The sequence below is a fragment of the Ranitomeya variabilis genome, chromosome 7 (assembly GCF_051348905.1).
Source record: "Ranitomeya variabilis isolate aRanVar5 chromosome 7, aRanVar5.hap1, whole genome shotgun sequence".
Lineage (NCBI taxonomy): Eukaryota > Metazoa > Chordata > Amphibia > Anura > Dendrobatidae > Ranitomeya > Ranitomeya variabilis.
In genome coordinates, this window is record NC_135238.1 from 36,490,928 (window position 1) to 36,635,106 (window position 144,179).

General features: G+C 45.1%; 1 protein-coding gene across 1 annotated transcript; it reads right to left on the bottom strand.

Annotated features, from left to right (window-relative positions):
* Positions 1–18,971: 18,971 nt before the first annotated feature.
* On the bottom strand, positions 18,972–105,898 carry LOC143785748 (cytochrome P450 2K4-like). Its single transcript, XM_077274839.1, has 9 exons — positions 105,650–105,898; positions 94,169–94,331; positions 91,466–91,615; positions 90,868–91,028; positions 86,392–86,565; positions 59,489–59,630; positions 55,319–55,506; positions 55,026–55,167; positions 18,972–20,240 (listed from the first exon to the last, which is right to left on the bottom strand). Exons 1-9 carry the CDS (start codon positions 105,842–105,844, stop codon positions 20,053–20,055), a joined length of 1,503 nt encoding a protein of 500 aa, XP_077130954.1. The 5' UTR covers positions 105,845–105,898; the 3' UTR covers positions 18,972–20,052.
* Positions 105,899–144,179: the final 38,281 nt, after the last annotated feature.

Here is a 144,179-nt window from a genome sequence, read left to right on the forward strand (position 1 = left end):
ATATTCTGGTTTTCTCTGATGATTGGGAGTCTCATGTAAAGCAGGTCAGGATGGTGTTTCAGGTTTTGCGTGATAATGCTTTGTTTGTGAAGGGCCCAAAGTGTCTCTTCGGAGTGCAGAAGGTTTCCTTTTTGGGTTTTATTTTTGCACCTTCTACTGTGGAGATGGACCCAGTCAAGGTCCGAGCTATTCATGATTGGACTCAACCCACGTCCGTTAAGAGTCTTCAGAAGTTCTTGGGTTTTGCTAATTTCTACCGTCGTTTTATTGCTAATTTTTCTAGCATTGCTAAACCTTTGACGGATATGACCAAGAAAGGTTCTGATGTTGCTAATTGGGCTCCTGCAGCCGTGGAGGCCTTCCGGGAGTTGAAGCGCCGGTTTACTTCGGCGCCTGTTTTGTGCCAGCCTGATGTCTCACTTCCCTTTCAGGTTGAAATAGACGCTTCTGAGATCGGTGCAGGGGCTGTTTTGTCGCAGAAAGGCTCTGGTTGCTCTGTGATGAGACCATGTGCTTTTTTTTCTAGGAAGTTTTCGCCTGCTGAGCGGAACTATGATGCTGGCAATCGGGAGTTGTTGGCTATGAAGTGGGCATTTGAGGAGTGGCATCATTGGCTCGAGGGAGCTAAGCATCGTGTGGTGGTCTTGACTGATCACAAAAATCTGATGTACCTCGAGTCCGCTAAGCGCCTGAATCCTAGACAGGCTCGTTGGTCGTTGTTTTTCTCCCGTTTTGACTTTGTTGTCTCGTACCTGCCTGGTTCAAAGAATGTGAAGGCTGATGCTCTTACTAGGAGTTTTGTGCCTGACTCTCCTGGAGTCTCAGAGCCAGCCGGTATTCTTAAAGAGGGAGTGATCTTGTCGGCCTTTTCTCCTGATTTGCGACGTGTGTTGCAGAGATTTCAGGCTGGTAGACCTGACTCTTGCCCACCTGACAGACTGTTTGTTCCTGATAAATGGACCAGTAGAGTTATTTCCGAGGTTCATTCCTCAGTGTTGGCGGGGCATCCTGGGATTTTTGGTACCAGAGATTTGATGGCTAGGTCCTTTTGGTGGCCGTCCCTGTCACGGGATGTGCGATCTTTTGTGCAGTCCTGTGGGATTTGTGCTCGGGCTAAGCCTTGCTGTTCTCGTGCCAGCGGGTTACTTTTGCCCTTGCCCGTACCGAAGAAGCCTTGGACGCACATTTCCATGGATTTCATTTCAGATCTTCCGGTGTCTCAAGGAATGTCTGTCATCTGGGTGGTCTGTGATCCTGTGATCGTTTTTCCAAGATGGTCCATTTGGTGCCCTTGCCTAAGTTGCCTTCCTCTTCCGATTTGGTTCCTTTGTTCTTTCAGAATGTGGTTCGTTTGCACGGCATTCCTGAGAATATCGTGTCTGACAGAGGATCCCAGTTTGTGTCCAGATTCTGGCGATCCTTTTGTGCTAGGATGGGCATCGATTTGTCATTTTCATCTGCCTTTCATCCTCAGACTAATGGCCAAACGGAGCGAACTAATCAGACGCTGGAGGCTTATTTGAGATGTTTTGTTTCTGCGGATCAGGATGATTGGGTGACCTTCCTGCCATTGGCTGAGTTTCCCCTTAATAATCGGGCAAGTTCCGCTACTTTGGTTTCGCCATTTTTCTGCAACTCTGGTTTTCATCCGCGGTTTTCCTCGGGTCATGTTGAACCTTCTGACTGTCCTGGGGTGGATTCCGTGGTGGATAGGTTGCAGCGGATTTGGAATCTTGTGGTGGACAACTTGAAGTTGTCACAGGAGAAGGCTCAGCGCTTTGCCAACCGCCGTCGCGGTGTAGGTCCCCGACTTCGTGTTGGGGATTTGGTTTGGTTGTCTTCTCGGTATGTCCCTCTGAAGGTTTCCTCTCCTAAGTTTAAGCCTCGCTTTATTGGTCCTTATAAAATTTTGGAAGTCCTTAATCCGGTGTTGTTTCATTTGGAGCTTCCAGTGTCGTTTGCCATTCACAATGTGTTCCATAGGTCTTTGTTACGGCGGTACGTGGTGCCTATGGTTCCTGCTGCTGAGCCTCCTGCTCCGGTGTTGGTTGAGGGCGTGTTGGAGTATGTGGTGGAGAAGATCTTGGACTCTCGTCTCTCTAGACGGAGGCTTCAGTATCTGGTCAAATGGAAGGGCTATGGTCAGGAGGACAATTCCTGGGTGGTCGCCTCTGATGTTCATGCGGCCGATTTGGTTCGTGCCTTTCACGCTGCTCATCCTGATCGCCCTGGTGGCCTTGGTGAGGGTTCGGTGACCCCTCCTTAAAGGGGGGGTACTGTTGTGAACTATATTTCTTTGCTCCCTCTTGTGGTCATTAGCGGTATGGCACTTGGAGTGTCTTTCCCCAGGTTGGCACCCACCTGCTTCGTTTGGCCTTGGGTGTGCCTATATAAACTTCCTGGATACTCAGTATTGTGCCTGGATTCGTTGTTATCAGACCATGTCTGTTTTCTCCTGTCTCCTGGTCTCCTGAGTTTGCAAGATAAGCTAAGTCCTGCTTTCTTATTTTTTGCATTTGAATTTTCCTTATTTTGTTCCAGCTTTGTTTAAAATGTGATTGCTGATTTTGCTGGAAGCTCAAGGGATGCTGTTATTCTCCCCCCACACCGTTAGTCGGTGCGGGGGTTCTTGGATATTCAGCGTGGATATTTTGTAGGGTTTTTTGCTGACCGTATAAGTCATCTTTCTATTTTCTGCTATTAGTCAGTGGGCCTCTCTTTGCTAAATCTAGTTCATTCTTACCTTTGTCATTTCTTCTTACCTCACCGTTATTATTTGTGGGGGGCTTGTATTTTCTTTGCGGTCTTTTCTCTTGAGGCAAGAAAGGTCTTATTTTCTCTGAAAGGGTTAGTTAGTTCTCCGGCTGGCGCGAGACGTCTAGAACCAACGTAGGTACGTTCCCCGGCTGCTGCTAGTTGTTTGTGTTAGGATCAGGTATACGGTCAGCCTAGTTTCCACTTCCCTATGAGCTGGTTTTTTGTGTTTGCAGACTTAGCCGGTACTCCTGAGATCCTCTGCCATTAGGATCATAACAGGGGGCGCCCTATAGACACCTCTAAATTAGTAACCTCTTGGTTTGATGTCACCTTACAATACAAAGGTGACATTAACCTCCCAACTCTCACCCCACTTGCCACCACACTCCATTTGGGTGGGTGAATATCCATGGCCCCTTCCTAGCCCACAGCTATATGCCTTACCTTTGCTAGTTATTAAATATATGGGTCCCTTATGTTAATAACCAGGAAAGGCTAAGTATACAGATTTGAGCAGATATTAATAGCCTGGGAACCTTTATAAATATTGTCTCTTTCCCAGAATGTTAACATCAGCCCCCAGCCTTCAGCTTTCCCTCAGCTGTTTATGAAAATTACAGAAAAACCGAGTACAGAGCCGGGGTGGGAAGTCTATAACTGCAATGCACACTTTGTGTCTCAGTGCTGTCTTGGGCAAAGCCCCCTCTTAAGATTGTCTACAAGGGTGTTTCGATACTCCACCATGTGCTCATCCCTTTTCAAGGGGGAAGAGCATCTGGCAAAATTTAATCTTGTACTGTGGATCCAACAGAGTAGCAACCCAGTACTCGGCACCATTTGTAATCCTAGGAATAAGGGCATCATGTTGCAGATAGTGCAGCAAGAAGGTTATCATGTGTTGGGTGCTTCCATGAGGTCCAAGTCCATGTTTTATGGAGGGGCAACACTCAAGCTTGCTTCAACCGTCCCCTCTCGCCAAACACGGACAACAGAGAGGGGATCATTAAGAGCTCCATCACATTTTCCTCTTAGTCCTCTTCCTGTTTCTTGGCTTCTGCACATTCACTAAAAGTTTGTTTGGGGCCATGAGTCCCCCTCAATTGCTGCAATCCACCGTCACATGGCACACGCCTGTGAAAGGACAGATTGGAACTTAGAGATATTGTTATACCTTTCTCATCCTCCTCTGCTTCCACACCTTCGTCTGGGACCACCACCTCCTCCCGCAGACTATTCAAAGTGTGCTCTAGCATGTAAATTAACAGAATAATGATGCTGATGATGATGACATCGTCAGTGCTAACCATCTTAGTAGCCATTTTGAAACTGTGCAGAATGGTGCAGAGTTTCTGTGCCCACTCATCCAACATGGTTAGCATCACGTCCATAATGCATTGACCCAGACTTTACAAAAGGACATACTGCACCAGGGCTCTTAGCTGCTGTCATAGTCGATGCAACATGTGGAATTTCTCTGTGTTGGCACGTCGCATATCAGTTAACTGATACGCCGAAAGACTTCTGTAGCGATGAAAGTCGATGACCTGCGGGGTGCGCACGGCAGAACTGAGCACACAGCGTCTGCGCTTTCTGCAGAAGTACATTCAGAACAGGATAGTAGAGCAGAAATTGCTAAACCACCAGGTTGAGGACGCGTTCACAGACAGCCTTCCTTGGCTCCATGTTCAGTGGAGACAGCCATTGCTCAAACTCGACCTGGACAGCTGTCCACAATTGTTGAGCTATGTGACTGCGATCTTCAATGCAAATTAAATTTTAGCACATCCTGATTGCAGTGAGCCCTGGCTGTGCAGTACAGAGGTGTGGGGATTCTCTCTGCACTGTTGGAACATGTTTTTCATTATGGGAGAGGTTTAGAGTGCAGGTGGATGCCGTAGAGGAGATGGAGTAGGCAGAAGCAATTAGATACAGTTAGATTCAGAGGTTTGTCCCTTAAGTGTTGGGGATTTCAAGGCTTGTGGAGCAGCCCCTTGCCTGCCTGCCCAAACAGCCACCAGAGTCACCCAGTGCCCTGTCAGTGAGATGTAACACCCCTGTCCATGCTTGCTCGTCCAGGTGTCAGTGGTGAAATACACCCTGGCAGACATAGATTTTGTGAGGAAATAGGTGATATTGTATGTGATATGCTGGTGTAACAAAGACACAGCTTTCTTAGAGAAATAGTAGTGATTTTGCAACTGGTAGTGGGGGACTGTGATGGTCATCAGCTTTCATTCACCAGGTGGAAAGGCAGCATTTCTGTGGCCAACAGATTGGATATGGTGGAGTTCAAACTCTTAGCTTTGGCATGTGTAGGAGGAAACATTCTTTTACATGACCACAATTGCGGGACTGAGGTGTGGACGCTGTGCTGAGAGAGGGTGGAGTAGTGTGAACACGACAAACTTCCTGTGAGTGAGGTGAAGTTGAAGACATTATGGTGGATTGAGAAAGATGTGGTGTTCTTGGTGAAGCAAAAGCAGCAGGCATCTCCACTCCCATAACATCTGATTGGATCTCACTCACCCCCACTGTAGGGGGTAAACAAATAGAGGATCTGAGGCCTGAGACGTGTGTGAGAAGCACTTGAAAAGGTAGAGGAGGAGGAAGAAGCAGCAGATCGGTTGATGGGATGACTAGTGGTTGATGTGGCCCGCTATTCCACATTTTAGCGCAGTGAGATTCCCAGACTAATGCAAGTTGATGGCACATGTGCCCACTCATGCATGTAGTATTAGTAGTCAAATTATTGCAACTTTCTGTGCTGAGTCGTTTTTTGCAAAGTGGGCAAATAACATGAGTTGGGTCATCCTTTGCCGTCTCAAAAAAGGACCAGGCTGGGCAACCCTCTGCCGCCCATGCAGACTGCAGACCTGTTACCTCTGTTAGCCTCTTCCACAGTTGTGGCTGAGGAGGCAGTGCTTGTCATGGTTGCATCACTCTGTGTCTGTGCAGCAAGCTGCAACATAACCTCCTCATCTTCCTTCTCCACCTCCTCTGCTGAGCTACTCAGCTGCGTACCTCTGGGTTCACAACGAGTGGGATTTACAACCTCATCGTCACCCTTTCTGTTCTCACACTCCTCGCCCTGAGAGTCATCTTCCTCCTCTTCCTGCCCTAACAGCACAGGACAGTCCATGTGCAGCTCAGGTATTTGCATCTCATCAGGATCACCCCCACTCCCAGGGGTTAATGTCTGGCGATGAGGGTTTGGATTCTGCTCGTACCATACTTCGTCCGGCTCCGGATTTAACTGAAAAAAATGTTGGGAATTGGTGCAGATGCTTTCTTCTTCTTGATTTTGAGAATCTTTGGAGCAAACCTCTGATACCCATTTAATAGAATATGTGACTCACCCATTTGTAGTTCCCCAGAGTCAGTTGGGCGAGTTGGAGAGTTGTGATGTGGGAGGAAACAAGGGTAATTAGGGTGCCATCTCAGAGGATTGTACTGTGTGTAATGTTAAGGTGGAGGAAGAGGAGGAGAGCCCACTTGATGCAGTGCTTGGCATCCACTGGAGCACATGCTCTTTCTGGACCTCATCTATAAGGTGTACCGCTGTGTGACTGCCAAAGAATTGTAGTGGAGTAGCCCGTCTAGTAACAGATGTTGTCAGTTATCTTTGGATAGGACGAGACGGTGTTTGTTCAGTAAAGCTTTTAGTAACATTAACACCTAAATTACATATACCTTGAACACCAAATCATACACACAGCAGATTACAGAGTATGCAGGTTAAAAGAAGAACATTTTTATTGTACAATGATTTGTAAAAAAAATCACAATAAAGTGAACAGAGTGCATCAAAGACAAAAAGCAAAAGCCAGTCTACAGTATAAAACTAGGCACATAACTTATATTAGCATGTGTGAGAGTTGTGCTCCAGGTAAGATAGCCAGATACCAGCCCATATGTCTAGTACTAAATCAAGCCAAGTGGCAATAATCACAGGGTAAGGGGATGCATCGCTTACCACAAATAGGGAGAGCTGAGGCAGGTAGAAAGTACCAGATGGCAGGTCCCCGAAGTGCGTTTTATGTGATAAATGGTGCTTTTTCAAGGGAAATAAGGTTATGGTAACCAAAGGGACCTTATTATCTCTATGGTGACCGGTCACATGGTCCATTGTGGACCAATGGAGTGGCTCCTGTGGCGCCTTGCCCGATGAGTCCCGCGAATGTGCACCCGATCGTCAAATGATGCTGCACATGCGCAAGAGCAAGTGACCCAGTCGCAGCCCTCGATCATGCACAAGAGACATTGACACACTGGATCGAGCGTGGCACAGGGCAGCAGGGCAGCACACACGTGCACCACCACTTCATCTAAAGATATAAAAAACTAATGTGTTGAGATTAATAGTTAGTAATTACAACATGGCGGAACTCCTCTGTGACAACCAGCAGTAAAACCAGCACATGAACAAATATAACAAATGTGCAATATAGCAATAGATGAGAAATAAAAGTACATAGACAAAATTATTAGACATGCATGTGTATTCCATGCACAGCAAACCGTACAACATAATCCAATCACTTTTTGAGGGAAGATGAGAGATGGATTACAGCAGGAATCACAAAGGGGAAAACTTCAAAGGTCAATGATGGCGCCCACAACAATTCCACAGCTTTAAGTAAAAAAAAATAAGTGATATAGGCAATATATATCTTGCAGCAGCACTAAAGTAATTTATTATGACAAATGTAGCTGCCCCTCGGTATATGTAGTCCTGACATCTCGGGAACTCCGATCCTTAGTGTCCGATCTCTCTGATGTCAAAACAATTACCCTCCATTTTAGGGCTCACCATAATTATGACCCCAAATCTTTCATGGTTAGGGTCATTGGTGTCATTCTGCTGGGGATTAGAGGGGGTAATATTAAAAAGCTACCTGCTCAATGTGAAACTAAACAGATAATGGCACTTGACACCATGACACCAAAGGTTTGAAAGAGACACTGAGTTTCGCCCCTTTCCTATAGATATGTGGAATTCTCCTAATATAATTCTTCAGTCCTGTTCCCATCATGCCTCTCATCTTTTTCCAGATGTTGTGTTTTTAATAACTTTTTATTCCTTGCTCCTATTTCACTTTTAATTTTCTAATGTTTTTTATTATTTAGAGCTGTGACCTTGTTGTGGTGCGATCATCGACCTTTGATGTTTCCCCCTTTGTGATTCCTGCTGGTGTCCATCCCTCATCTTTCTTCAAAAAGTGATTGGATTATGTAGTATTGTTTGCTGTGCATGGAATACACATGCATATCTTGTAATTTTGTAATTTTGTCTTTGTACTTTCATTCCTCATCTGTTGCTCTTTTGCTCATTAGTTATATTTGTTCACGTTCTGTTTTTCTGTCCTGTGCGTGATCCGGCATCTCAATGCCTCCCATGCATGACCAGGGCCGTGACTGGTTCACTTGCCTTCGCATGTGCGGGTTTGCGGGACTTGGCAGGCGTGGCATGCTCGCGTCACTGGAGTCACTCCATTGGTCCACAATGGACCATGTGACCAGTCACCATGGAGATAAAAAGGTCCTTTTTGCTACGATAACCTTACTCCCCTTGAGAAAGCGGCATTTATCACTCAAAATGCGAGTTGGAGTCCTGCCATCAGGTACCTTCTGCCTGCCTCAGCTCTCCCTATTTGTGGTAAGGGATACCTTAACCCTGTGATTATTGCTTGACTTGATTTACTATTAGATCTATGGGCTGGTAACTGGCTATCCTTACCTGGAGCACAACTCTCACACATGCTAGTATAAGGTATGTACCTAATTATATGCTGTATGCTGGCTTTTGTCTGTTTGTCTATGTTGCACTCTGTTCACTTTATTGTGATTTTATTTTACAAATCTTTGTACAATAAAATTTTTCTTCTTTTAACCTGTATACTCTGTATTCATTCCCCTGTGTGTATGATTTGCTTTGTCCCCTTTCTGGGATTTGGTGGCCTACATTGTGCAAATTTATTGCATCTAGTATGCAACTGGGTATCCTGTTTTTCACCATGAACATAAGTCTGTCTCCTGCAATGAGCGCTAGCAGGAGACAATATTGAGAGTTGTATTCAACTGTTAAGCACGAGCAAGCGGCTGCAGATGGAAGTAATTATCAGCTGATGGCTACGCGATAAATGATAATAAAAAAATGATGTAGGGTTCCCCTGTATTTTTGATAAACAGCTAGGCAAAACTGACAGCTGTGGACTTCAACCCTCAGCAGTCAGCTTCAGCAATGCTGGCTTTTAAGAACAGAGGGGTCCCCACTTCATATTTTTTATTAAGTAAACAAATAAAAAAAACAGTGTGGTATCTTGCCCATTTTTGACAACCAGCCAAGTTAATGCCGACAGCTGGGGGTTGTATTTCCAGACTGGTAAGGGGCCATGGATATTGGCCGCCCCAGCCTAAAAATAGCAGCCCACAGCCGCCCCACCCATTCCATTGAAGTCCTCATCTCTTGTAATAAAACAAAAATAAAAAACAACCATATCCCTCACCTGTTCACCGTTCTGTCCCACACCATAATCCATGTCTGGGGATAAACAGTTTTCAACCTGGACGGTGCCAAGATGCTAGAACAGGGAGAAAAAGTCTAATGGTGCAGCACTGATCTCATTTTGGTGCATTTTGTGTGAGTGTTCATATCCCCGTGTGTGGTGAGTATCCCATGTCGGGGCCCCACTTTAGCAACTGTACGGTATATACTCTGGCGCCATCGCTCTCATTCTTTAAGTCCCCCTCCCTTGTTCACATCTGGCAGCTGTCAATTTGCCTCCAACACTTTTCCTTTCACTTTTCTCCTATTATGTAGATAGGGGCAAAATTGTTTGGTGAATTGGAACGCGCGGGGTTAAAATTTCGCCTCAGAACACGGCCTATGACACTCTCAGGGTCCAGAGGTGTGACTGTGCACAATTTTGTGGCTGTAGCTCTGTAGCTGCGACGGTGCAGATGCCAATCCCGGACATACAGTATACACACACACAAACACACACACACTCAAACAAACACACACACACACACACATTCAGCTTTATATATTAGATAAAAGAAAAAAATTGGTCACCTGCAGCAATCAAATCGGTTTTTGTGAGTTTACTCCACCATAATGCAACAGAAAGAGCACGAAAGTGTATGAATGACAATGAAATTAAATTCAGAAAAATGTTTCAATGTTTTTTTCTTAGGCTGCCATCACACTAGCAGTATTTGGTCAGTATTTTACATCAGTATTTGTAATATAATACCTACAGATATGATGCACAACTACAACATATGTATTAGAACAAATAATTTTATTGTATCATAAAAATATGACAAAATACATAATATAGGGGAAAGAACAAGACAGATGAAAAATAAAAATAAAGTACGGGGTGTCACGGGATTATAGAGATGTCTTACTATTAGTGTTGAGCGATACCTTCCGATACTTGAAAGTATCGGATAGTATCGGCCGATACCCGAAAAATATCGGATATATATACCGATACCCGATACCAATACAAGTCAATGGAACTCAAGTATCGGAAGCTATCCTGGATGGTTCCCAGGGTCTGAAGGAGAGGAAACTCTCCTTCAGGCCCTGGGATCCATATTCATGTAAAAAATAAAGAATTAAAATAAAAAATATGGATATACTCACCCTCGGACGAGCCCTGGACTTTACCGATTGTAACCGGCAGCCTCCGTTCCTAAGAATGAGGAGTTTAGGACCCTCGATGACGTCGCAGCTTGTGATTGGTCGCGTGCCGCTCATGTGACCGCTCACGCGACCAATCACAAGCCGCGACGTCATCGCAGGTCCTAAACTCCTCATTCTTAGGAACGGAGGCTGCCAGTTACAATCGGTAAGGTCCAGGGGCCGCCGGACGGGTGAGTATATCCATATTTTTAATTTTAATTCTTTATTTTTTACATGAATATGGATCCCAGGGCCTGAAGGAGAGTCTCCTCTCCTCCAGACCCTGGGAACCATACACTGGGAACTTCCGATTCCGATTTCCGATACCATAAAAATATCGGAACTCGGTATTGGAATTCCGATACCGCAAGTATCAGCCGATACCCGATACTTGCGGTATCGGAATGCTCAACACTACTTACTATGCATAGCAAATAGATCAATGGCTGCACTCAACTGTACTTAAGCAAGGAAATGTGCGATACATGAAATGTGAATAGCTTAATGGCTTGTGAAATCTATGAAAAAACACATGAGATGCTTAGCACAAGATTTGGCCAAAAAATGTGAGCCCATCCACCAAACGTCAAGGTAATCTCAAATCGGATGGGTACCTGACCTGACTGCCTAGTGTGAACACTTACCTATGGCTAATAACATGGTAAAGCCTGCATTTATAGGAAGGTCAGAACCAACTGTGTTTGTTGTTACATCCAAACACAGTTGGTTCTGACCTTCTTATAAATGCAGGCTTTACCATGCCATTTCCAAGGGAAAGCTTGTCAAAGCTCAGGTGAAACGCACGTCGGGCAGGTGCGGGCTGCCACGGGGCTCTGGTATTGGTCAGTATTACATTGGATCACCTTTCCTTATGGCACTATGACACTTTGTTTCTACAAAACCAGGTACTTATACTGGTAATATATGCACATACTATAGTGACTCCACAAGCACTACAGAGCAATCTTTATTTGCACTTTTTTGCACTATGACACTTTATCTTTATATTTTCATATGAGTATGTCGTACTATATTGATTATATGTGCATTCATTAGATATTATTGACCTATAATATCCACTCTATACTATATATACTTGGCAATTTTATTATATATTATTTCTTTTTTATAGTATGTGGATTTTATAGTCAATAATTATCACTTGATACATCATATTTTATACTTTGGTTCAGGAGATCATACTATATAGGTACCACATATGAGCTATACTGTATACATTTTATTGTTCACATTACTATTATTATTTATTATATTTATATGTTTGATATTTGTATAATTTAATTTATTGGAACTATTCTAGTGGTACTATACTATGTATAGAGACATCTCATCTCTATAATCCCGTGACACCCCGTATTTTATTTTTATTTTTCATCTGTCTTGTTCTTTCCCCTATATTATGTATTTTGTCATATTTTTATGATATAATAAAATTATTTGTTCTAATACATATGTTGTAGTTGTGCATCATATCTGTAGGTATTATAATCTTGAGTGGATGCATCTCATATATTCTCTTTTGGTGTATATGTATAATCAGTATTTGTAAGCCAAAACCAGGAGTGGAACAAATAGAGGAAAAGTATAACAGAAACATATGCACCACTTCTGCATTTATCACCCACTCCTGGTTTTGGCTTACAAATACTGATGTAAAATACTGACCAAATACTGCTAGTGTGACGGCAGCCTTAGTTTCAGAGATCATATCAAGGTTCACAGACCACATAACACTGTATGTCTGAGAAATAGAGGACTACAATGTTTTTAAAAGATTTTTAGCAGTTTTAGAGATCACAGAAATGTTCATAGACCGCATAACAATGTATGTCTGAGAAATGGACTCCCACAATTTTTTTAAAAGCATTTGTTCACTTTTAGAGATCACAGAAATGTTCATAGACCACGTAACACTGTATGCCTGAGAAATGGAGTCCTGCAAAAAATTATAAAAGCTTTTTAGCAGTTTTAGAGATCATAGAAATGTACTCTACACCATGTAGTAGTGTATGGCTGAGAAATGTAGCCCAGGAAAATGGTTCAATGATTTTTGGGTGTGTTATGTAACAAAAAAAAGGGCATCAAGGCACGTAATATTTGATGGATGGAAAAAAAAATCAATATTTAGAGCCCACACAAAAAACTTCAGCTCTATATTTGCCAACAAACTGCACAGACCTTATTCCCTTCTACAGAATGCATTCTGTCACTCATCCTGCTCCTGTGACTCTTTTTCCCGCCCTAGGCTAAATGCAGACTGCATGTGTTGCAAACGATTACCCTCTATAAGAGCTAATAGTATGATGGCTCAGTTTTAGAACCAGTATCAACACTACAAGTCTCTGATTCGTTATACTGTGCACAGAGGCTAAGACAAGCATTCTCTCCCTCCAAAATGAAGTGTCACAGAGCTGTGCAATGGCGTCAGTGTGCGGAGCTGAGTGGTGCCTGTCCTTTTATAATCCATGATGATGTAAGACAGCCAGACAATCACAACCAAGATGGCTACGGCATTACAGAGACTCGCAGGCAATCCGTGCATTCTTATTGGCTGCGAAAAGGTGCCAAAGATGCGGGGTGGGGATTTGAGTTTGAACTTAAGTAGAGCCCATTGCTCTCCGAGTATCGAGCACATCTGAGCACTGTGATACTCAAGTGATAACCGAGTATCACTGTTCATCTCTATTGCTCACCTATAGGGTATTACATCTTCTTGGGTACTTTTTGTTGCTGGAAAAGCCTACAGAAACTTGTTCAAAAATGTATCTCTATTGTGATACTCACCTATAGACTATTCTGTGGTCTGGAGTACATTTCGTTGGTATATAACCCTCAAAAAACTTGTTCAAAATTTATCGGTATCACATTGCTCACCCATAGGGTATTACATCTTCTTGGGAACATTACGATGCTATAAAAGCCTCAAAAAACTTGGTTAAGAAATGTATCGCTATTATAAAGCTCATCAAAAGACTATTCCATGATCTGGAGCACATTTCCTTGGTATATAACCCTCAAAAGTGCATACTCTTTATGAGTCTAGAAGTAGCAATACATAACAATTTGAACAGAATGTCTGTGAGGCCTTCCTTTATATCTAACACAGGGTGTAGCTGAGTCACTTATTTTTGGCTCCTCTTGCTTCCGTGAAAAATTCAACTGAAATCACATATTTTTAATTTAAAAAAAATTAATTTGGCTTACTTAAGTTATATTTCCAGGACGTCCCTCCTGACAGCACCATGGAGGACGTCTCCCCTCCTCCTTGCTGGGACAGGAAACACACGAGAGTTTATATATCCGGTACCACCCCTCACTCCTCAGTGTTTTTCCTGTCCCTGCACGGAGGGACACACGAAGAGAAGCAGCATGCTTACCGAGCTCAGGGGGATCGTGCGGTTATCCAGATCCTTCCCCCTGTCAGTGGCTCAGGGTCGAAACTCCCCAGTCGGGAGTCCCTCTACCCCAAAGGCCCGGAGCGGGACTAAGCTTCGGGATTGAACCGCTCCTCCCGGTGGGGGGCTCTCGGTTCTCGACGCGGCAGCGATCCCAGCAGGTTCCCAGGCTACAGGCGTGGTGCGGGAGTCGTTACAGCTGGCCGGCACTTCCTGAGCTAAAGAGCCGCGTCACTTCCGGTTTCGTCAGAGCCGGCAAAAAACGTCACTTCCGGTGGCGTTCTAGGAGCGGGGAATTCGAACGCTCCACGGTGGAGAACGCTGTACTGAAGCGGTCGCTGTGGGTAGCGTTCAGCTTCGGACGGCGGTGCACGGTATACCTCAGAACCGGAATATGGAAGACCGAGTGGAAGAGGAAGGGGTAAGTCTGCCTGTGGCAGTATACCCCTACATCATAAAATACCGCACACCGTCTAGCCTATTACTCCCTATCTTATGTTGTATAGGATAAGGGAAACCCCGCTGCTCCCCCTGCTACGGCTAAAAAATCTGGGAAGGCCACGGCTAAGAGCATAAGATGTCCCGTACGCCACGTAAAGCTCCCAGATTCCCATGGCAAGACCCTATGTACAGCCTGTACTTCTAAGGTCATGAAGGACGAGCAGTCGTCTCTGCTATCCGAGATGAGGTCCCTAATTCGGGAGGAGGTTCAGGCTTCTATATCCAGCCTTGCACAGTCTCGCCCGTCCAGTCCTATAATGGGTCGCAAGCGTGCTAGACGGGAAGAACCCCAGGGGGAGCCAGAGTGTTCTTCTGATGAAGGTTCCGAACTCAGGGATTCCCCATCAGAAGAGGAGGGAGAAATCCCTGCAGGAAGCCATGATCAGAACAGGAAGTATCTCTTCCAGTCTGAAGAAATGGATGAACTCGTACTGGCAGTACGAAACACGATGCAGATCGAAGACACCTACAAACCACAGTCCAGGCAGGACTTAATGTTCGGGGGACTAGTAGCTCGGAATCAGACTGTGTTTCCTATAAGTGAACATATTAAAGCTATGATCCTGGAAGAGTGGAAAGAGGCCGAGCGTCGTTTGGTTCTCTCACGTGACTTTAAAGGCCGCTTGCCATTCGATCTTGAGGAAGCTAAATTATGGGAGGAGGTCCCTAAAATTGACGTTCCCGTGGCTAAAGTCACCAAGAAAACGGCTATACCATTTGAAGACTCCTCCAGTCTTCGTGATCCTATGGACAGGAAGGCGGACATTCTCCTGAAAAGGGCCTGGGAGGCATCTGCGGCCCTGATTCGAACAAACATAGCAGCCACCTCGGTGGCCAGGTCTATGTATTTGTGGATGGGGCAGTTGGAAGAGCAATTAGCTAATAAGACCCCTAGATCTGATATTTTGCATTCCCTTCCTATCATGAAATCCGCTATGGCATTCCTTTCAGACATGACTGCAGAGTCAGTCAGATTTTCAGCTCGTAACAGCTCTCTGTCTAATGCAGCTAGGCGGGCAGTATGGTTGAGATCCTGGTCTGGTGACAATGTATCCAAGTCCAAACTCTGCTCTATTCCATTTTCGGGACAGAGGGTGTTTGGACCAGCTCTAGACTCTATCCTTGAGTCAGCATCTGACAAAAAGAAAGGGTTTCCGGAGGATAAACCCAAAAGACCTCAGCCCTTTCGGAGAAACTTTTTCTCCAAGAGGCAGTTCGATACAAGAGGTCAAGGTCGGTCCAGCAGAGGATCCTACAGAGGCTCCCGTGGACAGAGTAGCAGAAACAAAGGCTTTTTCTTTAGTCCATCCACTAGAAATAAGCCACAATGACGCCACCAACATTGGGGGAAGACTGCGGGGGTTTGCAAAAAACTGGGCGCAGATTACTCAGAGCCAGTGGGTTCGCAGGACTGTATCAGACGGATACAGCATAGAGCTTTACTCACCTCCCCCAGAAAGATACATTGCTCCTACTATAGTCACGGCAGAGTCGGCCATACTAAAAGACTTACAGGTCATGCTCAGGACAGAGGTAATAATCCCGGTTCCCCAGTCAGAGATAGGAAGAGGGCACTACTCCTCCCTATTTACTATCACAAGGCCGTCGGGCGACACTCGCACCATAATAAATCTAAAGCCTTTGAATGCCTGGGTGAGATACAAACGGTTTCGAATGGAATCCATTCGATCAGCAGTTCAGCTCATAAACCAGAATGCGGTCATGTGTACTATCGACCTAAAGAGGGCCTACTACCAGGTTCCAGTACATCCTTCATCTCAGAAGCTGCTGAGGTTTGCAGTAGCACTGCCATCAGGGACCTTCCATTATCAGTTCCAGGGCCTCCCGTTCGGACTGGCTTCAGCTCCTCGCATTTTTACAAAGCTTGTATCAGAAATGGTGGCCTTCCTGCGAAGTCAAGGCATTATAATAATTCCGTATCTGGACGACTTCCTTCTCGTGGCAGATTCAGTAGATCGTTTGGTGGCTCACAGAACTCGAACAATTGCAGTAATGGAACATCTGGGATGGGTACTAAATTGGCAGAAGTCCGATTTACTACCAGAACGGAGGAAAATTTTCCTGGGTGTATGTCTGGATTCCAGATTAAGAACGTCCTTTTTGCCAGATGTCAGACGAGAGACGATCCAGACGCAGGTCAAGTACCTATTGGAACATCGAGTCACCATAAGAATGGTGATGAAAGTTCTCGGGCTAATGACAGCTTGTATACCATGCGTCAGGTGGGCACAAAGCCACTCCAGACACCTGCAGAGGCAGATCTTGTCAGTATGGGATCGTCGGCAGTCTTCCTTAGAGGCTCCGCTAAAGGTGTCAATCTTAACACGGAAGTCTCTTCACTGGTGGACACATACCAAAAACCTAAAGGTGGGTGTCCTATGGATTACCTCCCCCTACGTGGTTGTTACCACGGACGCCATCGCTTGGGGATGGGGAGCACATCTACAGGGCAGAATCCTGCAAGGCAGGTGGCCAGCAAGCATCAGAAGCAGATCTTCCAATTTCAAAGAGCTATATGCCGTCTGGCAAGCACTAAGACACAATCAGCTTACACTCTCAGATCATCACGTAAGAATCTTCTCCGACAATATAACAACGGTCGCATTTCTGAACCACCAAGGAGGCCCAAGATATCAGCCACTGCAGGATCTGGCAGAGACTATTTTCAAATGGGCAGAAGAAACAGTATTATCAATAACGGCTATCCACCTAGAAGGCTCTCAAAATATAGTAGCAGATTATCTAAGCAGAAGGGATCTGCACCCAACAGAGTGGGAATTGGAACAGAGTATCTTCCAGACATTATGTCACAGATGGGGAACCCCCGATATCGATTTATTCGCAAACAGAAGAAACGCGAAGACCCCAAGATTCTTTTCTCTGAACCCCGCGGATCTCCCAGAAGGGATAGATGCACTGAGCCAGCAGTGGAACCAGCCTCTCTCATACGCGTTCCCTCCCCTGGCATTAATTCCAGCGGTCCTACGGAAGATCAAGGAGGATCAAGCAAAGGTCATCCTGATTGTCCCGTTCTGGACAAGAAGAAGCTGGTTTCCCATACTGGGGAGCTTAGCAGTCGACCATCCCGTCGAGCTGCCGATCAAGGGGAGAGTCATCCACCAGGGTCCAGTATACCATCCAGACCCCAGCAGACTTCGTCTTTCAGCCTGGATCCTAAAAGGGACATCCTGAAATCAAAGGGACTATCTGATCAGGTCATAACTACTATCCAGAGTAGTAGAAAACCTGTTACTTCAGCGATCTACCAGAAAATCTGGAAACGTTTTTGTCTAGAAGGTGGCAGATCCAACGTTGTATCAGGATCTCCGGACATTCCCCGTATTCTGGACTTCCTTCAAAAGGGATTCAACCTGGGTCTCCGTCCCAGCACATTAAAAGTCCAGATTTCTGCACTAAGCTCATTTCTGGACTACCCGTTGGCATCTCACCCATGGATAATAAGGTTCATTCGGGCCACTCAACGAATGCGTCCTACCATTAGGCAGCTATTACCATCATGGGATCTTAACTTAGTCCTTAGGGCCCTGTGTAAAGGCGCTTACGCTATGGGGGATGACATGCCCATTTCTATCCGCACCCGGAAAACGGCTTTCCTAGTAGCTGTCACTACGGCCAGGAGGGTTGGAGAAATTCAGGCCTTATGTACAAGGGATCCCTATCTCCAGATCAGGGATGATAGTCTAATCTTAAAATTAGATCCCTCATTTATCCCAAAGGTAGCCTCTATCAAAAATAGGAACCAGGCAATAATACTTCCGTCCTTTTGTAATAACCCTTCTAACGAGAAAGAGAGAGTCCTTCATTCCCTGGATGTCAGACAGGGGGTCCTGGACTATCTTAAAGCTACAAACTCTTGGCGTATAGACCCAAATCTTTTTATTCTATTTGGGGGTAAAAACAGGGGTAAGAAGGCGTCTAAAGCCTCAATTGCACGTTGGATCACGGATGTGATCTCAGAAGCCTATCAGTCAGAAGGCATGTCACCTCCGGTAGGTCTTAAAGCCCATTCTACACGGGGAGTATCTGCCTCCTGGGCAGAGCACGCAGGAGCCTCAGTAGAACAAATCTGTAAAGCGGCTACATGGGCCAGGGCTGACACGTTCTGTAGACATTATAAACTCGATGTTATGTCCAGTCAGCACACGGCTTTCGGGAGGAAAGTCCTCCAAGCAGTAATCCCACCCTAAGGAGGGTCTTTGGTACTCTCCATGGTGCTGTCAGGAGGGACGTCCTGGAAAATCGGTATTAGTCTTACCGGTAATTATGTTTCCAGGAGTCCATACTGACAGCACCGGTACTTCCCCCCCATTCTGTCTTTTGGTTTAATCAGTTTGTGTGCCTATATACTATTTGTTATATGGTTTATTCATTAAAAGTTTTATTTGCATCATTCCATGAGTTGGTCCTTGTTACAACACTGAGGAGTGAGGGGTGGTACCGGATATTTAAACTCTCGTGTGTTTCCTGTCCCAGCAAGGAGGAGGGGAGACGTCCTCCATGGTGCTGTCAGTATGGACTCCTGGAAACATAATTACCGGTAAGACTAATACCGATTTTTTTTTACATCCTTTTTACATTTTGCCTTATATATAAGTCATTATACAAGAAATAATGTTTCTTAATGTTTTTTTCCTGTAAAATGCAGTTTCTCATTGGTTTGGAACGTTTTATTGTCAGTCCTTAAAGTGGAGTAAAAGTGTGACTCCATTGTACTCATCAGCAATCTGGGAGTCAGAGATGCTTCCAGGGGTCTTCCCCATGCGGTTCTCCTTCCATTCAGCATTTTTCCCATCCATTTGAACATTTCCACTGCCCCCCAGACCTCATTGTAGGGTCTGACAGAAAAAAAAGCTTGGATTTCCCATTAACACCCATTATACTCGTTATTCGAAACGATCATGCGATTATTAAAGGTTGCTCGGTTCGAGCAAAGAGCAAACAAGCATTCTAGTGTTCGCTCATCACTAGTCAGGAGAAAACAAAGAAATATATTAGAAACTATAAAAAATACACAGTTACAGAACATAAAAGTTTTCATTTGTGCCAGAAAAAACTCATCATCGAAAGAATCTGGCTGTGTGCACACGTTGCAGATTTGGTGCCTTTTTGTTGAGTTTCTTCTGTGCGAATTTGTGACAAAACCTAAAGCAAAACCACCTGATACTAGCAAAGTGAATGAGAAACCTGAAGAGTCATGCACACGTTGAGTATTTTTAACTTGCAGATTTGATGCAAAAAATAATCAGCAGCATGCCAATTCTCTGTACGTTTTTGCCCCGCCTTTTTCACTACTGACTTCACTCAAATCAATCAAAAGTGCAGGGCAATAGCGCAGGCAAAAACGGATAAAAAAAAGAGGCAAAAATGTGTGGTTTTGCTGCTGCGTTTTTCCTTACAAGAGATGCATAAATGGTGCATACATTTTACTTGTGTGCACATACCCTAGCAGCTTTTGCTAAAAGTAAAAAATTTCTTTAAAGGTCGATTAAGACAATTGGAGATCATTGCATGATATACTCTACAGTTTCAACTAAAGATATTTGATAATGACATTAAAAAAAAAAAAGTACTAAATGAAATATATTAAAATATAATAAAAAAAAATACATCGGTCTCTGTGTTGTCTCTGTTTTTCATCCCCAACTAATAGTTTGGCTTCGCACATGTCATGTATGGTGTGGGCACTAATGTGAGTCCAATGTCAGGCTTGAGACTGAGGTCTTCTCTGGAAACTCCTGGAGGTGGAGAGAAAGTAAACGCCTGAAGAAGTCCAGTAAAAAACAGGAAAAGTTCCATCTTGGCCAAGGACTCCCCAGCACAAGCTCTTCTTCCTGTAGAAATGGGATTAGTGAGTTCAAAATGTCATGTTTAAAGTAGATTTTGACCCTAAGGGCTCATACCAATTTGTGAGAAAAAATGGACGAGTTCTATGCGAATGTCAGGCGAGTGTCATGCAATTTCTGTATGATTTTTCCTCGGAACATCCGTATGACATGCGTATGCATTAAGTATGCAATGCGATTTTAACATGAGGTTTTACATACAGCAGTTTTCTCTATGTAAAAGCTCATGTTAAAATCGCATTGTAAAATGCAACCATACAGATCATTTTAAAACCAAACAATTTTCAAAACACATACTGTATATGTATTTATATGAAATAGATTACAAGCTGGCAGATGCCGGGTACAGTATAGAATAGAATAGGTTATAATAAAATAGCTAGAATAGAAATGTACACATAGTATAGGTGTGTATATATATATATATACAGTACAGACCAAAAGTTTGGACACACCTTCTCATTTAAAGATTTTTCTGTATTTTCATGCCTATGAAAATTGTACATTCAAACTGAAGGCATCAAAACTATGAATTAACACATGTGGAATTATATACTTAACAAAAAAGTATGAAACAACTGAAAATATGTCTTATATTCTAGGTTCTTCAAAGTAGCCACCTTTTGCTTTGATGACTGCTTTTGCACACTCTTGGCATTCTCTTGATGAGCTTCAAGAGGTAGTCACCGGGAATGGTCTTCCAACAATCTTGAAGGAGTTCCCAGAGATGCTTAGCACTTGTTGACCCTTTTGCCTTCACTCTGCAGTCCAGCTCACCCCAAACCATCTCGATTGGGTTCAGGTCTGGTGACTGTGGAGGCCAAGTCATCTGGCGCAGCACCCCATCACTCTCCTTCTTGGTCAAATAGCCCTTACATAGCCTGGAGGTGTGTTTGGGGTCATTGTCCTGTTGAAAAATAAATGATGGTCCAACTAAACATAAACCGGATGGAATAGCAAGCCTCTGCAAGATGCTGTGGTAGCCATGCTGGTTCAGTATGCCTTCAATTTTGAATAAATCCCCAACAGTGTCACCAGCAAAGCACCGCCACACCATCACACCTCCTCCTCCATGCTTCACAGTGGGAACCAGGCATGTAGAATCTATCCGTTCACCTTTTCTGCATCGAACAAAGACACAGTGGTTGGAACCAAAGATCTCAAATTTGGACTCATCAGACCAAAGCACAGATTTCCACTGGTCTAATGTCCATTCCTTGTGTTCTTTAGCCCAAACAAGTCTCTTCTGCTTGTTGCCTGTCCTTAGCAGTGGTTTCCTAGCAGCTATTTTACCATGAAGGCCTGCTGCACAAAGTCTCCTCTTAACAGTTGTTGTAGAGTTGTGTCTGCTGCTAGAACTGTGTGTGGCATTGACCTGGTCTCTAATCTGAGCTGCTGTTAACCTGCGATTTCTGTGGCTGATGACTCAGATAAACTTATCCTCAGAAGCAGAGGTGACTCTTGGTCTTCCTTTCCTGGGGCGGTCCTCATGTGAGCCAGTTTCTTTGTAGCGTTTTATGGTTTTTGCCACTGCACTTGAGGACACTTTCAAAGTTTGCCCAATTTTTCAGATTGACTGACCTTCATTTCTTAAAGTAATGATGGCCACTCGTTTTTCTTTACTTAGCTGCTTTTTTCTTGCCATAATACAAATTCTAACAGTCTATTCAGTAGGACTATCAGCTGTGTATCCACCAGACTTCTGCACAACACAACTGATGGTCCCAACCCCATTTATAAGGCAAGAAATCCCACTTATTAAACCTGACAGGGCACACCTGTGAGGTGAAAACCATTCCTGGTGACTATCTCTTGAAGCTCATCAAGAGAATGCCAAGAGTGTGCAAAGCAGTCATCAAAGCAAAACGTGGCAACGTTGACGAACCTAGAATATAAGACATAATTTCAGTTGTTTCACACTTTTTTGCTAAGTATATAATTCCACATGTGTTAATTCATAGTTTTGATGCCTTCAGTGTGAATGTGCAATTTTCATAGTCATGAAAATACAGAAAAATCTTTAAATGAGAAGGTGTGCCCAAACTTTTGGTCTGTACTCTATCTTAATATTTCATAGAGAGATAGATAGCAGAATAGCCAATAATTCATTTGTTGACTTCTGCATAATCATTGCAGAAGGAGACAGGATATGAAACATGGTTTACATACAGTAAACCATTGCAGAACAGTTAGATTTTTATATGTCCCTCACTAATAATGTTAGTAGTGTGTGTGTGTAAAATTTTGGAGCTGTATGTGTTAAATTAAAGGATTAATTCACAGAAAAAACTGGAGTGGGCACCAATGCAATTTTCTCCGCCAGAGTGGGAAACCCAGTGACTAAGGGCAGATATTAATAGCCTAGAAAGAAACCATAGTTATTGGCTCCCCCTGGCTGAAAACATCTGCCCCCAGCCACCCCAGAAAAGGCGCATCTGTAAGATGCACCTATACCGACACTTAGCATCTCTCTTCCCATTGCCCTGTAGTGGTGGCATATGGGGTAATAAGGGGTTAATGTCACCTTGCTATTGTAAGGTGACATTAAGCCTGGTTAATAATGGAGAGGTGTCAATAAGACACCTCTCCATTATTAATCCAATAGTATGAATGGGTTAATAAATACACACACATTAAGAATAAAGTTTTTTAATGAAATAATTAAACACACAGGTTTTCCTTCTTTATTACACTCTCAATCCAAACAAAGCCCTCGTTCTTCTGTGAAACAAATCCAAAATTAGAAAGCAACAATATCCTATACCTGTCCGCTGTACAGTCAAGTCCCACGCTGCAATCCATCTCAAGGGGTTAAATAGTTTACAACCGGGAGCGGTGCTAATGCTACCGGCCGGGCTGTAAACCACTATATAATGAATGAAAAGCTGCATGCGCATCCTCCTTGCCTGACCGGACATGAACTCATTAACGTGGGAAAGTTTCTGATCATTTTCCCATGCTGTCAAGTGCACCTCATCCCTCATTTCTATCACCCTATCCGTGCCCTCCGTTCTGCAACTGATCTAAGACTAACATCCTCCATAGTGCAAATCTCGCACCTCAGTCTCCCAGACTTCTCTCGGGGTGCGCCATGGGTCTGGATTGCACAACTGCAGATGATCCGACTAATACCTTTCCCTCGTGTTGTAAAGTGTGCTTTAAAAACGTATCTCTTTAAAAAGGCCTATACCTCAACTCACTAATCTAACTCTCCCCTGTTCCCACCTTGTAAATGTTAATCATAATCTGCTCCCTCCAATTCATCTGTCTCCGCATCCTCAATGCACCTAATAGCACACGGTAGCTGCACTTAGACAGATCCGGGCTGATAACCAGATCATGCAGCTTTATATAAAAACCCTTATTTATTATAATGATTTGCTGGACAGTACATAAAAAGCACGCTCTACCTATTGTGTCCCCCTTATTTCCTTATAGATTTTAAGCTTGGGAGTAGGACCCTCACTCCTCCTGTAACTGGTGAACACTGTGTGTTACTTTGTATTGTTTTTATTGACTGTACATGTCCTCGCTTAATTTTAAACTGCTGCAGAATATGTTGGCATTATATAAATACAATTTTTATTATTACTTTAGGTTATATTGCAAAAAAAAATAAAGTGTTCATGCATATGCTGAGCATTTTAATAAAACCGTACAACATTTTTTTACTTTTGGGGGTAAAAATATGAGATTGACATAACATATTTTAGTTCTGGCAAAATGTAGTTGTTCTGTTAAAGGAGTTGTCCATTACTTTCAATTAACCCCCCAATGTATCCCCCCGGGGCCCCTAATGAATTTTGTAAATACCTTATGTTGCCGTTTTAGCCTGTGAGCGGCGCTATGCCGGTGGCTGAGTCTGGGTCACGAGACCCCCAGGCTGCAGCCGCCGCTAATTTCTGCAGACGTCACGTCAATTTCCAGATCTCTGGAAATTGATGTGACGTCATCAGCAGGCGTGACCCAGCCTCCACAGACAGCGGTCACTCATCAAGAGTGACTGAGCTGTGAGCGATACTGGGGGCTGCGTGCGGGGCTGTGTTGGGATTTACGGGCAGGGCGGTCTGCTGGCTATGCTGGGATGTGCGGCCGGTGCTGGGATCTGCGTGCGGTGCGGGGGGGTCTGCGGGGGGGTCTGCTGCTAGAACTGTGTGTGGCATTGACCTGGTCTCTAATCTGAGCTGCTGTTAACCTGCGATTTCTGTGGCTGATGACTCAGATAAACTTATCCTCAGAAGCAGAGGTGACTCTTGGTCTTCCTTTCCTGGGGCGGTCCTCATGTGAGCCAGTTTCTTTGTAGCGTTTTATGGTTTTTGCCACTGCACTTGGGGACACTTTCAAAGTTTGCCCAATTTTTCAGACTGACTGACCTTCATTTCTTAAAGTAATGATGGCCACTAGGGTTGAGCGAAACGGGTCGATCATTTTCAAAAGTCGCCGACTTTTGGCTAAGTCGGCGTCTCATGAAACCCGATCCGACCCCTGTGCTTGTCGGCCATGCGGTACGCGACTTTCGCGCCAAAGTCGCGTTTCAATGACGCGAAAAGCGCCATTTCTCAGCCAATGAAGGTGAACGCAGAGTGTGGGCAGCGTGATGACATAGATCCTGGTCCCCACCATCTTAGAGAAGGGCATTGCAGTGATTGGCTTGCTGTCTGCGGCGTCACAGGGGCTATAAAGGGGCGTTCCCGCCGACCGCCATCTTACTGCTGCTGATCTGAGCTTAGGGAGAGGTTGCTGCCGCTTCGTCAGAAGCAGGGAGAGCGTTAGGCAGGGTCCACTAACCACCAAACCGCTTGTGCTGTAGCGATTTCCACTGTCCAACACCACCTTCGGTGTGCAGGAACAGTGGAAGCTATTTTTTTTTTTTTTCCTCAGCGCTGTAGCTCATTGGGCTGCCCTAGAAGGCTCCGTGATAGCTGTATTGCTGTGTGTACGCCACTGTGGAAACCAACTGCTTTTTTCAAAGCACATATCCTCTTGTTCCTTCCTTTCTGCACAGCTATCTTTTTTGTTTGTCCACACTTTTTATTTAATTTGTGCATCAGTCCACTCCTATTGCTGCCTGCCATACCTGGCTTAGATTACTGCAGGGAGATAGTAATTGTAGGACAGTCCCTGTTTTTTTTTTTTTTTTTTTTTTTGTGGGAGATTAAGATTGGCATTTCTGCTACAGTGCCATCCCTGTGTGTGCCATCTCTCACTGAGTGGGCCATAGAAAGCCTATTTATTTTTTCCGTGATTTGTGTTCTAAATTCTACCTCAACACAAAAACACTACATCAATCAGTGGTAGAAAAATATTGGCCTCAGTCAGGGCTTGTGTGCCACTGCTGTGTGTGCTATCTCTTATTCAGTGGGCTATAGAAAGCCTATTTATTTATTTATTTTTTTTCTTATTATTTGGTTTCTAAAGTCTCCCTGAAAAAAAATAAATAAATAAAAAAACAGTGGGAGAGTAATATTGCCCTTTCAGCTTGTGTGCCAGTCTTGACTCCTGGGTGTGCCACCTCTCTCTCTAATTGTGGGCCATAGAAAGCCTGTTTTTTTTTTTTTTTTAAAATATTATTGGGTTTCTAAAGTCTCCCTTAAAAAACAAAAAATACATAAAAAAACAGTGGGAGAGTAATATTGCCCTTTCAGCTTGTGTGCCAGTCTTGACTCCTGGGTGTGCCACCTCTCTCTCTAATTGTGGGCCATAGAAAGCCTTTTTTTTTTTTTTTAAATATTATTGGGTTTCTAAAGTCTCCCTTAAAAAACAAAAAATACATAAAAAAACAGTGGGAGAGTAATATTGCCCTTTCAGCTTGTGTGCCAGTCTTGACTCCTGGGTGTGCCACCTCTCTCTCTCATTCAGTGGGCCATAGAAAGGCTATTTATTTTTTTGGTTTTTTTAATATTATTTGGTTTCTAAAGTCTCCCTGAAAATAAAAAAAAAAAAACTTAAAAAAACAGTGGGAGAGTAATATTGCCCTTTCAGCTTGTGCGCCAGTCTTGACTCCTGGGTGTGCCACCTCTCTCTCTCTAATTGTGGGCCATAGAAAGCCTTTTTTTTTTTGTTTTTTTTTTTAATATTATTTGGTTTCTAAAGTCTCCCTTAAAAAACAAAAAATACATAAAAAAACAGTGGGAGAGTAATATTGCCCTTTCAGCTTGTGTGCCAGTCTTGACTCCTGGGTGTGCCACCTCTCTCTCTCATTCAGTGGGCCATAGAAAGGCTATTTATTTTTTTTGTTTTTTTAATATTATTTGGTTTCTAAAGTCTCCCTGAAAATAAAAAAAAAAAACTTAAAAAAACAGTGGGAGAGTAATATTGCCCTTTCAGCTTGTGCACCAGTCTTGACTCCTGGGTGTGCCACCTCTCTCTCTCTAATTGTGGGCCATAGAAAGCCTTTTTTTTTTTGTTTTTTTTTAAATATTATTTGGTTTCTAAAGTCTCCCTTAAAAAACAAAAAATACATAAAAAAACAGTGGGAGAGTAATATTGCCCTTTCAGCTTGTGTGCCAGTCTTGACTCCTGGGTGTGCCACCTCTCTCTCTCATTCAGTGGGCCATAGAAAGGATATTTATTTTTTTGGTTTTTTTAATATTATTTGGTTTCTAAAGTCTCCCTGAAAAAAAAAAAACATAAAAAAACAGTGGGAGAGTAATATTGCCCTTTCAGCTTGTGTGCCAGTCTTGACTCCTGGGTGTGCCACCTCTCTCTCTCATTCAGTGGGCCATAGAAAGGCTATTTATTTTTTTGGTTTTTTTAATATTATTTGGTTTCTAAAGTCTCCCTGAAAATAAAAAAAAAAAAACTTAAAAAAACAGTGGGAGAGTAATATTGCCCTTTCAGCTTGTGCGCCAGTCTTGACTCCTGGGTGTGCCACCTCTCTCTCTCTAATTGTGGGCCATAGAAAGCCTTTTTTTTTTGTTTTTTTTTAAATATTATTTGGTTTCTAAAGTCTCCCTTAAAAAACAAAAAATACATAAAAAAACAGTGGGAGAGTAATATTGCCCTTTCAGCTTGTGTGCCAGTCTTGACTCCTGGGTGTGCCACCTCTCTCTCTCATTCAGTGGGCCATAGAAAGGCTATTTATTTTTTTGGTTTTTTTAATATTATTTGGTTTCTAAAGTCTCCCTGAAAAAAAAAACAAAACATAAAAAAACAGTGGGAGAGTAATATTGCCCTTTCAGCTTGTGTGCCAGTCTTGACTCCTGGGTGTGCCACCTCTCTCTCTCATTCAGTGGGCCATAGAAAGGCTATTTATTTTTTTGGTTTTTTTAATATTATTTGGTTTCTAAAGTCTCCCTGAAAATAAAAAAAAAAAAACTTAAAAAAACAGTGGGAGAGTAATATTGCCCTTTCAGCTTGTGCGCCAGTCTTGACTCCTGGGTGTGCCACCTCTCTCTCTCTAATTGTGGGCCATAGAAAGCCTTTTTTTTTTTGTTTTTTTTTAAATATTATTTGGTTTCTAAAGTCTCCCTTAAAAAACAAAAAATACATAAAAAAACAGTGGGAGAGTAATATTGCCCTTTCAGCTTGTGTGCCAGTCTTGACTCCTGGGTGTGCCACCTCTCTCTCTCATTCAGTGGGCCATAGAAAGGCTATTTATTTTTTTGGTTTTTTTAATATTATTTGGTTTCTAAAGTCTCCCTGAAAAAAAAAAAAAACATAAAAAAACAGTGGGAGAGTAATATTGCCCTTTCAGCTTGTGTGCCAGTCTTGACTCCTGGGTGTGCCACCTCTCTCTCTCATTCAGTGGGCCATAGAAAGGCTATTTATTTTTTTGGTTTTTTTAATATTATTTGGTTTCTAAAGTCTCCCTGAAAATAAAAAAAAAAAAACTTAAAAAAACAGTGGGAGAGTAATATTGCCCTTTCAGCTTGTGCGCCAGTCTTGACTCCTGGGTGTGCCACCTCTCTCTCTCTAATTGTGGGCCATAGAAAGCCTTTTTTTTTTTGTTTTTTTTTAATATTATTTGGTTTCTAAAGTCTCCCTTAAAAAACAAAAAATACATAAAAAAACAGTGGGAGAGTAATATTGCCCTTTCAGCTTGTGTGCCAGTCTTGACTCCTGGGTGTGCCACCTCTCTCTCTCATTCAGTGGGCCATAGAAAGGCTATTTATTTTTTTGGTTTTTTTAATATTATTTGGTTTCTAAAGTCTCCCTGAAAAAAAAAACAAAACATAAAAAAACAGTGGGAGAGTAATATTGCCCTTTCAGCTTGTGTGCCAGTCTTGACTCCTGGGTGTGCCACCTCTCTCTCTCATTCAGTGGGCCATAGAAAGGCTATTTATTTTTTTGTTTTTTTTAATATTATTTGGTTTCTAAAGTCTCCCTGAAAAAAAAAAAAAAAAAACTTAAAAAAACAGTGGGAGAGTAATATTGCCCTTTCAGCTTGTGCGCCAGTCTTGACTCCTGGGTGTGCCACCTCTCTCTCTCTAATTGTGGGCCATAGAAAGCCTTTTTTTTTTGTTTTTTTTTTAATATTATTTGGTTTCTAAAGTCTCCCTTAAAAAACAAAAAAATACATAAAAAAACAGTGGGAGAGTAATATTGCCCTTTCAGCTTGTGTGCCAGTCTTGACTCCTGGGTGTGCCACCTCTCTCTCATTCAGTGGGCCATAGAAAGCATTTATTTTTTTTTTTCCTTGATTTGTGTTCTAAAATCTACCTCAACACAAAAACACTACATCAATCAGTGGTAGAAAAATATTGGCCTCAGTCAGGGCTTGTGTGCCACTGCTGTGTGTGCTATCTCTTATTCAGTGGGCTATAGAAAGCCTATTTATTTATTTATTTTTTTTCTTATTATTTGGTTTCTAAAGTCTCCCTGAAAAAAAAAAAATAAATAAAAAAACAGTGGGAGAGTAATATTGCCCTTTCAGCTTGTGTGCCAGTCTTGACTCCTGGGTGTGCCACCTCTCTCTCTAATTGTGGGCCATAGAAAGCCTTTTTTTTTTTTTTTTTTTAAATATTATTGGGTTTCTAAAGTCTCCCTTAAAAAACAAAAAATACATAAAAAAACAGTGGGAGAGTAATATTGCCCTTTCAGCTTGTGTGCCAGTCTTGACTCCTGGGTGTGCCACCTCTCTCTCTAATTGTGGGCCATAGAAAGCCTTTTTTTTTTTTTTTTTAAATATTATTGGGTTTCTAAAGTCTCCCTTAAAAAACAAAAAATACATAAAAAAACAGTGGGAGAGTAATATTGCCCTTTCAGCTTGTGTGCCAGTCTTGACTCCTGGGTGTGCCACCTCTCTCTCTCATTCAGTGGGCCATAGAAAGGCTATTTATTTTTTTGGTTTTTTTAATATTATTTGGTTTCTAAAGTCTCCCTGAAAATAAAAAAAAAAAACTTAAAAAAACAGTGGGAGAGTAATATTGCCCTTTCAGCTTGTGCGCCAGTCTTGACTCCTGGGTGTGCCACCTCTCTCTCTCTAATTGTGGGCCATAGAAAGCCTTTTTTTTTTTTTTTTTTTTTAAATATTATTTGGTTTCTAAAGTCTCCCTTAAAAAACAAAAAATACATAAAAAAACAGTGGGAGAGTAATATTGCCCTTTCAGCTTGTGTGCCAGTCTTGACTCCTGGGTGTGCCACCTCTCTCTCTCATTCAGTGGGCCATAGAAAGGCTATTTATTTTTTTGGTTTTTTTAATATTATTTGGTTTCTAAAGTCTCCCTGAAAAAAAAAAAAACATAAAAAAACAGTGGGAGAGTAATATTGCCCTTTCAGCTTGTGTGCCAGTCTTGACTCCTGGGTGTGCCACCTCTCTCTCTCATTCAGTGGGCCATAGAAAGGCTATTTATTTTTTTGGTTTTTTTAATATTATTTGGTTTCTAAAGTCTCCCTGAAAATAAAAAAAAAAAAACTTAAAAAAACAGTGGGAGAGTAATATTGCCCTTTCAGCTTGTGCGCCAGTCTTGACTCCTGGGTGTGCCACCTCTCTCTCTCTCTAATTGTGGGCCATAGAAAGCCTTTTTTTTGTTGTTTTTTTTTTAATATTATTTGGTTTCTAAAGTCTCCCTTAAAAAACAAAAAATACATAAAAAAACAGTGGGAGAGTAATATTGCCCTTTCAGCTTGTGTGCCAGTCTTGACTCCTGGGTGTGCCACCTCTCTCTCTCATTCAGTGGGCCATAGAAAGGCTATTTATTTTTTTGGTTTTTTTAATATTATTTGGTTTCTAAAGTCTCCCTGAAAAAAAAAAAAAAACATAAAAAAACAGTGGGAGAGTAATATTGCCCTTTCAGCTTGTGTGCCAGTCTTGACTCCTGGGTGTGCCACCTCTCTCTCTCATTCAGTGGGCCATAGAAAGGCTATTTATTTTTTTGGTTTTTTTAATATTATTTGGTTTCTAAAGTCTCCCTGAAAATAAAAAAAAAAAAACTTAAAAAAACAGTGGGAGAGTAATATTGCCCTTTCAGCTTGTGCGCCAGTCTTGACTCCTGGGTGTGCCACCTCTCTCTCTCTAATTGTGGGCCATAGAAAGCCTTTTTTTTTTTGTTTTTTTTTTAATATTATTTGGTTTCTAAAGTCTCCCTTAAAAAACAAAAAATACATAAAAAAACAGTGGGAGAGTAATATTGCCCTTTCAGCTTGTGTGCCAGTCTTGACTCCTGGGTGTGCCACCTCTCTCTCTCATTCAGTGGGCCATAGAAAGGCTATTTATTTTTTTGGTTTTTTTAATATTATTTGGTTTCTAAAGTCTCCCTGAAAAAAAAAAAAACATAAAAAAACAGTGGGAGAGTAATATTGCCCTTTCAGCTTGTGTGCCAGTCTTGACTCCTGGGTGTGCCACCTCTCTCCCTCTCATTCAGTGGGCCATAGAAAGCCTATTTATTTTTTTTTTTAAATATTATTGGGTTTCTAAAGTCTCCCTTAAAAAACAAAAAATACATAAAAAAACAGTGGGAGAGTAATATTGCCCTTTCAGCTTGTGTGCCAGTCTTGACTCCTGGGTGTGCCACCTCTCTCTCATTCAGTGGGCCATAGAAAGCATTTATTTTTTTTTTCCTTGATTTGTGTTCTAAAATCTACCTCAACACAAAAACACTACATCAATCAGTGGGAGAAAAATATTGGCCTCAGTCAGGGCTTGTGTGCCACTCCTGTGTGTGCTATCTCTCATTCAGTGGGCTATAGAAAGCCTATTTATTTATTTATTTATTTATTTTCTTATTATTTGGTTTCTAAAGTCTCCCTGAAAAAAAAAATACCTAAAAAAACAGTGGGAGAGTAATATTGCCCTTTCAGCTTGTGTGCCAGTCTTGACTCCTGGGTGTGCCACCTCTCTCTCTCATTCAGTGGGCCATAGAAAGGCTATTTATTTTTTTGGTTTTTTTAATATTATTTGGTTTCTAAAGTCTCCCTGAAAATAAAAAAAAAAAAACTTAAAAAAACAGTGGGAGAGTAATATTGCCCTTTCAGCTTGTGCGCCAGTCTTGACTCCTGGGTGTGCCACCTCCCTCTCTAATTGTGGGCCATAGAAAGCCTTTTTTTTTTTGTTTTTTTTTTAATATTATTTGGTTTCTAAAGTCTCCCTTAAAAAACAAAAAATACATAAAAAAACAGTGGGAGAGTAATATTGCCCTTTCAGCTTGTGTGCCAGTCTTGACTCCTGGGTGTGCCACCTCTCTCTCTCATTCAGTGGGCCATAGAAAGGCTATTTATTTTTTTGGTTTTTTTAATATTATTTGGTTTCTAAAGTCTCCCTGAAAATAACAAAAAAAAAAACTTAAAAAAACAGTGGGAGAGTAATATTGCCCTTTCAGCTTGTGCGCCAGTCTTGACTCCTGGGTGTGCCACCTCTCTCTCTCTAAGGCCGGTTTCACACGTCAGTGGCTCCGGTACGTGAGGTGACAGTTTCCTCACGTACCGGAGACACTGACACACGTAGACCCATAAAAATCAATGCATCTGTGCAGATGTCATTGATTTTTTGCGGACCGTGTCTCCGTGTGCCAAACACGGAGACATGTCAGTGTTCGTGGGAGCGCACGTTTTACACGGACCCAATAGAGTCAATGGGTCCGCGTAAAACACGGACCTCACACGGACATTCTCCGTCTGGGGTCCGTGTGGCGTGCCGGAGACAGCGCTACAGTAAGCGCTGTCCCCCCCACATGGTGCTGAAGCCGGTATTCATATCTTCCCTGTAGCAGCGTTTGCTATAGAGAAAATATGAAGAATAGTGTTAAAAATAAAGATCCATGTGTCCGACGCCCCCCCACCCCCTGTGCGCCCCCCCGCTGGTCAGAAAATACTTACCCGCTCCCTCGCTCCTTCCTGGTCTGGCCGCGCCTCCTACTGTATGCGGTCACGTGGGGCCGATCATTTACAATCATGAATAGTCGGCTCCGCCCCTATGGGGGGTGGAGCCACATATTCATGACTGTAAATGATCGGCCCCACGTGACCGCATGCAGGAGAAGCCGCGGCCAGACCAGGAAGGAGCGACAGCCGACGGGGGACCCGGGTAAGTATTTTCTGACCAGCGGGGGGGCGCACAGGGGGTGGGGGGGCGACGGACACCTAAATCTTTATTTTTAACACTATTCTTCATATTTTCTCTGCAGCAAACGCTACTGCAGAGAGGATATGAATCGCAGCTTCAGCAGCTTCAGCACCATGCAGAGTGGGTACCACACGCTCCGTGTGGTACCCACTCGCCATACGGGCGGCACACGTGTGCCGCACGTATGGCCTCCGTGAGTTCCCAGGCACACGGACACGGATAACTCCGGTACCGATTTATTCCGGTACCGGAATTATCTGGACGTGTGGGACAGCCCTAATTGTGGGCCATAGAAAGCCTTTTTTTTTTTGTTTTTTTTTTAATATTATTTGGTTTCTAAAGTCTCCCTGAGAAAAAAAAAAAAATAAATTAGGTGGGAGATTAATATTGACATTAGTGCTTGAGTGACAGTCCTGCGTGTGTGTCATCTCTGTGATTTTGTGCCACAGAAAACAGAGTGTGTAACATTGTGCCTGATTTTCCTTGTGGTCTCACCAACCTGTTAAGGGATATTGAAATCATACTGAAGTTATAGCTCACCGTGTAAGTTGTTTGACAGCAACAAATAAAGTTACTTTGGTTAAGATTTTAAAACAATGAGGAAGTCTGGTGCAAGAGGTCGTCGTGGGCGTTCATTGTCAGCTGGTAATGATGGTAGTGGTAGTGGAGCATCAGGTGGTCGTGGGGATAAAAATATTCCAGTCTGGAGCTGTGGAGCCAGTTTCGTCGTCAGGCTACACAAGGCCTCGAACGCTCTCTTTTCTGGGAGTAGGAAAACCGCTTTTAAAGGCGGAGCAGCAACAGCAAGTTTTGGCTTACATTGCAGACTCAGCCTCTAGCTCTTTTGCCTCCTCTTCCGAAACTGGTAAATGTAAAAGCAGCGCGTCGCTTGTGGATGTTCACGGTCAGGGACAAGTCGCTTCCTTGTCCTCCTCAGCAAAAACTACAACAAGAGAGAAGGATGCAGCAGGCGACACAACGGGTCACTCCATGGAGCTCTTTACACATACCGTCCCTGGCTTAGAAAGTGAAACATTTAACAGGCCATGCCCATTACAAGTAGATTCTGACATGGAGTGCACTGATGCACAGCCACAGCCAGAGTACTATGCTGCTCCTTTGACTCAGACCACCACATTGCCCTCTCAGGGTACAGATCCACAATCAGACCCTGATGAGACTATGTTGCCCCGCCACGAACGCTATACCACCGACCGACACAGTGACACAGACGAAGTTGCACACGAGCTCGAAGAGGAGGTAATAGATGACCCAGTTATTGACCCCGATTGGCAGCCATTGGGGGAACAGGGTGCAGGCGGCAGTAGTTCAGAAGCGGAGGTGGAGGAGGGGCCGCAGCAGGCATCAACATCGCAACAGGTTCCATCTGCCGGGCCCGTATCTGGCCCAAAACGCGTGTCAAAGCCAAAACCTGTTGGAGGACAGCGTGGCCATCCGGTTAAAGCTCAGTCTGCAATCCCTGAAAAGGGATCCGAGTCTAGGAAGAGTGCAGTCTGGCATTTTTTTAAACAACATCCAACTGATCAGCGCAAAGTCATCTGTCAAAAATATTCAACTAGCTTAAGCAGAGGTCAGAATCTGAAAAGTCTAAATACTAGTTGCATGCATAGACACTTAACCACCATGCATTTTCAAGCCTGGACTAACTACCAAACGTCCCTTAAGGTTGTAGTACCCTCGGCCAATGAAGCTAGTCAGCAACGCAACATCCCTTCCATCACTGTAAGGCCACCATTTTCCGCACCACCGGCAGTATCTGTGCAGGTTTCTTTGCCAGCCAAAAGCAGTCAGGGTCAGGGAACCACCAGTTTTGTAGGAGGAAATATTGCATCTAGGGCACCGGCGGAAACAATACCGTCTCCAACCGTCTCTCAGTCTGCCATGTACACCGGCACACCCGAAAGTTCCACGATCTCCAGCTCTCCAGTCCAGCTCACCCTACATGAGACTCTGGTTAGAAAAAGGAAGTACTTATCCTCGCATCCGCGTACACAGGGTTTTAACGCCCACATAGCTAGACTAATCTCGTTAGAGATGATGCCCTACCGGTTAGTTGAAAGCGAAGCTTTCAAAGCCCTGATGGAGTATGCTGAACCACGATACGAGCTACCCAGTCGACACTTTTTTTCCAGAAAAGCCATCCCAGCCCTGCACCAGCATGTTAAACAGCGCATCGTCCATGCACTCAGGCAATCTGTGAGTACAAAGGTGCACCTGACTACAGATGCATGGACCAGTAGGCATGGCCAGGGACGTTATGTGTCCATCACGGCACACTGGGTGAATGTGGTGGATGCAGGGTCCACAGGCGACATCAATTTAGGGACAGTTGTGCCTAGCCCACGGTCTAGGAAACAGTTGGCTGTAGGCGTTCGCACCCCCTCCTCCTCCTCGTCCTCCTGCAGAAGCTACAGCTCTTCCACAGAACGCAGTCTGCCAACCACTCCATCGGCAGATGACACTGTTGCACACCAGTTGTCCCATTATGGGCCAGCTACTGCCAAGCGTCAGCAGGCTGTATTGGCTATGAAGTGTTTGGGCGACAACAGACACACCGCGGAAGTTCTGTCCGAGTTCTTGCAACAAGAAACGCAGTCGTGGCTGGGCACAGTAGATCTTGAGGCAGGCAAGGTAGTGAGTGATAACGGAAGGAATTTCATGGCTGCCATCTCCCTTTCCCAACTGAAACACATTCCTTGCCTGGCTCACACCTTAAACCTGGTGGTGCAGTGCTTATTGAAAACTTATCCTGGGTTCTCCGACCTGCTCCTCAAAGTGCGTGCACTTTGCTCACATATCCGACGTTCGCCTGTACACGCCAGCCGTATGCAGACCTATCAGCGGTCTTTGAACCTTCCCCAGCATCGCCTAATCATAGACGTTGCAACAAGGTGGAACTCAACACTGCACATGCTTCAGAGACTGTGCGAACAGAGGCGTGCTGTTATTTATTTGTGGGAGGATACACGGGCAGGCAGTAGGATGGCAGACATGGAGTTGTCAGGTGTGCAGTGGTCTAAGATACAAGACATGTGTCGTCCTTCAGTGTTTTGAGGAATGCACACGGCTGGTTAGTGCAGACAACGCCGTAATAAGCATGAGCATCCCCCTAATGCGTCTGCTGATGCAAAGTTTGACGCACATAAAGGAGCAGGCGTCTGCACCAGAGGAAGAGGAAAGCCTTGATGACAGTCAGCCATTGTCTGGTCAGGGCAGTGTACAGGACGAGGTAGCGGGCGAAGAGGAGGTGGAGGACGAGGAGGATGATGGGGATGAGTATATTTTTAATGCCGAACCTTTCCCGGGGGCACAGGAAATTGGTTGCGTGTCACGGCCGGGTTCTGTTTTTTTGAGGGACACAAGTGACGTAGATTTGCCTGCAACTGCCCCTCAACCAATCACAACCGGAGATTTGACAACTGGAACTTTGGCCCACATGGCGGATTATGCCTTACGTATCCTAAAAAGGGACACACGCATTACGAAAATGATGAACGATGACGATTACTGGTTGGCCTGCCTCCTTGATCCACGCTATAAAGGCAAATTGCAAAATATTATGCCACATGAGAACTTGGAACTAATATTAGCAACCAAACAATCAACTCTTGTTGACCGTTTGCTTCAGGCATTCCCAGCACACAGCGCACGTGATCGTTCTCACACGAGCTCCAGGGGGCAGCAGACTAGGAGTGTTAGGGGTGCACACATCAGAAGTGGCGTTGGACAGAGGGGTTTTCTGACCAGGTTGTGGAGTGATTTTGCTATGACCGCAGACAGGACAGGTACTGCTGCATCAATTGAAAGTGACAGGAGACAACATTTGTCCAGTATGGTTACTAACTATTTTTCATCCCTTATCGATGTTCTCCCTCAACCGTCATTCCCATTTGATTACTGGGCCTCCAAATTAGACACCTGGCCAGAATTGGCAGAATATGCATTGCAGGAGCTTGCTTGCCCGGCAGCAAGTGTCCTATCAGAAAGAGTATTCAGTGCTGCAGGTTCAATATTAACCGAAAAAAGGACTCATCTGGCTACCCAAAATGTTGACGATCTAACATTCATTAAAATGAACCACAACTGGATTTCAAAATCTTTTGCCCCACCTTGCCCGGCCGACACCTAGCTTTCCTATGAAAAGCTCTTGCCTGTGAATTACTTTTCTAATGTCTAATTTGCTGCAGCTGATTGTACAGCATACGACATGTTTACACCTCCCTAAATGGCAAAACTCCCCACACGGGGCCGTGGTATCGCGACTTGGCGCAAGCACCCGTGAGACTGCTGTTTGTCTGAAGAGGTGGGTGTGCTCGCTTTTGGTTGACGGCATTGCTACTGGGTCCCTCATAGTACAATGTAGTGTCTCTGGCGGTGGTGGTGCGCACCCAACGTCAGACACACCGTTGAAACATGAGGGGCCCTGGGGCGGTCCCGCTGGCCTCAAGAGAGTTCCCCCCTACCCCAGCTCAAAATGTGCTCTACCACGTGCAAAATTATGTCGCACAGCTCCACCAATCTTTAGTCTATTCGCTGACATCATTCAATGTCTGGCACTGACAATACAAATTTGTAGACATCTATGATGCAACTTAAAGTAGTCTGTGTCTGTGTCCTATATTGGCACCATTAAATAGTTACTGCCAAATTACTATGTCAGAAACTCAGTAGATGAGCCCACCCCTGTACCTAAGTATGCCACCTTTTTTTTTGTTTTGGTTGTTTTGCGAGACATTAACATCTATTTATATTTTGGGAGTACTGGGACAGACACTCCTTGCACTTCTCCTCCACTCACCACCAAGCTGCCTGTGTATCCATGTAACCGCTGTAAAGCTGCCATGAGCCTATTGTTTGTTATTTTAGGCCTTTGATAGCCTGTCTGCGGTCCCTACTTTAAATACTCCTCCACTCATCACCAGCTGCCTGCCCGTGTATCCATGTAACCGCTGTAAAACTGCCATGAGCCTATTGTTTGTTATTTTAGGCCTTTGATAGCCTGTCTGCGGTCCCTACTTTAAATACTCCTCCACTCATCACCAGCTGCCTGCCCGTGTATCCATGTAACCGCTGTAAAACTGCCATGAGCCTATTGTTTGTTATTTTAGGCCTTCGAAGCCTGTCTGCGGTCCCTCCTTCCACTAGGCCTCCACTGACCAGACCACTGCTGCCCGTGTACCCCTGGAACCAATTTTAAAGTGCCTACAGCCAGCCCATTTTATTGTGTTAGGCCTTCGAAGCCTGTCTGCGGTCCCTCCTTCCAATAGGCCTACACTGACAAAGGTACACCTGACAACAGACACATGGACCTGTAGGCATGGCCACGGAAGGTTACGTGTCCTTTGTGGCTCAATGGGTTAATGTATTGGATGCATGGTCCACACAGGGGACAGCCTGCTAAGTCTGTATGCAGTCCCTAATTCAAGTTGTCCTCAACTGAATAAAGCTGAGCTTCTACCTTCTGGCTCTCATTAAGTGTTTTTAAAAAAACAAAATGGTGGTTAGGGCCTACTAACGGCTTCTGCCCCTCCCTGGTGTTGCCCTCAACTGAATAAAGCTGAGCTTCTACCTTCCGGCTCTGATTAACTGCTGTTTTTAAACACATTGCTGGTTCCGGCCTACTAACGGTGTCTGCCCCTGCCTGGTGTTGCCCTCAACTGAATAAAGCTGAGCTTCAACCTTCTGGCTCTCATTAAGTGTTTTTTAAAAAACAAAATGGTGGTTAGGGCCTACTAACGGCTTCTGCCCCTCCCTGGTGTTGCCCTCAACTGAATAAAGCTGAGCTTCTACCTTCCGGCTCTGATTAACTGCTGTTTTTAAACACATTGCTGGTTCCGGCCTACTAACGGCTTCTGCCCCTCCCTGGTGTTGCCCTCAACTGAATAAAGCTTAGCTTCTACCTTCCGGCTCTGATTAACTGCTGTTTTTAAACACATTGCTGGTTCCGGCCTACTAACGGTGTCTGCCCCTGCCTGGTGTTGCCCTCAACTGAATAAAGCTGAGCTTCAACCTTCTGGCTCTCATTAAGTGTTTTTTAAAAAACAAAATGGTGGTTAGGGCCTACTAACGGCTTCTGCCCCTCCCTGGTGTTGCCCTCAACTGAATAAAGCTGAGCTTCTACCTTCCGGCTCTGATTAACTGCTGTTTTTAAACACATTGCTGGTTCCGGCCTACTAACGGTGTCTGCCCCTGCCTGGTGTTGCCCTCAACTGAATAAAGCTGAGCTTCAACCTTCTGGCTCTCATTAAGTGTTTTTTAAAAAACAAAATGGTGGTTAGGGCCTACTAACGGCTTCTGCCCCTCCCTGGTGTTGCCCTCAACTGAATAAAGCTGAGCTTCTACCTTCCGGCTCTGATTAACTGCTGTTTTTAAACACATTGCTGGTTCCGGCCTACTAACGGTGTCTGCCCCTGCCTGGTGTTGCCCTCAACTGAATAAAGCTGAGCTTCAACCTTCTGGCTCTCATTAAGTGTTTTTTAAAAAACAAAATGGTGGTTAGGGCCTACTAACGGCTTCTGCCCCTCCCTGGTGTTGCCCTCAACTGAATAAAGCTGAGCTTCTACCTTCCGGCTCTGATTAACTGCTGTTTTTAAACACATTGCTGGTTCCGGCCTACTAACGGCTTCTGCCCCTCCCTGGTGTTGCCCTCAACTGAATAAAGCTGAGCTTCTACCTTCCGGCTCTGATTAACTGCTGTTTTTAAACACATTGCTGGTTCCGGCCTACTAACGGTGTCTGCCCCTGCCTGGTGTTGCCCTCAACTGAATAAAGCTGAGCTTCAACCTTCTGGCTCTCATTAAGTGTTTTTTAAAAAACAAAATGGTGGTTAGGGCCTACTAACGGCTTCTGCCCCTCCCTGGTGTTGCCCTCAACTGAATAAAGCTGAGCTTCTACCTTCCGGCTCTGATTAACTGCTGTTTTTAAACACATTGCTGGTTCCGGCCTACTAACGGTGTCTGCCCCTGCCTGGTGTTGCCCTCAACTGAATAAAGCTGAGCTTCAACCTTCTGGCTCTCATTAAGTGTTTTTTAAAAAACAAAATGGTGGTTAGGGCCTACTAACGGCTTCTGCCCCTCCCTGGTGTTGCCCTCAACTGAATAAAGCTGAGCTTCTACCTTCCGGCTCTGATTAACTGCTGTTTTTAAACACATTGCTGGTTCCGGCCTACTAACGGTGTCTGCCCCTCCCTGGTGTTGCCCTCAACTGAATAAAGCTGAGCTTCTACCTTCCGGCTCTGATTAACTGCTGTTTTTAAACACATTGCTGGTTCCGGCCTACTAACGGTGTCTGCCCCTGCCTGGTGTTGCCCTCAACTGAATAAAGCTGAGCTTCAACCTTCTGGCTCTCATTAAGTGTTTTTTAAAAAACAAAATGGTGGTTAGGGCCTACTAACGGCTTCTGCCCCTGCCTGGTGTTGCCCTCAACTGAATAAAGCTGAGCTTCAACCTTCTGGCTCTCATTAAGTGTTTTTTAAAAAACAAAATGGTGGTTAGGGCCTACTAACGGCTTCTGCCCCTCCCTGGTGTTGCCCTCAACTGAATAAAGCCGAGCTTCTACCTTCCGGCTCTGATTAACTGCTGTTTTTAAACACATTGCTGGTTCCGGCCTACTAACGGTGTCTGCCCCTGCCTGGTGTTGCCCTCAACTGAATAAAGCTGAGCTTCAACCTTCTGGCTCTCATTAAGTGTTTTTTAAAAAACAAAATGGTGGTTCCGGCCTACTAACGGTGTCTGCCCCTGCCTGGTGTTGCCCTCAACTGAATAAAGCTGAGCTTCAACCTTCTGGCTCTCATTAAGTGTTTTTTAAAAAACAAAATGGTGGTTAGGGCCTACTAACGGCTTCTGCCCCTCCCTGGTGTTGCCCTCAACTGAATAAAGCTGAGCTTCTACCTTCCGGCTCTGATTAACTGCTGTTTTTAAACACATTGCTGGTTCCGGCCTACTAACGGTGTCTGCCCCTCCCTGGTGTTGCCCTCAACTGAATAAAGCTGAGCTTCTACCTTCCGGCTCTGATTAACTGCTGTTTTTAAACACATTGCTGGTTCCGGCCTACTAACGGTGTCTGCCCCTGCCTGGTGTTGCCCTCAACTGAATAAAGCTGAGCTTCAACCTTCTGGCTCTCATTAAGTGTTTTTTAAAAAACAAAATGGTGGTTAGGGCCTACTAACGGCTTCTGCCCCTCCCTGGTGTTGCCCTCAACTGAATAAAGCTGAGCTTCTACCTTCCGGCTCTGATTAACTGCTGTTTTTAAACACATTGCTGGTTCCGGCCTACTAACGGTGTCTGCCCCTGCCTGGTGTTGCCCTCAACTGAATAAAGCTGAGCTTCAACCTTCTGGCTCTCATTAAGTGTTTTTTAAAAAACAAAATGGTGGTTCCGGCCTACTAACGGTGTCTGCCCCTGCCTGGTGTTGCCCTCAACTGAATAAAGCTGAGCTTCAACCTTCTGGCTCTCATTAAGTGTTTTTTAAAAAACAAAATGGTGGTTAGGGCCTACTAACAGCTTCTGCCCCTCCCTGGTGTTGCCCTCAACTGAATAAAGCTGAGCTTCTACCTTCCGGCTCTGATTAACTGCTGTTTTTAAACACATTGCTGGTTCCGGCCTACTAACGGTGTCTGCCCCTGCCTGGTGTTGCCCTCAACTGAATAAAGCTGAGCTTCAACCTTCTGGCTCTCATTAAGTGTTTTTTAAAAAACAAAATGGTGGTTAGGGCCTACTAACGGCTTCTGCCCCTCCCTGGTGTTGCCCTCAACTGAATAAAGCTGAGCTTCTACCTTCCGGCTCTGATTAACTGCTGTTTTTAAACATATTGCTGGTTCCGGCCTACTAACGGTGTCTGCCCCTGCCTGGTGTTGCCCTCAACTGAATAAAGCTGAGCTTCAACCTTCTGGCTCTCATTAAGTGTTTTTTAAAAAACAAAATGGTGGTTGGGGCCTACTAACGGCTTCTGCCCCTCCCTGGTGTTGCCCTCAACTGAATAAAGCTGAGCTTCTACCTTCCGGCTCTGATTAACTGCTGTTTTTAAACACATTGCTGGTTCCGGCCTACTAACGGTGTCTGCCCCTGCCTGGTGTTGCCCTCAACTGAATAAAGCTGAGCTTCAACCTTCTGGCTCTCATTAAGTGTTTTTTAAAAAACAAAATGGTGGTTCCGGCCTACTAACGGTGTCTGCCCCTGCCTGGTGTTGCCCTCAACTGAATAAAGCTGAGCTTCAACCTTCTGGCTCTCATTAAGTGTTTTTTAAAAAACAAAATGGTGTTTAGGGCCTACTAACGGTGTCTGCCCCTCCCTGGTGTTGCCCTCAACTGAATAAAGCTGAGCTTCAACCTTCTGGCTCTCATTAAGTGTTTTTTTTTAAAAAAAAAAATGGTGGTTAGGGCCTACTAACGGTGTCTGCCCCTCCCTGGTGTTGTCCTCAACTGAACAAAGCTGAGCTTCCACATTCTGGCTTTCGGCCTATACTATCAGATATTAAACTGCATTTGGCCTACTAGTGTGGTTAGGCCCTTGAAACAGTGTCTGCTGCTCTTGGGTTTGCTACTCCACTGAACAAAGCAATGCCGCCTGTTTAGTCCTGTTACCAATTTTGATCTGCATTTAGCCTACTTTATTCTTTGGCCCTATATCTGTTTCCTCATCATCCTGCCCATTGCCCAGCCACTGCTATATGAGTCTGCTGGTACATTGACCTAGACCACTACATTCCCCTTGTACTCTACACAGCCAGAATCTGACCCTGCTGAAAGTAAGGTTCCCCTTCCCGCATATTATACCACCTTACACAGGGACAAAGAGGAAGGTGCAGATGAAAGTGCAGGTTCCTTCATCAGGTGGGGGGGCATACTCGTTGGCGACGTCACTGGCACAGGGCCACTCAGAGTACGCAAAAGTGTCGCTGCTGGTGGGAGGCGCCCCCGCCATGCAAACACACCGCCGTACTTTGAGGGGCCCTGTGCCAGTGCCAATGCGAACGAGTGGGCCCCCCCTGCTTGCTCAGGATCACAGCACTTGCAACGTTGAAATACTTACCTCTCCCTGCTCCACCGCCATGACGTAGTCCATGTTTCCTGGGCCCACTAAAACCTTGAACCAGCCCTACCCCCACAACTTTTGCCAAATGACCCCCAATTTCCAGTGCCCAACTATTATTATAAAGTTAATTAAGATTGACAAGCTTCAGAAAACAAGAATGGATGTTTTTGGCAGTAAAATGTGCACTGTAGGTGTTTTCCTGGCCTCCACTCACTGCCGGCTATGCTTCCCCATTGACTTGCATTGGGTTTCGTGTTTCGGTCGATCCCCGACTTTTAGCGATAATCGGCCGACTTCACTCGACTCGACTCTGGACTAAATCGGGTTTCACAAAACCAGACTCGATCTTAAAAAAATGAAAGTCGCTCAACCCTAATGACCACTCATTTTCTTTACTTAGCTGCTTTTTTCTTGCCATAATACAAATTCTAACAGTCTATTCAGTAGGACTATCAGCTGTGTATCCACCAGACTTCTGCACAACACAACTGATGGTCCCAACCCCATTTATAAGGCAAGAAATCGCACTTATTAAACCTGACAGGGCACACCTGTGAAGTGAAAACCATTTTCATTGACTACCTCTTGAAGCTCATCAAGAGAATGACAAGAGTGTGCAAAGCAGTCATCAAAGCAAAAGGTGGCTACTTTGAAGAACCTAGAATATAAGACATATTTTCAGTTGTTTCACACTTTTTTGTTAAGTACATAATTTCACATATGTTAATTCATACTTTTGATGCCTTCATGCCTAGTCATGAAAATACAGAAAAATCTTTAAATGAGAAGGTGTGTCCAAACTTTTGGTCTGTACTGTACATAAAACATACATACATACTACATATATACTACATACATACATACTACATATATACTACATACATATATACTACACACATACTACATACATACATACTACATAAATACTACATACTGTAGCGTAGCGCCTACTACGTGTCTTGGGGGACACTCGCTTGGCTCGGGATTAACACACTCGGGCACGATTTTCTATCAAAACAGAGTCTTTTAGGTTTATTTCTCACAACATAAACCACATCCACAAGAACTTAGTAACAGTTTGAACACCATCTGAACGTATTCAACTTCACCACAGTTTGTCTCTGACCCCGGTCAGCATAAGACACGGACCCCTGTCCGTTACCCGTTAGCTTCACGGGTTCCTGGACACCTCTTGGCCTCAGAGGTGCCCCAGACACAATGTCTCTCTCTTCTTTCACTCTGACCCCGGTCAGTACAACACGAATCTCCATTCGTTACCTGTGGGTGCTGCACAGGTTCTCGGATACCTCTCTCCACCAGAGACATCATTCAGACGTTCACACTCTGTCTTTCCTTTTCTCTGACCCCGGTCAGTACAACACGAATCTCCATTCGTTACCTGCCATTGCCGCACAGGCTCTCGGATACCTCTCTTCACCAGAGGCATCTTTCCAACATTCTTTCACTCTGACCCCGGTCAGTACAACACGGATCTCCATCCATTCCACAGCCTGGTCTGTGCAAGGTCCAGAGCCCCCACCATGTGCTCTTCAGGGATCCGACACTCCCAACATATGGGGCTCTCTCCAGGACCTTCCAGCACAGACCATTCAGATCCACACTCAGAGCTCATGTGACCAGACCTCAGTCACATTATATGGAACCAACCCCTCCCCTAGATGGGAGTGTGGATGTGTGGCTAGTTTGTCCCGCCCATCTCACACAACTAGCCTAGTAAGTCTCCCCTACAACTACACAAACTCCTGAGGGACTACAGGTCCCAGAACAACAACATTGCAACAGACCTACCACGCAGACTCCCTCTGCGACACGTATCGGCCATTCACAACACTGGCAGTCACTGTTTCACCACCATTATCACAACAGATATGCCTCCATGCATATCCCAAGGAGCACACACAGCGCCCCCTAGCTGCCACAGGTGTCACTATGCTACAATACATACTACATACATACTACATACATGCATACAACATACATACTACATACATACTACATAGATACATACTACATACATACATACATACTACATACAATACATTCACACATTACATACAATACATACATATAGACATACAGTACATATAACATAGAGTACATACTCACCATCACTTGTCATTTTGATCCCCGAAGCCAGTGTCATCTGTAAAAAATATTAAAATAACCAACAAACAATATACTCCCTGATCTGCAGAAATCTACGAGTGTCCCACGACGATCTCCTGTAGAGAACGGCAGCATCAGCTGATGCGACCGCTCTCTAGGGGCTCCAGGAATACAATGACGGGAGGAAGGTATCCTTCCGCACTGTATTCCTCCACCGCTGTAAAAAAAAATAGTCCCTAGTCTCACTTTTGGCATTGCTGTGTGAGAAATTTTCCCATGCAGCAATTGCCATAAAGTGAGACTCTGAACTCTAGTAATCTCTCAGTGACTGATTGGTGCAGTTTTGATTCAGTTTGTGGTGCGGTTTTTGATGCATTTTTTGATGCAGTTTTGATGTAGTCTTTGCAGTTATGATGCCGTTTTTGATGCAGTTTTGGTGCAGTTTTGGGCCATGTGCACTGCTGCAGTTTTTACTGCGGATTTATCGCATTTTTTATTGCGGTTTCCGTTGCGGTTTTTCACCTGCAGTTTCCTATTGGAGCAGGTGAAAAACCGCGGCGGATTCCGCACAAAGAATTGACATGCTGCGGAAAATAAACCACTGCGTTTCTGCGTGTTTTTTTCCGCAGCATGTGCACTGCGGATTTCATTTCCCATAGCATTACATGGTACTGTAAATGCATGGGAAACCGCTGCGGATCCGCAGCAAAATCCGCAGCTTGTGCACATACCCTTGATGAAGTTTTTGGTTAGTTTTTTGGTGCAGTTTTTGGTGCGGTTTTTGATGTAGTTTTGATGCAGTTTTTGGTGCAGTTATGATGCAGTTTTTGGTGCAGTTATGATGCAGTTTTTGATGCGGTTTTTGGTGCGTTTTTTAGTGCAGTTTTTGGTGCGGTTTTTGATGCAGTTTTTGTGCAGTTTTGATGCAGTTTTTTTGTGCAGTTTTGATGCAGTTTTTGGTGCAGTTATGATGCAGTTTTTGATGGAGTTTTGGTGCAGTTTTGATGCAGTTTTTGAGCGGTTTTGATGCAGCTTTTGGAAATAAATAAATGGAAAATGTGCATGATTTGAATGGAAACATGCATGAAAAAATGGATTCGGACCCCGGATTCATCATTTCACATCTCAGTTTCATATGTTTTTTGCCGGATCCATCGCCGTGCATTTTTTCGCCGGACAGAAAAAACGTTCCTCTGTATGTGTTTTCCATCCGGCAGAAACAGCTTTTTTGACGGATAAGGCAAAAAATGGATGAAACGTGTAGCCATCAGGCGCAATCCGGTGCTAATACAACTCTATGAGAAAAAAAGGGATCCAGAGAAAAAAAACGGATCCGTTTTTTTTTCATAGAGTTGTATTAGCGCCGGATTGCACCTAATGGCTACCCGTTTCATCCGTTTTTTTGCCGGATCCGTCGCTGTGCGTTTTGTCACCGGACAGAAAAACCTTTCCTCTGTATGTGTTTTCCGTCTGGCGGAAACAGCTTTTTTGACGGATCCGGCAAAAAACTGATGAAACGTGTGGCCATCAGGCGCAATCCGGTGCTAATACAACTCTATGAGAAAAAAACGGATTTGGTGGAAAAACGGATCCGTTTTTTTCAAAACTCACTCTCCGGATTGTGCCTGACGGCAAAAACCTGATGTGTGAAAGCAGCCAGATATATGGATAGATACATCTATGTATCTATAGATATATCTATCTATAAATATATCTATAGACAGATATATCCATAGATATATAATAGAAAGGCCGATGTTTCTAAGGCTACTTTTACACTTGCGTTTTTAGCAATTCGTTGCAATCCGTTGTTTTGGGAAAAAAACGGATCCTGCAAAGGTGCTCGCAGGATGCATTTTTTACCGATAGACTTGTATTAGCGACGGATGGCCACACGTCGCATCCGTCGTGCAACGGATCCGTCGTGTTTTGGCAGACCGTCAGCACAGAAAAACGTTCAAGTGAAGATTTTTTTTCCGTCGCATCTGCCATTTTCTACCGCGCATGTGTGGCTGAAACTCCGCCCCCTCCTCCCCGGACTTCAGAATGGGCAGTGGATGCATTGAAAAATTGCATCTGCTGCCCACGTCGTGCACAAATATCACAACGTGCGTCGGTACGTCGGCCCGATGCATAGCGACAGACCCGTACTGACGCAAGTGTGAAATAATAAACCGTATACTACCTGTCTGCCATAGTCCAATTAATAACGAGTGTCCCATGACGATCTCCCCTATAGAACAGTGACATCGGGTGATGTCACTGCTCTATAGGACCTTCAGCGACACACTGACAGGAGACAATGGCTCCTGCAGTGCATCACTGAGGTTACTATAGTTCAAAGTCTCACTTTATGGCAATTGCTGCATGGGAAAATTTTTCACACTGCAATGCCAAAAGTGAAACTAGGGACCATTTTTTTTTATAGAGGCGGGGGAATACAGTGAGGAAGGATACCTTCCTCCCGTCATTGTATTCCTGGTGCCCCTCCTGATGCTGCCGTTCTCCACAGGAGATCGTCATGGGACACTCATGGATGTCTGCGGATCAGGGAGTATATTGTTTGCTCTACTGGACATTTTTAGTCAAGTAGGATTTCCACAGGAGGTATTGACTGACTAGGGGGCCCACTTCCAAAGTGAGCTGATTCAGACCCTCTGGGAGAAACATGGTGTCCGCCCCATGCGTACCACCCCGTACCACCCCCTACCACCCTAAAACTAATAGGCTGTGTGAACATTTAAATGGAACGCTTAAGCAGCTCATTAGTCGGTATGTGGAGTCCGAGTGAGGGGACTTGGAGAAAAGCCTGCAGCAGCTCCTGTTTGCCTACTGGGAGGTGCCGCGGGATTCTACCGGGTTCTCTCCTTTTGAATTGCTGTATGGCTGAAAAGTACAAGGGCCGTTAGAGCTAGTAAGGGAGAGTTGGGAGGGCACTTTTCCCACAGAAGAGGTTCCCATTCTGGAGTATGTCCAAAAGTTTAAGGAGAAGATGAGGTACCTCATGGCCTTAGCCCATGGGAATTTAGAAATAGCTCAGGAAAGGCAACGCTCGGTAATACAACCGTACTGCCAGAGTGCGAGAATTTACCTGTCTACAGAAAGTTCTAGTACTAGTTCCAGTACGCAAAAACAAGCTGCAAGCCATGTGGGTAGGTCCGTTCACCTATCACCAGGAAATGCGGGGAGACTGACTACACTGTAGCTTCGGATCGAGCGGGTGTTCGTGAACAGACCTATCATGTTAACAGGCTAAAAGCTTATGAGGAAAGGGAAGTTACCAATCTAGTAGTCTGTTGTCCTCATTTAGCTGACTCAGATCTGGACCAGTTCCCGGACTTATTGGTGGAATCCAAAAGAGGAATGGGGGTAGCGGATGTCCCATTGGGGGAGTGGCTTGGTCCATCACAGAAGCAAGAAATAACAGAACTGCTTGGAACATATGGCTCCCTTTTCACGAGTCAGCCTGGTCGAACTCTCTTGGTCCATCATCATGTCAACACTGGGGTAGCCACACCTCTCAGACAACCGGCCTACCGGGTGACACTTCCAGTGTTGGCAATGATGAAGGCCGAAGTGGATGACATGTTGAATATGGGGGTCATAGTTCCTTCCCATAGCCCATGGGCAGCCAGTGTAGTGTTGGTGCCCAAGAAAGACAAGAGTACTCGCTTCTGTGTGGACTATAGGCTGCTCAATGAGGTCACCGTTACTGATGCGCACCCCATGCCTTGGGTGGATGAACTACTAGACAGATTAGGCAGATCTCAGTTAATATCTACCATCGATTTGAGCAAGGGATACTGGCAGATCCCACTAATAAAGGAGGCACAAGAGAAGTCGGCATTCATCACCCCTTTTGGCCTCTATGAATTTACCAGCATGCCCTTTGGGATGAAGAATGCCCTGGCCACCTTCCAAAGAATGGTGGACCAGTTACTATAGGGATGTCAGGGGTATGCCCAAGCCTACCTGGATGACATCGCTATCTTCAGCGATACCTGGGAAGAGCATCTTCTACATGTATCACAGGTGCTGCAGAGGATAGCAAAAGCCCATCTTACCATCCGATCTGACAAGTGCCAAATGGGGATGGCCGAGGTACTATACCTTGGGCATCGGGTAGGAAGTGGATGCATTCATCCCAAACCTGCAAAGGTAGAAGCCATTACCCAGTGGCCTCGTCCAGCCAACCAAAAACAGGTACGTGCCTTTCTAGGGACCACAAAGTATTATCGAAAGTTTATCCCCAATTACAGTACAGTAGCAAAACCTCTCACAGACCTTACCACCAAACGATATGCCCGCAATCTCATCTGGACTCCAGCGTGTGAGTCCGCATTCCTCCAGTTGAAAAACCAGTTAGCCCAAAGCCCAGTCCTCACTGCTTCTGACTTCCGCTGTCGGTTCATTGTCCAAACAGACGCATCGTACACCAGACTGGGAGCCACACTCAGTCAAGTGGGGGATGATGGTCAAGAACACCCGGTTGCTTACGTTTCCCAGAAACTGTTGGACCGGGAGAAAGCATACGCCACAGTAGAAAAAGAGTGCTTGGCCATAATCTGGGCTTTAAAGAAATTGCAGCCCTACCTCTACAGCAAGGAATTCACAGTCATAAATGACCATAACTCTTTAAGTTGGCTAAATCGACTGCTGGGGACAATGGGCGTTTACTCAGGTGGAGTCTAGCCTTACAGTCCTATAATTTTTTTGTCTCCCATAAAAAGGGCAAAGATCATGGAAATGTGCCAATGGATTGTTCCGACAAGTATAGAAGGATGACCGGAAGGCCATCATGTCTGGTTAATTAAGATGGGGGAGCAATGTGAAGAAACCAGATTGTATCTTAATTTCCCAGACAACCATGTTTTTGCAAAACAAAAAGAACTGATTTTTTAACTGTATATTGGCTTGTGAATTTAAGTGTTTATGTCTGGTGTGTCAAGAAGAAAGACTTGCAAACTGATATACTATCTAACATACTGTGTAAGTCTGTAAGGGTATGTGCACACGTTCAGGATTTCTTGCAGAAATTTCCTGAAGAAAACCGGAAATTTTCTGCAAGAAATCCGCATTTTTTTTTTGCGTTTTTTTTCCGTTTTTTTTGCATTTTTTTAGCATTCTGCAAGCGTAATTAGCTTGCAGAATGCTAAAGTTTTCCAAGCGATCTGTAGCATCACTTGGAAAACTGACTGACAGGTTGGTCACACTTGTCAAACATAGCGTTTGACAAGTGTGACCAACTTTTTACTATAGATGCAGCTTATGCCGCATCTATAGTAAAAGATAGAATGTTTAAAAATAATAAAAAAAATAAAAAAATGCTTATACTCACCCAGACATCTCCTCACCGGCGTCCGGCTCCTCTTCCTATAGCTGGTCTGTGCGCACAGGACCTTCCGTGACGTCACGGTCACGTGAGCGGTCACATGACCGCTCACGACCAATCACAGGACAGTGACGTCATCGGCAGGTCTTTCGCCGCACACCAGCTACAGGAACCGAACGGCAGCGTGCAGTGGAGGCGGGAAGACATCGAGGGTGAGTATAGGACTGTTTTTTATTTTAATTCTTATTTTTTGACCACTTATATGGTGCCCAGTGCGTGGAGGAGAGTCTCCTCTCCTCCACCCTGGGTACCAACCGCACATAATCTGCTTACTTCCCGCATGGTGGGCACAGCCCCGTGCGGGAAGTAAGCAGATCAATGGACCCCTAGGTGTGCGGAATCCCCTGCAATTCCGCATTTTAATGAACATGTTGCTTTTTTTTCCGCGATGCGATTTTTTCGCGGAAAAAAAGGCTACATTTGCACAAAAAATGCGGAATACACTTAAAATAATAGGAGGCATATGTAAGCGTTTTTTTCGCGTTTTTATCACGTTTTTATAGCGAAAAAACGCGAAAAAAACGCTAAAAATCCTGAACGTGTGCACATGGCCTAATAGTGACTGTGCATATGGTGTGTTAAGCTTTGTTTATTGATGTGTGCTGATATGCTAATAGTGCATTATATTCTGGAACCAGCTTGGTAACTTTGAAAGCAGAGAGGGAAAGACTGCAAAAAGAGATTGAACGGATCTCATCACCATTGTTTACCTTATCTTGATGTTGGTCTGAAGGACTCTGGGTAATTCTAAAAATAGCTTACAGGCCTCAGGTATAAGAGAGACTTCTTTTCTTCTGGTAAAAAACTCTTCAGGATCTTAGCCGAGGGTCTGTCGGACCCGGCTAAAGAACACTGGACTGTTCCCAGATATCTCCTTATGCTTGTCATTACCTCCTCTCTGTGTGCATACCATAGATGGAGTAGCGACCCTGGGAGCTCTGACATAGCATCTACCATTATCTCGGCGAGTCAGCGGAATGGTGAGGCCCTGTAATGTGCACCATCTTGGGGTAATTGCTGAGATTGCTCTGTTTGCTATTGTGTGTTGTGGTTCAATTAAGTATTGCCACACTGTTTAACCTTAACCCTGTATTGTCTGTGTAGTGTACTGCCCACAAAGAGATAGAGCCGGAGTTCAGTGGTATTAGCCATGGTCCATGCAGTCTTGCTAAAGACAGCCGGGCCAGCAGACGAGAGCACCCACTGACCCCGTTTCTCCACAAAGAATATTAAAATGCTTTTTTCTGGCTGTGTCTTTAATTTTTTTTAACACTTTCACTACTATAGGATTAATAATGGATAGACATCTTATTGACACCTCTCCATTATTAACCGGGCTTAATGTCACCTTACAATAGCAAGGTGACATTAACCCCTTATTATCCCATAATCCCACCGCTACAGGGGAGTGGGAAGAGAGGGGCTAAGTGCCGAAATTGGCACATCTTACAGATGCGCCACTTCTGGGGCGGCTGCGGGCTGGTATTTGTAGCTGGGGGGCCAATATCCATGGCCCCTCTATAGGCTATGAATATCAGCCCGCAGCTGTCTGCGTAGCCTTTCTGCTATAAAATATAGGGGGACCCCACGTCATTTTTTTGGGGGGTCCCCCTATTTTAATAGCCAGTAAAGGCTACGCAGACAGCTGCGGGCTGATATTCATAGCCTGGGAGGCACCATGGGTATTACCCCCTTCCCAGGCTACAAATTTTGGCCCCCGGCTGTCGGCTTTCCCCCTCAGGAGCCCACGTCATTTTTTTTTAACTGAAACATATTGTTCATTAACCCCTTTCTGCCAGCTGACGGAATAGTACATCAGCTGGCAGTATCCCCCGCTTTGAAGTGGGCTCCGGTGGTGAGCCCACTTCAAAACCACAACATGTCAGCTGTTTTCAATTAAAAAAAAAGAAACATTTACATGATCGCTAAACAGCATAGCGAGAAAAAAATCAAAAGCCAAAATTATGTTTTTTGGTCGCCACGACATTGCATTTAAAAGCAATAACGGGCGATCAAAAGAATGTATCTGCACAAAAGTGGTATCATTAAAAACGTCAGCTCGGCACTCAAAAAATTTGCCCCACCCAACCCGATATCTCAGAAAATATAGATGCTACGGGTATCGGAAAATGGCGCAATTATTTATTTATTTATTTTTTTAGCAAAGTTTGGAATTTTTTTTCACCACTTAGATAAAAAATAACCTACACATGTTTGATGTCTATGAACTCGTAATGACCTGGAGAATCATAATGGCAGGTCAGTTTAGGCTGTGTGCACACGTTGCAGATTTTGGTGCAGAATTCTCTGCACAAAATCTGCATCTCCTGGCAGAAAACGTAGCTGCGTTTTTGATGCGGTTTTGCGTGTTTTTTGCACGGTTTTTATGCATTTTTTGATGCAGTTTTTGGTGCGGTTTTTGCATGGTTTTGATGCAGCTTTTGCTGCAGTTTTTGCGTGGTTTTGATGCATTTTATGGTGCATTTTTTTGCGCGGCTTTGATGCAGTTTTTGGTGCGGTTTTTGCGCGGTTTTGATTCAGTTTTTGGTGCAGTTTTGATGCATTTTCGATGCAATTTTTGGTGCATTATTTGCACTGTTTTGATGCATTTTCTTGGTGCGGTTTTTGTGTGGTTTTAATTCAGTTTTTGGTGCAGTTTTGATGTGTTTTTGATGCAGTTTTTGTCCCAGTTTTTGGTGCGTTTTTTGCGCAGTTTTGATGCGTTTTTGATGTAATTTTTGGTGCGGGTTTTATGCAGTTTTTGGTGCATTCTTTGCGCGGTTTTGATGCAGTTGTTGGTGCTTTTTTTATTAGCTTTTTATGCAGTTTTTGGTGCGGTTTTTCTGCGTTTTTGTGTGTTTTTGTATGCGTTTTTGAAAGCTAAATAAAGATGTATTATTGAACAAGAAAAAAGATTTGTGATGTCATTATTGTCCAACAACCTCTTTTACATTTGTCCAACCCACACTCCATTACACACACAGATAGACAGATAGATGATTGATGAGATGGATAGATAGATCTACATATAGATAGATCTATAGATGCATACATCTATCTATTCATATATCTATAGATATATCTGGATTAGATATATTTATGGATAGATATATCTATTGAAAGATGTATGGCTAGCCTAGGGTCCGTGTCCACTGTCCGGTTTACATCCGGATTAGCTGCAGATTGGATGCTGCATACTTGTAGTCCCATCGGAAGATGCCTGCACACACACACCCCCAAAGACCCCCCCACAGTCCCGCACACACCCGCACAGCCCCGCCCACATCCACACAGCCCCACACACATCCGCACAGCCCCGCACACACCCGCACAGCCCCGCACATACCCGCACAGCCTCGCACACACCCTAACAGTCCCGCACACACCCGCACAGCCCCGCACACACCTGTACAGCCCTGCACGCACCCGCACAGCCTTGCACACACCCGAACAGTCCCGCACACACCCGCACACATCTTAACAGCCCGCAGACCCCACCCGCACACACATACACGCACACAGTCACCACCCACATTCCGCCCAAACACTTCCCTCCTCCCGACCTGCAGCGTTTCTCAGACCCACATTCGCAGCAAAACTGCAGATCTTTTTTACATCTGCGGTTTTGCTGCCGATGTGCCCAACTCAATGCAAGTCTATGGGTGCAGAAACGCTGCAGTTTCGCACAAAAGAAATGACATGCGGAAAAAAAAGCGGCGTTTTGGTGTGGCTTTTTCTGCAGCATGTCCACAACAAGTCTCCCATAGACTTACATTGGTTGTGCACTACACTGCGGATTTGATGCAATTCCGTGCGGCAAAAAATGCTGCGGATCTGCAATCAAATCCGCAACGTGTGCACACAGCCTTAGCATTTAGTGAACCTAGCAAAAAAGCCAAGCAAAAAACAAGTGTGGGATTGCACTTTTTTTGCAATTTCATCCCACTTTGAATTTTTTTCACATTTTCTGTTACACGACATGGTAAAACCAATGATGTCGTTCAAAAGTAGAACTTGTCCCTCAAAAGATAAGCCCTCACATGGCCATATTAATGGAAAAATTATGGCTCTGGAAAGAAGGGGAGCGATAAACGAAAACTCAAAAACGAAAAAAAGCTCCAGGGTTGAAGGGGTTTAGAAACATGGATATGGACATATCAATGGAAATAGATATAGAGAGAGATATAGATATATCTCTGTATGTATCTATCCATAACATATCTATCTATCTATCTATATCTATCTATCTATCTATCTATCTATGTGTAATCGAGTGTGGGTTAAACAAATGTAAAAGAGGAGGTTGGACAGAAATGACATCACAAATCTTTTTGAAGATAGAGGAGGGAGAGGAGGGAGGGGTTTGGGTGTGTTTTGGAGTGGGAGTGCTAGGTTTGGGCTTAGAGGCCAGTGCAATGCATCAAGGAACTTGTAGTATTAGAGCACAATAAGTCAGGAGAAAGGAAGTTGTCGATTAACCCCATGAGAGCTGGATCCAGCACTGAAGATGTGCTGCTACAGCATGATAAAAGGTAATATTGCTAAAATAAACACAGTGGATCTTTTCAGTAGCACATAATAGCAAGATTTATGAAAAATAAAAAGTGATAGTAGTGGACAACTTCTTTAAGGAGTGTTTTGTCAACTGAGTGACACACAAAATGATTTGATTTTTCATCTTAATCCTCCTCATTACTTACCTACTGAGAATGGCATAAATGCATCATGTCGGACAAATTTCCCATTTTCATCCAAGAAGTGATTAGGATTGAAATCATAGGGAGTTTTCCATTGAGTCTTGTCATAGAGAACTGATGTCAGGAATGGAATAACCTCTGTACCCTGTGAATAATAAGCACCAACTTTTTTTTATTATATACATTTAAAAAATGTGAGATAATTTGGATGGCTGTGAACCCCATAGCAGTCCCTTTTACTAATAGGTAAACGCTTACAGTACTTGAATAGAAGGACATTTTTTTTATAAACTCACTTTTGGGATTAGGTAACCCCGCAAATACACATCAGTTGGAGTTGAGTGCGGTGCATTCAATGGAACAATATTGCCAAACCTTTGTATTTCATGTATTACTGCATCAGTATAAGGCATTTTCTTTCGATCTTCAGCTGTCGGCAGCTGTCCAGGTTTGATATTCATTTTAATTTCCTCCTGTATCTTCTCTGAAAAGCAAAAGAAAACATATTTTATTGCATTTTGTACTAGCACAACACCAATGCATTTAACCTCTTGATGACATGCGCCGTACATGTACAGCACATGTCTGGTCTCCCTCTTTGATGTAGGCTCCAGTGCTCCTGTTAAATGCCGCTGTCAATCCCTGACAGCGCCATTTAACATGATTGAGCCAGAAATGCATCACTAATCCCGCCCATTGGTGCCCGTGGCACAAGACCACGGGTTGCCGATGGGTTGGTGTTACAACCCGAGGTCTGCAGCAGACCCTTGTAGTTGTTATTGCCAGATTGCTATGAGCACCTCCCACTAGTCGGCGCTCATGGCAAATGAGCATTTCTGCTACACAGAGCGATGGGATGATCACAGCTTCTAGTGTCCCATGGAGAACAGTAAAACAAAAATGTTTTTAAAAATATTAAAAAAATTTAAAAAATATAAAAGTTTAAATCATCACACATACAAAATAAAACATTTTATAAAAATTAAATGACACATATATTTGGTATCGCCAGATACATAATCACTCGATCTAATAAAAAAAATAAATAAATTAATCCGATCAGAAAACAGCGTAATCAGAAAAAAAGTCAAAACACCAGAATTACTTTTTTGGTCATCATCACAACATGGCATTAAAATGCAATAACGGGCGATCAAAACATTGTATCTACATCAAAATGGTGTCCATAAAAATGTCAGCTCGGCACACAAAAAATAAGCCATCATCCAGCCCCAGATCACAAAAAAAGAAGACGCTACGGGTCTCGGAAAATGACGCATCTTTTTTGTTACATAGTTACATAGTTATTAAGGTTGAAGGAAGGCTTTAAGTCCATCTAGTTCAACCCATAGCCTAACCTAACATGCCCTAACATGTTGATCCAGAGGAAGGCAAAAAAAAACCCATGTGTTAAGAATAAGCTCCATCATGGGGAAAAAAATTCCTTCCTGACTCCACATACGGCAATCAGACTAGTTCCCTGGATCAACGCCCTATCAAGGAATCTAGTGTATATACCCTGTAACATTATACTTTTCCAGAAAGGTATTCAGTAACCTCTTAAATTTAAGTAATGAATCACTCATTACAACATCATACGGCAGAGAGTTCCATAGTCTCACTGCTCTTACAGTAAAGAATCCGCGTCTGTTGTTATGCTTAAACCTTCTTTCCTCCAGACGTAGAGGATGCCCCCTTGTCACTGTCTCAGGTCTATGATTAAAAAGATCATCAGAAAGGTCTTTGTACTGTCCCCTCATATATTTATACATTAACATAAGATCACCCCTTAGCCTTCGCTTTTCCAAACCAAATAGCCCCAAGTGTAATAACCTATCTTGGTATTGCAGACCCCCCAGTCCTCTAATAACCTTGGTCGCTCTTCTCTGCACCCGCTCCAGTTCACCTATGTCTTTCTTATACACCGGAGACCAGAACTGTGCACAGTATTCTAAGTGTGGTCGCACTAGTGACTTGTATAGAGGTAAAATTATGTTCTCCTCATGAGCATCTATGCCTCTTTTAATGCATCCCATTATTTTATTTGCCTTTGTAGCAGCTGCCTGACACTGGCCACTGAATATGAGTTTGTCATCCACCCATACACCCAGGTCCTTTTCATTGACAGTTTTACCCAGAGTTTTAGAATTAAGCACATACTTATACATCTTATTACTTCTACCCAAGTGCATGACCTTACATTTATCCCCTTTAAAGCTCATTTGCCATTTATCAGCCCAAGCTTCTAGTTTACATAAATCATCCTGTAATATAAATTTGTCCTCCCCTGTATTGATTAGCCTGCAGAGTTTAGTGTCATCTGCAAATATTGAAATTCTACTCTGAATGCCCCCTACAAGGTCATTAATAAATATGTTAAAAAGAAGAGGGCCCAATACTGACCCCTGTGGTACCCCACTGCTAACCGCGACCCAGTCTGAGTGTGCTCCATTATTAACCATCCTTTGTTTCCTATCCCTGAGCCAGCTCTTAACCCACTTACACATATTTTCCCCTATCCCCATTATTCTCATTTTATGTATCAACCTTTTGTGTGGCACTTTACCAAAAGCTTTTGAAAAGTCCATATACACTACATCTACTGGGTTCCCTTGGTCCAGTCTGGAACTTACCTCTTCATAGAAGCTGATCAAATTAGTCTGACATGAACGGTCCCTAGTAAACCTGTGCTGATACTGGGTCATGAGGTTATTCCTCTTCAGATACTCCAGTATAGCATCCCTTAGAATGCCCTCCAGGATTTTACCCACAGTAGAGGTTAAGCTTACTGGCCTATAATTTCCGAGTTCAGTTTTTGTCCCCTTTTTGAATATTGGCACCACATTTTCTATACGCCAGTCCTGTGGTACAGACCCTGTTATTATGGACTCTTTAAAGATTAAAAAGAATGGTCTATCAATGACTGTACTTAATTCCTGCAGTACTCGGGGGTGTATCCCATCCGGGCCCGGAGATTTGTCAATTTTTGTGATTTTTAGACGCCGCTGTACTTCCTGCTGGGTTAAGCAGGTGACACTTAATGGGGAATTTTTGTTATCACTGATCATATTGGCTGCCATGGGATTTTCTTTTGTAAATACTGATGAAAAAAAGTCATTTAGCATATTGGCTTTTTCCTCATCCTCATCCACCATTTCACCCAGACTATTTTTAAGGGGGCCAACACTATCATTTTTTTGTTTCTTACTATTTATGTAGTTAAAGAATATTTTGGGGTTATTTTTGCTCTCTCTGGCAATGAGTCTCTCTGTCTCAATCTTTGCTGCCTTGATTTGCTTTTTACAGAATTTATTTAATTTTTTGTATTTATTTAATGCCTCCTCACTACCTACTTCCTTTAATTCTCTAAATGCTTTCTTTTTGTCCCTTATTGCGCCCCTTACAGCTCTATTTAGCCATATTGGTTTCCTCCTATTTCTAGTATGTTTATTCCCATACGGTATATACAAACTTTGCATTTTTTTCACCACATAGATTATAGACTTTTGTGATGACTTTTACAGGCTATCAGTCAGTGCTCGGGCATGATTACAGTTGCCGCACCGACTGCACCACTATGACTGAAAGGATGGGATCACACATGCGAGAAATACGGCCGAGTCTCGCATGTTAATACCCGACACTGCCGCCGGCACTCCATGTATTGCTATGTGGCCGCACGCTCCACTCCCGAGTGTCGCCGGCAGTGCCGGGTATTAACATGCGAGATTCAGCCATATTTCTCGCACGTGTGGTCCAGGGCAAAGCCAGAGGCTGCCAAAAGGAATAAAGTTAATTTCCTCCCAGTAGCTGAGCTTTCAGTGCAGTAGCCAGTCAGCTTTGGAATGTTATTAACCTGGAGATTAAGAGATTAACCTTATATCTGCATGTTAATAGTGTTTGGGAACATTACAGGTTATTTTTAAATGAAGCTGAGATCAAGCATGGGGACTGCCCCTCCATTCATTCTCTATTGGACTGCTGGAGACTACATAAAGAATTCCTGGTATACTCCTTCATATAGCAAAGTTCTGACGCTTGAAGAGACTAAAACTTGGATTTTTATTGGCTATGAAAAAAGGTATTTTAGGAGAAATCTAAATGTCACACTCTGCCAAAAATCACATGTCCCCCCTGACTAGGGTGGGTGGCAACATTATTCTAGAACATTAGAAAATATAAAACATGCAATAAATGCCAAAATATATACTAGAATGACTTCAACTTAATTGATAATTTGCACATACAATTATAGTAAAATTGCATTTAAAAATTGACTTCTACAGGGGAGGTCATCAAAAAGATGTCCAATGTCCAGGTATATGGAATGTCATGCAAAAGTGAATAAATAGCTGAAAATCTGGGGAAAGTGGTAGCCTTCAGAAAGAGGTGATTTGGTGGTCTTTAGAGACCTTTGCTGTTCACCTACAGTCTTATATAACTTTTAAAAATATATCAAGAATTACTTTGAATCTCTGGATACTTCATCATCAATAAAATTCCCCAGCGGATTGTTGTAGATGTAGTTTCAGTTCCAGCACCGAAGAGATCCAGGGCGGAACCAAGTAGATTTTCTTCATTAAAATATGTTTGAGCTTTGGTTGTTTCCTAAAAATACATAACACAAATATTCCCCATGTTACTATAATCATCTGGCTCCAAGTGAATTATAACCATCTGCTGTTTCTTATAAGGTAGGCACCCTCCCCTTTTGCTTAACTTTTTTTTAACCTTAAATAATATGTTTGTCACAGTGATGTTTTTATTATTATAGCTGCCTGAATTTGAAGTATTAGGGCTCATACCTAGTGTTGAGCATTCCGATACCGCAAGTATCGGGTATCGGCCGATACTTAGCGGTATCGGAATTCCGATACCGAGATCCGATACTTGCCGCGTATCGGATACCGGAATCGGAAGTTCCCAGATTCAAACTGCACAAATTCAGCCAATGAGAATGATTCCAAGTGTGGGCACATCCTGTTCAGCATGGAGGGCATGAAACTACTGGCAAGGCTGTGATTGGCTGCTGAAATGATGTCATGATGCAGTTTAAAAGTCGCTGGCGCCATTTTGCGATCACTCTGCTGTGAATTCAGTTAGTGACAGGACGCTGTTTGCTGACTGAGGGCCAGTTTAGAGATAGCGATTTGCTTCTTTGTGCTTTTCAAAGGCTAATTTAGCAACCACTGTGTTCACCTACTATTCACCTTGCTTTTGCCTTGTAGCGCTGTTTTCACAGCGATCTGCAAGGTCTGTGTGTGTGTGTGTGTGTGTGTGTGTGTGTGTGAGTGCAGCCCACTTTCTAGTCTGAGTGCAGCCATAGGCCATCCATAGCTGATTGTATTCAGTTCAGGGAGGGTGGTTCATTGCCTCATACTGTTGTTTTTTTTTTTTTTTTTCAAGTAGTGTAGTCTGCTGCTCATTTTTTCAAAAAATTCTTATTAGTGTCTTTCCACCCGTCTCCAGCTAACTTGTGGAAAAACACTACATAGGATAAAGTAGAGGAGGGTTTTTGGGCCTTGCAGCGCCGTTTACGGCTGTCTGCACGGTCTCCGTGTGACTGCAGCTCGCCCTGTAGTCTGTGAGCAGCCATAGCCTGGTTGTCTCCAGCTCAGGGTTCTTCACTGCGTCATACCATAAAATCAATTTTCCTTTTGTTTTAAGTAGTGCAGGCTGCTGCACATTTTTTAAAAAAATTCCTATTAGTGTCTTTCCACCCGTCTCCAGCTAACTTGTGGAAAAACACTAGATAGGATAACGTAGAGGAGGGTTTTTGGGCCTTGCAGCGCCGTTTACAGCTGTCTGCACAGTCTCCGTGTGACTGCAGCTCGCCCTGTAGTCTGTGAGCAGCCATAGCCTGGTTGTCTCCAGCTCAGGGTTCTTCACTGCGTCATACCGTAAAATCAATTTTCCTTTTGTTTTAAGTAGTGCAGGCTGCTGCACATTTTTTCAAAAAATTCCTATTAGTGTCTTTCCACCCGTCTCCAGCTAACTTGTGGAAAAACACTACATAGGATAACGTAGAGGAGGGTTTTTGGGCCTTGCAGCGCCGTTTACGGCTGTCTGCACGGTCTCCGTGTGACTGCAGCTCGCCCTGTAGTCTGTGAGCAGCCATAGCCTGGTTGTCTCCAGCTCAGGGTTCTTCACTGCGTCATACCGTAAAATCAATTTTCCTTTTGTTTTAAGTAGTGCAGGCTGCTGCACATTTTTTCAAAAAATTCCTATTAGTGTCTTTCCACCCGTCTCCAGCTAACTTGTGGAAAAACACTACATACGATAACGTAGAGGAGGGTTTTTGGGCCTTGCAGCGCCGTTTACGGCTGTCTGCACGGTCTCCGTGTGACTGCAGCTCTCTCTGTTGTCAGTTCAGTCCCCAAAAAATAAATAAATAATAAAGTTCACCAAACACACCAGTGACACCACTTAACATTTGTGTAGGCCACATTAGCTCATATTAAAGTCTAGTCCACACTTTATAAAATTAGTGTTTCTTATACCTGTTAGGAGTTGTTCAGGAATAAGCACACAAAGCCGTTAGTACTTTTCTGCTTATCTTTATCAGTCAACCAAGATGAAGAAGGCAGTGAGTAAGGCACGTGGGCGTGGGCGCGGAGCAGGGAGAGGACGCGGGGATTCTGTGCCTGCTGCGGGCACCGGTGACTCATCAGCACCCACTTTCACCAGGGAACAGTCCTTCCAGCTTTGTTGCAGAGCGCCATACACCGCTGCTGCGTGAAGAACAAATTGAAGCTGTTGTCGGATGGATGGCAGCTAATGCATCAACTTCAATTAGTGCCACATCCTCTCAGACACAGAGCACTGGAGAGCAGCCATCTGTCTCTTCACCACCTGCCAAATTGCCCAGGCAGACAGAGAGCCCAGGACAGGAGCCGTCTCTACTTCTGTTCTCTGAATCTCTTGGCTTGGAAACAGGGGGCCAGCCAAGCAGCATTGGAGAAATGGAAGAAGAGGCAGGGTGCAGTGATGCCCAACAGCTTTTTCTCTCTTCCTCTGAAGAGGCGGGTGGGCCAGTGCTTCCGGTCACCACATCGCAGGCCGCATCCGCTGATGATGACACTCAAGTGCCACTTTCTGGTGCGTGCTCTGCTGCTGAGACTACCCAGGAGGAGCAGTTGGGGGCAGAGGGTAGTGTAGATGATGAGGTCCTTGACCCATCTTGGCGTGAGGGACAGGAAGGTGGTGGGAGCAGCTCTGAGGAAGAGATTCCCCGTACGGCCCAAAGAGGGAGAGGGAGGGGGAAGACTGCGGATCCTGCAGCCTCCGCTTTGGCACCCGTTAGGAGCATGTCTCTTCCAAAAGCCAAAAAGGGTGCTCCCAAGACTTGCAGTGCCTGGTCCTTTTTTGACACAGTTGCAGATGACATTTGCTATGTCAAATGCAAGGTGTGTCATCACAAAGTAAAAAGAGGTCGAAATGTCAACAACCTCAATACCTCCAACATGTGGAAACATGTGCGCAACAGGCACGCGGCGGAGTTAGAAAAACACACTGAAGAGCTAGGCCAAACAACAGCGGCAGCTACCACCTCTTCAGCTCGTGTTGCCTCTTCCTCCAGCTCACACGCAGCTGGTTCGGCTTCCTCCCAGGATCGCCGTGGAAGAACCTCTGGCCCTGTTGTCCAGAGACCCGCTGTAATTCCACCCGCAGCACCACGTTCCCAGTCATCCACACACTCCCAGCCCAGTCTACAGCCATCGGTAGTACAGGCATGGGAGAAAAGGCGGCCTTTCTCATCAAACCACCCACGAGCACAGGCTCTGACTGCAGGCATTGCCAAACTTCTGTCACTGGAAATGCTGTCATTCAGGCTGGTGGAGACTGACAGCTTCTGTGACTTGATGTCATTGGCAGTCCCACAGTACAATGTGCCCAGTCGCTTTTACTTCAGCAGGCAAGCCGTCCCTGCCCTGCACAAGCATGTGGAGGGACACATAAAACACGTGCTACTGAATGCCGTCAGTAGCAAGGTCCACCTCACCACCGATGCGTGGACCAGTCAACGTGGACAGGGGCGATACCTTTCCCTCACTGCCCATTGGGTTAATGTTGTTGAGCCGGGTACAGATCGTGCGAGTGGCGCAGGACGTGTCCTGCCCACTCCAAGGATTGCAGGAATCCATTCTGTACGCATTGACTCCTCCTCTTACACCAGTTCCTCAGAATCATCGCTGCAGGAGCCGTCACAGTCCACCTCCACATGGACCCGTGATGAACGTTTACCTGTTACGACCGACATGAGCACAGCCGTGGCCAAACGTCAACAGGCCGTCTTGAAATTAATTTCTTTGGGGAATCGAAGCCACACAGCGCAGGAGCTCTGGAATGCCATCAAGCAGGAGAGCGATGTGTGGTTTGTGCCAGCGAATCTCCAGCCAGGCATGGTAGTGTGTGATAATGGCCGAAATCTGGTGGCAGCTCTGGGCCTCGGCAACCTCACTCACATCCCATGTCTGGCACATGTGCTCAATTTGGTCGTGCAGAGTTTTTTGAGGGACTATCCGGATCTTGATGCACTGCTGCACAAGGTCCGCCTAGAGTGTGCTCACTTGCGGCGTTCCAGCACGGCAAAAGCGCGCATTGCGGCTCTGCAGCGCCAACACCACCTGCCGGAACATCACATCATATGTGACCTACCTACCAGGTGGAATTCCACGTTACATATGTTGGAGCGGTTGTGTGAGCAGCAGCAAGCTGTAATTGAGTACCAGCTGCATCAGGCGCAAAGAAGTCGCACTCCGCGCCGTTCAGACTTCACAACCACAGAGTGGGCCACTATGAATGACGTCTGCCAGGTTTTGCGTCCCTTCGATTATTCCACGCGGATGGTGAGTGCAGATGATGCACTAGTCAGCATGACTGTCCCCCTTATCTGCCTGCTTGAAAAATCACTGCAAGCGCTAAGGGATGATGTTGTGGAAGAGGTGGAGGATGAGGATTCACCATTTCCATCATCTTCTGGACAGTCAGCGCCACGTGGTTCCTCACAATCGCGTAGGCAGGGGACAGTTTGTGAGGAGGATGAGGAGGAGTCAATGGAGGAGGAAGACATCCGTCCAGAGGAGGGAGTTACACAATTGTCCAGTACTCAGTGTGTACAGCGAGGGTGGGGTGATGACGAGCGGGCAGAGATCACGCCTCCAGCAGGGGACAGTGTTTCTTGGGCAGTTGGCAGTCTGCAACACATGGTGGATTACATGCTGCAGTGCCTGAGAAACGACCGCCGCATCGCCCACATTCTCAACATGTCTGAATATTGGGTGTTCACCCTCCTCGATCCTCGCTACCGGGACAACGTAGAAAGCCTCATCACACCGTTGAACCGGGAGCAAAAAATGCGGGAGTACCAAGACACACTGGTGAATTCCATCATCTTCTCCATTCCAAGTGAGAGAAGTGCTGCTAGTGCATTACAAAGCAGCTCAGTGTGTCCAGGCAGTGGTGGAGGCTCTGCACAAAGAGGGAGCAGAAGCAGTGCCTCTGCCCAAGGCAAGAGCAGTATGGCCCAACTGTGGCACAGTTTTCTGTGCCCGCCACAAAAGTCAACACCATCACAGACGGATCCAGTCAGCAGGAGGCAACGGTTCCGTCAGATGGTGACAGACTACATGTCTTGCCCTCTTGCTGTACTCCCAGACGGCTGTTCCCCTTTCAAGTTTTGGGTCTCAAAGCTGGATACATGGCCAGAGCTAAGCCAGTATGCATTGGAGGTGCTGGCTTGCCCTGCGGCTAGTGTATTATCGGAACGCGTCTTTAGTGCTGCAGGTGGTGTACTAACTTACCGTCGCATGCGACTATCCTCCGATAACGTTGACCGGCTTACTTTCCTGAAAATGAACAAGGCCTGGATCTCGCAGGAATTTGCCACTCCTCTTCCTGATTAAATAATTAGGTGACTGTCTACGTTATCCAGGTCTCCTGTTGTGTTCATCTTTCTACCACCTGAACTTAAATTCCTGGGCTCCAACACCGCCAGTTGAGGCTCAGAAGTGCCGTCTGCACAGTCAAAACATACGACCCAGTGTTATTGGGTTTCAGTAACGTCAGCTGATCCCCAGCTGTGTAGCCGGCAATGTGTCCTGCGACCGCCACGCTGACACAACAACTGAAATGTAAGGGAACCTGTCCCCCCCCCTAAGGCGTTTGTTACTGAAAGAGCCACCTTGTGCAGCAGTAATGCTGCACAAGGAAAAGGTAGCTATTTTTGTTTAGCTCCTTGCACACGCAGAACTTAACACTTATAAAATGCGTCCACTGATACCGTAAAACCGTCCCGGAGGTGGGACTTTCCTTCGTAATATGATGCAGCACAGCTGTCATTCCTACCCCCTTGGCGCCGTGCCCCGGCTCCTCAGCGTTGTTTGAATCTGTCCCGGAGCCTGCGCTGTTATGTTATCCCTTGGCCAGGCACACTTAGCGCTGCCCATCTTCTGACATCAATTGGTGTCAGGCTGGCTGCGCCTGTGCGGCCGCGCTGGCCGAGAGCCCGCCTCGCATTGTCTTCTGATTTCATCCCACTAGGGGCCTGAGATCCATGGACATGCGCAGTGCATATCTGAACCTCCGCCTCTCACTCATCTCCCTACGCCTTCTTCAGACTGTGCGCCGTCAGCTGATCCCTAATAGCATGCCACGGCCGTGACGCCGCACAGTCTGAAGAAGCCGTAGGGAGGGGAGTGAGAGGCGAGGATATGCACTGTGCATGGCCACGGATCCCAGGCCCACGGTGGGATTACATTAGACGACACTGCGAGGCGGGATCTCGTCCAGCGTGGCCGCGCAGGCACAGCCAGCCTGACACCAAATGATGTCAGAAGATGGGCAGCGCTAAGTGTGCCTGGCCAAGGTATAACATAACAGTGCAGGCTCCGGGACAGATTCAAACAACGCTGAGGAGCCGGGGCATGGAGCCAAGGGTGTAGGAATGACAGCTGTGCTGCGTCATATTACAAAGGAAAGTCCCACCTCCGGGACGGTCTCACGGTTTCAGGGGACACATTTTATAAGTGTTTAGTTCTGTGTTTGCAAGGAGCATAATGAAAAGAGCCACCTTTTCCTTTTGCATCTTTTGTGCTGCAAAAGCTGGCTCTTTCAGCTACAAACGCCTTGGGTGGGGGGGTTAAAGGTTCCCTTTCGACTTTCTCCAATCAGGCTTCGGCCTACATTGTGTTCCTCTGCTTCTCCTGCTGTCCCTGGGCTACAACACCTCTAGTTGTTGCCTGGTAGTGCTGTATGCACAGTCCCAACAGTCCCTCCTCTGTTATTGGGGTTCAGTAACGTCAGCTGTTCCCCTGCTGTGTGTGTGGCCATCCCTCCTATCTCCTCCACCTCCTCCTCCTCCTCCTGTCCCTGGGCTCCAACACCGCTAGTTGCTGTCCAGAAGTGCTGTACGCACAGTCAACAGTCACTCCTCTGTTATTGGGGTTCAGTAACGTCAGCTGTTCCCCTGCTGTGTGTGTGGCAATCCCTCCTATCTCCTCCACCTCCTCCTCCTCCTCCTGTCCCTGGGCTCCAACACCGCTAGTTGTTGCCTGGTAGTGCTGTACGCACAGTCCCAACAGTCCCTCCTCTGTTATTGGGGTTCAGTAACGTCAGCTGTTCCCCAGCTGTGTGTGTGGCAATCCCTCCTATCTCCTCCACCTCCTGCTCCTCCTCCTGTCCCTGGGCTCCAACACCGCTAGTTGCTGTCCAGAAGTGCTGTACGCACAGTCAACAGTCCCTCCTCTGTTATTGGGGATCAGTAACGTCAGCTGTTCCCCTGCTGTGTGTGTGGCAATCCCTCCTATCTCCTCCACCTCCTCCTCCTCCTCCTGTCCCTGGGCTCCAACACCGCTAGTTGCTGTCCAGAAGTGCTGTACGCACAGTCAACAGTCACTCCTCTGTTATTGGGGTTCAGTAACGTCAGCTGTTCCCCTGCTGTGTGTGTGGCAATCCCTCCTATCTCCCCCACCTCCTCCTCCTCCTCCTGTCCCTGGGCTCCAACACCGCTAGTTGTTGCCTGGTAGTGCTGTACGCACAGTCCCAACAGTCCCTCTGTTATTGGGGTTCAGTAACGTCAGCTGTTCCCCAGCTGTGTGTGTGGCAATCCCTCCTATCTCCTCCACCTCCTCCTCCTCCTCCTGTCCCTGGGCTCCAACACCGCTAGTTGCTGTCCAGAAGTGCTGTACGCACAGTCAACAGTCCCTCCTCTGTTATTGGGGTTCAGTAACGTCAGCTGTTCCCCTGCTGTGTGTGTGGCAGTCCCTCCTATCTCCTCCACCTCCTCCTCCTCCTCCTGTCCCTGGGCTCCAACACCGCTAGTTGTTGCCTGGTAGTGCTGTACGCACAGTCCCAACAGTCCCTCCTCTGTTATTGGGGTTCAGTAACGTCAGCTGTTCCCCTGCTGTGTGTGTGGCAATCCCTCCTATCTCCTCCACCTCCTCCTCCTCCTCCTGTCCCTGGGCTCCAACACCGCTAGTTGTTGCCTGGTAGTGCTGTATGCACAGTCCCAACAGTCCCTCCTCTGTTATTGGGGTTCAGTAACCTCAGCTGTTCCCCTGCTGTGTGTGTGGCAATCCCTCCTATCTCCCCCACCTCCTCCTCCTCCTCCTGTCCCTGGGCTCCAACACCGCTAGTTGCTGTCCAGAAGTGCTGTCCGCACAGAGCCAAACACCTCGCCAATGTGTTAGTGGGGTTCAGCACCGCCAGCTGTTCCCCTGCTGTGTATACGGCAACGTGTACTGCGACCGCCATGCAGGCACAACAAGTTAAATTTAAGGGAACCTGTCTCCCCCCCCCCAGGCGTTTGTTACTGAAGGAGCCACCTTGTGCAGCAGTAATGATGCAAAGGGAAAAAGTGCCTCTTTTCGTGGTGCTCCTTGCACATGCTGAATCTAACACTTATGAAATGTGTCCCCTCCTACCGTGATACCTGTTATGGTTCTCAATGGCAAGAGAACATAGCCCAGCAAACATAAGTACTAGCTCTTGGAAGGATGGAAACTAAACTGACCATGAACTAAACCTGCCGCACAACTAACAGTAGCCGGGTAGCATTGCCTACGTTTTTTATCCCTAGACGCCCAGCGCCGGCCGGAGGACTAACTAATCCTGGCAGAGGAAAATATAGTCCTGGCTCACCTCTAGAGAAGTTTCCCCGATAGGCAGACAGAGGCCCCCACATATATTGGCGGTGATTTTAGATGAAATGACAAACGTAGTATGAAAATAGGTTTAGCAAAATTGAGGTCCGCTTACTAGATAGCAGGAAGACAGAAAGGGCACTTTCATGGTCAGCTGAAAACCCTATCAAAATACCATCCTGAAATTACTTTAAGACTCTAGTATTAACTCATAACATCAGAGTGGCAATTTCAGATCACAAGAGCTTTCCAGACACAGAAACGAAACTACAGCAGTGAACTGGAACAAAATGCAAAAACAAACGAGGACTAAAGTCCAACTTAGCTGGGAGTTGTCTAGCAGCAGGAACATGCACAGAAAGGCTTCTGATTACAATGTTGACCGGCATGGAAGTGACAGAGGAGCAAGGTTAAATAGCGACTCCCACATCCTGATGGAAACAGGTGAACAGAGGGGATGATGCACACCAGTTCAATTCCACCAGTGGCCACCGGGGGAGCCCAAAATCCAATTTCACAACAGTACCCCCCCCTCAAGGAGGGGGCACCGAACCCTCACCAGAACCACCAGGGCGATCAGGATGAGCCCTATGAAAGGCACGGACCAGATCGGAGGCATGAACATCAGAGGCAGTCACCCAAGAATTATCCTCCTGACCGTATCCCTTCCATTTGACCAGATACTGGAGTTTCCGTCTGGAAACACGGGAGTCCAAGATTTTTTCCACAACGTACTCCAACTCGCCCTCAACCAACACCGGAGCAGGAGGCTCAACGGAAGGCACAACCGGTACCTCATACCTGCGCAACAATGACCGATGAAAAACATTATGAATAGAAAAAGATGCAGGGAGGTCCAAACGGAAGGACACAGGGTTAAGAATCTCCAATATCTTGTACGGGCCGATGAACCGAGGCTTAAACTTAGGAGAAGAAACCCTCATAGGGACAAAACGAGAAGACAACCACACCAAGTCCCCGACACAAAGCCGAGGACCAACCCGACGCCGGCGGTTGGCAAAAAGCTGAGTCTTCTCCTGGGACAACTTCAAATTGTCCACCACCTGCCCCCAAATCTGATGCAACCTCTCCACCACAGCATCCACTCCAGGACAATCCGAAGATTCCACCTGACCAGAAGAAAATCGAGGATGAAACCCCGAATTACAGAAAAAAGGAGACACCAAGGTGGCAGAGCTGGCCCGATTATTGAGGGCAAACTCCGCTAAAGGCAAAAAAGCAACCCAATCATCCTGATCTGCAGACACAAAACACCTCAAATATGTCTCCAAGGTCTGATTCGTCCGCTCGGTCTGGCCATTAGTCTGAGGATGGAAAGCAGACGAGAAAGACAAATCTATGCCCATCCTAGCACAGAATGCTCGCCAAAATCTAGACACGAATTGGGTTCCTCTGTCAGAAACGATATTCTCCGGAATACCATGCAAACGGACCACATTTTGAAAAAACAGAGGAACCAACTCGGAAGAAGAAGGCAACTTAGGCAGGGGAACCAAATGGACCATCTTAGAGAAACGGTCACACACCACCCAGATGACAGACATCTTCTGAGAAACAGGAAGATCCGAAATAAAATCCATCGAGATGTGCGTCCAGGGCCTCTTCGGGATAGGCAAGGGCAACAACAATCCACTAGCCCGAGAACAACAAGGCTTGGCCCGAGCACAAACGTCACAAGACTGCACAAAGCCTCGCACATCTCGAGACAGGGAAGGCCACCAGAAGGACCTTGCCACCAAATCCCTGGTACCAAAGATTCCAGGATGACCTGTCAACGCAGAAGAATGAACCTCAGAAATGACTTTACTGGTCCAATCATCAGGAACAAACAGTCTACCAGGTGGGCAACGATCAGGTCTATCCGCCTGAAACTCCTGCAAGGCCCGCCGCAGGTCTGGAGAAACGGCAGACAATATCACTCCATCCTTAAGGATACCTGTAGGTTCAGAGTTACCAGGGGAGTCAGGCTCAAAACTCCTAGAAAGGGCATCCGCCTTAACATTCTTAGAACCCGGCAGGTAGGACACCACAAAATTAAACCGAGAGAAAAACAACGACCAGCGCGCCTGTCTAGGATTCAGGCGTCTGGCGGACTCAAGATAAATTAGATTTTTGTGGTCAGTCAATACCACCACCTGATGTCTAGCCCCCTCAAGCCAATGACGCCACTCCTCAAAAGCCCACTTCATGGCCAAAAGCTCCCGATTCCCAACATCATAATTCCGCTCGGCGGGCGAAAATTTACGCGAGAAAAAGGCACAAGGTCTCATCACGGAACAATCGGAACTTCTCTGCGACAAAACTGCCCCAGCTCCGATTTCAGAAGCGTCGACCTCAACCTGAAAAGGAAGAGCAACATCAGGCTGACGCAACACAGGGGCGGAAGAAATGCGGCGCTTAAGCTCCCGAAAGGCCTCCACAGCAGCAGGGGACCAATCAGCAACATCAGCACCCTTCTTAGTCAAATCAGTCAATGGTTTAACAACATCAGAAAAACCAGCAATAAATCGACGATAAAAGTTAGCAAAGCCCAAAAATTTCTGAAGACTCTTAAGAGAAGAGGGTTGCGTCCAATCACAAATAGCCTGAACCTTGACAGGATCCATCTCGATGGAAGAGGGGGAAAAAATATATCCCAAAAAGGAAATCTTTTGAACCCCAAAAACGCACTTAGAACCCTTCACACACAAGGAATTAGACCGCAAAACCTGAAAAACCCTCCTGACCTGCTGGACATGAGAGTCCCAGTCATCCGAAAAAATCAAAATATCATCCAGATACACAATCATAAATTTATCCAAATAATCACGGAAAATGTCATGCATAAAGGACTGAAAGACTGAAGGGGCATTTGAAAGACCAAAAGGCATCACCAAATACTCAAAGTGGCCCTCGGGCGTATTAAATGCGGTCTTCCACTCATCCCCCTGCTTAATTCGCACCAAATTATACGCCCCACGGAGATCTATCTTAGAGAACCACTTGGCCCCCTTTATGCGAGCAAACAAATCAGTCAGCAGTGGCAACGGATATTGATATTTAACCGTGATTTTATTCAAAAGCCGATAATCAATACACGGTCTCAAAGAGCCATCTTTCTTAGCCACAAAGAAAAAACCGGCTCCTAAGGGAGATGACGAAGGACGAATATGTCCCTTTTCCAAGGACTCCTTTATATATTCTCGCATAGCAGCATGTTCAGGCACAGACAGATTAAATAAACGACCCTTAGGGTATTTACTACCCGGAATCAAATCTATGGCACAATCGCACTCCCGGTGCGGAGGTAATGAACCAAGCTTAGGTTCTTCAAAAACGTCACGATATTCAGTCAAGAATTCAGGAATCTCAGAGGGAATAGATGATGAAATGGAAACCACAGGTACGTCCCCATGCTTCCCCTTACATCCCCAGCTTAACACAGACATAGCTTTCCAGTCAAGGACTGGGTTATGAGATTGCAGCCATGGCAATCCAAGCACCAACACATCATGTAGGTTATACAGCACAAGAAAGCGAATAATCTCCTGATGATCCGGATTAATCCGCATAGTTACTTGTGTCCAGTATTGTGGTTTATTACTAGCCAATGGGGTGGAGTCAATCCCCTTCAGGGGTATAGGAGTTTCAAGAGGCTCCAGATCATACCCAAAGCGTTTGGCAAAGGACCAATCCATAAGACTCAAAGCGGCGCCAGAGTCGACATAGGCATCCGCGGTAATAGATGATAAAGAACAAATCAGGGTCACAGATAGAATAAACTTAGACTGTAAAGTGCCAATTGAAACAGACTTATCAAGCTTCTTAGTACGCTTAGAGCATGCTGATATAACATGAGTTGAATCACCGCAATAGAAGCACAACCCATTTTTTCGTCTTAAATTCTGCCGTTCACTTCTGGACAGAATTCTATCACATTGCATATTCTCTGGCGTCTTCTCAGTAGACACCGCCAAATGGTGCACAGGTTTGCGCTCCCGCAGACGCCTATCGATCTGGATAGCCATTGTCATGGACTCATTCAGACCCGCAGGCACAGGGAACCCCACCATAACATCCTTAATGGCATCAGAGAGACCCTCTCTGAAATTCGCCGCCAGGGCGCACTCATTCCACTGAGTAAGCACAGCCCATTTACGGAATTTCTGGCAGTATATTTCAGCTTCGTCTTGCCCCTGAGATAGGGACATCAAGGCCTTTTCCGCCTGAAGCTCTAACTGAGGTTCCTCATAAAGCAACCCCAAGGCCAGAAAAAACGCATCCACATTGAGCAACGCAGGATCCCCTGGAGCCAATGCAAAAGCCCAATCCTGAGGGTCGCCCCGGAGCAAGGAAATCACAATCCTGACCTGCTGAGCAGGATCTCCAGCAGAGCGAGATTTCAGGGACAAAAACAACTTGCAATTATTTTTGAAATTTTGAAAGCAAGATCTATTCCCCGAGAAAAATTCAGGCAAAGGAATTCTAGGTTCAGATATAGGAACATGAACAACAAAATCTTGTAAATTTTGAACTTTCGTGGTGAGATTATTCAAACCTGCAGCTAAACTCTGAATATCCATTTTAAACAGGTGAACACAGAGCCATTCCAGGATTAGAAGGAGAGAGAGAGAGAGAAAGGCTGCAATATAGGCAGACTTGCAAGAGATTCAATTACAAGCACACTCAGAACTGAAGGGAAGGGGGAAAAAAAAAAAATCTTCAGCAGACTTCTCTTTTCTCTCCTTTCTCTGTCAATTAATTTAACCCTTTTTTGGCCGGTCAAACTGTTATGGTTCTCAATGGCAAGAGAACATAGCCCAGCAAACATAAGTACTAGCTTTTGGAAGGATGGAAACTAAACTGACCATGAACTAAACCTGCCGCACAACTAACAGTAGCCGGGTAGCGTTGCCTACGTTTTTTATCCCTAGACGCCCAGCGCCGGCCGGAGGACTAACTAATCCTGGCAGAGGAAACTATAGTCCTGGCTCACCTCTAGAGAAGTTTCCCCGATAGGCAGACAGAGGCCCCCACATATATTGGCGGTGATTTTAGATGAAATGTCAAACGTAGTATGAAAATAGGTTTAGCAAAATTGAGGTCCGCTTACTAGATAGCAGGAAGACAGAAAGGGCACTTTCATGGTCAGCTGAAAACCCTATCAAAATACCATCCTGAAATTACTTTAAGACTCTAGTATTAACTCATAACATCAGAGTGGCAATTTCAGATCACAAGAGCTTTCCAGACACAGAAACGAAACTACAGCAGTGAACTGGAACAAAATGCAAAAACAAACGAGGACTAAAGTCCAACTTAGCTGGGAGTTGTCTAGCAGCAGGAACATGCACAGAAAGGCTTCTGATTACAATGTTGACCGGCATGGAAGTGACAGAGGAGCAAGGTTAAATAGCGACTCCCACATCCTGATGGAAACAGGTGAACAGAGGGGATGATGCACACCAGTTCAATTCCACCAGTGGCCACCGGGGGAGCCCAAAATCCAATTTCACAACAGATACCGTCCGGTAGGTGGAACTTTCCTTTGTGATGTGAAGCAGCACAGCCGTCATTCTTACCCCCTTGGCGCCGTGCGCCGCCTCCTCAGCGTTGTTTGAATCAGTCCCGGAGCCTGCGCTGTTAGGTTAGCCCTTGGCCATGCACACATTTTGCGCTGCCCGTCTTCTGACATCATTTGGTGTCAGGCTGGCTGAGCCTGTGCGGCCGCGCTGGACGAGATCCCACCTCGTAGTGTCTTCTGATTTAATCCCACTGGGGGCCTGAGATCCATGGACATGCGCAGTGCATATCTGAACCTCCACCTCTCACTCATCTCCCTACGGCTTCTTCAGACTGTGCGGTGTCAGCTGATCCCTAATAGCATGCCACGGCCGTGACACTGCACAGTCTGAAGAAGCCGTAGGGAGGGGAGTGAGAGGTGAGGATATGCACTGCGCATGGCCACGGATCCCAGGCCCGCGGTGGGATTACATTAGACGACACTGCGAGGCGGGATCTCGGCCAGCGCAGCCGCACAGGCGCAGCCAGTCTGACACCAAATGATGTCAGAAGACGGGCAGCGCAAAATGTGTGCATGGCCAAGGGCTAACCTAACAGCGCAGGCTCCGAGACTGATTCAAACAACGCTGAGGAGGCGGCGCACGGCGCCAAGGGGGTAAGAATGACGGCTGTGCTGCGTCACATCACAAAGGAAAGTTCCACCAACCGGACGGTATCACGGTAGGAGGGGACACTTTTCATAAGTGTTAGGTTCAGCATGTGCAAGGACCATAATTAAAAGAGCTAAGTTTACCTTTTCCAGCATTAGTGCTGTACACGATGGCTCTTTCAGCTACAAACGCCTGGGGGGGGGTTAAAGGTTCCCTTTCAACTTGCTCCAGTGCAGGCTTCGGCCTACACTCTGCTCCATCTCCTCCTCCTGCTGACCCTGGGCTCTAACACCGCCAGTTGGGGCCCAGATGTGCTAGCTGCACAGAGAAAAACACCAGCCAAAGTGTCAGTGGGGTTCAGCAACGCCAGCTGTTCCCCTGCTGTGCAGCCGGCAACGTGTCCTGCAACAGCCACGCAGGCACAACAGACCCAAAGCTGCCGCCAGTGCAGGCTTCGGCCTACACTCTGCTCCCTCTCCTCCTCCTGCTGACCCTGGGCTCTAACACCGCCAGTTGGGGCCCAGATGTGCTAGCTGCACAGAGAAAAACACCAGCCAATGTGTCAGTGGGGTTCAGCACCGCCAGCTGTTCCCCTGCTGTGTAGCCGGCAACGTGTCCTGCAACAGCCACGCAGACACAAGAACTGAAATTGAAGGGAACCTGTCCCCCCTCCCCCAGGCGTTTGTATGTTTTCCAGCCACCTTGTACAGCAGTAATGCTGCATGTGTGCAAGGTGGCTCATAAACGTATTCTCCTCGCACATGTGGAACTGAAAACACGTCTAAAATGTGTCCTCTGTGTGACCATTTAACCTTCCCAGAGGTGTGACTTTCCTTTGTAATGACACGCTGCAACCCCCTTGGTAGCGCTGCCCGTCTTCTGGCATCATTGTTTGGCTGCCTGCGCCTCTGCGGCCGCCCTGACCCACACAACGCCCCTCGGTGTCTTATTTATTTGGACTGCGAGGGTGTGATTGTGTTGTGAATTTGCTTTTTGCTCCCTCTAGTGGTTACTAGTTTTTTGACTCTGGTTTTTCTGTCATTCCTTTTATCCGCACCTGGGTCGTTAGTTAGGGGTGTTGCTATATAAGCTCCCTGGACCTTCAGTTCAATGCCTGGCAACGTAGTTATCAGAGCTAGTCTGCTGTGCTCTTGTCTACTGATCCTGGTTCCAGTTATCTCAGCTAAGTCTGCCTTTTGCTTTTTGCTATTTGTTTTGGTTTTGTATTTTTGTCCAGCTTGTTCCAAATCTATATCCTGACCTTTGCTGGAAGCTCTAGGGGGCTGGTGTTCTCCCCCCGGACCGTTAGACGGTTCGGGGGTTCTTGAATTTCCAGTGTGGATTTTGATAGGGTTTTTGTTGACCATATAAGTTACCTTTCTTTATTCTGCTATCAGTAAGCGGGCCTCTCTGTGCTAAACCTGGTTCATTTCTGTGTTTGTCATTTCCTCTTACCTCACCGTCATTATTTGTGGGGGGCTTCTATCCAGCTTTGGGGTCCCCTTCTCTGGAGGCAAGAAAGGTCTTTGTTTTCCTCTACTAGGGGTAGCTAGATTCTCCGGCTGGCGCGTGTCATCTAGAATCAACGTAGGAATGATCCCCGGCTACTTCTAGTGTTGGCGTTAGGAGTAGATATATGGTCAACCCAGTTACCACTGCCCTATGAGCTGGATTTTTGTATTCTGCAGACTTCCACGTTCCTCTGAGACCCTCGCCATTGGGGTCATAACAGTTTGCCAGGCCAGTATTAAATGTTTAATGCATTGCAGAAGAGGGATTATAAGAAAGAAGATTCTGAGGTTTTTTTTTTTTCTCCTTCCCCTTTACCTCAGAGTGGCTATGCTTGCTGCAGACATGAATGTCCAGACCTTGATTACAAGTGTGGACCAGCTGGCTACTCGTGTGCAGGGCATACAAGACTATGTTATCAGAAATCCTAGGTCAGAACCTAAAATACCGATTCCTGAACTGTTTTCCGGAGACAGGTTTAAGTTTAGGAATTTCGTGAATAATTGTAAATTGTTTTTGTCCCTGAGACCCTGTTCATCTGGAGATTCTGCTCAGCAAGTTAAAATTGTGATTTCGTTCTTACGGGGCGACCCTCAGGATTGGGCTTTTTCGCTGGCGCCAGGAGATCCGGCATTGGCTGATCTTGATGCGTTTTTTCTGGCGCTCGGTTTACTTTATGAGGAACCCAATCTTGAGATTCAGGCAGAAAAGGCCTTGCTGGCTATGTCTCAGGGGCAGGACGAGGCTGAAGTGTATTGCCAAAAATTTCGGAAATGGTCCGTGCTGACACATTGGAACGAGTGTGCACTGGCCGCTAATTTTAGAAATGGCCTTTCTGAAGCCATTAAGAATGTTATGGTGGGTTTTCCCATTCCCACAGGTCTGAATGATACTATGGCACTGGCTATTCAAATTGACCGGCGGTTGCGGGAGCGCAAAACCGCAAATTCCCTCATGGTGTTGTCTGAACAGACACCTAATTCGGTGCAATGTGATAGAAAAACCGCAAATTCCCTCATGGTGTTGTCTGAACAGACACCTGATTTAATGCAATGTGATAGAATCCTGACTAGAAATGAGCGGAAAATTCATAGACGCCGGAATGGCTTGTGCTACTACTGTGGTGATTCTACACATGTTATCTCAGCATGCTCTAAACGTATAGCTAAGGTTGTTAGTCCTGTCACCGTTGGTAATTTGCAACCTAAATTTATTCTGTCTGTAACTTTGATTTGCTCACTGTCATCTTATCCTGTCATGGCGTTTGTAGATTCAGGTGCTGCCCTGAGTCTCATGGATCTCTCATTTGCTAAGCGCTGTGGATTTACTCTTGAACCATTAGAAAATCCTATTCCTCTTAGGGGTATTGATGCTACACCATTGGCAGCAAATAAACCGCAGTATTGGACTCAGGTTACCATGTGCATGACTCCTGAACACCGCGAGGTGATACGTTTCCTGGTTTTACATAAAATGCATGATTTGGTTGTTTTAGGGCTGCCATGGTTACAGACCCATAATCCAGTCCTGGACTGGAAGGCTATGTCAGTCTCAAGTTGGGGCTGTCGTGGTATTCATGAGGATTCCCTGCCTGTGTCTATTGCTTCTTCTACGCCTTCGGAAGTTCCGGAGTATTTGTCTGATTATCAGGATGTCTTCAGTGAGTCTGAGTCCAGTGCACTGCCTCCTCATAGGGACTGTGACTGTGCTATAGATTTGATCCCAGGCAGTAAATTTCCTAAGGGAAGACTGTTTAATCTGTCGGTACCTGAACATACCGCTATGCGTTCATATATCAAGGAGTCTCTGGAAAAAGGACATATTCGTCCGTCTTCTTCCCCTCTTGGTGCGGGATTCTTTTTTGTGGCAAAAAAGGACGGATCTTTGAGACCTTGTATTGATTATCGGCTTTTGAATAAGATCACTGTCAAATTTCAGTATCCTTTACCGCTGTTGTCTGACTTGTTTGCCCGGATTAAGGGTGCCAAGTGGTTCACCAAGATAGACCTTCGTGGTGCGTACAACCTTGTGCGCATTAAGCAAGGTGATGAATGGAAAACCGCATTCAATACGCCCGAAGGTCATTTTGAGTACTTGGTGATGCCTTTTGGGCTCTCCAATGCGCCTTCAGTTTTTCAGTCCTTTATGCATGACATTTTCCGGAAGTATCTGGATAAATTTTTGATTGTTTATCTGGATGATATTTTGGTTTTTTCTGATAATTGGGATTCGCATGTGGAGCAGGTCAGGTTGGTCTTTAAAATTTTGCGTGAAAATTCTTTGTTTGTCAAGGGCTCAAAGTGTCTCTTTGGTGTACAGAAGGTTCCCTTTTTGGGGTTCATTTTTTCCCCTTCTGCTGTGGAGATGGACCCAGTCAAGGTCCGAGCTATTCTTGATTGGACTCAGCCCTCGTCAGTTAAGAGTCTTCAGAAGTTCTTGGGCTTCGCTAACTTCTACCGTCGTTTTATCGCTAATTTTTCTAGCATTGTGAAACCTTTGACGGATATGACCAAGAAGGGCTCCGATGTAGCTAACTGGGCTCCTGCTGCCGTGGAGGCTTTCCAGGAGTTGAAACGCCGGTTTACTTCGGCGCCTGTTTTGTGCCAGCCTGACGTCTCACTTCCCTTTCAGGTTGAGGTGGATGCTTCGGAGATTGGGGCAGGGGCCGTTTTGTCGCAGAGAGGCCCTGGTTGCTCTGTTATGAAACCTTGTGCCTTTTTCTCTAGGAAGTTTTCGCCTGCCGAGCGAAATTATGATGTGGGCAATCGGGAGTTGTTGGCCATGAAGTGGGCATTTCAGGAGTGGCGTCATTGGCTCGAGGGTGCTAAGCATCGTGTGGTGGTCTTGACTGATCACAAAAATCTGATGTATCTCGAGTCTGCTAAACGCCTTAATCCGAGACAGGCCCGCTGGTCATTGTTTTTCTCCCGCTTTGATTTTGTTGTCTCGTATTTACCAGGTTCAAAGAATGTGAAGGCCGATGCTCTTTCTAGGAGCTTTGTGCCTGATGCTCCTGGAGTCGCTGATCCTGTTGGTATTCTTAAAGATGGAGTTATCTTGTCAGCTATTTCTCCGGATCTGCGACGTGTGTTGCAGAGATTTCAGGCTGATAGGCCTGAGTCTTGTCCACCTGACAGACTGTTTGTCCCGGATAAGTGGACCAGCAGAGTCATTTCCGAGGTTCATTCCTCGGTGTTGGCAGGTCACCCGGGAATTTTTGGCACCAGAGATCTGGTGGCCAGGTCCTTTTGGTGGCCTTCCTTGTCAAAGGATGTGCGGTCATTTGTGCAGTCCTGTGGGACTTGTGCTCGAGCTAAGCCTTGCTGTTCTCGTGCCAGCGGTTTGCTCTTGCCCTTGCCTGTCCCGAAGAGACCTTGGACACATATCTCCATGGATTTCATTTCTGATCTTCCGCTATCTCAGGGCATGTCCGTTATCTGGGTGATATGTGATCGCTTCTCCAAGATGGTCCATTTGGTTCCTTTGCCTAAGCTGCCTTCCTCTTCCGATCTGGTTCCTGTGTTTTTCCAGAACGTGGTTCGTTTGCACGGCATCCCTGAGAATATTGTGTCAGACAGAGGATCCCAGTTCGTTTCCAGGCTCTGGCGATCCTTTTGTAGTAGGATGGGCATTGATTTGTCGTTTTCGTCTGCTTTCCATCCTCAGACTAATGGACAGAGGGAGCGAACCAATCAGACTTTGGAGGCTTATTTGAGGTGTTTTGTCTCTGCTGATCAGGACGATTGGGTGACATTCTTGCCGTTGGCTGAGTTTGCCCTTAATAATCGGGCTAGTTCCGCCACCTTGGTTTCGCCTTTTTTCTGCAACTCTGGTTTCCATCCTCGCTTTTCTTCGGGTCATGTGGAGCCTTCTGACTGTCCTGGGGTGGATTCTGTGGTGGATAGGTTGCAGCAGATCTGGAATCATGTGGTGGACAACTTGAAGTTGTCACAGGAGAAGGCTCAGCGCTTTGCCAACCGCCGCCGCGGTGTGGGTCCCCGACTACGCGTTGGGGATTTGGTGTGGCTTTCTTCCCGCTTTGTTCCTATGAAGGTCTCCTCTCCCAAATTTAAACCTCGTTTTATTGGGCCTTACAAGATATTGGAAATCCTTAATCCTGTATCTTTTCGTCTGGATCTTCCTGTGTCGTTTGCTATTCACAATGTATTTCATAGGTCCTTGTTGCGGCGGTACATTGTGCCTGTAGTTCCTTCTGCTGAGCCTCCTGCTCCGGTGTTGGTTGAGGGCGAGTTGGAGTACGTGGTGGAGAAGATCTTGGATTCTTGCCTCTCCAGGCGGAGGCTTCAGTACCTGGTCAAGTGGAAGGGCTATGGTCAGGAGGATAATTCCTGGGTGGTCGCCTCTGATGTTCATGCGGCCGATTTAGTTCGTGCCTTTCATGCCGCTCATCCTGATCGCCCTGGTGGTTGTGGTGAGGGTTCGGTGACCCCTCACTAAGGGTGTGATTGTGTTGTGAATTTGCTTTTTGCTCCCTCTAGTGGTTACTAGTTTTTTGACTCTGGTTTTTCTGTCATTCCTTTTATCCGCACCTGGGTCGTTAGTTAGGGGTGTTGCTATATAAGCTCCCTGGACCTTCAGTTCAATGCCTGGCAACGTAGTTATCAGAGCTAGTCTGCTGTGCTCTTGTCTACTGATCCTGGTTCCAGTTATCTCAGCTAAGTCTGCCTTTTGCTTTTTGCTATTTGTTTTGGTTTTGTATTTTTGTCCAGCTTGTTCCAAATCTATATCCTGACCTTTGCTGGAAGCTCTAGGGGGCTGGTGTTCTCCCCCCGGACCGTTAGACGGTTCGGGGGTTCTTGAATTTCCAGTGTGGATTTTGATAGGGTTTTTGTTGACCATATAAGTTACCTTTCTTTATTCTGCTATCAGTAAGCGGGCCTCTCTGTGCTAAACCTGGTTCATTTCTGTGTTTGTCATTTCCTCTTACCTCACCGTCATTATTTGTGGGGGGCTTCTATCCAGCTTTGGGGTCCCCTTCTCTGGAGGCAAGAAAGGTCTTTGTTTTCCTCTACTAGGGGTAGCTAGATTCTCCGGCTGGCGCGTGTCATCTAGAATCAACGTAGGAATGATCCCCGGCTACTTCTAGTGTTGGCGTTAGGAGTAGATATATGGTCAACCCAGTTACCACTGCCCTATGAGCTGGATTTTTGTATTCTGCAGACTTCCACGTTCCTCTGAGACCCTCGCCATTGGGGTCATAACAGATTGATGGGCATGAGCAGTGCATAAGTTCGCCTGTCCCTCATCTCCTTCCGCCTTCTTCAGACTGTGCGGCTTCATGGCCGTGGCATGCGATAAGGGATCAGCTGACGCCGCACAGTCTGTAGCAGGTGTAAGGACACGAGCGAGAGGCGAACATATGTACTGCGCCAGGCCATGAATCCCAGCCCCGCAGTGTGAAACACTGTAAAGACACTGCGGGGCTGGGATTCATGGGCATCGCGAACCGCACCAGCCGACATGAAATGATGTCAGAAGACGGGCAGCGCATGGCCAAGGGATAACGCAACAACGCAGACTCCTGTACAGCAAAATGCGATGCTCAGGAGGCCGCGCCCAGCACCAAGGTGGTATTTTTGCCAGCTGTGCTGCGTCTCATTACGAAGGGAACTCCCGCCTCCAAGACAGATTGGCTGTATAAGGGCCAAAATGTTGTACGTGTTTCATTCAGCTTGTGCAAGGCACAAAATTAAAAGAGCAACCTTTGACTTGTGCAGCGCTACTGCTGCATAAGGCGTGGCTCTTCTAGTTTGTAACACCTGAGGGGGGGTTAAAGGTTACCTTTAAAATTGGTTCAATTAGGCTTCGGCCTACACTCTGCTCCCCCTGCAGAGCCTGGGCTCCAACACCGCCAGTTGGTGCCCCGAAGTGCTGGCTGCACAGAGAAAAACACCTCGCCAATGTGTCAGTGGGGTTCAGCACCGCCAGCTGTTCCCCTGCTGTGTAGCCGGCAACGTGTCCTGCAACAGCCACGCAGACACAAAGCTGCCGCCAGTGCAGGCTTCGGCCTACACTCTGCTCCCCCTGCTGACCCTTTGCTCCAACACCGCTAGTTGGGGCTCTAGGAAGATAAGCTTGAATAGGTCCCCATCCTGGTTCCAGCACCGTCAGCTGGTTCCAGGCAGAGCCTTTGGCTTAGGTGCCTCCTTCTGGGTATCCGAGTTCCACCAACGTCAGGTGGTCCTTGGTAGTGCTTTCAGGCACGGGTACCTCCTGCTTAGTAACCGGGTTCCAGTAACATCAGCTGGTCCTCGGTAGTTCCATTGGCTCTTGGACCTTCAGCTACCCATCCGGGTTCCAGTACCGTCAGCTGGTTCTCGGCAGTGTCTTTTGCTCTTGCACCTTCTGCTCCCCATCCTGGTTCCAGTACCGTCAGCTGGTTCCGGGCAGAGCCTTTGGCTTAGGTGCCTCCTTCTGGGTATCCGTTTTCCACCAACGTCAGGTGGTCCTTGGTAGTGCTTTCAGGCACGGGTACCTCCTGCTTAGTAACCGGGTTCCAGTAACGTCAGCTGGTCCTCGGTAGTTCCATTGGCTCTTGGACCTTCGGCTACCCATCCGGGTTCCAGTACCATCAGCTGGTTCTCGGCATTTTCTCAGCCTTCTTGTACCTTCTGCTACATTTCCAAGTTCAAGACCCTAAAGACGACGACCCGGAAGACCACCCCTAAGATGACGACGACACCAGAGACGACAACCACTGAGATGACGACGACCCTGGAGACGATGACCCTGAAGACCACCCTGATGACGACGACGACCCCGGAGACGACGACCCTGGAGACGACGACCCTGGAGACGACGACGACATGGGAGACCGAGAAGCAGAAGAACAAGAGGCTCCCACACAATTTTCTGCGTCAGAGAGGGAAAGCCAGTGAGTGAGGGCAGATATTAATAGACTAGAGAGGGACCACGGTTATTGCCCCCCCTGGCTAAAAACATCTGCCCCCAGCCTCCCCCAGAAAAGGCACATCTGTAAGATGCGCCAATTCCTGCACTTAGCCTCTCTCTTCCCATTGTCCTGTAGTGGTGGCATATGGGGTAATAAGGAGTTAATGTCACCTTTGTATTGTAAGTTGACATTAAGCCCATTAGTAATGGAGAGGTGTCAATAAGACATCTATCCATTACTAATCCTATGATTGTGCAGAAGACAACAAATGAATTATTGGCTCTTCTACTCTTTATGAAATATAAAGATAGATATACTGTATATATATTTGTGTTTCACTGACATATATATATATATATATAAATATATGTATTCTATGTGTATGTATCTATTCTATATTTTCTATTCCTAACATGTCAGTGTGATTTTACTGTTTGCCGGACATGAATTGCCGGCTTTTCAAAGGACACTGGTGCGTAAAAATCGGACAGCACTCGCACCCATTGACTTACATTGGTGAGTCTCGTCCGAGATACGCAGCATGCTGTGATTTTTTTCTTAGTCCGATTTCAGCTGAGAAAAAACTTGCAAATGAGTTGTCACCTATTGAATAACATTGGTCGAAGTGCAATCCGATTTTTTATGGGATTGCACTCATCCGTTATTCTCACAAGTGCGTATGAGCCCTTAAGGAAATGTCATGGTTCCACCTGCTAGTGTGTCTGGGATGCAGTTACTGACAGCTCAGCCGTCCAATCTGGTACAGGGCCAAGCTGAAGCTGTCAGTAGTATGATTGACAGCTCAGTCATCCAGTCTGGTGCAGGGGCATGCTGAACTTTCAGTGTGTTGGTTGACAGCTTGGCCATCCAATCTGAGACTCAGAGGCACTGCCTGTCTCCAGGTTTTTATTGTCCCAGGTTATTGCCAGGCTACTTAACTGGAAAAAACAACAGAAAAACAGGCAAAGGTGCTTAGCTGTCTAGGCCTTGAATCAAATGCACTACCATGGTGCAGTGGGCTAAAATAAAGATGGCAATTACACAGGTGCGGTAATTCCAATGAGAGAGCCAGCCTACAATCAGGGATTTGCCGTTTGGCACACCAGTGAAAACAAATAATCTGCAGCAGTGTTCACACAGTGAATGCAAAGCATCTGGATCATAGCCTATTAGTAACGCCCTGTGGCGGGCTGCCCAGTGCTAACTTTAATGCGTCCCGTGTGAACAGAGGCCACAGTCTAAAAACCAATCTGGGCCCAACTGCACCCATACAAATAAAAATAAATAAAGTGCTAAAAAAATATCAAAATATGTAAGGTATTAGTTAATATTATGGCCACAGTACGTAAGCTGGCAACTCACGTCAAAGGTCTGCACACTTGCCAGTCCTACTCTAACAGCAAAAAACACAAACCACAACCTTTTTTTCCTCCTTTTGTGGTTCAGGCTACTTAACTGGCCTGCTTCTCCCAGACCTCTGCAAAATGTACATTCAGCTAAGTGTGTTTTTTGTATCTCTGTGCATTGTGTTCTGTTTGTAAATCTTTTGTTGCCTAACTTTGAACCTCGTTCTGACCATTCCTTCTGCTCTGATTCACTATGCCCCTAGTATTCTGACCCCAGAATGTTACCTGACTATGCCTCTGTCTCTTCCTTCTGTTTATGATGTACTCTCCTGGCTTTTGACCTCAGACTCCTTGACTATTCTGTCTCAAGGTTTGGCCTTGAGAAGTGACCCAGCGTAACAGGAAACATGATGTAATTGAAGCAGATCATTATGCAAATTGCTTTATATTCAGTGAACACCTGTTTTGATTAAATTTTTCTTATCTTATGCCTTACTCAACAAAAATGGCATAGCCATCACAATTTTGGTAGCACAGTGACAGCTAAAAGTAGCAGCCACTCACTAGTATGTAGTGACTTAGTCCCATTTGAAACAGGGAAAAGAGGTGACAGAGCAAAAATTACAGAAAAGTCAGTCAGTTCTAGGACCCTGCAGAGGAAGGTCCACCCAAAAGTGAAGGGAAAAGACTAGGTTATTTTACCTGTATTTTTAAAGAACAGATGGCCCATTAGGAGCATAAAAAATTGGAGATATTAAAAAGGCTGTCAGCAAAGCAGTTTAGCAACAGTGGACTGTTACCTATTTTCATCACAACATGGAATCTCTTGAGCTACTAGAGCCAGGAAAGGGGAAGGACAAAGTAGCGCCATGTTCCTGTCAAGGTTGGCGCTGGATTTCAGACTGGCCTTGGCAGTAGTCACTGATCATGGCTGTGAAATAATCGATCAGGACTAAAGATGAGCGAATATGTTCGAAAAACAACCGACAAACATAAAATTGGCACGAATATGGCACCTTTGGATTCGTGATCGGAAACACGGGGAAATTTTCATAAAATAGGTAACATTCGGTAAGAGTTAGGAAAAATATTTGTGTTGTCACTAAAGTATTCTGAGCACTTTGGCTAGTATAGTGGTGTAAGATTAGCATGGGGCACGTGTTTGATGAGGGTAGGGGGTGGGGAGAGCTTGGAGGAGTAGCGTGCTTGTAATTTTTTTTCTAACTCTATATGTACACATTGCGGCTAGCCAATCAGGGCACAGGAAACATCCACAATGTCAAGACACAACGGCTTGTGTCTTTGGCTGCTGAAATCACATGTACCTATAATGTAATGTACAGTACATGCACATGTAAAGTATAGTATGCCCCGCATAAAAAAAAGTAAAATACTCACTTTTGTTCATTCCTCCGCAGCTCCAGTCTCTTCATGGTGTCTTCAGATCCTCTGGACAACTCGGTACAGAGGGTGCATTTTAAGGACATCATTGTGCCCTCTGTACTGAGACGTCAGACATAGAGGTGGAATCATGGGAGAGGGAGCATTAGCTGACACTCCCTTCTCCATCATTGCTTTTAACTGTATCGGAATCTAGGATGCAGATATAGTTGAAAGTGCAGTGTCGGCAGGAGACCCGCCCAGTGTCCTGGGCCAAAAACACTCATCAAATGACAGGTGAAGACCGTGATCTGAGTACAATTACTGACTGCGGGGCTGGCATGAGGAAGGGGGCACTGGGCAACTCCCTCTCCAACGCTGCCTAATAGCTACGCAGGGTAACAGACTTTTGGAGCTAAGGACATGGATACAGATCAAGGATGCAAAATGGCAGTGAACATAACTCTGCAGACGCAAATTGTGGCTGGAAGAAGTCTTCATAGCGGTCTAAGCCAGATGAAAAAGATGGGAAAAGTGAACAAGTCCAATAAGAGAAGACATTGGTTTTGGATTGGATTTATAACACACACTGCAGAGAAACACTAACAATAGATCTATTGCCTCCCTATTCTACCCTGTAGCACATTAATTATTGTGACATTGACCCCACACGCACTTTTTATACTGGCCGGACAGTTTGGATTGGTAGAACATATGTTGCCTAAAACTGTGGTGCATCTTAAAATCCCAAAAATGCTGCCGTTTAGTATTGTGCTCTTCATCCTAAACAACTTAAAACCCAGCAATCTAGATAGTAAAATTCTCAGATGTTCCCAGAATAATTGATATCACACCCTTTTGATCTCATAAGTGAAAATTAAGGTAACATATGCACCATTAACGCACCTGTTCCTGCTTCAGAAGATATGCATCGATATATCCTGTGATGTCATTTGCATCGAAATGCAATCGTCGATTCATCAAAAATTGGGAAATAAAACTCCTTATCTCTTTCGTGTTCTGTACTACTTTCTTATGTAGACCAAGGAGTGATCCGAGGAAGGGATAATAATTATAAAGCTGTGGAAATCAACAAGTCCTCTTTAGATTTTTTTGCAGCAAAAAGTACAGACCAGTTCAATAAAGGTGTATATTGGGAGCAGCTCGGCCAGTCAGTGCTTAGCACTCCAACCTACTTTTATCAGTGTAGTGGATCCAATTTTTATCCATTTTTGATTAGTATGGATTTTTTTACCATTTATGAGTGTCATCTATTTGTCTCAACTGAAAAAAAAGATTGAGGTTTCCTAAGCTTCTACTAGCATCAGTCAGTGAAAAAAGGACACTGTAGAAATACACTGAAATGGACGAGTTTAATCTGCAAAATGGATCAAAATCGGACAGAACTTTGTGTATGTGAAAAAGGGCATAGACTATGATAGGTATGTGTTCTATCTGCAAATAAAAAAACACAAAACTTGTGTAAGTGGAACCTAAGTTGATATTTTCTCCTTGTAGGTTTGCATGAGTTTCCTCGAGGTTCTCCACTTTCTTCCTATACTCTAAAAAGCATACGTGTAGGCTCATTGGTCCTAGTGTGTGTGTGAGTGAGAGACAGATTTAGGTTGTGACCCTCATTGGGGACAAGAACTGATAAGAGTAATGACGATCTCTGTTGAACACTATAGAATATTATAGTACAAACCTCTTTATCAAAGAGAGGACATGTCACATCAATCAATTACTTATAGGTATTACCTAGGATTAGTAAAAAGGGTTTCGCTGTGTCTAGTTTTTCACTTAAAATAATTCACTTATAGGGAAGCTATCATCAGAAAATGACCTACTGTTTAAACCAGGTTTTTGTGTTACATGTTTTTTGTTTTTTTAATATTAAGATTTTTTTTTTTAATAGTAATCTTGCAATTTTCACACTGGTCACTGGGGCTTTTTTAGATTCATACATTTTAGACTCACTCCTTTTTCTGAAAGAGTTATGCTGTTTAGTTTTTCATCTAAAAATAATTCACTTATAGGGAAACTATCATTAGAAAATGATCAAAATGACCTTCTGCTTGTGTTACATATATGTTTTTTTCTTTTTACTATTACGATCTTTATTTAAAAAAACAAACAAACAATAGTTATCTTGCAATTTTCACATGGGCCACTGGGGGTTTTTAGACTCAAATTTCCTGTGCTTTCAGAAAGCGTTTGCAGCAGACTCCATATCATCAGAGGCAGGATTACAATGACTAGTGACACCTCTATACACAGCTGATTACACAGGATCCAGCAATCACAATATGCGATGTCACAGCTGACCTGCTCTCTCTCCTTTCATAATTACCTTTGCATATGCTCATTAGATGCTTCTATACAAAACACAAAATCACATTTACCACAAAAACCTGATGTAATCAATAGGTAATATTCTTCTCTTTGATTAACAACTCTACATTCCTACCTAGAAACGTATCTGTGTAATATAAGTTGCTCTGTAAGGCCGGTTTCACACATCAGTGGCTCCGGTACGTGAGGTGACAGTTTCCTCACGTAGCGGAGACACTGACACACGTAGACCCATTAAAATCAATGCATCTGTGCAGATGTCATTGATTTTTTGCGGACTGTGTCTCCGTGTGCCAAACACGGAGACATGTCAGTGTTCGTGGGAGCGCACGTATCACACTGACCCATTAAAGTCAATGGGTCTGTGTGAAACACGGACCGCACATGGACGTTCTCTGGGTGCAGTCCCTGTGGCGTGCAGGAGACAGCGCTACAGTAAGCATGGTGCTGAAGCCGCGATTCATATCTTCTGTGCAGCAGCGTTTGCTGCATAGAAGATATGAATAATAGTGTTTAAAATAAAGATCTATCTGTCCCCCGCCCTCCCACCCCCTGTGCGCCCGCCCCGCTGTTCTGAAAATACTCACCCGCTTCCCTCGTTGGCTGTCGCTACTTCCTGTCCTGGCCGCGCCTTCTACTGTATGCGGTCACATGGGGCCGCCGATTAGAGTCATGAATATGTGGCTCCACCTCCCATAGGGGTGGAGCCGCCTATTAATGACTGTAAATGAGCGGCCCCATGTGACCGCATACAGTAGAAGGTGCGGCCAGGACAGGACACTGCGAGGGAGGCGGGTGAGCATTTTCAGAACAGCGGGGGGGCGCACAGGGGGTGGGAGGGCGGCAGACAGATAGATCTTTATTTTAAACACTATTATTCATATCTTCTATGCAGCAAACGCTGCCGCATAGAAGATATGAATCGCGGATTCAGCACCAGATGCTGGTACGTGTGGTACCCAGCACGGTGCGTGTGGTACCCAGTGGGAACACGGGTGGCACACGTGTGCCGCAAGTGTGCCACACTGATGTACACCAGAAACGTAGGGGCACACGGACACGGATAATTCCGGTACCGATTGTTTCTGGTACCGGAATTATCTGGACGTGTGGGACAGGCCTAACATGTATCAGTAAGAATACTAAAAGGATCCTTATTCAGTTGCATGAAATATGAAGAACAGCTATGAGATGATACCTTATATTCATTATATAAATAATATATATATAAACCATAGCATACACTACTCATAAAAAGTCAGAAACACTACAGTGATATTTTATCATAATTGTACAGCATTTAAAGAGGTTTCACCATGAATGAAGTAAATTTAAATCAACATTGTATGTAATCAATGGATCTTGTAATAATAATAATTTCCATAATTTGATGTGTTATCATTTGTATTCCAATATCTATTAATTAAAATGTACTTTGCTCATGGGAAAACCCCTTTAAGTAGAAGCTTTCAATGGTGATTTCCTAATTTCAAACAATTTATTAAAACAAAAGCCAACAACAGTGGTGGTGGGTATACCCCCAAAAAGTGGCAATGTCTCAATAACTTGTCATATGACCTTTAACATCAATTACAGCTTGACAACGACATCTCATGGTGTTCACAAGTTGAATTATTGTCTGCTGAGGCGTGGTATCCCACTCTTCCTGAAGGGCTGCCCTCAGGTCATTGACGTTGTGGGGTACAGAGTTACGATCCTCTACACGGTGATACAGCTGATCCCATAGGTTTTCTATGGGATTCAGGTCTTGAGAAAGAGTTATTGTCTACTAAGGTGTGGCATCTCACTCTTATTGAAGGGCAGCCCTCAGGTCATTGACATTGTGGGGTACAGAGTTACGAGCCTCTACACAGTGATACAGCTGATCCCAAAGGTTTTCATATGGATTCCTTTCTTGAAAAAGTGCAGGCCACTCAATTTGAGGTACCCCAGTTTCCAGCAGCCATTTCCTAATGATGCGACCTTGATGAGCTGGAGCATTGTCATCCATGAAGATGAAATTAGGCCTGTATCGTTCATGTAGAGGCACAATGACTGGATTACTGATGTTATACAAGTCATGAGAGCTTGTCACTGTACCATTGACAAAGAGTAGGGCAGTTCTGTATTGATTAGACACACTCACACTTTAACACCACCAACACCAAAGGCTCGTCTGGTGACAACAGTGGCTGATGCATAGCATTCTTCTTGACATCTCTAACATTGTTGGCAGACATAATTTCTGCTCAGCATGAATTTACTTTTACCAGTGAACAGCACTGAGGCCCACTGGTCCCTCATCCAGCGTAAATGCTCTATGGCTTATGCAAGACGATAACGCCTGTGTCTGGTGGCATGGCCAGGTACTCTTGCAGGTCATCAAGCAGGCAAACAATGCTGATGTAAATAGTTTTGAATAGTCTGACCTGACACTTGGGTGTTGCTCACCTCCCTTAAATGTGCCTGGAGTTGTGTGGCAGTCTTTATCCAGGTCCGAAAGGCATTGTTCACAATGAGGAGGTCATCAGAGTGGGATGCGGTCAAAGGACATCCACTTTTCTGCATTTCTGTGACTCTCCCATTCTCTCTGTGTCTCTTTGGCAACCTGTTGGGGACACTCAGCTCCGTGGCCACTTCCATCTGAGAACATCCTGCATAAAGCCTTGCAATGAATAGGTACTGTTGATCAATTGTTATGTGTCGTCTTGGTCTCATGATGTCAAAATTTGAACAGCATGATGAAGAGGACTATTTAAATATCAATTCTGATTAAACCTCAAAATTTATTGGACGATTCATGGATCAAACACCTGTTGTGAATTTTGCCATTAAGCTCCCCGTTAGAGAACAGCAAGTTGTGCAAAAAGTGCTGAGACATTGAACAGTTGGACATGTGCACTAAAAAGTTTAGAGACGGTCATATTAAGTTCACCTGAAAAGGTTAGAGGGCATTTTAGGATCATCCTGAAACTACTCATCCGAAAATTCACTAAAAAGTTTAGATATAAGATCTGAAGGTTTTCTTACCAGCACTTTGGGTGTACCCAAAAGTTTGGTATTTTCATCTAACATTTTAATTAATTTTTCAAATGTTGGGTCATCATACTCAAACCTTTTCCCAAAGATAATAGAGCAGATTACGTTGGAAACTGCAGTGTTTATCAGCATGTGAGCATCGAATGGTTTGCCTAAAATAATAAAGAAAAGATTCATAAACAACAGAATAAATTCTGAATAAAAAAAATATTTAAAAAATACTCATTCTAAAAGGTTATTTGTAACCACAGGTTAAATCTACCTTCAGTGATGACAGTAGATTACTGAAATAACCAAGTCATAATTGGAGCAAACCCACAGCCTGAATAACAATTCAAATCCTAATGATATGTTTAGATGCTGCAGATGTTTCTCACGTGCAGCAAAATGTGATGCAAATATAGAGCAAAAACTTCACACTGTGGTGTACCCTCTAATATATGTGAATGCAGATTTGCAAAACCCCTCTGAATAACATTGTAGTTTTACGATTGACAACGTGGATTCTGTAGACCGAGTTGTAGAAAGTGACAGACAAGAAGTTAGAGTATATAAAAGCTATGAGATAAATGTGAATGATGTATCTTACCATTGTGAGATCTAAAACTTTCTATAAGGGAAATTAATTCATCTTGAATTCTGGCTTCCACACTTTTCTTCCCCATTCCAAAGTCTCGAAGTGTTGCTAGCATAAACCTCCTCATAGATTTCCATTGTTCTCCATTGGAAAATAATACACCTAAAATATAGTTAAATATGAAAAACTTTGGGAAGAATTAATTAATCATACTGAATGGAAAACAGCCTTTATATGCAGACAAACAGGAGGGCACCATCAAAAAGTTGATGGGATCAATGAGGCATGTCAAATAGATGAGTGGAGAAAACAAAAAGAAAAAAACATACCAAAAGTCGCCCCATACTTTTGGCATGTTTTTTTTCTTTTTTTTGTACAGTAAATAGCCTTTATTAACTAAACAATCCAGCAAATGGTTTCTTTAAAAAGTTGAAGAAGTTGAAACTAAAAATTGGATTTATAAATAAAACTTGCATATAAGAAAATGCAAGTAAATTGACAAATGAGGTTGTAAAACATAATAATAATTATACTATTGAGAAAGAAGCATATGATGCAAAAGTATGAGGGAAGAAGAAGAAATGAAAGAGATGATGGTTACTGAAAAGATGGAGAAAGTGAGGACAAAAAAAAGAAAAAGTGAAAGATAAGGAAAAACAAGAAAAGCAAGAAATAAAAAATTAAGAAAATTATGATAAAGCTGAATAAGAAACTTGTAGAAGAAGATTATGGATGAGGAAGAAGAAACAAAGGAAGAAAAGTAGAATTAAGATAATAATAATAAAGATGGAAAAGAAAAAGCAAAAGGAAGAATAATGAAGATGATGATTATTATAATGATAATGATGATAAAGGAGATGGAAAATAAGCCAGGAAGGAGATAAGGTGAACATAAGATAAACAATGAAGACAGTGAAGAAGTAGATGAATGATTAGATAAAGAAAAAAACAGAAGGAAGATGAAATAAAAGAATAGAGCAAAATGAAAAATAAGGAAGAAGACTGAACATGATGATGAGGAAGATGAATGAGAAAAAGGAAAAGTAAGAAGAATGGTGTCTAAAAGTAGAAGTAGATGAAATAGAAGGAGATGAATGAGAAAGAAGATAAAAACTGCTGATAACTTTCTAGGAATAACCTGAGCACCTCCCTCTCTTCCATTTTTCTTTTGTGTCTTTCTTGTTCATGTTCACCCTTGACTGATAAAAAATGTTCAGGCGTTTGTTCCCCTGGATTTGTTCAATAAATATCAGCAGCTTCATTTTAATGTATATTATTTTGTTTACAATTCACAAAAATGAGTTTTTGTTTTTCGCTCCTCTTCTTCACAGAGCCATAATTTTTTTTTCCATTAATATGGCCATGTAAGGGCTTATTTTTTGTGGGACGAGTTGTACATTTGAAAGACACCTTTGGTTTTACCATGTCGTGTAATAGAAAACGGAGAGAAATTCCAAGTGCGGTGAAATTGCAAAAAAAGTGCAATCCCACACTTGTTTTTGTTTGGCTTTTTTGCTAGGTTCACTAAATGCTAAAACTGACCCACCATAAAGATTCTTCAGGTCATTATGAGTTCATAGACACCAAACATGTCTAGGTTCTTTTTTATCTAAGTGCTGAAAAAAAATTCCACATTTGCTAAAAAGAAAAAAATTGCGCAATTTTTCGATACCCATAGCGCCTCCTCTGTTCGTGATCTGGGGTTGGGTGAGGGCTTATTTTTTGTGCACAGAGCTGATGTTTTTATTGATACTATTTTGGTGCAGATACGATCTTTTGATTGCCCGTTAATGCATTTTAATACAATGTGGCGGAGACAAAAAAAATGTAATTCTGGCGTTTCAATTTTTTTCTTGCTACGCTGCTTAGTGATCAGGCTAATCCTTTTTTTTATTGATAGATCAGGCAATTATGAACGCGGCAATACCATATATGGGTATTTTTTTATTTATTTTGAATGTGGGTAAAGGGGGGTGATTTAAACTTTTATTTATTTTTATTTTTTTATATTTTTAAAACTATTTTTCTTTAAGTTTTGGCATGCTTCAATAGCCTCCATGGGAGGATAGAAGCTGCCACAACTTGATTGGCTCTGCTACATAGAGGCAATGCTCAGATCGCCTCTATGTAGTAAAATTATAGCATTGCTATGAGTGCCGACCATAGGGTGGTGCTCATAGCAAACCGGCATCAACAACCATAGAGGTCTCCAGGAGACCTCTGGTTATTATGCCGATGAACCGATGACCCCCAATCACATGACAGCGGTCAGCGGTGCACGTATTTTTGTGTATATTTACACTCCGTAGCTCCTCTGACACACACCTTCCCCTCATCAAACACATACCCCTGTCCCTCCCCGCTTATCACACAGCACCACTATTCTAACCAAAGTAGTAACAAAAGCATTAGTGGAAACGCAATGACTTACCGAACTGTGACCAACTTTTGCCGACAATGAGTAAAAATGCTCATGAAAGCAAACACGAATCCGAATGTGCTACATTCGTACCAAATTCAAGATTGGCAAAAAATATTTCTGAACACGTTCGCTCATCTCAACTCATAAATGGTATTTGTTAATGCTTTTAGAGAATCTACAATTAGCAGAATCAGCTATAGCTACTGGATTTTAAAGTATTCTGCTCCCCTAACAGGTCACTATTGTAAATGTTATGATTCGAAGAATGCACAATATTATAGTTCTATAAATACCATGTCCATTGAAGGCAGCTTCGAAGATTGGATCAATCGCCCGTTCTCCAAAATCATCAGCTCGCGTAACAAGTGCTTCTTTTATTATCTTATATCCAGCAAGTATCACCATTTTCTTGGGTCCAAAATGTAAAGTAAATATTTCGCCATACTTCTCAGAAAGCTGTAAAATATATTTTTTTAGTTATTTAAAACAATAATTTGAATTGTACTTCTCTAAAGACAAAAATTGTATCTTCAACCCACAATGTCACTCAAAACAGCTAATACAGATACATTTTCAACAAGCCACACTTGCTGTTGAAACCATGAAGCTGGGGAAATATGCAAAAATCTTGACATAATCAAGGTATGTTGCCTTAAAACTAAAATCAGAGAACAAGAGGCCTAAAGACCTGATAGGAACTACTGAAAAATTATGCTGACCAGGAGAGAGTTGGAAATAGCAAATGTATGAAGGATCTAAGCTAACTGGAGTGATGCCCTGAACTAAAGATGGAACCTGGACTTAGAAGCTCAGTGGTGACCTTGGGAGATTGACTGCATCAGTCTGCCTGCTTTGAAATGGTTAAGGCTCTTTAGACAATTATAGAGGAGTAATGGCCTGGACGCTAAGTGGTACTATAGTTAGAGACAGTTTGAGGAACAGTGGATGGATGTGAGTTGTGGCCTAAACTTATATTCTAAATAAACTTAATATTCTAAGACCAGCAGTGAGAAACTGTGGCCCACATCAGGAGACCTGACAAAGAGATGGTGTGTGTCTCTAGAAGCAGTTGTGCCCTGCATAGGTAAGATAGTGCAAGACATGCTGTAACAGTTGCCTAAAACCCCAGAGTAGTCTGCATGTGATTGTAAGTGATCTGATGTTAGAGTGAAATAGAATATTCCAACTACTCTACAACCATTAAACTCTCTGCCTCAATTTCAAAGTGTAACCAGCAAGTTTAGCACCTCAATTAATGTCCTAAACACTAAATGGTACTATAGTCTAGGACAGTTTGAGGAGCTGTCGCAGGTGGTGTGTTGTCGCCTGAACTGGGAGTCTCTATAACTTGAGACAGTGGTGAGAAATTGTCGCCTGCACCAGGAGAACTGAGCAAAGGGACACTGTGTGTCTCTAGAAGAAGTGGCATCGTACATAGGTAAGACAGTGTAAGGCATGCTCTAAGAGATGCTTGGAACAACCTGAGTAGTTGAGCTGTGATTGTTAGATTATGGCCTGATGTTTGAGAAAAAAAATATTCCCATTACTCTGCAAGGTCTGACTAATCAAAGGAATTCCTCACCTTCAAAAAAATATACATTTCTTTTTCAGAATTAAAGGTAAGAAATACCATTGAAGTTCCCAAATTATCTACATATTTAATTATCCAAGTGGTTTGAATATCCAATATTGTGTCAAGTAAACTACAGGACTGGATAGGTCAAACAATGCCCTCTCAATAGCCCTATCTTCCCAAGGTGGTTGGCACAAAAAGTTACACCATGCAAATTTCGCACCCCAGCTCCCCATCGTCTGGCTCGTGCTTAGGGGGCCAGGATGCGGGGCGGCACCTGATCAAGTTTTTATTTTTTTTTAATTAAAGTCCGGGGTCACCACCCCCCTGCCCGCCCGTGAGCCATGCATACAAGATGGGAGAAGCTGAGCCATGCATACAAGATGGGGGGAGCTGAGCCATGCATACAAGATGGGAGAAGCTGAGCCATGCATACAAGATGGGGGGAGCTGAGCCATGCATACAAGATGGGAAGGGGGAGCTGAGCCATGCATACAAGATGGATGGGAGCTGAGCCATGCATACAAGATGGGAGAAGCTGAGCCATGCATACAAGATGGGGGGAGCTGAGCCATGCATACAAGATGGGAGAAGCTGAGCCATGCATACAAGATGGGGGGAGCTGAGCCATGCATACAAGATGGGGGGGAGCTGAGCCATGCATGCAAGATGGGGGGAGCTGAGCCATGCATACAAGATGGGAAGGGGGAGCTGAGCCATGCATACAAGATGGGTGGGAGCTGAGCCATGCATACAAGATGGGGGGAGCTGGCCATGCATACAAGATGAGGGGAGCCGAGCCATGCATACAAGATGGGGGGGTGCCCGGCCATGCATACAAGATGGGGGAGCTGAGCCATGCATACAAGATGGGATGGGGGAGCTGAGCCATGCATACAAGATGGAAGGGGGGAGCTGAGCCATGCATACAAGATGGGGGGGAGCTGAGCCATGCATACAAGACGGGGGGACCGGGCCATGCATACAAGATGGGAGGGTGGGAGCTGAGCCATGCGTACAAGATGGGGGGAGCCGGGCCATGCATACAAGATGGGAGGGGGGAGCTGAGCCATGCATACAAGATTGGAGGGGGGAGCTGAGCCATGCATACAAGATGGGGGGAGCTGAGCCATGCATACAAGATGAGGGGAGCCGAACCATGCATACAAGATAGGAGGGGAGAGCTGAGCCATGCATACAAGATGGGGGGAGCCTAGCCATGCATAATAGATGGGAGAGGGGGAGCTGAGCCATGCATCCAAGATGGGAGGGGTGAGCCGAGCCATGCATACAAGATGGGAGGGGTGAGCTGAGCCATGCATACAAGATGGGGGGAGCTGAGCCATGCATAGATGATGGGGGAGCTGAGCCATGCATACAAGATGGGAGGGGGGAGCAGAGCCATTCATACAAGATGGAGGGAGCTGAGCCATGCATAAAACAAGGGGAGCCATGCATACAAAATGGGTCCGGGGAAACCATGCATACAACAGGGAGAGACACACAGAGCAGGACAGGATGGAGGAACCACACATACCGGGATAGGAATGAGGAGACAATACATACCCAGCTTATACTCAAATCAATAAGCTTATCCAGTTTTCCGTGGCAAATTTAGGTGCCTCGGCTTATACTCGGGTCGGCTTATACTCAAGTATATGCGGTATGTAATATATACACATGTATGTGTGTGTGGCTAAATATGTATATATAGCTTTGTCTCCATAAAAAAGGGGGGCCCAGACACATTTCTTGCACAGGGGCTCCAAGCTGTCAGTGTCCGCCCCTGCCCAGGGATCAATTGTACTCGCATCTTACAGACGTGAGAACAATTGAGGCTCTGACTGTCGGGTCAGAGCGGCGTGAGCAGTGTGATCAGATCATGTGATCACGTTGCTTACATCGCTCACTCGAGCTGCAGAGGCGAACACTGGTGGTAAGTGATCCAGTGGAACTGAAGACATCAAAGATTAAGTGCACAGGGGGAGCAATTGGAGTGAGGATGGGGGGATTTATTATGTGTGGAGAATTTGAGTGGGGATGGAGGGATTTATTGTGTGTGGGGACAATTTGAGTGAATATAGGGGGATTTATTATGTGTGGGGAGAATTGGAGTGGAGATGGGGTTATTTATTGTGTGTGGGGAGATTTGTAGTAGGGATGGGGGGTTTTATTGTGTGGGGGAGACTTGATGACACAAAATGAAGAGCAAAGGGGGAGATGGGGAAACAGTACAGGGGAATGGGGGACATGTATGAGGAAACAGATTGGGAATGGGGGGCATGTATGAGGAAACAGTAGAGGGGAATGGGGGCATGTATGAGGAAACAATATGAGGAATGGGGGGCATGCATGAGGAAACAGTACTGGGGAATGGGGGAATGTATGAGAAAATAGTACTGGGGAATGGGGGGCATGTATGAGGAAACAATACTGGGGAATAGGGGGGCATGTATGAGGAAACAGTACTGGGGAATGGGGGCATATATGAGAAAACAGTATGGGACAATGGGGGGCATATATGAGGAAACAGTACGGGGGAATGAGGGGCATGTATGAGGAAACAGTACTGGGGAATGGGGGCATGTGCGAGAAAACAGTATGGAGGAATGGGGGCATGTATGAGGAAACAGTACTGGGCAATGGGGGGCATGTATGAGGAAACAGTACAGGAGAATGGAGGGCATGTATGAAGAAACCGTACAGGAGAATGGAGGGCATGTATGAGGAAACAGTATGGGGGAATGGGGAGCATGTATGATGAAACAGTACAGGGGAATGGGTACAGGGGAATGGGGGCATGTATGAGGAAACAATATGGGGAATGGGGGGCATGTATGAGAAAACAGTACAGGGCAATTGGGGGCATGTTTGAGGAAACAGTACTTGGGAATGAGGGCATGTATGAGGAAACAGTACAGGGAAATGAGGGCATGTATGAGGAAACAGTTTGAAGAATGGGGGGCATGTATGAGGAAACAGTACAGGGGAATGAGGGCATGTATGGGGAATGGAGGGCATGTATGAGGAACAGTATGGGGGGATGGGTGCAGACAGTATGGGAAGCGAACGGGGGAATGTATGTGGACACAGTATGAGTAGAGATGTGAAAAATGTATTTAAAAAGAGTACGGGGAGTGAGGGTGATGGGATGTGTGCAGACACAGAATATGGAGACGGGGGGGTATGTGTGAGCAGGCAGTATAGAAAGTGAGGGGGTAAATATATGAGGAGACAGTATGGTGAACAGGAGGGATGTGAGAGGAGACAGTATGAGGAGGGAGGGGAATAGTGTGAGGAGACAGTATGGGGGAGAAAAGTGAGTGGGCACAGAATAGAAACTGAGTAGTGGGGACGTAGCATGGGATGACAGTGTTAGTGCACACCCAGGAGGGAACAGTATACTAAGGAGGGGGAGTGTGATGACAGAGTACAGTATAAATACTGGGCCTTATAGGGGGGACACAGTGTGAGAGGACAGTGTGAAGAGGGGGCCGGTATTGAAAGGAGAGGTCAGTGAGAAGAGCATGTACCATAAGAGGGACAGTGTGGGGTCATATTTTGTGCAGACAATATAGTGAGGGGCAATTTTTTTTATTCAGGAGCATTATAATGAAACTTGTATCTTTAAGGGCGTCATGTGGAGATTTTCTGCAAAAGAGCGGAGAAGATGGAAGTCTGCAGAGACGGCTGTGGATGAGAAAACTCATCATGGGGTCTGGACAAGATGACGAAAAGAAGGAGAACTACTCCAGAGACGACGTCCTCTATAAGGTACCTGGATGTAAATGTTATTTGTGATACTGACTAACTCTCATGTTTTTATTTATGTTAGGAGCATTAAAGGGGATGTCCAGGTTTGTAATGAGTCTGCAGTAATTCTTTGTGACTGCAGACTTCTGAATTCTCACAGTGCGCACTGCACGCTGTCAGGATTCTCTCATGCTGGCGATTTACATACATGCAGTCATGCGCTGACTAGACATGTGTGGCCTCAGTCAATGAAAATGAACTGAGCGAGGCTGGGCACATCTAGTCGGAACGTGGTCAGAAGTATACAAATCACATGATTGTGCTGACATGACCGTCCACCGGCAAGGGAGAATCCTAAAAGTGTGCAGTGCATTTGATGGTAGAATTCAGAAGCCTGCGATGTCAGGATTCAGCTCTACAGGTTCCAGTAGTCGTCACATGGACACTTCACTCATATGCGACTTTCATACTTGTGGTCCTGTAACAACGAGCTTCTCTTCCTGCTTCTCTCAGTTTTTCACTGAACATTGAGAGCATTAGGGAGAGGAGCTTGTGGGTACATGACTAAGTGTGCAAATTGCATATGTCCTTGGTGGCGGAGGGGGGAACAAAATGAATTCTTGCCCCGGGTGCCAGAAAACCTAGATACACCTCTGCCGGTAAGCTACTGCGAGCGTTGATTACTGGGTCTGGTGGAGGGATGTCTGTGCACAGTGCAGCACTGGCAGTGAGGCAGGGACTGAGGGTGTGCACAGAGAGAGAATGGAGACCCGGAGACTGCCCGTCCCAGTGTACGCCGTAGCCTGGAGCCCTCATTATCGTAGGAATATGTCAGTTAATAAGTTGTTTTTCTAAAGCTTTACAGTGTAGTTTTAGGTTAGGGATGGTTAGGGATGAGCTAGCAAGGTGCAGGGACAGGTAGTGATGGCTACTTGCGGACATTTGTGGCACTTGCGGTTTTGCACTTGTGGTGAGACAAAAAAAACACTGCCAGCAGCGTTTTTTTTCAATTGCTGCAAGTACCGCATTTGCCGGAGCGCGGCAAAACTGCAAATGCCGCACATGTCCACAAGTCCCATAGGGAATGAATGAGGCCAAACGCACTGTTGCCGTAAGTGATCCGTTACGCGGCAGATGCGGAAAAACTGCTGGATCTGCTGCAAAAGGCTACTTTCACATCAGCGATTTTTGCCAAAGTCACTGCCGATAGTGTCATACTCAACAATAGGGGAGGCAGCTTTAAAAGTGCCTAGGGCAGCAGAAATTCTAAATACGGCCCTGTATATCGATACTGCTGTGGTGGGACTGCTGAGCGGAGTGTCGGACATTGCCAACTCAGGCTTTGTTTGCGCAATGCTGCTCCCCCCTTTGTGTCTGCTGTTGGCATGCTTGTCCTTTTGTGTTGCTGTGACAAGAAATACACCTACCAAGAGAGGAAGATGCCGAGGACAAGATGATACAGCAACAGCCAGCAATTATCACCCAGGAGTGACGTGTAAGGTACCGAAGTCTCACTTGAGGAGGCTCCCCACCAGTCATCACACGGGCCAAGGAGACAGAAGCCAGAGTTGCTCAATATCGATGGGCAATTACAGAAAACAGGGCTATAGCAGAGCTGAGCACTGGGATTTAAAGTAATAGAGGACACAAAAAGCATTTCTGGGAATTAATAATCAAGGATTTGTGAGTGGATTTCTCCCTCTCATTAACACCATTTATCTAACTCTCCCTTTGCTGATATTATGAACCCCTCTCCATCCTCAGGAGAAGCAGAGGTATCGTGGTAGTCTCAGCGGGGCCAGCTATTCTAGATACCTAATGATTTCTTGTCTTTTGTCATTTTGGATATTAAGGAGATATAAAGCTAAGGTCATTGTTTATTGTGAGTTAGAGAAGATTGGAGGCTACTTTGTTCTGTAGCATTTTATACTATAAATATATACATATAGAGTTCTGTGATTTGAAGATAAATATAAGTTTATATGATGATCTGAGAAAATAGTAGACAGCACCGCCAGTAAGTCTGAGTTATATATCGAACACACCTGTTTACGAGTACAGGCTTGCCATCGGATCCCGGGTGCTGAAGCCGAACATCACAACAACGCAGTCCATATTCTAAGAAAAAAGGTTTCAGCACTCACCGATCCTTTTAAAACGAGTAGAAGCGCCATACCAGGCGCGAAACGGCCATCATCGGAACCTACACACGCCTTTCCTTGCACACCCCCGAGCCGTGAAGATTTTAACAATGTTTGAATAAAGAATCAACTCGTTTTAAAAGGATCGGTGAGTGCTGAAACCTTTTTTCTTAGAATATGGATAAGTTTATATGGAACTGCTATTCTTTAAGATAGATATTTGGGTGTATTTCTTTTTGGTTTAATTTTACTTATAGTACTTTTCTACATTTTTTTAATCTTGTTTATTACCTCATCTCAATATACTAAGATGGAAAGAGAAAGAAATTAAAAACTACTGCTCCCACGGCTAGCAAATCGGCGGATTCAAACAGTAGCAAAATAAATATAAGAGAGAGAGACGCTCATTATATCATTCTTAATCAAAATCATCTGAGAACTTTCCTAGTCTAATAAGTCCCGAAAAATCTAGATCCTCTTTAAAAAAGAGAAGAGTCAAACAATCCGTCAATCTTCAGATGGTACTAGAAGGCATATTAATATTATTAATATGATCAAATCTTCAAATACCTTCAGTCTTCCTAACATTGGACACTGAGAAAGCTTTTGACAGACTTAATTGGGCATATTTGAGGATGGTCCTTTCAAAATTTGTTTTTTATAATAAATTTCTATCACCCATTTTTGCCCTTTATTCCAACCCATGAGCAAAAATCTATGTAAATAATCATTTGTCTATGTCATTTCCTATTACTAACGGCACTAGGCAAGGATGTCCTCTATCCCCCCTTTTATTCGTATTAGCAATGGAACCTCTTGCAGAGAAAATTAGAAATGACACCTCTATTATGGGCTTTCAGATTCCATTGCATCATTTTAAAATTAGTTTGTTTGCGGATGACTTCTTTTTGACATTATCAGATCCTCCAAATCAGATTATCTATTAATGATATTAGATTCATTTTCAACAATCTCCTATTTTAAAATTAACTGTTAAAAATAGAAAATGCTACCTTTTAATCTGAGTGATCACACAATCAACGCATTAAAAAAAATAATACATTTTATATAAGAGCAGAAAGAAGTTTTATACCTGGGTATTATTTACACACAAAAAATTACAGTCAGTAGTTTCTGCTAAATTAGAGAATATTATTAGAAACATCTCTAGTGATTTTTCTGGCTTTGGGAATTCAGACCTCTCTTGGTTGGGAAAAATCCTGGTTGTAAAATCATTTGTACTACCCAAAATACTATATATATACAGTATATACATATATATATATATATATATATATATATATATATATATATATACACACACAGAACTTTACCGCTGACTATTAGGGATGGGCAAATCCGAACTGTAAAGTTCGGGGCCGTACTGAACACATAGTGTTCTGTCACACGGTCCCAAACACAGGTTTCCATGGGAAACCCGTGTTACAGTTCGGGTCCAGTTCGGGTCCAGGGCATGTAAAAGAAAAGATAAAATTAATAATAAACATTATAAATATTATACTTACGTGTCCAGCGACGCGTCCTCCCGTCCCGCTGTCTCCCGGCCTCTACTTCCTGGGCTGCTCATTACCTTCCAGCAGTATTCACTGCACTCGGTAGTCTTTGTTTTTTTCCGGAAGTGTTCGTGTGGTGACGTCACCGCATGAATACTGCCGGAAAAAGCCAAAGACTGCCGAGTGCAGTGAATACCGCCGGAAGGTAATGAGTGGCCCCGGAAGCTGATGCAACCGGGAGACAGCGGGACGGGAGGAAGCGTCACTGGACAGGTAAGTATAATTATAATGTTTATATTAATTTTATTCTTTCTTTTACAGCCCGCCCACCCCATCCCATACCTGTAAAGTCCAAGTTTGGGGTTCGGTTGACATCATCTCCGGCCCCGAAGTCAAACTTTACAGAAAAACTCGGGCGGACCTGCCTATCCCGAACATCGGGGAATTCGCCCATCACTACTGACTATCCCTTCTTTCTTTATTGCCAAAATTCTGAGTATAATGAATGCTTTCATACAGATTGGAAAAAGAGCAAGAGTCGCCTCAGACATTCTTTATAAAAATAAATATAAAAATAAATATAATGGAGGCTTTGGCCTACCTAATATTTTTGCATACTACTTAGCCAACCTATGTAAACAAAGTTCATATTGGTTTAGGAAAGAACTATCTCCAGCTTGGCTATATTTTGAAACCGAACAATACAATAACCGTCCCCTTTAAGATCTATTACTTAGACATTTGTTCAAATCACCTCCACGTGAACTTCTACATACTGTTTTTGAAGCCCTAATTAACACCTGCAAATTACTCGCAAAACCATGTAGGGGATCCAATGCATTTGATCAGATCAAAAATTATTCACTATTACTAATAGCAACCATTTATGATTTTTCAATTCCTGAAAATTGGACTCAATCTGGATTAAAAAAATAAAGACATATATAATGGTGACAATTTTGCTACCTTTAAAGATATCAAAAGCAAAGAATTTGTCAACTTCACATTTTATATTTTTTACAATTTTGAAAGAGAATACTCAGAAATTCTTTAATAATAAAATCTCCAGAAACAGAAAACATTTCTACCTGTATTACAAGCTATTTTGGAGTACTAAACATTTATACAGGTATTTTAATAAAAATAACAATATAATTATAAATGCATATATGATACATTGGGAATCTGACTTAAAAAATCTCTCTGTAAGTGGAACAGTGGGAAAAGGCAATCAGCCATTCTTACGCCTCCAGTATTTCTATGTCACTTCACCAATCTATCTACAAATTACTGACTAGTTGGTATTACACTCCCTCTAGACATTCATACATAAACTCAAAAAAGTCCCCTCTTTACCGGACAAATTGTGGTCTTCCTGGCAATTTACTACATATTTTTTGGAGTTGTCCAAAGATTAAAAATCTATGGAAACAAGTTTAATTGGCTTAATAGAATTTTTTTGATGCGGGGAGCTGATGGCACTTCTATTCTTTTGGCTTAGAAGATATTAAACCAGAAGTTAAATTTACTTTAATTCATACCTTTTTAGTGGTCAAAAATTCTTTAGCATTCTATTGGAAAAAAAACGGATGTGCCAAAATTTTCTGACATTAAGGATTAAACTTCTCTACATAGTTCTCTTGAACAAAGATTTGTCATTAATAATAATTCCCTAGCAAAATATTCTAGGAAATGGGAGCATTGGAAGTTGACGTTCCTCAAATCCTAGTCTTGCTTTCTGTTAAGCCTTGGTTTCTGAATCACATGTTGTGGAAATGTCACTGATACATTGGGCTTATTTACTATTTTGTTTTAATTGCAAATTTTTAGGTTTGGTCAATACATATTTCATTCATATTAAACGTTCTTTATATTTAAGGGATCATTGCTATAAATGATATATATGTTACTTTGATTGTTTCTTTTTATGACACAATAACTTTCGTTTATAAACATTTGTGCTCTCTAAATTTATATTCCTTTTTTTCCCTTCCTTTCCCTCTCCAAGTTTCCCTTTTCCTTGTTGTTTACTCCTCCTCCTTCCCTTTATACCCTTAAAAAAATAATTAAAAAAATACTTGAAATACTAATGTTCATGTGCTTCAATCGACATAAATGTTTATAGCCATTGTAGTATTTGGTAGAAATACTCCCCAGGAAATTGGAAACTGTTACAGCACCAGGAGAGACAATCAACCTCAAAACATAATATTGGCCAAAGTTTATAATGATGATAAATGTTCTTGTAAAAGGTATTGGAGTTACATTTGGTCATACATTAAATGCTATTGTATTTTCATTATTGCATTTTTTTCTTTTTCTATTGTATAAATAAAAGAACGAGGTATAACTTAGTAAATCAACACAGTGAAAATCATGATAGCAGGACATGGTTGCATGTATCTCCAGCAACATGACAAGTCTACGGCTCTTCAAGAGGTTCTTGACTTTGAACAATTCCTATTTTATTAGATGGTCCCTTGACAGTAGGTTGATCACAAAGTGTCCAGATGCTGGAAACTCCAATGATCTGGTATTATTTTAGGGAAATCTAACAGCAAGTATTCAATCTCTCTCACTCACCACCACAGAGGAATGAAGAGTTACACAATGACCATTCACATCAATAGTTTATGTATAATGCAGCAAAGGACAAGACCTCCAGACCTTTAATGTCCACCATGAATCCATTCATACTGTACCTGTCTCATTCAGCAACCACCCCCAATTCCTTTGCCCCCAGCTGAATACTGTTGCACCCTCCTTGACTATACAGTAAGTACAGTATCCTACCTGCATCAGAGATTCGTGGGGCTTTTCCAGGTCCAACAGGTTGAGGTTTCCAATGACCGGCAGAGGCATAGGTCCAGGGGGCATCTTTGCTGTGCTCTTCCTAATTCCATTTATCCAATAGATGAATAGTGCAATGAAAATTGAAAAATATACCAACACATCGGCTCTAGCCAAAAAGAAGGCAAAAAAAGACATAGCGAAGTACTGGTAAGAGTCCGTTCTGATTGTGTTCCTGTCCTTATATTTATGCACTTTGGCTTATTTTTCCTACATGTGTTAATCTTTACTAGGACACAAATAACCTATAATAAACTGATTGGCCCATTGCCATTTACTTTCGCCAGAGAAACTTGGCTTAGATTGCACAATCTTGTTTTTACATACATAGCATTATACATTTCATCCAAATAAATGTTGGCCAAGGTGTATTATAAAGTGATGTTTACAGTGGGATAAAGGAATATGACATGCAATTTTTTTCTTATTTGTTCTGCAGCTGTACCAGCGCCATGGGGTAGAGTTCACATAATCTATTTGTAAAAGAGTCCAACCCCCCCCCCCCCTTCTCTAGTTGTTCACTACGTGTCAGGCTTGTACTCTGTTCTGCTGGTGCATGGGCTGATCTAAAAATGTGTGAAACGACTCACAGAAATTGCTTATATTTTTTCAATTTATTTCACTGATTTAAATACCGTCATTAATTACACAGCTCTTCGTGGCTATACATATTTTGTATTTAATTTTTTGTAATAAATTTTGTACATTTTATTATCTCGTGGATTCCTCAGTTTTTTCTCCGCTTTTATGGAGAAAGTGTTTAGTAATTGTTGTTGTTGAGGTATATATAGGTTTAGGATATTGGTGATTGACATTTATGTTGCTGTTTTCTAACAGACTATCCGCATTATTCAAGATGGACCTTAAGGCTAGGGAGACATCCTGGCGGTCCAAGGCCACAGACTTATTCAAACAGGGGAATTCTTCCGGTACACAGGATGTTTTAATAGAAAATCGTGATCTCACCATCCAATATAAAAATGCGGTGCATAAAAAATTAAAAATATGGTGGAACAAAACCGCTTTGGAAAACTATGTGGAGCAAAGTATTATTCCAAGGGGCCTAAGGGTACAAGTTTATCCGTCCTTCGACCTGGAAGATGTCGAATTAATACAAAGGTGGAAGAAAGCAGCCACGGTGTGCTCTCTTGAATTTATTAAAATAATAATTGATAAAAATTCTGTATCTTTGGATTTGGTTGACAAAGAAATTGAGGATTTGCATAAAAATCTAAAAAAGCAGTTAACTACTGAGAAATTGGAGAATTATTTGAAAATTATTGATAAAGATATTGACAAATGGGAAGCAGATATTAGTCAATTAAAATTGAAAAAGAATCTGAGAGACACTAATGACTATGAGAATGATAAAATCTTTAAATGGCAGCTCCCTAGGAAGAGATCTAAATTGGCACCCGTTAATGTAAACACTACAACTAAAGAGCTACCATCATATTCCGAGAGCAGTACTTCATGTAGTGAAACTGAGAGCACCAATGATCACTACATGCGTACGAGAATGGGGAGTAAGAAATATGCGGACATCTTCTCTAAGAAGAATGTCAAGAGAAACAATGATCGGATGAAGGTAATTAACCTATCGGATCATGTTTTGTCTGAAACACAGATTAATTTATTGGAGAGGGGTTTAACCTTTTCTCCCTCTTCAAAATTAGACAAATTCACCGTGGTAAAAGATCTGCACCTATTTGCTCGAAAAATTATTTTACAAAAAATGCATCATAAGACCGACTTGGATCTGTTGTTTCCTACGGAAATGGAAAAGGAGGCTTTGAGAGATCTTGAAGAACTGCTGGAGAAGAATGCTCAAACGGAAATTGGTAAGTTTCCTTCACATCTAATTGCCAAATCCAAAACTTTTCCCAGCCTTGGTGCATGCCCTTCAGTAGAGGTATTTACGAGATTGGTCACAAGGGATATTGAATCTATACCTGAAAGTCCTGGTTGGATGTCTAACTTGAATAAAGATGAAAAAATAGCATTGAAAGAATTACAGAACCTTGGTGGGGTAGTAATAAAACAAGCGGATAAAGGGGGTAATACTGTTGTTTGGCCTATTCATTTATATGAAAAACAGGCCGACAAGATACTATCTGTAAGATCCTGTTATAAAAAATTATCATTTAATCCCCTTACACGCTACCAACATGAGCTGATTGCAATTCTGGAAGAAGCTCATGAGAAGGGTATTATTCCGAAAAAATTAGTAGATTATTTTGTTAAACTAAAACCTAACATGGCTACCTTTAATCTTTTACCCAAATTACACAAAGATTCCAGTGACCCCCCCGGTAGACCAATTGTCTCTGGAAATGAGAGCTTATGTGAAACAGTTTGTAGGGTCATTGATTTTTATTTGCAACCTCTTGTGTTGACACTCCCATCCCACATTAAGGATACAACGGCTGCCCTACGAATGCTGGATTCAATTCAATTGGAAGATAGTGCTATACTAGTCACAGCTCACGTAGAAGCACTTTACTCATCCATCAAACATGCGGACGGGCTTCGGGCAGTTTCTCACTATCTACATGAGAGTAATTTGGATAAATTACTGATAGATTTAATTCTTGTCCTATTAAAATTTGATTTGGAACACAATGTGTTCGTTTTCAATGGAGACACTTATCTCCAACAACAAGGAACTGCCATGGGCGCTACATGCGCCCCGGCTTATGCTAATCTATTCATGGGATATTGGGAAAGGGAAATATTTCAGAATGATTTGATTGAGCAAATAAACTTGGTGCAAGGATGGAGTCGATATATCGATGACATTCTGTTTATTTGGGAGGGCAACTGTGATCAATTGGGGGCTTTGATGGAAAAACTTAATGAGAATGATTATAATTAGTGTTGAGCGATACCTTCCGATATCGGAAAGTATCGGTATCGGAAAGTATCGGCCGATACCGTCAAAGTATCGGATCTTTTCTTTTTCAATGATCTTTTTATTAAATAGTATGCAATATTACAAATGTACTTTTGAGCGAATAAAAAAATTGACATATCAAGGATTATGAGTACATCCATTCACGGACATCATAAGAATAACAGACATTAAAAGAAGAACTGTGTCTAGTAAATGACAGAAAGATGACGTAGGCTAAGAGGACGAAAGGTGGGGGGAGGAAATGGGTGTAGAGCAAGGAGGGGTGGAGGGAGTGGAATAGGAGGGAGAGCACCAAGGGTGAGTTCATTTAGTTGATATTGAACTTAAGAAGGATAATTGAGTTCTGAATTGAACCCATGGAGACCAGATGATAAGAAATCTTCTATAAGTATTATTGACTCTTGCCGCTAATTTCTCAACGTAGTATAGTTGATCTATTTTAAGGTAAAGTTGTTGGGTGGTGGGCATAATAGTTGAGTTCCATTTAGATGGGATTAGCTTTTTCCCGGCTGCTAGAACAAATTGAGCTAGTTTTGAAGCTTTGCTGTCTTGAGGCCAAATCGGAAGATTCAAGAAAAGGTTCTCTGGCTTCAGTGTTACATGTTTACCTAACAGTGTAAATATGACTTGGGATACTTCTTTCCAGAAAGGACAGATCTGTGGGCATGTCCACCAGATATGAAAATAGTTTCCTTCATTGGTCCCACATCTCCAGCAGTTATTAGATGAGGCTCTGTGCCAATTATGTATCTGTTTGGGCGTGATATACCATCTTGTGATAATTTTATAAGAGTTCTCTTGTATGCGGACACAATTTGAGGGACCATGGGAGTTTTTATAGATATACTTGATGTGTTGCTCAGTTAAAGGAATCCCTATGTCCTTTTCCCAGTGGGCTAAGTACGCTCGTTTCAGGGGTGTATTTAAAGTTAGTAAGTTTTGGTAAATCGTTGAAAGAATTTTTCGAGGGGGTTCGAATCTGGCACAGAGGACCTCAAAGGGAGTTAGTATTCTGTTCAAATCAATTGGCCGATTTGGTGGGGAGAAAAGATGGGCTAATTTCCCATGTTGAAGAAAGGTGAGGTGCGATAGGCCCGGGATTTTACGTAGGTCGTGTAATGGGAGAAGTGACCCGTCTTCAAACAATTGCTCGATTGATATACGGGCAGCGGATGGAGGGAGGGTGTCTATCAAATCGGAGACTCTGGTCAATGGGGAGAAGGATGGAGCTAGGATTTCACCCCACTTCTTCCATATTTTTAAGGTAGCTAGCGTAAAATTATTTTTATGGTCCTTAAGATTAGGTATTTTATTGCGGTTTAATAAGATAGAGCGCAGTGGCACGGGAGACATTGCTTCTTCCACTTGAAGCCATTGTTGTTTTCCTTCATTTCTGATCCAGTGGATCGTTCTAGCTAGGTGAGAGGCTTGATAGTACTTGACAATGTCTGGGGCACCCATGCCACCTTTGTCTTTCGGTAGGGTGAGGGTTCGGGAATTAATGCGAGGTTTACATTTTTGCCATATATATTTAAAAAATAATGAGTGGACTTTGGTTAGAAAGGAGATGGGTATATGGATTGGAAGCATATTGAAGACGTATATAAATTTGGGGAGAATAAGGCTTTTTAGTATATTTTTCCTTCCAATCCAGGAAAGAAAGGGGTCCTTCCAAGATCTGAGATTAGTGGCTGTAGCTTGGTATAGTTTATTAAGATTGAGTTCAAATAAATCTTTGTGAGACGCACTTATTTGAATTCCTAGGTAGGTTAAACTTTTGGGTTGCCATGGGAAGGGGAATGTAGATTTGAGTTTCCTCATTATATCGTTTGGTATACCTAGATTTAACATTTCTGATTTAGCCTCATTTATTTTGAAGTTAGATAGTTTACTGTAACTCTCCACGATTTTTATTATTGCAGGGATACTTCTTAAGGGCTGAGAGATCACCAGCAAAAGATCATCCGCAAATGCTGCAGTCTTGTAGTGAATATCTCGAATTTGTATGCCTATAATTTCTGGGTTTTGTTGTATAGCTTGTATTAAGGGTTCGATAGTCATGACGAAAAGTAGTGGGGAGAGGGGGCACCCCTGCCTCGTTCCATTAAGTATTTGGAATGAGTCTGTGAGTGAGCCGTTTAGTTTAATTCGTGCTGTGGGGGAGGTATACATGCTCATAATTGCTGTAATTGTTGAGGGAGGGAGGCCAAATTTTACTAAAGTTTCCCGTAAAAAGAGCCAGTCCACCCTGTCGAATGCCTTTTCTGCGTCCATACTCATTAGTGCTAGTGGTGTACCTCTTATTTTCGCATATTGCATGAGATGTAGTATTTTGTGAGTATTATCCTTCCCTTCTCGTCCTTTTACAAAACCAGTTTGGTTTGGTGAGATTAAGGATGGTAGAACCTTGGCCACTCTATCAGCCAGCATTCTTGCATATAATTTAAGATCCGTGTTTAACAAAGATATGGGGTGATAACTCCCACATTGTTCTGGATCTTTCCCCTCTTTATGAATCAAAGAAATTCTGGCTTCTAGAAATTGGCGGGGGACGTCGCCACCTGTTTGAAGAAAGTTGCACATGTTAAGGAGATGGGGAAGCAATACTTCAGAGTTAGATTTATAGTAATAGGTTGAAAAACCATCTGGTCCTGGTGCTTTACCTTTGGGGCAACTCGACAGGGCGGACCGGAGCTCTGAGAGTGTGAACGGTTTGGAAAGTAGGCGTTGTTGTGTGTCATTTAGGGATGGAAGGTTCAGATCTCTCAAGAAGGTTTGAATATCTTGTCTTCTTTTTTCTACCTCACTCTCCTCCTCTCTCGGACGTAATTGATATAAAGATTTGTAGTAATGCAAAAATTCCTTTTCTATCTGAGAATAGTTTTGGGTTCTAGTACCTTCCCTGGTTTTAATGGTATGTATAAAAGTGCGGGCCTGTCTTTTTTTTAATAATGACATCGTTAATTTTGAGGCTTTGTCGCCGTGGACAAATATACGATTTTTCCAAGACATATATAATTTGGACGATTGCTCTCTAAGTAAGTCCTTTAGTTTTTGTCTTTCAGCTGTGAGTTCAATAAGCGTTTGTGGGAGAAGTGTTGACTTATGTTGTTTTTCTAATAGGATTACTTTCTTATGAAGGAGTTCAATTTCTTTATTTTTTGTTTTATTAAGGTAGGAAGCTAATGAAATAAGTTCACCTCTTAACACTGATTTGTGGGCTTCCCATAATATTAAAGGAGAGGTTTCCGAGTTATCGTTGAGGTCAAAATATGTTCGGATGGCTTTGTTTATGCGGGTTTTTAAGGTAGGGTCATCTAAGAGTGTATCATTTAGTTGCCACGATCTGCACGGTGCATACTGTTTAGAGAGGATTAATTCAATTGACACGAACGAGTGGTCCGAGAATATTGAGGGAACTATGTCTACTTGTTGGACATTTGGTAGTAATGATCTAGGGGCAAGAAAGTAATCAATTCGGTGATACGAATTGTGTGGATGTGAGAAGAATGTGTAATCACGTTTGGACGGGTTAAAATAGCGCCAGAGATCTATGAGGTTGAGAGAGTGTAAGGCAGACTTAATTCTTGTCAAATCTCTCTTGGAAATTGTACTTGTCCCTTTGGACGTGTCTATTGATGGTTCAAGAGCTAGATTAAAGTCTCCTCCCATTATGAGTATACCTTCCCTGAATTCTCTTATTTTCTTAAATATAGATCGCAGCCACTTTAGATGTTTTTTATTTGGCGCATAGATGTTACAAATGGTAACCGCTTCACCTGCTAGAATACCCTTAATTAGAATATAACGGCCATTCTCATCTATCAATTGGTCGTGTAGAAGGAAAGGGATGTCTCTAGCTATTGCTATAGACACTCCCTTTGATTTAACTTGGGGTGACGTAGCGTGGTACCATCTGTTATAATGAGCTTTGTCAAAGGAGGGGAGTTTGTCCTTAGTGAAGTGGGTCTCTTGAAGGAGTAATAGGTCATAGTTATTTTTTTTAAATCTTGAAAGGGTTTGGCTTCTGGGGATCGGGGAATTGAACCCATTTGTGTTGTAGGTGAGTAATTTAAATACCTTTTGTGTATTAGTCATCTGGAGGTTTGGTCCATTTGTGACAATCCCACCAAGGTGCCTGGAGGGGGAGAAAGGAGGGAGAGGAAGCAAGGGTGATAGGGGTAAAAGGAAAGGGTAAAGAAGCGTTAGGAATATGAGTTAATAAGTAGAAAAAAAAACAAAAACAAAAACATAGCATTCTTTGAACTGAATACATTTTGTATTGAATCAAATACCTGGAAAAGGTCAGGCATTACCTACAATGGAGGAGGTAAGTTAATTCTTATTAGACATTACATTACTCTTGTTGAGAAAAGAGAATAGAATAAGGAGAAATATTTAAACAGTCAAATACTTGAGCATTAAGCACACAAGTGAACATCCAACAATATTGTTACTAGAGAAGTTTCTAGTATAAACTCAGGCTTTCTGGAAGTAATAACCATGTCGAACAGAAGGAATATGATCAAGTAGATCCATGTAGAATAACACATTAAATGGCCGGAGCCTTCCTCATGAGTCTGGATCTTTAGAGGGAGTCAGTCTTGAGCCTTTACGTTTTGTTTTTTGAGACCTTGGAGTGGAGACCTGTTGCCACAGGGGAGGTGGGAGGAGAGGTTGTATAGCAGAGGCTGCGTGAAAAGTCTCAATATCAGGGAACTGGCTCAAGGATATGTTTAGGTCTATGCATAATGATCGTATCTCAGCTGAGGACCTAGCCTGTAGTCTTTTCCCCTCTGTGATAACTTGTATACCGAATGGAAAGAGCCATCGGTATTGGAGTTTTTTCTGAAGAAGAGCCTCAGTGAGTGGTTTAAGGAGCTGTCGTTTCCTGAGAGTGATAGATGATAGATCTTGAAATAGTTTTAGGTGCGATCCCTCAAAGGTGATCTCTTGTGCTTCTCTAGCGCGCTTTAATATCAAGTCCTTAACGCGGAAATCGAGGAATCGACATAAAACGTCACGAGGCGGGTCTCCTTGTTTGGGTTTAGGGCGCAGCGCCCTATGTATTCTAACAATTTCCATGTCTTGAGGGTCTTGGTCTAGGAGGAGAGAGCGGAACGTTTCAGTTGCAGCCTTATTCAAAGCTTCAAAAGCTACTGTCTCAGGCAGTCCTTTTATTCTAATGTTGTTCCTGCGTTCTCTGTTCTCGTGGTCCTCAAGGGTGGAGTGTATGATGTGCATTTGTTCTTCTTGAGTTTTAATGCATGCTAGAATAGCGTTGGAGTGCTCAGTGTAGTTGGTCTGTGTATTTTCCAAGGTCTCTAATCTATGTCCTTGCTGAGTTATTTCCTGTTTAATGTCTGATAGTTCTTTACCTATGGGACCCAGGGCTTCAGATAGAATGCGTTTGATAAAGGAGCGTGTCACCATTTGGTCTTTGCCACTAGAACCAATGTCCGAGTCGCTCTCCATTTCTGTGTCTGTTTCTCCTTCTTGTGCTGTGTTGGGTGCGTAATTTGTTTTGGTCGCACCTGGGGTAATGAGGCGTTTCTTTAAGTATTTATCCAGGTCTGATTGGGTGTTTAAACCACTTACTTTGATCTGCTTAGGTGTTTTTGTGTTGGATCTCACCATTGTGTGATATGTTAACAAGAGTAGAATAAGCTGCTGTTTCCTCCTCCTATTTGCAGGAATAGGTTACTAAATAAGCATTTTGTTAATTATGAAATATCAAAAAGGTTCGTTTTGATTTAAAAATTAGCTAGTTGAAGGTTTGGAGGGTATTGGGGGTGTTTTAGAATTGTGAGTTGAAATATAAATTGAGCAGGTAGTCTTTTGTGTGGCCACTAGATGTCAGTATGGGACCATCTAAACTCTGTGGATGGATCCAATTCTCTTGAGGTTGGAATCTATGGATATCTGGGTTTCTGTTGTACAGGGTAGGTTGATAACCCTTCGTTCTGTGAGACTTGCGAAGGCCCTATAAAGTATAGGATATAAGACGGCACTTCTTTGTTTGTGATAAGGTCTCCTAAATTTCTTGTTTATTAATACTACTGGTTCTGGGGTGGATTGTTGAAGGGGCTGAAAGTAATAGATGTGAGCAGTTTCTTGGTGTTGACAGCTTCTATCAAAGCTTTGTAAGTTTATTTCTCTGTTTCTGGAGGGAAACTTTACTTAGAGGATAAAAGGGCTCCTCTAGATCTCAGCCTAGTGGGGTAAGTGTGATTAACCTCTGCTCTTCTTATGTGGAAGGCACCACTGTCTCTATTCACAACAGTAATATGGCACAATGAGGTTAAGTGGGGTTAGATGCTTCAATGTAATCTCAGTTGCCTCTTCCAGGGAAGTGTGGGGGCCCAAAATGAGACCAAGTGATGGCCTGGGAGAGAGGAGCCGAAGCATGGAGGGGCCAAGCCGCAGCCCCAGGCGCACCTCTCTATACTCTCTGCAGCAGGGAGACAGTTTCTCAAGCGTTGGTCACAGGGTCTCTTACCTCCGATGTGAAGGAAACCCCTGTGGTGCACCTCCACAATCCTTCCTCTACAATTCCAGGCGCTGCTCAGGTGATCCGGTCTTCTGGTGTGTCCCCGGGTCTCGCCGCCCCTCCACCACGCCGGAGAGAGGAGGGTGTCGCTGCTCCGTTCGTTACCCCTGAGGTCCAGCTGCAGCGGGGGTAAGATCTGACTTAGAGGCGTCTCAGGTCTTGTCGTTCGGCGTTCTCTGGTATCTCCTCCAGCTCCTTCACTGCAGCTGCCGTGGGTGGGGGGGCGCTTCTCTTATCGCCGACCGGATCTCTGAGGGGGAGGAACGGGCACTCAGCTCACCGCTCCGACCCCTGTAATTTAGCGTCGGCAAGGAGGGTATGAGCAGCGGTAAACACCCGCAGGCTGGGTTAAGCGGCCGCCGGTACCTTGGATGAAGGCGCCTAGTTAATAGTCCAGGTGTAATGGCGTCTGCGGCTTGGGGTCTGCGTCTAGGCCCAGACCATGCGGCCTGACTCAGTGGAGAAGAAGAGGGAGTTTAATCCGGGTGATTTTGGTCTCATATGGGGTCTAATGTCTCTTAAATATGATTGCTGCTATCAGCTGAGTAAAAAAAAGCGATCCTGGTCTGATGTTAGCAGATTAGTGAGTTTGGGGCCTTGGAGCTCACAGATCAGACATCTTGCCTCTTTGCTGCTCAGGCCACGCCCCCAAAGTATCGGATCTAATCCGATACCGATACCCGATCCCAATGCAAGTCAATGGGTTGAAAATATCGGAATTAAAATAAACCCTTTCTTTCCTTGTAGGTTAATTCTACATGAAGGAAAACAACTAAGAATAATGTAGGATGTATTGGGGGAGGTGGCGGAGACATTAAAGGCACAGAGGTTTAGCCCAAAGAAATAGAATAGCAGGTTTTTTTTTTTTTTTTTTATGACGTTCGGCGTTAGAAAGATTTTGACTATGTTATTTTTTTTTTTTATTTTGTCAGATATTGATGTTTCACTACTTCCACGCCCTTCACCTTCTTTTTTACTTCTCCCACACTTTCTTCTTCATTATCCTCATCATCAGCTTCTTTGACATCAACTATCTTCACCTTATTCATCTTCTTCTTCTTCTACCTCTAATTTTTTTTTTTACATTGTTCATATTCTTTTTATTTAACTATCATCTTCTTCATATTCAACTTCTTCATCATATTCTTATTTGTGACAGGCATTCCCGTAGTTGTTATCTATAAAAGTTTGAAGATTACACCTTCCGTTCTGCCTGTCACAAAAGAGTTACATTTGTCCGCGTTCAGTTTGGCCTGCAGCATCAGGCTTTATCCAGGGGCACCACGAGGAGGAACGGACTCACCCCCATACACTGCTTAGTCTTCTTCTGCTTATAATTTAGATAATATCTTTTGCTCTGATATTTAGTGTTATGCTTAATGTTCTTCTGCTCTTTGTTCTGCAGCCTCTTGTTCTTCTGCTTCTCGGTCTCCCATGTCGTCGTCGTCTCCAGGGTCGTCGTCTCCAGGGTCATCGTCTCCGGGGTCGTCGTCATCGGGGTGGTCTTCAGGGTCATCGTCTCCAGGGTCGTCGTCATCTCAGTGGTCGTCGTCTCTGGTGTCGTCGTCATCTTAGGGGTGGTCTTCCGGGTCGTCGTCTTTAGGGTCTTGAACTTGGAAATGTAGCAGAAGGTACAAGAAGGCTGAGAAAATGCCGAGAAACAGCTGATGGAACTGGAACTCGGATGGCTACCCGAAGGTCCAAGAGCCAATGGAACTACCGAGGACCAGCTGACGTTACTGGAACCCAGTTACTAAGCAGGAGGTACCCGTGCCTGAAAGCACTACCAAGGACCACCTGACGTTGGTGGAACTCGGATACCCAGAAGGAGGCACCTAAGCCAAAGGCTCTGCCCGGAACCAGCTGACGGTACTGGAACCAGGATGGGGAGCAGAAGGTACAAGAGCAAAAGACACTGCCGAGAACCAGCTGACGGTACTGGAACCCGGATGGGTAGCCGAAGGTCCAAGAGCCAATGGAACTACTGAGGACCAGCTGACGTTACTGGAACCCGGTTACTAAGCAGGAGGTACCCGTGCCTGAAAGCACTACCAAGGACCACCTGACGTTGGTGGAACTCGGATACCCAGAGGGAGGCACCTAAGCCAAAGGCTCTGCCCGGAAACAGCTGACGGTGCTGGAACCAGGATGGGGAGCAGAAGGTACAAGAGCAAAAGACACTGCCGAGAACCAGCTGACGGTGCTGGAACCAGGATGGGGACCTATTCAAGCTTATCTTCCTAGAGCCCCAACTAGCGGTGTTGGAGCAAAGGGTCAGCAGGGGGAGCAAAGTGTAGGCCGAAGCCTGCACTGGCGGCAGCTTTGTGTCTGCGTGGCTGTTGCAGGACACGTTGCCGGCTACACAGCAGGGGAACAGCTGGCGGTGCTGAACCCCACTGACACATTGGCGAGGTGTTTTTCTCTGTGCAGCCAGCACTTCGGGGCACCAACTGACGGTGTTGGAGCCCAGGGACAGGAGGGGGAGCAGAGTGTAGGCCGAAGCCTAATTGAACCAATTTTAAAGGTAACCTTTAAACCCCCCTCAGGTGTTACAAACTAGAAGAGCCACGCCTTATGCAGCAGTAGTGCTGTACAAGTCAAAGGTTGCTCTTTTAATTTTGTTCCTTGCACAAGCTGAAGGAAACACGTACAACATTTTGGCCCTTATACAGTCAATCTGTCTTGGAGGCGGGAGTTCCCTTCGTAATGAGACGCAGCACAGCTGGCAAAAATACCACCTTGGTGCGGCCTCCTGAGCATCGCATTTTGAAGTACAGGAGTCTGCGTTGTTGCGTTATCCCTTGGCCATGCGCTGCCCGTCTTCTGACATCATTTCATGTCGGCTGGTGCGGTTCGCGATGCCCATGAATCCCAGCCCCGCAGTGTCTTTACAGTGTTTCACACTGCGGGGCTGGGATTCATGGCCTGGCGCAGTACATATGTTCGCCTCTCGCTCGTGTCCTTACACCTGCTACAGACTGTGCGGCGTCAGCTGATCCCTTATCGCATGCCACGGCCATGAAGCAGCACAGTCTGAAGAAGGCGGAAGGAGATGAGTGACAGCCTGGCGAAGATATGCACTGCTCATGCCCGTCAATCACACCCTCGCAGTCAAAATAAATAAGACACCGAGGGGCGTTGTGTCGGGCAGGGCGGCTGCAGAGGCGCAGCCAGCCAAACAATGATGTCAGAAGACGGGCTGTGCTACCAAGGGGGTCGTTGCGTGTCATTACAAAGGAAAGTCACACCTCAGGGACGGTTTAATGGTCTCAGGGGACACATTGTAGATGTGTTCTGTTCCACGTGTGCAAGGAGAATAAGTTTATGAGCCACCTTGCACACATGCAGCATTACTGCTGTACAAGGTGGCAGTAAAACATACAAACACCTGGGGTGGGGCGACAGGATCCCTTCAATTTCAGTTCTTGTGTCTGCGTGGCTTTTGCAGGACATGATGCCGGCTACACAGCAGGCTGTGCAGTGCTGGCGGTGCTGAACCCCACTGACACATTGGCTGGTGTTTTTCTCTGTGCAGCTAGCACATCTGGGCCCCAACTGGCGGTGTTAGAGCCCAGGGTCAGCAGGAGGAGGAGAGGGAGCAGAGTGTAGGCCGAAGCCTGCACTGGCGGCAGCTTTGGGTCTGTTGTGCCTGCGTGGCTGTTGCAGGACACGTTGCCGGCTGCACAGCAGGGGAACAGCTGGCGGTACTGAACCCCACTGACACTTTGGCTGGTGTTTTTCTCTGTGCAGCTAGCACATCTGGGCCCCAACTGGCGGTGTTAGAGCCCAGGGTCAGCAGGAGGAGGACAGGGGGAGCGGAGTGTAGGCCGAAGCCTAATTGAACCAATTTCAAATGTAACCTTTAACCCCCCTCAGGTGTTCCAAACTAGAAGAGCCACAGCTTATGCAGCAGTAGTGCTGCACAAGTCAAAGGTTGCTCTTTTAATTTTGCTCCTTGCACACGCTGAAAGGAACACGTATAACATTTAGGCCCTTACACAGTCAAACTGATTTTGAGGCGTGAGTTCCCTTCGTAAAGAGACGCAGTACAGCTGGCAAAATTGCCACCTTGGTGCTTTGCGCGGCCTCCTGAACATTGTTATTTGTTGCACAGGAGTCTGCGCTGTCGTGTTATCCCTTGGCCTTGCGCTGTTAGCGCTGCCCATCTTCTAACATCATTTAATGTCGGCCGTTGCGGTTTGCGATGACCATGAATCCCAGCCCCGCAGTGTCTTAACATTGTTAAAACACTGCGGGGCTGGGATTCCTGGCCTGGCGCAGTACATATGTTCGCCTCTCACACTCGGGTCCTTACACCCGCTTCAGACTGTGCGGCGTCAGCTGATCCGTTGTCGCACGCCACAGCCATGAAGCCGCACAGTCTGAAGAAGGCGGAAGGAGATGAGGGACAGGCGAACATATGCACTGCTGATGCCCATCAATCACACGCTTGCAGTCCAAATAAATAAGACACCGAGGGGCGTTGTGTGGGTCAGGGCGGCCGCAGAGGCGCAGGCAGCCAAACAATGATGCCAGAAGATGGTCAGCGCTACCAAGGGGGTTGCAGCGTGTCATTACAAAGGAAAGTCACACCTCAGGGACGGTTTAATGGTCACAGAGGACACATTTTAGACCTGTTCAGTTCCACGTGTGCAAGGGGAGTAAGTTTGAGCCACCTTGCACACATGCAGCATTACTGCTGTACAAGGTGGCTGTGAAACATACAAACGCCTGGGGGAGGGGGGACAGGTTCCCTTCAATTTCAGTTCTTGTGTCTGCGTGACTGTTGCAGCACACGTTGCCGGCTACACAGCAGGGGAACAGCTGGCGGTGCTGAACCCCACTGACACTTTGGCTGGTGTTTTTCTCTGTGCAGCTAGCACATCTGGGCCCCAACTGGCGGTGTCAGAGCCCAGGGTCAGCAGGAGGAGGAGGGGGAGCAGAGTGTAGGCCGAAGCCTGCACTGGAGCAAGTTGAAAGGGAACCTTTAACCCCCCCCCCAGGCGTTTGTAGCTGAAAGAGCCATCTTGTACAGAACTAATGCTGGAAAAGGTAAACTTAGCTCTTTTAATTATGGTCCTTGCACATGCTGAACCTAACACTTATGAAATGTGTCCCCTCCTACCGTGATACCGTCCGGTAGGTGGAACTTTCCTTTGTGATGTGAAGCAGCACAGCCGTCATTCTTACCCCCTTGGCGCCGTGCGCCGCCTCCTCAGCGTTGTTTGAGTCAGTCCCGGAGCCTGTGCTGTTAGGTTAGCCCTTGGCCATGCACACATTTTGCGCTGCCCGTCTTCTGACATCATTTGGTGTCAGACTGGCTGCGCCTGTGCGGCTGCGCTGGCCGAGATCCCGCCTCGCAGTGTCGTCTAATGTAATCCCACCGCGGGCCTGGGATCCATGGCCATGCGCAGTGCATATCCTCGCCTCTCACTCCCCTCCCTACGGCTTCTTCAGACTGTGCGGTGTCACGGCCGTGGCATGCTATTAGGGACCAGCTGACACCGCACAGTCTGAAGAAGCCGTAGGGAGATGAGTGAGAGGTGGAGGTTCAGATATGCACTGCGCATGTCCATGGATCTCAGGCCCCCAGTGGGATTAAATCAGAAGACACTACGAGGCGGGATCTCGTCCAGCGCGGCCGCACAGCCTCAGCCAGCCTGACACCAAATGATGTCAGAAGACGGGCAGCGCAAAATGTGTGCATGGCCAAGGGCTAACCTAACAGCGCAGGCTCCGGGACTGACTCAAACAACGCTGAGGAGGCAGCGCACGGTGCCAAGGGGGTAAGAATGATGGCTGTGCTGCTTCACATCACAAAGGAAAGTTCCACCTACCGGACGGTATTACGGTAGGAGGGGACACATTTCATAAATGTTAGGTTCAGCATGTGCAAGGAGCACCACGAAAAGAGGCACTTTTTCCCTTTGCATCATTACCGCTGCAAAAGGTGGCTCCTTCAGTAACAAACGCCTGGGGGGGGGGCAGGTTCCCTTAAATTTAACTTGTTGTGCCTGCGTGGCGGTCCCAGTACACGTTGCCGTATACACAGCAGGGGAACAGCTGGTGGTGCTGAACCCCACTAACACATTGGCGAGGTGTTTGGCTCTGTGCGTACAGCACTTCTGGACAGCAACTAGCGGTGTTGGAGCCCAGGGACAGGAGGAGGAGGAGGAGGAGGTGGAGGAGATAGGAGGGATTGCCACACACACAGCTGGGGAACAGCTGACGTTACTGAACCCCAATAATAGAGGAGGGACTGTTGGGACTGTGCATACAGCACTACCAGGCAACAACTAGCGGTGTTGGAGCCCAGGGACAGGAGGAGGAGGAGGAGGTGGAGGAGATAGGAGGGATTGCCACACACACAGCTGGGGAACAGCTGACGTTACTGAACCCCAATAACAGAGGAGGGACTGTTGGGACTGTGCGTACAGCACTACCAGGCAGCAACTAGCGGTGTTGGAGCCCAGGGACAGGAGGAGGAGGAGGAGGTGGAGGAGATAGGAGGGATTGCCACACACACAGCTGGGGAACAGCTGACGTTACTGAACCCCAATAACAGAGGAGGGACTGTTGGGACTGTGCGTACAGCACTACCAGGCAACAACTAGCGGTGTTGGAGCCCAGGGACAGCAGGAGAAGCAGAGGAACACAATGTAGGCCGAAGCCTGATTGGAGAAAGTCGAAAGGGAACCTTTAACCCCCCCCCAAGGCGTTTGTAGCTGAAAGAGCCAGCTTGTGCAGCACAAAAGATGCAAAAGGAAAAGGTGGCTCTTTTCATTATGCTCCTTGCAAACACAGAACTAAACACTTATAAAATGTGTCCACTGATACCGTAAAACCGTCCCGGAGGTGGGACTTTCCTTCGTAATATGATGCAGCACAGTTGTCATTCCTACCCCCCTGGCGCCGTGCCCCGGCTCCTCAGCGTTGTTTGAATCTGTCACGGAGCCTGCGCTGTTATGTTATCCCTTGGCCAGGCACACTTAGCGCTGCCCATCTTCTGACATCATTTGGTGTCAGACTGGCTGCGCCTGTGCGGCCGCGCTGGACGAGATCCCGCCTCGCAGTGTCGTCTAATGTAATCCCACCGTGGGCCTGGGATCCGTGGCCATGCGCAGTGCATATCCTCGCCTCTCACTCCCCTCCCTACGGCTTCTTCAGACTGTGCGGCGTCACGGCCGTGGCATGCTATTAGGGATCAGCTGACAGCGCACAGTCTGAAGAAGGCGTAGGGAGATGAGTGAGAGGCGGAGGTTCAGATATGCACTGCGCATGTCCATGGATCTCAGGCCCCCAGTGGGATGAAATCAGAAGACAATGCGAGGCGGGCTCTCGGCCAGCGCGGCCGCACAGGCGCAGCCAGCCTGACACCAATTGATGTCAGAAGATGGGCAGCGCTAAGTGTGCCTGGCCAAGGGATAACATAACAGCGCAGGCTCCGGGACAGATTTAAACAACGCTGAGGAGCCGGGGCACGGCGCCAAGGGGGTAGGAATGACAGCTGTGCTGCGTCATATTACGAAGGAAAGTCCCACCTCCGGGACGGTTTTACGGTATCAGTGGACACATTTTATAAGTGTTAAGTTCTGCGTGTGCAAGGAGCTAAACAAAAATAGCTACCTTTTCCTTGTGCAGCATTACTGCTGCACAAGGTGGCTCTTTCAGTAACAAACGCCTTGGGGGGGGGGACAGGTTCCCTTACATTTCAGTTGTTGTGTCAGCGTGGCGGTCGCAGGACACATTGCCGGCTACACAGCTGGGGATCAGCTGACGTTACTGAAACCCAATAACACTGGGTCGTATGTTTTGACTGTGCAGACGGCACTTCTGAGCATCAACTGGCGGTGTTGGAGCCCAGGAATTTAAGTTCAGGTGGTAGAAAGATGAACACAACAGGAGACCTGGATAACGTAGACAGTCACCTAATTATTTAATCAGGAAGAGGAGTGGCAAATTCCTGCGAGATCCAGGCCTTGTTCATTTTCAGGAAAGTAAGCCGGTCAACGTTATCGGAGGATAGTCGCATGCGACGGTCAGTTAGTACACCACCTGCAGCACTAAAGACGCGTTCCGATAATACACTAGCCGCAGGGCAAGCCAGCACCTCCAATGCATACTGGCTTAGCTCTGGCCATGTATCCAGCTTTGAGACCCAAAACTTGAAAGGTGAAGAGCCGTCTGGGAGTACAGCAAGAGGGCAAGACATGTAGTCTGTCACCATCTGACGGAACCGTTGCCTCCTGCTGACTGGAGCCGTCTGTGATGGTGTTGACTTTTGTGGCGAGCACAGAAAAGTGTGCCACAGTTGGGCCATACTGCTCTTGCCTTGGACAGAGGCACTGCTTCTGCTCCCTCTTTGTGCAGAGCCTCCACCACTGCCTGGACGCACTGAGCTGCTTTGGAATGCACTAGCAGCACTTCTCTCACTTGGAATGGAGAAGATGATGGAATTCACCAGTGTGTCTTGGTACTCCCGCATTTTTCGCTCCTGGTTCAACGGTGTGATGAGGCTTTCTACGTTGTCCCGGTAGCGAGGATCGAGGAGGGTGAACACCCAATATTCAGACATGTTGAGAATGTGGGCGATGCGGCGGTCGTTTCTCAGGCACTGCAGCATGTAATCCACCATGTGCTGCAGACTGCCAACTGCCCAAGAAACGCTGTCCCCTGCTGGAGGCGTGATCTCTGCCCGCTCGTCATCACCCCACCCTCGCTGTACACACTGAGTACTGGACAATTGTGTAACTCCCTCCTCTGGACGGATGTCTTCCTCCTCCATTGACTCCTCCTCATCGTCCTCACAAACTGTCCCCTGCCTACGCGATTGTGAGGAACCACGTGGCGCTGACTGTCCAGAAGATGATGGAAATGTTGAATTCTCATCCTCCACCTCTTCCACAACATCATCCCTTAGCGCTTGCAGTGATTTTTCAAGCAGGCAGATAAGGGGGACAGTCATGCTGACTAGTGCATCATCTGCACTCGCCATCCGCGTGGAATAACACTGGCCAACAGTGAAAATGTTTCTGAAATGAAAATAGCTGGTTTGTAATAATTTTAGCATCCTAAAAACGAATATGTTACTTAAAAATCATTATTAGCTCTTGTTGCTGAGATACAGGTCATTTAAGATTATTATGCAGGAAAATAGGGAAATTTTGAATTTTCAACAAATGTGTATTGGTAAACCTGATTACAGACCTGTTGAACCAATGTCAGCCATTTTATAAATTGTGTCTGCATAGTTTGTACTAATTGAAGTCTCTTTCTCTTGTTGCAGTAATTTTGTGGAGAGAATTTACACTTTGAAAATGCCTCGTAAATGTGCAAATATTGTTAACAATTTTTGTTACGTGTGTGGTTATGTGACATTTGCCAACCAAAGAAGACCAATTACTCCACTTGTGAAGACTGCTTACCATCATTACTTTGCTTATACGTGGCACTTAAATACGTGGCACTTATATACGTGGCATTTTGAGACCTATAATTTTTCCACATTTTGGTCCACAGAGTCATGTGAGGTCTTGTTTTTTGCGGGACGAGTTGACGTTTTTATTGGTAACATTTTCGGACACGTGACCATTTTTTATCACTTTTTATTCCGTTTTTTGTGAGGCAGAATAACCAAAAACCAGCTATTCATGAATTTCTTTATACCGTTCTGCGTTTGGTAAAATTGATAAAGCAGTTTTATTCGTCGGGTCAGTACGATTACAGCGATACCTCATTTATATCATTTTTTAATGTTTTGGCGCTTTTATACGATAAAAACTATTTTATAGAAAAAATAATTATTTTGGCATCGCTTTATTCTGAGGACTATAACTTTTTTATTTTTTTGCTGATGATGCTGTATGGCGGCTTGTTTTTTGCGGGACAAGATGACGTTTTCAGCGGTACCATGGTTATTTATATCCATCTTTTTGATCGCGTGTTATTCCACTTTTTGTTCGGCGGTATGGTAATAAAGCGTTGTTTTTTGCCTCGTTTTTTTTTTTTTTTTCTTACGGTGTTTACTGAAGGGGTTAACTAGTGGGACAGTTTTATAGGTTGGGTCGTTACGGACGCGGCGATACTAAATATGTGTACTGTACTGTGCAATTTATACTCTTGTAATGAATTCTTCTCGCTACCTACAGCACATACTTCCATGGCGTGTATCTAAAAAACGAGAGCTAATTAAACAATTCTGTGGGTATATTTGAGTTTCTCGACCCAAAATTAGTAATATTTGCCTATTTTCATCAAAGAAACATAAAAAAAGTTGTTTTTTGTTGGCCTGTGTAATCGAAGGGACGCAAAACCTGGCAGACGTCATTCATAGTGGCCCACTCTGTGGTTGTGAAGTCTGAACGGTGCGGAGTGCGACTTCTTTGCGCCTGATGCAGCTGGTACTCCATTACAGCTTGCTGCTGCTCACACAACCGCTCCAACATATGTAACGTGGAATTCCACCTGGTAGGTAGGTCACATATGATGCGATGTTCCGGCAGGCGGTGTCGGCGCTGCAGAGCCGCAATGTGCGCTTTTGCCGTGCTGGAACGCCGCAAGTGAGCACACTCTAGGCGGACCTTGTGCAGCAGTGCATCAAGATCCGGATAGTCCCTCAAAAAACTCTGCACGACCAAATTGAGCACATGTGCCAGACATGGGATGTGAGTGAGGTTGCCGAGGCCCAGAGCTGCCACCAGATTTCGGCCATTATCACACACTACCATGCCTGGCTGGAGATTCGCTGGCACAAACCACACATCGCTCTCCTGCTTGATGGCATTCCAGAGCTCCTGCGCTGTGTGGCTTCGATTCCCCAAAGAAATTAATTTCAAGACGGCCTGTTGACGTTTGGCCACGGCTGTGCTCATGTCGGTCGTAACAGGTAAACGTTCATCACGGGTCCATGTGGAGGTGGACTGTGACGGCTCCTGCAGCGATGATTCTGAGGAACTGGTGTAAGAGGAGGAGTCAATGCGTACAGAATGGATTCCTGCAATCCTTGGAGTGGGCAGGACACGTCCTGCGCCACTCGCACGATCTGTACCCGGCTCAACGACATTAACCCAATGGGCAGTGAGGGAAAGAAGGTATCGCCCCTGTCCATGTTGACTGGTCCACGCATCGGTGGTGAGGTGGACCTTGCTACTGACGGCATTCAGTAGCGCGTGTTTTATGTGTCCCTCCACATGCTTGTGCAGGGCAGGGACGGCTTGCCTGCTGAAGTAAAAGCGGCTGGGCACATTGTACTGTGGGACTGCCAATGACATCAAGTCACGGAAGCTGTCAGTCTCCACCAGCCTGAATGACAGCATTTCCAGTGACAGAAGTTTGGCAATAACTGCAGTCAGAGCCTGTGCTCGTGGGTGGTTTGACGAGAAAGGCCACCTTTTCTCCCATGCCTGTACTACCGATGGCTGTAGACTGGGCTGGGAGTGTGTGGATGACTGGGAAAGTGGTGCTGCGGGTGGAATTACAGCGGGTCTCTGGACAACAGGGCCAGAGGTTCTTCCACGGCGATCCTGGGAGGAAGCCGAACCAGCTGCATGTGAGCTGGAGGAAGAGGCAACACGAGCTGAAGAGGTGGTAGCTGCCGCTGTTGGTTGGCCTAGCTCTTCAGTGTGTTTTTCTAACAACGCCGCGTGCCTGGTCCGCACATGTTTCCACATGTTGGAGGTATTGAGGCTGCTGACATTTCGACCTCTTTTGACTTTGTGATGACACACCTTGCATTTGACATAGCAAATGTCATCTGCAACTGTGTCAAAAAAGGCCCAGGCACTGCAAGTCTTGGGAGCGCCTTTTTGGCTTTTGGAAGAGACATGCTCCTAACTAGGGTTGAGCGACTTTCATTTTTTTAAGATCGAGTAGGGTTTTGGGAAACCCGATTTTGTCCAGAGTCGAGTCGAGTGCAGTCGGCCGATTATCGCTAAAAGTCGGGGATCGACCGAAACACGAAACCCAATGCAAGTCAATGGGGAAGCATAGTCGGCAGTGAGTGGAGGCCAGGAAAACACCTACAGTGCCCATTTTAATGCCAAAAACATCCATTCTTGTTTCTGAAGCTTGCCAATCTTAATTAACTGTATAATAATAGTTGGGCATAGGGAATTGGGGGAAAGTTGTGGGGGGAGTAGGGCTGGCTCAAGTTTTTCGTGGGCCCAGGAAATGCGGACTACGTCACGGCGGTGTTGCAGGGAAAGGTAAGTATTTAAACGTTGCAAGTGCTGTGATCCTGAGCAAGCAGGGGGGGGCCCACTCGTTCGCATTGGCACTGGCACAGGGCCCCTCAAAGTACGGCGGTGTGTTTGCATGGCGGGGGCGCCTCCCACCAGCAGCGACACTTTTGCGTACTCTGAGGGGCCCTGTGCCAGTGACGTCGCCAACGAGTATGCCCCCCCACCTGATGAAGGAACCTGCACTTTCATCTGCACCTTCCTCTTTGTCCCTGTGTAAGGTGGTATAACATGCGGGAAGGGGAACCTTACTTTCAGCAGGGTCAGATTCTGGCTGTGTAGAGTACAAGGGGAATGTAGTGGTCTAGGTCAATGTACCAGCAGACTCATTTAGCAGTGGCTGGGCAATGGGCAGGATGAGGAGGAAACAGATATAGGGCCAAAGAATAAAGTAGGCTAAATGCAGTTCAAAATTGGTAACAGGACTAAACAGGCGGCATTGCTTTGTTCAGTGGAGTAGCAAACCCAAGAGCAGCAGACACTGTTTCAAGGGCCTAACCACACTAGTAGGCCAAATGCAGTTTAATATCTGATAGTATAGGGCGAAAGCCAGAATGTGGAAGCTCAGCTTTGTTCAGTTGAGGACAACACCAGGGAGGGGCAGACACCTTTAGTAGGCCGGAAAAGCCTATTGCATTTTTTAAAATGGTAATTTGGAGCAGAAGGTTGAAGCTCAGCTTTATTTAGTTGAGGACAACACCAGGCAGGGGCACACAGACAGACACCTTTAGTAGGCCGGAAAAGCCTATTGCATTTTTTAAAATGGTAATTTGGAGCAGAAGGTTGAAGCTCAGCTTTATTTAGTTGAGGGCAACACCAGGGAGGGGCAGAAGCCGTTAGTAGGCCCTAACCACCATTTTGTTTTTTAAAAACCACTTAATGAGAGCCGGAAGGTTGAAGCTCAGCTTTATTCAGTTGAGGACAACACCAGGCAGGGGCACACAGACAGACACCTTTAGTAGGCCGGAAAAGCCTATTGCATTTTTTAAAATGGTAATTTGGAGCAGAAGGTTGAAGCTCAGCTTTATTTAGTTGAGGGCAACACCAGGGAGGGGCAGAAGCCGTTAGTAGGCCCTAACCACCATTTTGTTTTTTAAAAACCACTTAATGAGAGCCGGAAGGTTGAAGCTCAGCTTTATTCAGTTGAGGACAACACCAGGCAGGGGCACACAGACAGACACCTTTAGTAGGCCGGAAAAGCCTATTGCATTTTTTAAAATGGTAATTTGGAGCAGAAGGTTGAAGCTCAGCTTTATTTAGTTGAGGACAACACCAGGCAGGGGCACACATACAGACACCTTTAGTAGGCCGGAAAAGCCTATTGCATTTTTTAAAATGGTAATTTGGAGCAGAAGGTTGAAGCTCAGCTTTATTTAGTTGAGGGCAACACCAGGGAGGGGCAGAAGCCGTTAGTAGGCCCTAACCACCATTTTGTTTTTTAAAAACCACTTAATGAGAGCCGGAAGGTTGAAGCTCAGCTTTATTCAGTTGAGGACAACACCAGGCAGGGGCACACAGACAGACACCTTTAGTAGGCCGGAAAAGCCTATTGCATTTTTTAAAATGGTAATTTGGAGCAGAAGGTTGAAGCTCAGCTTTATTTAGTTGAGGGCAACACCAGGGAGGGGCAGAAGCCGTTAGTAGGCCCTAACCAAAGTTGAAGGCCAAATGCAGTTTAATTTCTGATACTATAGGCCGAAAGCCAGAAGGTGGAAGCTCCGATTTAGACAGTGGAGGACAATTTGAATTAGGGACTGCAGACAGACTTAGTAGGCTGTCCCCTGTGGACCATGCATCCAACACATTAACCCATTGCGCCGTAATGGACACGTAATCTTCCGTGGCCATGCCTACAGGTCCATGCGTCTGTTGTCAGGTGCACCTTTGTACTCACAGATTGCCAGAGTGCATGGACAATGCGGTCTTCTACATGCTGGTGGAGGGTTGGGATGGCTTTTCTCGCAAAAGAAGTGTCGACTGGTTAGCTTGTAGCGTGGTACAGCGTAGTCCATCATGGCCTTATTAATAGTAAATAAAATATATAACTAGGCTCTATGAACTTTTAAATAGGTTCCAGGGGTACACGGGCAGCATTGGTGTGGTCAGTGGAGGAGTATTGCAAGTAGGGGCTGCAGACAGGCTATCAAAGGCCTAAAATACCAAACAGTAGGCACTCATGGCAGTTTTACATCGGTTACATGGATACACAGGCAGGCACTCCAGGCAGCATTGTGGTCAGTGGAGGAGTATTGCAAGTAGGGGCCGCAGACAGGCTATCAAAGGCCTAAAATAACAAACAATAGGCTCATTGCAGTTTTACAGCGGTTACATGGATAGACGGGCAGGCAGCTTGGTGGTGAGTGGAGGAGTATTTAAAGTAGGGACCGCAGACAGGCTTCAAAGGCCTAACATAAGAAAATGGGCTGGCTGTAGGCACTTTATAATTGGTTCCAGGGGTACACGGGCAGCAGTGGTCTGGCCAGTGGAGGACTAGTGGAAGGAGGGACCGCAGACAGGCTTCAAAGGCCTAACATAAAAAAATGGGCTGGCTGTAGGCACTTTATAATTGGTTCCAGGGGTACACGGGCAGCAGTGGTCTGGTCAGTGGAGGACTAGTGGAAGGAGGGACCGCAGACAGGCTTCAAAGGCCTAACATAAAAAAATGGGCTGGCTGTAGGCACTTTATAATTGGTTCCAGGGGTACACGGGCAGCAGTGGTCTGGCCAGTGGAGGACTAGTGGAAGGAGGGACCGCAGACAGGCTTCAAAGGCCTAACATAAAAAAATGGGCTGGCTGTAGACACTTTATAATTGGTTCCAGGGGTACACGGGCAGCAGTGGTCTGGCCAGTGGAGGACTAGTGGAAGGAGGGACCGCAGACAGGCTTCAAAGGCCTAACATAAAAAAATGGGCTGGCTGTAGGCACTTTATAATTGGTTCCAGGGGTACACGGGCAGCAGTGGTCTGGCCAGTGGAGGACTAGTGGAAGGAGGGACCGCAGACAGGCTTCAAAGGCCTAACATAAAAAAATGGTCTGGCTGTAGGCACTTTATAATTGGTTCCAGGGGTACACGGGCAGCAGTGGTCTGGCCAGTGGAGGACTAGTGGAAGGAGGGACCGCAGACAGGCTTCAAAGGCCTAACATAAAAAAATGGGCTGGCTGTAGGCACTTTATAATTGGTTCCAGGGGTACACGGGCAGCAGTGGTCTGGCCAGTGGAGGACTAGTGGAAGGAGGGACCGCAGACAGGCTTCAAAGGCCTAACATAAAAAAATGGGCTGGCTGTAGGCACTTTATAATTGGTTCCAGGGGTACACGGGCAGCAGTGGTCTGGCCAGTGGAGGACTAGTGGAAGGAGGGACCGCAGACAGGCTTCAAAGGCCTAACATAAAAAAATGGGCTGGCTGTAGGCACTTTATAATTGGTTCCAGGGGTACACGGGCAGCAGTGGTCTGGTCAGTGGAGGACTAGTGGAAGGAGGGACCGCAGACAGGCTTCAAAGGCCTAACATAAAAAAATGGGCTGGCTGTAGGCACTTTATAATTGGTTCCAGGGGTACACGGGCAGCAGTGGTCTGGTCAGTGGAGGACTAGTGGAAGGAGGGACCGCAGACAGGCTTCAAAGGCCTAACATAAAAAAATGGGCTGGCTGTAGGCACTTTATAATTGGTTCCAGGGGTACACGGGCAGCAGTGGTCTGGCCAGTGGAGGACTAGTGGAAGGAGGGACCGCAGACAGGCTTCAAAGGCCTAACATAAAAAAATGGGCTGGCTGTAGGCACTTTATAATTGGTTCCAGGGGTACACGGGCAGCAGTGGTCTGGCCAGTGGAGGACTAGTGGAAGGAGGGACCGCAGACAGGCTTCAAAGGCCTAAAATAACAAACAATAGGCTCATGGCAGTTTTACAGCGGTTACATGGATACACGGGCAGCTTGGTGGTGAGTGGAGGAGTAGTGCAAGGAGTGTCTGTCCCAGTACTCCCAAAATATAAATAGATGTTAATGTCTCGCAAAACAACCAAAACAAAAAAAAAGGTGGCATACTTAGGTACAGGGGTGGGCTCATCTGCTGAGTTTCTGACATAGTAATTTGGCAGTAACTATTTAATGGTGCCAATATAGGACACAGACACAGACTACTTTAAGTTGCATCATAGATGTCTACAAATTTGTATTGTCAGTGCCAGACATTGAATGATGTCAGCGAATAGACTAAAGATTGGTGGAGCTGTGCGACATAATTTTGCATGTGGTAGAGCACATTTTGAGCTGGGGTAGGGGGGAACTCTCTAGAGGCCGGCGGGACCGCCCCAGGGCCCCTCATGTTACAACGGTGTGTCTGACGTTGGGTGCGCACCACCACCGCCAGAGACACTACATTGTACTATGAGGGACCCAGTAGCAATGCCGTCAACCAAAAGCGAGCACACCCACCTCTTCAGACAAACAGCAGTCTCACGGGTGCTTGCGCCAAGTCGCGATACCACGGCCCCGTGTGGGGAGTTTGGCCATTTAGGGAGGTGTAAACATGTCGTATGCTGGACAATCAGCTGCAGAAAATTAGACATTAGAAAAGTAATTCACAGGCAAGAGCCTTTCATAGGAAAGCTAGGTGTCGGCCGGGCAAGGTGGGGCAAAAGATTTCGAAATCCAGTTGTGGTTCATTTTAATGAATGTTAGATCGTCAACATTTTGGGTAGCCAGACGAGTCCTTTTTTCGGTTAATATTGAACCTGCAGCACTGAATACTCTTTCTGATAGGACACTTGCTGCCGGGCAAGCAAGCTCCTGCAATGCATATTCTGCCAATTCTGGCCAGGTGTCTAATTTGGAGGCCCAGTAATCAAATGGGAATGACGGTTGAGGGAGAACATCGATAAGGGATGAAAAATAGTTAGTAACCATACTGGACAAATGTTGTCTCCTGTCACTTTCAATTGATGCAGCAGTACCTGTCCTGTCTGCGGTCATAGCAAAATCACTCCACAACCTGGTCAGAAAACCCCTCTGTCCAACGCCACTTCTGATGTGTGCACCCCTAACACTCCTAGTCTGCTGCCCCCTGGAGCTCGTGTGAGAACGATCACGTGCGCTGTGTGCTGGGAATGCCTGAAGCAAACGGTCAACAAGAGTTGATTGTTTGGTTGCTAATATTAGTTCCAAGTTCTCATGTGGCATAATATTTTGCAATTTGCCTTTATAGCGTGGATCAAGGAGGCAGGCCAACCAGTAATCGTCATCGTTCATCATTTTCGTAATGCGTGTGTCCCTTTTTAGGATACGTAAGGCATAATCCGCCATGTGGGCCAAAGTTCCAGTTGTCAAATCTCCGGTTGTGATTGGTTGAGGGGCAGTTGCAGGCAAATCTACGTCACTTGTGTCCCTCAAAAAACCAGAACCCGGCCGTGACACGCAACCAATTTCCTGTGCCCCCGGGAAAGGTTCGGCATTAAAAATATACTCATCCCCATCATCCTCCTCGTCCTCCACCTCCTCTTCGCCCGCTACCTCGTCCTGTACACTGCCCTGACCAGACAATGGCTGACTGTCATCAAGGCTTTCCTCTTCCTCTGGTGCAGACGCCTGCTCCTTTATGTGCGTCAAACTTTGCATCAGCAGACGCATTAGGGGGATGCTCATGCTTATTACGGCGTTGTCTGCACTAACCAGCCGTGTGCATTCCTCAAAACACTGAAGGACTTGACACATGTCTTGTATCTTCGACCACTGCACACCTGACAACTCCATGTCTGCCATCCTACTGCCTGCCCGTGTATCCTCCCACAAATAAATAACAGCACGCCTCTGTTCGCACAGTCTCTGAAGCATGTGCAGTGTTGAGTTCCACCTTGTTGCAACGTCTATGATTAGGCGATGCTGGGGAAGGTTCAAAGACCGCTGATAGGTCTGCATACGGCTGGCGTGTACAGGCGAACGTCGGATATGTGAGCAAAGTGCACGCACTTTGAGGAGCAGGTCGGAGAACCCAGGATAAGTTTTCAATAAGCACTGCACCACCAGGTTTAAGGTGTGAGCCAGGCAAGGAATGTGTTTCAGTTGGGAAAGGGAGATGGCAGCCATGAAATTCCTTCCGTTATCACTCACTACCTTGCCTGCCTCAAGATCTACTGTGCCCAGCCACGACTGCGTTTCTTGTTGCAAGAACTCGGACAGAACTTCCGCGGTGTGTCTGTTGTCGCCCAAGCACTTCATAGCCAATACAGCCTGCTGACGCTTGGCAGTAGCTGGCCCATAATGGGACAACTGGTGTGCAACAGTGTCATCTGCCGATGGAGTGGTTGGCAGACTGCGTTCTGTGGAAGAGCTGTAGCTTCTGCAGGAGGACGAGGAGGAGGAGGAGGAGGGGGTGCGAACGCCTACAGCCAACTGTTTCCTAGACCGTGGGCTAGGCACAACTGTCCCTAAATTGATGTCGCCTGTGGACCCTGCATCCACCACATTCACCCAGTGTGCCGTGATGGACACATAACGTCCCTGGCCATGCCTACTGGTCCATGCATCTGTAGTCAGGTGCACCTTTGTACTCACAGATTGCCTGAGTGCATGGACGATGCGCTGTTTAACATGCTGGTGCAGGGCTGGGATGGCTTTTCTGGAAAAAAAGTGTCGACTGGGTAGCTCGTATCGTGGTTCAGCGTACTCCATCAGGGCTTTGAAAGCTTCGCTTTCAACTAACCGGTAGGGCATCATCTCTAACGAGATTAGTCTAGCTATGTGGGCGTTAAAACCCTGTGTACGCGGATGCGAGGATAAGTACTTCCTTTTTCTAACCAGAGTCTCATGTAGGGTGAGCTGGACTGGAGAGCTGGAGATCGTGGAACTTTCGGGTGTGCCGGTGTACATGGCAGACTGAGAGACGGTTGGAGACGGTATTGTTTCCGCCGGTGCCCTAGATGCAATATTTCCTCCTACAAAACTGGTGGTTCCCTGACCCTGACTGCTTTTTGCTGGCAAAGAAACCTGCACAGATACTGCCGGTGGTGCAGAAAATGGTGGCCTTACAGTGACGGAAGGGATGTTGCGTTGCTGACTAGCTTCATTGGCCGAGGGTGCTACAACCTTGAGGGACGTTTGGTAGTTAGTCCAGGCTTGAAAATGCATGGTGGTTAAGTGTCTATGCATGCAACTAGTATTTAGACTTTTCAGATTCTGACCTCTGCTTAAGCTAGTTGAACATTTTTGACAGATGACTTTGCGCTCATCAGTTGGATGTTGTTTAAAAAAATGCCAGACTGCACTCTTCCTAGACTCGGATCCCTTTTCAGGGATTGCAGACTGAGCTTTAACCGGATGGCAACGCTGTGCTCCAACAGGTTTTGGCTTTGACACGCGTTTTGGGCCAGATACGGGCCCGGCAGATGGAACCTGTTGCGATGTTGATGCCTGCTGCGGCCCCTCCTCCACCTCCGCTTCTGAACTACTGCCGCCTGCACCCTGTTCCCCCAATGGCTGCCAATCGGGGTCAATAACTGGGTCATCTATTACCTCCTCTTCGAGCTCGTGTGCAACTTCGTCTGTGTCACTGTGTCGGTCGGTGGTATAGCGTTCGTGGCGGGGCAACATAGTCTCATCAGGGTCTGATTGTGGATCTGTACCCTGAGAGGGCAATGTGGTGGTCTGAGTCAAAGGAGCAGCATAGTACTCTGGCTGTGGCTGTGCATCAGTGCACTCCATGTCAGAATATACTTGTAATGGGCATGGCCTGTTAAATGTTTCACTTTCTAAGCCAGGGACGGTATGTGTAAAGAGCTCCATGGAGTGACCCGTTGTGTCGCCTGCTGCATCCTTCTCTCTTGTTGTAGTTTTTGCTGAGGAGGACAAGGAAGCGACTTGTCCCTGACCGTGAACATCCACAAGCGACGCGCTGCTTTTACATTTACCAGTTTCGGAAGAGGAGGCAAAAGAGCTAGAGGCTGAGTCTGCAATGTAAGCCAAAACTTGCTGTTGCTGCACCGCCTTTAAAAGCGGTTTTCCTACTCCCAGAAAAGAGAGCGTTCGAGGCCTTGTGTAGCCTGACGACGAAACTGGCTCCACAGCTCCAGACTTAGGTGGAATATTTTTATCCCCACGACCACCTGATGCTCCACTACCACTACCATCATTACCAGCTGACAATGAACGCCCACGACGACCTCTTGCACCAGACTTCCTCATTGTTTTAAAATCTTAACCAAAGTAACTTTATTTGTTGCTGTCAAACAACTTACACGGTGAGCTATAACTTCAGTATGATTTCAATATCCCTTAACAGGTTGGTGAGACCACAAGGAAAATCAGGCACAATGTTACACACTCTGTTTTCTGTGGCACAAAATCACAGAGATGACACACACGCAGGACTGTCACTCAAGCACTAATGTCAATATTAATCTCCCACCTAATTTATTTATTTTTTTTTCTCAGGGAGACTTTAGAAACCAAATAATATTAAAAAAAAAAAAAAAAAAAAGGCTTTCTATGGCCCACAATTAGAGAGAGAGAGGTGGCACACCCAGGAGTCAAGACTGGCGCACAAGCTGAAAGGGCAATATTACTCTCCCACTGTTTTTTTATGTTTTTTTTGTTTTTTTCAGGGAGACTTTAGAAACCAAATAATATTAAAAAAACCAAAAAAAAAAATAGCCTTTCTATGGCCCACTGAATGAGAGAGAGAGGTGGCACACCCAGGAGTCAAGACTGGCACACAAGCTGAAAGGGCAATATTACTCTCCCACTGTTTTTTTATGTTTTTTTTTTTTTTTTCAGGGAGACTTTAGAAACCAAATAATATTAAAAAAAACAAAAAAAAAAATAGCCTTTCTATGGCCCACTGAATGAGAGAGAGAGGTGGCACACCCAGGAGTCAAGACTGGCACACAAGCTGAAAGGGCAATATTACTCTCCCACTGTTTTTTTATGTATTTTTTGTTTTTTAAGGGAGACTTTAGAAACCCAATAATATTTAAAAAAATAATAAAAAAAGGCTTTCTATGGCCCACTGAATGAGAGGGAGAGAGGTGGCACACCCAGGAGTCAAGACTGGCACACAAGCTGAAAGGGCAATATTACTCTCCCACTGTTTTTTTATGTATTTTTTTTTTTTTCAGGGAGACTTTAGAAACCAAATAATAAGAAAAAAAATAAATAAATAAATAGGCTTTCTATAGCCCACTGAATGAGAGATAGCACACACAGCAGTGGCACACAAGCCCTGACTGAGGCCAATATTTTTCTCCCACTGATTGATGTAGTGTTTTTGTGTTGAGGTAGATTTTAGAACACAAATCAAGGAAAAAAAAAAAAATGCTTTCTATGGCCCACTGAATGAGAGAGAGGTGGCACACCCAGGAGTCAAGACTGGCACACAAGCTGAAAGGGCAATATTACTCTCCCACTGTTTTTTTATGTATTTTTTGTTTTTTAAGGGAGACTTTAGAAACCCAATAATATTTAAAAAAAAAAATAAATAGGCTTTCTATGGCCCACTGAATGAGAGGGAGAGAGGTGGCACACCCAGGAGTCAAGACTGGCACACAAGCTGAAAGGGCAATATTACTCTCCCACTGTTTTTTTATGTATTTTTTGTTTTTTAAGGGAGACTTTAGAAACCCAATAATATTTAAAAAATAAATAAATAGGCTTTCTATGGCCCACTGAATGAGAGGGAGAGAGGTGGCACACCCAGGAGTCAAGACTGGCACACAAGCTGAAAGGGCAATATTACTCTCCCACTGTTTTTTTATGTATTTTTTGTTTTTTAAGGGAGACTTTAGAAACCCAATAATATTTAAAAAAATAAATAAATAGGCTTTCTATGGCCCACTGAATGAGAGGGAGAGAGGTGGCACACCCAGGAGTCAAGACTGGCACACAAGCTGAAAGGGCAATATTACTCTCCCACTGTTTTTTTTATGTATTTTTTGTTTTTTAAGGGAGACTTTAGAAACCCAATAATATTTAAAAAAAAAAATAAATAGGCTTTCTATGGCCCACTGAATGAGAGGGAGAGAGGTGGCACACCCAGGAGTCAAGACTGGCACACAAGCTGAAAGGGCAATATTACTCTCCCACTGTTTTTTTATGTTTTTTTTTTTTTTCAGGGAGACTTTAGAAACCAAATAATATTAAAAAAACCAAAAAAAAAAATAGCCTTTCTATGGCCCACTGAATGAGAGAGAGAGGTGGCACACCCAGGAGTCAAGACTGGCACACAAGCTGAAAGGGCAATATTACTCTCCCACTGTTTTTTTATGTATTTTTTGTTTTTTAAGGGAGACTTTAGAAACCCAATAATATTTAAAAAAAAAAATAAATAGGCTTTCTATGGCCCACTGAATGAGAGGGAGAGAGGTGGCACACCCAGGAGTCAAGACTGGCACACAAGCTGAAAGGGCAATATTACTCTCCCACTGTTTTTTTATGTATTTTTTGTTTTTTAAGGGAGACTTTAGAAACCCAATAATATTTAAAAAAAAAAATAAATAGGCTTTCTATGGCCCACTGAATGAGAGGGAGAGAGGTGGCACACCCAGGAGTCAAGACTGGCACACAAGCTGAAAGGGCAATATTACTCTCCCACTGTTTTTTTATGTTTTTTTTTTTTTTTTCAGGGAGACTTTAGAAACCAAATAATATTAAAAAAAAAAATAAAATAAATAGGCTTGCTATAGCCCACTGAATGAGAGATAGCACACACAGCAGTGACACACAAGCCCTGACTGAGGCCAATATTTTTCTCCCACTGATTGATGTAGTGTTTTTGTGTTGAGGTAGAATTTAGAACACAAATCACGGAAAAAATAAATAGGCTTTCTATGGCCCACTCAGTGAGAGATGGCACACACAGGGATGGCACTGTAGCAGAAATGCCAATCTTAATCTCCCACAAAAAAAACAAAAAAAAAAACAGGGACTGTCCTACAATTACTATCTCCCTGCAGTAATCTAAGCCAGGTATGGCAGGCAGCAATAGGAGTGGACTGATGCACAAATTAAATAAAAAGTGTGGACAAACAAAAAAGATAGCTGTGCAGAAAGGAAGGAACAAGAGGATATGTGCTTTGAAAAAAGCAGTTGGTTTGCACAGTGGCGTACACACAGCAATACAGCTATCACAGAGCCTTCTAGGGCAGCCCAATGAGCTACAGCGCTGAGGGGAAAAAAAAAAAAAAATAGCTTCCACAGTCCCTGCACACCGAAGGTGGTGTTGGACAGTGCAAATCGCTGCAGCACAAGCGGTTTGGTGGTTAGTGGACCCTGCCTAACGCTCTCCCTGCTTCTGACGAAGCGGCAGCAACCTGTCCCTAAGCTCAGATCAGCAGCAGTAAGATGGCGGTCGGCGGGAACGCCCCTTTATAGCCCCTGTGACGCCGCAGACAGCAAGCCAATCACTGCAATGCCCTTCTCTAAGATGGTGGGGACCAGGATCTATGTCATCACGCTGCCCACACTCTGCGTTCACCTTCATTGGCTGAGAAATGGCGCTTTTCGCGTCATTGAAACGCGACTTTGGCGCGAAAGTCGCGTACCGCATGGCCGACAAGCACAGGGGTCGGATCGGGTTTCATGAGACGCCGACTTAGCCAAAAGTCGGCGACTTTTGAAAATGATCGACCCGTTTCGCTCAACCCTACTCCTAACGGGTGCCAAAGCGGAGGCTGCAGGATCCGCAGTCTTCCCCCTCCCTCTCCCTCTTTGGGCCGTACGGGGAATCTCTTCCTCAGAGCTGCTCCCACCACCTTCCTGTCCCTCACGCCAAGATGGGTCAAGGACCTCATCATCTACACTACCCTCTGCCCCCAACTGCTCCTCCTGGGTAGTCTCAGCAGCAGAGCACGCACCAGAAAGTGGCACCTGAGTGTCATCATCAGCGGATGCGGCCTGCGATGTGGTGACCGGAAGCACTGGCCCACCCGCCTCTTCAAAGGAAGAGAGAAAAAGCTGTTGGGCATCACTGCACCCTGCCTCTTCTTCCATTTCTCCAATGCTGCTTGGCTGGCCCCCTGTTTCCAAGCCAAGAGATTCAGAGAACAGAAGTAGAGACGGCTCCTGTCCTGGGCTCTCTGTCTGCCTGGGCAATTTAGTAGTTTTAGGCAAACTGAAGACCGCGCACACGAGGTAGATTCTAGGAAGTTTATTGAAGCCTACGCGTTTCAAGAGCTTTCTTGCTCTCTTCTTCAGGGCATGTGGTACATAACACAATACAGGGTGTATTTATACAAAGGAAGGGGAGGGGCACAAAGGCCCTTGTACTATGATACATAAGCAAGATTTAAAAACATATATAGTAACATAGAAACATTACACATTACTATTTATATCCTAAAAACATTGATTAATGTTAAAACCCCCCAAAAAAAAATTAATAAAACCAACCCTGCATAAAAGTGTGTGAAATATAAAAAATATGTATACAAAAAAAAGAAATTAAAAATAGGCAGGAATCTAAGGTAGCCCAATGAGTATTCGAACCGGGGAGCTGTGTGTAGTAGTTCCATTATCTAGGCTGTTCAAGTCATTGTGCCACAGACTACTGATGGTTCCTTCTTGATTTTTCTTGTGGAGATGAGAACATCTGGAAATGTTCTTATGGGAAAAAGGAAGACAAAATCTTGCAAAAAGGAACAAAAGAGCAATGGTTATACGCTGTTACTGATTATACAAAAAATTATATTATAATTCTTATAATTTGTACTAGAACCCTCCCATGGGACCAGAGGTAGTTATTGGAGTGAGGCTCAGTATAAGCAACCACACTTCAGTTAGAGGTTTTGTAGGTTAAAGGATATCTGACATTACATTTAGCCCTTCAGGCTCAAGGGAATTCAAGGTATATATCCAAAAAACCTCTTTCTTGTTAAGTGACTGTGTGCGATTAGAGACATGTGCAGGAACGTGATCAATGGGGTGAACACGAAATAATAAAGGATTACTATTGTGTGAGATACTAAAGTGTCTGGAAAGACCATGTTTAAGATAACCTATTTTAATATTGTGTCCTGCCTATTTTTAATTTCTTTTTTTTGTATACATATTTTTTATATTTCACACACTTTTATGCAGGGTTGGTTTTATTAATTTTTTTGGGGGGGGTTTTAACATTAATCAATGTTTTTAGGATATAAATAGTAATGTGTAATGTTTCTATGTTACTATATATGTTTTTAAATCTTGCTTATGTATCATAGTACAAGGGCCTTTGTGCCCCTCCCCTTCCTTTGTATAAATACACCCTGTATTGTGTTATGTACCACATGCCCTGAAGAAGAGAGCAAGAAAGCTCTTGAAACGCGTAGGCTTCAATAAACTTCCTAGAATCTACCTCGTGTGCGCGGTCTTCAGTTTGCCTAAAACTACTACCCTCAACATCCTTTTGGATTTTCGTGGAGACCTGCTGCTACGGTTATGCCTGCATGGGAGTTGTGACCTAGGTTCACAACTTCAATAGGTGAGCACATTCCCTACTAAGGACTGTATTCTTTCATATACAGTGTGACACATTGGGGGCGCCTTGTTGTTTTTTTTCCTTTTTTTTTTTTTTTTTTCAATTTGGCAGGTGGTGAAGAGACAGATGGCTGCTCTCCAGTGCTCTGTGTCTGAGAGGATGTGGCACTAATTGAAGTTGATGCATTAGCTGCCATCCATCCGACAACGGCTTCAATTTGTTCTTCACGCAGCAGCGGTGTACGGCGCTCTGCGACAAAGCTGCGCATGAAGGACTGTTCCCTGGTGAAAGTGGGTGCTGATGAGTCACCGGTGCCCGCAGCAGGCACAGAATCCCCACGTCCTCTCCCTGCTCCGCGCCCACGCCCACGTGCCTTACTCACTGCCTTCTTCATCTTGGTTGACTGATAAAGATAAGCAGAAAAGTACTAACGGCTTTGTGTGCTTATTCCTGAACAACTCCTAACAGGTATAAGAAACACTAATTTTATAAAGTGTGGACTAGACTTTAATATGAGCTAATGTGGCCTACACAAATGTTAAGTGGTTTCACTGGTGTGTTTGGTGAACTTTATTATTTATTTATTTTTTGGGGACTGAACTGACAACAGAGAGAGCTGCAGTCACACGGAGACCGTGCAGACAGCCGTAAACGGCGCTGCAAGGCCCAAAAACCCTCCTCTACGTTATCGTATGTAGTGTTTTTCCACAAGTTAGCTGGAGACGGGTGGAAAGACACTAATAGGAATTTTTTGAAAAAATGTGCAGCAGCCTGCACTACTTAAAACAAAAGGAAAATTGATTTTACGGTATGACGCAGTGAAGAACCCTGAGCTGGAGACAACCAGGCTATGGCTGCTCACAGACTACAGGGCGAGCTGCAGTCACACGGAGACCGTGCAGACAGCCGTAAACAGCGCTGCAAGGCCCAAAAACCCTCCTCTACGTTATCCTATGTAGTGTTTTTCCACAAGTTAGCTGGAGACGGGTGGAAAGACACTAATAGGAATTTTTTGAAAAAATGTGCAGCAGCCTGCACTACTTAAAACAAAAGGAAAATTGATTTTACGGTATGACGCAGTGAAGAACCCTGAGCTGGAGACAACCAGGCTATGGCTGCTCACAGACTACAGGGCGAGCTGCAGTCACACGGAGACCGTGCAGACAGCCGTAAACGGCGCTGCAAGGCCCAAAAACCCTCCTCTACGTTATCCTATGTAGTGTTTTTCCACAAGTTAGCTGGAGACGGGTGGAAAGACACTAATAGGAATTTTTTGAAAAAATGTGCAGCAGCCTGCACTACTTAAAACAAAAGGAAAATTGATTTTACGGTATGACGCAGTGAAGAACCCTGAGCTGGAGACAACCAGGCTATGGCTGCTCACAGACTACAGGGCGAGCTGCAGTCACACGGAGACCGTGCAGACAGCCGTTAACGGTGCTGCAAGGCCCAAAAACCCTCCTCTACGTTATCCTATGTAGTGTTTTTCCACAAGTTAGCTGGAGACGGGTGGAAAGACACTAATAGGAATTTTTTGAAAAAATGTGCAGCAGCCTGCACTACTTAAAACAAAAGGAAAATTGATTTTACGGTATGACGCAGTGAAGAACAATGAGCTGGAGACAACCAGGCTATGGCTGCTCACAGACTACAGGGCGAGCTGCAGTCACACGGAGACCGTGCAGACAGCCGTAAACGGCGCTGCAAGGCCCAAAAACCCTCCTCTACTTTATCCTATGTAGTGTTTTTCCACAAGTTAGCTGGAGACGGGTGGAAAGACACTAATAGGATTTTTTTGAAAAAATGAGCAGCAGACTACACTACTTGAAAAAAAAAAAAAAAAACAGTATGAGGCAATGAACCACCCTCCCTGAACTGAATACAACCAGCTATGGATGGCCTATGTGGCTGCACTCAGACTAGAGAGTGGGCTGCACTCACACACACACACACAGACCTTGCAGATCGCTGTGAAAACAGCGCTACAAGGCAAAAGCAAGGTGAATAGTAGGTGAACACAGCGGTTGCTAAATTAGCCTTTGAAAAGCACAAAGAAGCAAATCGCTATCTCTAAACTGGCCCTCAGTCAGCAAACAGTGCCCTGTCACTAACTGAATTCACAGCAGAGTGAGCGCAAAATGGCGCCAGCGACTTTTAAACTGCATCATGACATCATTTCAGCAGCCAATCACAGCCATGCCAGTAGTTTCATGCCCTCCATGCTGAACAGGATGTGCCCACACTTGGAATCATTCTCATTGGCTGAATTTGTGCAGTTTGAATCTGGGAACTTCCGATTCCGGTATCCGATACGCGGCAAGTATCGGATCTCGGTATCGGAATTCCGATACCGCTAAGTATCGGCCGATACCCGATACTTGCGGTATCGGAATGCTCAACACTACCGATGACACGACAGGTAATGCTGCATCGATTCAAAGTGACAGGAGACAGCATTTGTCCAGTATGGTTACGAACTACTTTTCCTCCCTTATCGATGTTCTCCCTCACAGGTCATTCCCCTTTGATTACTGGGCATCTAAAATAGACACCTGGCCTGAATTGGCAGAATATGCTTTACAGGAGCTCGCTTGCCCTGCTGCTAGTGTGCTATCAGAAAGAGTCTTCAGTGCTGCTGGTTCAATACTGACCAAAAAAGGACACGTCTGGCTACCAAAAATGTTGATGATCTAACCTTCATTAAAATGAACCAATCATGGATTTCAAATTCTTTTGCCCCACCTTCCCCTGCTGACATGTAGCTTGCCTGAAAAATGTCTTGCTTTTGGCCTCCTCTTACTGACTTCTCCAATTCCTCCATTTGCAGCTGCTGAATGTCCACCATAGGCCATTTTTATACCTCCCTAAATGGGCTGACTCCCCCCACAGGGCCGTGGTCACCACCTGGCACAAGCACCCGTGCGAGTGCCGTTTGCCTGGACAGGTGGGTGGGCCCACTCTTGGGCTACGGCACTGGCACAGGGTCACAGGGTCCCTCATAGTACAATGAAGTGTCTCTGACGGTGGTGGTGCACAACCAACGTCAGACACACCATCGTAATATGAGGGGCCCTGTGCCAGTACCATCGCCCACGAGAGAGTGTTCCCCCCAGTGCTCCACCACTTGCAATACTTACCTCTCCCTGCTCCACCACTGTGTAGTCTGTGCTGTTAAATCCTTCAATGGCACTGCCAATACAAATTTTTTGAAATGATAGATGATAGTAAAAATATACAGGGGCCCTGGCCTCCATTTAGACCAGTTAATACTTTGTGCCTACTACCACTGTCTGCTACTTAGCAGAGGAGCCCATCCCTGTACCTAGCTATG

Coding starts and splice junctions, on each gene's coding strand:
- LOC143785748 (XM_077274839.1), bottom strand. CDS start 105,844: ATGTCTTTTTTTGCCTTCTTTTTGGCTAGAGCCGATGTGTTGGTATAT. Junction 94,332..105,649: donor CCCACGAATCTCTGATGCAG/GTAGGATACTGT, acceptor TATATTTTACAG/CTTTCTGAGAAGTATGGCGA. Junction 86,566..90,867: donor TGGGTACACCCAAAGTGCTG/GTAAGAAAACCT, acceptor TGATTTCCACAG/CTTTATAATTATTATCCCTT.